General features: G+C 43.9%; 1 protein-coding gene across 1 annotated transcript; it reads left to right on the top strand.

Annotated features, from left to right (window-relative positions):
- Positions 1-71527: 71527 nt before the first annotated feature.
- Positions 71528-143924, top strand: PRMT8 (protein arginine methyltransferase 8). The gene is made up of 10 exons (XM_033952858.1): positions 71528-71596; positions 104410-104604; positions 105269-105424; positions 115324-115387; positions 121409-121551; positions 122621-122708; positions 127393-127508; positions 133838-133988; positions 138587-138708; positions 143409-143924. Exons 1-10 carry the CDS (start codon positions 71528-71530, stop codon positions 143490-143492), a joined length of 1188 nt encoding a protein of 395 aa, XP_033808749.1. The 3' UTR covers positions 143493-143924.
- Positions 143925-144179: the final 255 nt, after the last annotated feature.

Raw genomic sequence — 144179 nt, 5'->3', positions numbered from 1 at the left:
ACTGCAGCTACAAATCTTATACCAGGAAGTGAAAACACCCCCAGAGCTCAGCGCACTATATCAGTGACTAGTAAAACTTCCTTCATCTGCTGCTTGCAGGGCTGTCCCGAGGGCAGCTACAGAGGGCACAAGGGAAGTGAAGGTTCAATTTCCTTGACTGGGTGACCAGAGAATCGGATAGAGGGAGTGCGTTAGATTTGGTGTATTTGGATTTTAGCAAAGCCTTTGACACTGTTCCACAAAGGCGTCTAATGAATAAACTGAGTTGGCCATTGTTGGAAACAGGATACTGGGCTTGATGGACCTTCAGTTTGTTCCACTATGGCAATTTGTATGTTCTTATGAGTGCCGTCAGAATTGGCCCCAAAGTGACAGACTGGGTCAGGAACTGGTTAAGTGGAAGGTGGCAGAACATAAGAAGTTGCCTCCACTGGGTCAGACCAGAGGCCATCTCGCCCAGCGGCCCGCTCCCGCGGCGGCCCACCAGGTCCTTGACCTGTGAAGTGAATTCTTGACCTTGATAATCTACCTCTACTTCTATAACCTACCTCTGCTGCTATCTGTACCCCTCAATCCCTTTATCCTTTAGGTACCTATCCAAACCTTCCTTAAACCCCTTTACTGTGCTCTCGCCTATTACAACCTCCGGAAGAGCATTCCATGCGCCCACCACCCTCTGGGTAAAAAAGAACTGCCTAGCATTGGTTCTAAACCTGTCCCCTTTCAATTTCTCCGAGTGACCCCTGGTGCTCGTGGTTCCTCGCAGTTCGAAGAATCTGGTCATTGGTAGTGGTCATTGGAGATCGCTCCAAGGAAAGGGATGTTACCCCTGGTGTGCCCCAAGCGCATAGTTCTGTTCTTGGGCCTGTTCCTTAACATTTTGTTGAGTAATATAAGGGCTGGTTGCCTCTTTGTGGATGATACCAAAATTTGCAATAGAGTAGACACCCCTGATAGTGTGGATCACATGAGGAGGGGCCTAGTAAGACTGAAGAACGTTCTGAAATTTGGCAGCTAAGATTTAATGCTACGAAATACAATCAAAAACCCGAGGGAACGGTACAGTTTAGGGGATAAAGAACTTTTGTACACGAAAGAGGAGTAGGACTTGGGTATCACATAGTATGTGATGATCTTAAGGTGGCTAATTGGGTTGAAAAGGCGACAGCAAAAACTCTTTAATAAAAGGGCCCCTTAGAGGCTTGCTAGTAGCTAATCTGAGACATCATTGAGAAATGCTGCAGAATGTAATGTGAGTTCCATCCATGCCCAGCAGAGGGCGTAAACAGACTGCTAAATCAAGAGGGAAAGCTGCACAGCCAGAGGGCAGCCCGGTACACAGTTTCCTTCAGAGTCTGGTTCCTTGTGCGCTGCAAACAAATAGGATGAATAGTTAAGCTCTCAAACTCATTGCCAGAGGATGTGGTAACAGCAGTTAGGGAATCTGGGTTTTAAAATGGTTTGGACAAGTTCCTGGAAGAAAAGTCCATAGTCTGCTATTGAGACAGACATGGGGGTGGGGGGGGGGGGGGGGAAGCACAGATTGCCCTGGAATGTTGACACTATTTGGGTTTCTGCCAGGTTCAGGTACTTGTGACCTGGATTGGGCACTTGTAGGAGGAGTGTGTGGCGCAGTGGTTGGAGCTACATCCTCAGCACTCTGGGGTTGTAGGTTCAAACCCTGCGCTGCTCCCTGTGACCCTGGGCAAGTCACTTAATCCTCCATAGCCCCAGGTACGTTAGATAGATTGTGAGCCCACCGGGACAGATAGGGAAAATACTTGAGTACCTGATTGTAAAACCGCTTAGATAACCTTGATAGGTGGTATATAAAAACCTAATAAACTTTATGACTTTTATTCCACTGTGGATGCACTTCACATTTGTTAATGACATTGTTATAATGTGCTCCTTGTTGGAGCACGCATATTGTTGGCTTTGTATTTCATCTTTTATAAAATCAATAAAACTTTTTGAACTAAAAAAAAAAAAAAAACAACAAAAAACTTCTAAACAGGAATCTGGGCTTATATTCCTATCCTTGTGTTGGATCAGCATCAGAATTCTGCTGAGCTCTGGCGGCAACACCATTTTACAGATTCCGACTCCATCACAGAAATCAGTTTAAGGCAAGGGACCGCTGTGACAAGCAAAGACAATGAAACATAAGAACATAAGCAATGCCTCCGCTGGGTCAGACCCGAGGTCCATCGTGCCCAGCAGTCCGCTCACGCGGCGGCCCAACAGGTCCAGGACCTGTGCAGTACTCTTCTATCTATACCCTTCTATCCCCTTTTCTAGTAGGAAATTGTCCAATCCTTTCTTGAACCCCAATACCGTACTCTGCCCTATTACGCCCTCTGGAAACGCATTCCAGGTGTCTACCACACGTTGAGTAAAGAAGAACTTCCTAGCATTTGTTTTGAATCTGTCCCCTTTCAACTTCTCCGAATGCCCTCTTGTTCTTTTATTTTTCGAAAGTTTAAAGAATCTGTCCCTCTCTACTCTCTCTATGCCCTTCAAGATCTTGTAAATCTCTATCATATCCCCTCTAAGTCTCCTCTTCTCCAGGGAAAAGAGTCCCAGTTTCTCCAATCTCTCAGCGTATGAAAGATTTTCCATCCCTTTTATCAGATGTGTCGCCCTCCTCTGAACCCTCTCTAGTAACGCCATGTCTTTCTTAAGGTACGGCGACCAATATTGGACGCAGTATTCCAGATGCGGGCGCACCATCGCCCGATACAACGGCAGGATAACTTCTTTCGTTCTGGTAGTAATACCCTTCTTGATTATACCTAGCATTCTATTCGCTCTCTTAGCGGCCGCTGCGCACTGTGCCGTTGGCTTCATTGTCATGTCCACCATTACCCCCAAGTCCCTTTCTTGGGTACTCTCTTTCACTAACATCCCTCCCATCGTATAGTTGTACCTCGGATTTCTGCTTCCCACATGTAATACTTTATATTTCTCAACATTGAACTTCATCTGCCATCTCGTCGCCCATTCTCCTAGTTTGTTCAAGTCTCTTTGCAATTCTTTGCAGTCTTCTTTAGTCCGAGCTCGACTAAATAGTTTGGTGTCGTCTGCAAATTTTATTATCTCACACTTCGTCCCTGACTCTAGATCATTTATGAATATATTAAATAGCAGCGGCCCAAGCACCGAGCCCTGCGGGACCCCACTCGTTACCCTCCTCCAGTCCGAGTAGTGGCCCTTCACTCCTACCCTCTGTGTCCTACCCACCAACCAGTTTCTGATCCATCTATGTACGTCTCCTTCCACCCCATGGAAAGCTCAGGATTATTTAATTTGGGACTTTTCAATCAGATTAGAATATACCAAGTCTCCACTGTGAAAGAAGAGTATAAAGAAGTAAATGCCAGATATCGAATAGGAGACCAGCCTAGGAGAACATACTGGGACAGACCGAAGGTCCATCAAACCAGTATCCTTTTTCCAACAATGGCCAACTCACGTCCCAGGTACCTGGCAAGATCCCAAAGAGTAGCTATCTCTGAAGTGAAATACTGCAAGTGGGCCATTAATGAGTTAAGTTGTTTTACAAATACAAGACTTTTATGAGGCTGCGCTGTAACTTCAGACTCACAAGTGTTTACAGCACAATTTCTTTGCAAACAAATTGCACACACTTGGCTACTGCACAGTGACGATGGCACCTGAAGATCAGGGTGTGTTTATTCTGTGGATGGTGTCAGACAATAGAACAGCCCATGTTATTCCTTGCAAAAGGGTGACCAGAGTGTGGATAGCGTGCTTAGGGTTTCTGCATGCCTGTAATCTGTGCTGTAAAGGGGTGCAGTAATCATCTCTCTCATCTAAATGCAGCCTCAAATCAGGACTGGATGGCAGCGTCCCCTGCAAAGTTAGCTGAGAGGTACGCTGGTTACAAAGATACATGTTGGTGAAAGTCTGGCTTACTAAACTGCTCAGAAAGTTTCGATGTTGTTACATATCAATTGTGCCCTTAAACTTAAGCCGAACTCACCTCTAAGTCTCTGCTATTGGAAAGAACTTACCTACACCTTGTTCATATACCTGAGTAACTTGAACACCAACTGGCTACACAGCCCAGGTTAGGAGATTTGTCAGAGACTATCGCAATGATTTGCATAGATGATTTATAAAAATTAGACAGTGGTCTAATATTTTGTAGTTAAAATGTAACGTGAATAAGTGCAGACTGATGCATTTGAGCTGTATGGGATAAGGGGTAAGAGACAGGAGAGGAGCTCATTTGCCCTTAATCCTCAAACACTATCAGTGTAACAAGACTTCCCCCCCCCCCTCCCATTAAGCCACAGCAATGTCAGTCTGAACAGAGAATGGACCAGTGCTTTGCTCAAGGTCAGAGGGAGAGATACGAGACCAGTGAAACTCTTTGTTCCAGGCTGAATGCGAAGGACGATTTGGGAAGGCTGGGCCATCATGTTTGGAAAATTTGTAGTCTTGAACTTTCATCTGCTGTCAGAAGTTCAAACTATTTCTCAGCATCCATTTAACATTTCACACAAGACAGAAAAAGATAAACTGTGGATGAGGAGATTGAAGGGGATCAAATGTGATGGAGGAGCTTCTTATGCACGCTTCAGGTCTGCTGAGAAGTAAGTCTCAGGCAAAATAAACTAAGAGCGAAGAGATTATGTCTGTATTTGTCTTCACACGGAGGAGTGTATAAACTCCCTCCTTGCTCGGTTTCATCTCTCTCCCCCTCCAGTCTAACGAGAAGTGAGGGAACGCAGAACTGTCTTTTATTAAAATGCTCTTTGGCACCGGCTGGCCTTAACCTCTGGATAACCAAGAGAAAGAGCAAGTTAAAACCGTCTTTACCATGAACTGTTCCCTCTCTTCTCCTTCTTTCCAAACACTTGACTTGGTAAGGTCAGGATCCACTTTTTAAGTGTACAATTAGTCGCACATGCACATGAAGTCACACTGATACACACACATGCTGCTCCACTCCATTTCGGGTCTAGGACGATTCATTACGACCGATTCTGCAGGGCCGTCTCATCGCTGAATTGGCCACAATGAGTCCCCCATGGCAGCACCCGAGTTCCCAAAAGAGGAGCACCCCCTCACCCCCCCCCGCATCCTCCCACATACCTGACCTTCCCCAGCCCAAATACTTTTAGAAAGTTCACCGGCGTAAGCAGCATCTTTGACACCTTCTCGTGCCAGCCTTGTCTCCCCTCTGATGGCATGTCCTGGTCCCACAAGTAGAAAGTGACATCAGAAGAGAGCTAAGGCCAGCCGAGCAGAGGCTGGAAGATGCACTGGCGAACCTTTCAAGAGGTATGAGGGGGGAGGGGGTGGAGCAGAGAGGAGGAAAGACACTAGTGGGGTGGTGGAAAGGAGAAGAGGCGTCGGTGGGAGGGGAGGGGGAGTGTGGAGAACAAGAGAGGAACCGGCAAAGGAGAGCGTAGGAAAGGACAGCATTCATTGTGGCCGTGTCAAAACGGTTGTGATGAATTGTCCCCATTCTGCTCCATTTCACAGCGAGAGCTCCGTGTTCATAAGAAGCAATTATATTTGCAGTCAAACCATTTTTCACAAACTTTGCAGCTCTTTTTTTAGACTTTGCAAAATATGTAGAAACATAGAACACGATGGCAGATAAAGACCACACGTCCTACCCAGTCTGCCCAACTAGTCAAATCTACAATCCTTTCTTCTCCCTCCAGAGATCCTCTGTGCCTGTCCCATTCTTTCTTGAATTCTTATACTGTCCTCATCTAACCCTCCCCCCCCCCACACCTTTTCTGGGAAGCCATTCCATGCTTACACTATCCTTTTCCATAAAGAAATAATTCCTTAGAAAAGTTTCAAGTTTATTTCAAATTTACTATATCGCCCACTCGAACCTTCTAGGCGGTGTACAAAAATGCCTTAACAATATACCGATTAAAATATTATTTAGTCTAAAACAAACCAAGGGAAAAAACGATTTAAGGACACAGACGAACAGGAACAGAAGGGAAGAAGGGATTAGAACTACAATTGATAGAAAGAAAAGAAAACACTTAAAGAGAAGAACAAAAGGTTGGGGGAAATGAAAATGGAAATGTTTCTTAAAACTAAGTCGTACTGAAAAGGACAGTTTAGATTACAATGGCATCGCGGAAAAGGAATGTCTTTAGCATCACCTTAAATTTGATCAGTGTTATATTTTCCCTCAAGTAGTTGAGGTTATTGTTCCAGAGAAAAGGAGCATTAACGGAAAAAATTGTGGTCCTCATTGTACTGATATGTTTCAATGAGGGAACAGTAAGATTATGTGCGGTCGATCGAAGAGACCTAGTTTGAGTATAGGGGATAAGCAAATTATTAATGAATTCTGGCTGGCTATTTGCTTTCGTTTTAAAGGTTAGAAGTAGAATTTTATAAGTGATCCTATGCTTTATAGGCAGCCAATGAGCTTTGTGTAAAAGAGGCGCGAATCTACCCCTATTCATCCTCATCCTCTAAGTTATAATTCAGCTCAGAGTCTCCTTTCTCATGAGTAAGATCCTTCTTTGCACTTATAGTTTTAGTTAGGAGTCTCCAAACTATAGCTTGGCCTACAGAATTCGTTTATATGACCCGCCGTACTCTTTCTTCCTGCCGTGATATCCAGACTGCAGAGGAAGAATTTCTTTTTCCAGAGGCATTGGAGGTAGAATACCTGGTGGGCTTTTCAGGCTTTACTGGTGGGGAGGCCAGGCCTCTCCTGCAAGAGATCAAGAAGACAACTGTGGTGGCCAGAGAAAATATTTGGATCCTGAAATCCTGTGACACCCCAAGTGCTCCAGTTCACACAGTTGTCACCCTGGGGAATGAACAGAGGCTCCTTTGCTCCCTTGATCCAGTAGATCCAGCATCCAGTAGAAGGAGGTGGACAATGACTGCTAGACCACTGGCAAAGGAGAAGGCCTTTCTCTCTTCACGCTGTTGCCTTCCATACTTTGTAATAGATGTGGACTGTTAATTCAGCTTCTGTTAAATTAGCTTTACAAACTGAATGAGTCACAGTTGCTGTTTCAAGCTAATGAGAGATAGAAACCAGGTCAGACCCAAAAGGAATGAAACCTGTGACCCGCAGGAGCTGAGCCTGGAAACCTGCAGAAAAGCCACTGTTACTGCATGCATGGCCCACATAGAAACCAGATGGGAGTTGTCCTCTGGGCAGCAGACAGGACCCTCCACCCCCCCCCCCCCCGGGACCATCTTTGGATGTGTCCTGTTTAAGGGCTAAATATAAGAAAGGCTAGAAAGACACATCTAGACTGGTCCAGCTGCTCTTTTGGGGTTTGCCTATGGCGTAGCGCTACCTTAAAAGGGGAGGGGCCAATGGCGTGCAGCAATTTGGCGCGTGGCGAAGGATTTAAAAGCAAACTAGATGCACCTCTCCTTATGAGAGGCATAGAGGGATATGGGTGACTTAATTTACACCAGGTGTACACCTGGCAGGGCCTCCCCGTGTGCGGATCGCCGGACTTGATGGACCATAAGTCTGATCCGATGATGGTAATTCTTATAGTCTTATGTTCTCTGCATCTTCTCCACTGCTGTTTTAACTCAGCATCATTAAACTTGCCCTCACTGAAATCAAAACACTGTATTCTTAAATTTCACAATTAGTTTTGTGACATTCAGAACAATATGCAGGAAGGTCAAAAATAATAAGAAAAACATACTTCTATTAAAAATATGAAGCTAAGACTTGGCAGGATTTTCTAAGGCCAATCGCGTTTCTAGAGGAAGAGAATTCCATCAAATGACCTCTCTCTCTCTCTCTCGATTATGTGTCCATCAGCTTCACCTCCTTCGGAGAAGGTAGAGTCGGTAGCTCAGCCAACATCACAGTACCAGGATGGTTTGAAAAGTTTGGTAAAAAAGCAAGTTAAACAACGTAGTCTCTATCGAGGGCTTTTTTTTCCAAAGGTGCGCTAGCTGTTTTAGTGCGCGCTAAAATGCCAAGCGCTAGCCGCTACCGCCTCCTTTTAAGCAGGCGGTAATTTTTCGGCTAGCGCGCACTGTAGCGTGCGCTAAAAACGCTAGTGCGCTTTCCCTTAGTCCAGCGAGTTTCCTTTTTTTTTTTTTTTTTTCATATTGTCGGAAAATAGCTTATGAAATAACTGGAAACTCGCTGGACTAAGTAGACGAGGGGGGGTGGTGAAAATTTCTCAGCCCAACCGAGAAGGGAATGCCATGGAGCCGTGAAACTTACAAATTATTCCACATATTCACCCCTAAAGGCTCCTTTTACGAAGGTGCGCTAGCGTTTTTAGCGCACGCCCCGGATTAGCGCGTGCTATAGCGTGTGCTAGCTGAAAAACTGCTCAAGAGGAGGCGGTAGCGGCTAGCGTGTGCGGCATTTTAGTGCGCGCTATTCCACGGGTTAAGGCCCTAACGCACCTTTGTTAAAGGAGCCCTAAGTTTAACACACTTGGCTCATCGTGTCTTTTTTTTTTTTTTTTTTTTAGTTCAATAGGTTTTATTAAAGTTTTATACCAAACAAACCAAAGTAATAACATCAGTGAGTACATACAGTACAGTGATTCAACTGTGATGATACACAAAATCAGATTTTCATGCCCTTATAAAGGGCTAAGAAGCACAATGTAAGTATATAGGGAAAGAAAGAAATGGGGAATAAAGGAAAAGGGATGAACAAACATGGCAAGATGCGTTACATTAATAATGAAGCGACATCTGTAGGGCTCATCGTGTCTGAAGTTTCTGTAGCCCTTCCAAAAATACTCTGAGCTCTGGTCACTGAAATACTGCTTTGCTGCGGCAATCGCCTCTGAAAATTGTCACCCTTTCGAACTCAGACGTTCAAATACTTGAAGGGTATTAACGTAGAACAAAATCTTTTCCAGAGGAAGGAAAATGGTAAAACCAGAGGACATAATTTGAGGTTGAGGGGTGGTAGATTCAGGGGCAACGTTAGGAAATTCTACTTTACGGAGAGGGTGGTGGATGCCTGGAATGCGCTCCCGAGAGAGGTGGTGGAGAGTAAAATTGTGACTGAGTTCAAAGAAGCGTGGGATGAACACAGAGGATTTAGAATCAGAAAATAATATTAATTCTTGCCCAGAAATAGCTAAGAAATTAAAAAATTTAAATTGAATCAGGTTGGGCAGACTGGATGGACCATTCGGGTCTTTATCTGCCATCATCTACTATGTTACTATGTTTTTTAACGTTTGGAAACAGAAAATAGTCAGATGGAGCAAGATCTGGGTGAGTGGGGTGGATGGTTTATGCACTGAAACCTCAACTATATCAAAATATCCAGCCTTGTGAGCCGGTGCATTGTCTTGCAAAAAGAGAACCCCTTTCCGCAGCTTCGCTCTCCGTTTTTCTTTCAGTGCTTCCTTTAATCAGCACTGCAAGTTGCAGTAGTAGTCTGCATTAACTGTTTGGCCACTTGGAAGATAGTCATTACAATACCTTCCTGATCCCAAAACACTGTGGCCATGATCTTTCCTGCTGACTTTTGGGTCTTGAATTTCCTTGGCCTTGGAAAACCTGGATGCTGCCATTGAATGGGCTGTTGTTTTGTCTCAGGATTATAGTGGTATAACCATGTTTCATCAACAGTAACTAGTCGTTCCAAAAAGTTGGCACCAGCTTGCTAAAAACGCTGCAAAATCAATTTGGAAGTGTCTACAACGTGGTTTCTCGTCAGCATTCAAACATTTGGGCACCCACTTGGCTGTCAGCTTCTGCATACCCAGCTGTTCGTGGATTATACCCAGCACATTCCCTGGATATCTGCAGTGTCTCAGCAATTGTTTAGCTGATATTTGCCAATCTGCCGAAATTAGGTCATGGACGTGGTCAACAATTTCAGGAGTTAACACAATTTGAGGCCTCCCAGACCTTGCTGCATCTTCCGTCTCAACATCTCCACGCGTTAAAAACTGATGGGTCGCTGTCACCGCCATTATTGTAGCAATTTCAAAAAGGCGAGTTATTCTCCAAAAAATGAACACCCTCAAGTCTTCCAGTACTATGCTGGATTTTAGAGAAAAATGACAAATTACTAACAATATCTCTTTAAGTTTTTTTTTTCAATTCTATCAGCACTCTGGGATGTATACCATCTGGTCCAGGCAATTTGCTAATGTTCAATTTGTCAAATTGACCTATTACATCTTCCAGTGTTACAGAGATTTGTTTGAGTTTCTGAGTCATCAGAATTAATTACCATGTCTGGTACTGGTAATTCCCATAAGAACATAAGAATTACTGCTGCTGGGTCAGACCAGTGGTCAATTGTGCTTAGCAGTCCACTCCCATGGCGGCCCTTAGGTCAAAGACCAGTGCCCAAATTGAGTCTAGTTTTACCTGCGTACGTTCTGGTTCAGCAGGAACTTGTCTAACTTTGTCTTGAATCCCTGGAGGGTGCTTTCCCCTTTAACAGCCTCCGGAAGAGCGTTCCAGATTTCTACCACTCTCTGGGTGAAGAAGAACTTCCTAACGTTTGTAGGGAATCTATCCCCTTTTAACTTTAGAGAGTGCCCTCTCATTCTCTCTGTCTTGGAGAGGGTGAACAACCTGTCTTTATATACTAAGTCTATTCCCTTCATTATCATGAATGTTTCGATCATGTCCCCTCTCAGTCTCCTCTTTTCAAGGGAGAAGAGGCCCAGTTTCTCTAATCTCTCACTGTATAGCAACTCCTCCAGCCCCTTAACCATTTTAGTCGCTCTTTTCTGGACCCTTTCGATTAGTACAATGTCCTTCTTCATGTACGGCGACCATTGCTGGATGCAGTATTCCAGGTGGGGCGTACTATGGCCCGGTACAGCGGCATGATAACCTTCTCCGATCTGTTTGTGATCCCCTTCTTAATCATTCCTAGCATTCTGTTCACCCTTTTTGCCGCCACCACGCATTGCGTGGATGGCTACATTGACTTGTCTACCAGTACTCCCAAGTCTCATTCCTGGGAGGTCTCTCCAAGTACTGCACCGGACATCCTATATTCGTGTATAAGATTTTTGTTGCCGACATGCATCACCTTATACTTTTCCACGTTAAACCTCATTTGCCATGTCATGGCCCATTCCTCGAGCATGTTTATGTCACATTACAGGTCTTAGCAATCTTTCTGTGTCTTCACTACTCTGAATAACTTTGTATTGTAATTTAACCACCTCGCTCGTTGTACCAATTTCTAGGTCATTTATAATTATGTTGAATAGCACAGGCTCAAGCAACGAACCCTGCAGCACTCCACTGGTGACGCTTTTCCAGTCCGAGTATTGTCCATTTACCCCCACTCTCTGTTTCCTATCCGCCAACCAGTTTTTAATCCACGTGAGTATATCACCCTTGATTCCATAGCTCGCAATTTTTCAAAGTAGTCATTCTTGTGGAACCTTGTCAAATGCCTTCTGAAAGTCCAGATATACAATGTCGACCAGGTCACCCATGTCTATCTGCCTGTTTACTCCCTCGAAGTAAGTTCGTCAAGCAAGATCTTCCTTTGCTGAAGCCGTGCTTTAACCAAAAAAGCAGATAGGGTTGCCAGGGCAATCATAAAAGGAAAAAAAGGAAGGAAAAGGAAGCAGAAGAAGTAGAGGAGTCCTCAGCCTGGCAAGCAAAATTACCCAATGAAGACTGAAGCCAAAAATTCATTTAGTCCAGGGGTGTCCAATGTCGGTCCTCAAGGGCCGCAATCCAGTCGGGTTTTCAGGATTTCCCCAATGAATATGCATGAAATCTATGTGCATGCACTGCTTTCAATGCATATTCATTGGGGAAATCCTGAAAACCCGACTGGATTGCGGCCCTCGAGGACCGACATTGGACACCCCTGATTTAGTCTCTCTTCAATGGCCTTGTCTTCCCTGAGATCCCCATTTATCCCTTGGTCATCTAGTGGTCCAACTGGTTCTCTTCCCAGCTGTCAAGCCATAGTACATTCAAGCAATTAGCCTAAATAAGGCAAATTAGAAATGATCATAAAACTTGATCATCAGATCCCCACTTTAGAACCGGACATTTAGAAACCTGTTTAACCTTGAGTGGGTATGGAGAGAGCGATTCATATTTTTGTTCAAGAACCCCACAATCCTGAAGGCTTGGAACTGGTTAGCAGCTGTTGAATCTCCTTACCTCCGAAGGGTTAATCAAAACGTAACCTAACAGGAATGACCTCTGTAAGGAGTATTTGACACACCTTTTGGGAGCTCCTGGATTATGATGATAAATGTAAAAAAATAACATCTCCAAACCCTCCAATTCAGATGAGCTATTTAATAATAATAATTTTATTTTTCTATACCGCCATACCCAGGGAGTTCTAGGCGGTTCACAACAAATAGATGAGTTACATACAGTGCAGTTGAAAAAGAAGTACATAAGTCAATCGAAGGGTCAAACTAGTTTACATTGACAATTTAGGTAAGGAAGGACTAATACAGAGCATATATGGTATTTACCGTTTGGGGTTTTTTGGGGGTTTGAAGTACTCATTGATGCTTTAAATAGGCCCTTACGTTGGAGAGGCTCTCCAGTTCTTTAAACGCAGAATGACGCCTGACATGTGCTGGGACAGATGGCTCTGGCAGAGAGGCAGCCTGCATCCCGCAAGCCAGCAGATTGGGGCCTTTTTTTCCTTTTTCTGAAACGGGGGTGGTCTGGTGAATCTAATTTCACAAGCTTGCATCAGCTCCAGAGTGGGACAAAAAGATTAAATTATTTTCCTAAACCTGCAGTAGTGAGGACTCTAGTCTAGCTGTCCTATGGCAGTCAGATTCTCTTCTGCAGCACAGATTTTTTTTCTATTCTATCTGTATTTAAGAGAATAAGGCATCAGCATTTCCAGGGCCAGTCAGAACATAAAATTTCAACAGACACCTTAAATGAATGCTAAGGTCTTACTAGGAGCAGAGCCAGTAGCAGGGGATCAGGTGTCCTGGGCAAACCTCCATCTTTACATTTCATTCAATTAGCTTTCTGGCCCCTCACAAAACCAATCATTAAATTGAACAATCACGATTGCCCTCAGACAATGATCCTTACAGATGCATAACTAGACATTAAACTTTTAAATATTAAATTATATTTCATATATGCATAAAGAGGACAATTTCCAAAACCTATTTACCTTGACAAGGTACCACACGAAAGACTGCTAAGGAAACTATGGAACCACGGGGTACAAGGGGAGGTCCACCGATGGATCAAAAACTGGCTGGCAGACAGGAAACAGAGGGTTGGAGTAAAGGGCCATTACTCAGACTGGCAATGGGTCACGAGCGGAGTTCCGCAGGGGTCGGTGCTGGGACCCCTCCTGTTCAATATATTTATTAACGACCTGGAGGCAGGAACAAAATGTGAGGTTATTAAATTTGCGGATGACACCAAACTATACAGCAGGGTTAATAACATGGAGGACTGCGAAGATCTCCAAAAAGATCTGACAACGCTGGAAGAGTGGACCAAAAAGTGGCAAATGAGCTTCAACATAGGGAAATGCAAGGTCATGCATGTAGGGAAAAAAAACCCGATGTTCACTTACAAAATGGGGGGATCACCGCTAGGGGTGAGCAACCTTGAAAGAGACCTGGGAGTGATGGTAGACATAACCTTGAAGGCATCGGCACAGTGTGCGACAGCCTCAAAGAAAGCAAACAAAACGTGGAGTATCATTAAGAAAGGTATCACGACCAGGACGAAGGAAGTCATCCTGCCACTGTATCGTGCAATGGTGCGCCCGCACCTGGAGTACTGTGTCCAGTACTGGTCGCCGTACCTCAAGAATGACATGGCGGTACTTGAGAAAGTCCAGAGAAGAGCAACTAAGCTAATAAAGGGCATGGAGGACCTCTCATATACTGACAGACTAAAAAGGCTGGGGCTTTTCTCCCTGGAAAAGCGGAAACTTAGAGGAGACATGATAGAAACCTTCAAGATCATGAAGGGTGTAGAAAAAGTAGACAGGGACAGATTTTTCAAATTATGGGGAACTACAAGTACAAGGGGGCACTCAGAGAAATTGAAAGGGGAAAGGTTTAGAACAAACGCCAGGAAGTTCTTTTTCACCCAGAGGGTGGTGGATACATGGAACGCGCTACCAGAGGATGTGATAAGCAGGAGCACGCTACAGGGCTTCAAAGAAGGTTTGGATAGGTACCTGGAGGACAAAGGGATTGAGGGGTACAGATAGGAGTAGAGGTAGGTTATAGGGATAGGATTAGAGGATTAGAGGTAAGTTACAAAATTAGTCTGGGACCACTGTTCAGGCAATAGGCCTGATGGGCCGCCGCGGGAGCGGACCGCTGAGCAAGATGGACCTCTGGTCTGTCTCAGCGGAGGCACCTTCTTATGTTCTTATGTTCTAAATGGCTAGTCAGGAAAATGGGCCATTTGAAGCTTATTTATTTATTGGGATTTATTAATCACCTTTATGAAATTAAAACCCCAAATACAAGCTGATCTCAAAAGTATGTCCAAAATACCGCAGAACCACATCATACAGATCATGTGTGTGTTGTATGTTAAAAAGCTGAGCATGATTTCAAAAACTACAAATCGGCAAGAAGTTCTAATCATTTTCCAAAACAAAGATAGAGACATTCTACAACTTGGTCCTTCCAGATAGGCCAATGCCCTGCACTGAGCACCTGTTCTGATGCTGTTCAGAATATTACGGAGGTGCCACTTCAGGTTTAAACTAAGTGTAGATGTGACGATGTACACCAGATCAATGGCAGGTAGACACGGCTGCGCCATGTGACCTGTAGAACATCACTTTCTAGAAGTTACAGTGTCAGTATTTGGCTTCTGGCGCTGTGCGTTTTGCTGACTATCACTGGCGTTATGCCTGAAAATCCAGTGTGGTTCAGCGTTGAATTTCCAGGTTGGTTATGGGTTGACTTTTATGGCATTCTGTTTATGCAGCTACGAAGTGCTGAATAATGGACCAAGTGCTAACTCCACCCCTGCAATGTCCCCAAACTAAACTACACTAAACTAAACCTTGGGTTTATATACCGCATCTTCTCCACAACATGGAGCTTGGCACGGTTTACAGGAGTTGGGAAAAGAATGGCACTCCAATGGAATTATAGAAATAAGTATGAAGAGAGGTTAGAGGGCTTAGTGTACCAGAGAGGGAAAGAAGAGTTACATTTTAGAGAATAGCCAAGTTTTCAGATGCTTACGGAATAGTTGAAGGGAGCTCAAGTTACGAAGTGGGGAGGTAAGATTATTCCAGAGCTCCGTGATTCTGAAGGGGAGGGAAGACCCTAGTTTACCAACGTGGGACATGCCTTTTAAAGAGGGGAAGGATAATTTTAGTTTTTGGGCGGATCTAGTGGAATTTGGATTTGAGGAATTCCAGGATAATGGAACAAAAGGAGGGAGGATGCCGTGTAGGATCTTGAAGGTTAAGCAGGCACATTTAAAGTGGACCCTGGAGATTACAGGAAGCCAGTGGAGCTTGGACAGGAGTGGTGAGACATGGTCAAATTTACTTTTTGAAAAGATAAGCTTAGCAGCGGTATTCTGGATTAGTTGGAGTCTATGGAGGCTTTTCTTTGTTAGGCTTAAGTAGATAGAATTGCAATAGTCCAATCTGGAAAGGATGGTAGATTTTGAGTTCAGTGCTAACCAGACATTTTCAGCCACGCTAACTGATTAAGTGTTGCTGAAAATGACCAGTTAGCTCCAAACAAGTAATTTAACCAGCCAAGAGCTCTTACTGGCCCATTAAATTGTTTGAAATATCGACCTGTAGATGCATAAGGGCTCATGCCCCCTCCTATGCTCCGCCCATGGGTTTGCCCCCCTTGCGGTTAAATTCTAAGGCTCTATTGTTTTCATAACTGTGTGTGTTTGATATGTACACTGCTTAGACAAACGGTTTATAAATCCTGAAAATAAATATTGCTTTACTTTCTTCACTTATGAACCGAAACAAACCCCACACCAAAATGTTTCTTGTCATATCTTCTACAGAACTCGGCCGGTTCTTATGAAATTTAGTGTGTCGTGTCTTGAATGAAGTTGATGTAAAATGTTGTAACTATTTGCCACCGCACCACAACGCTACCTTGAGAAAATGAATTGTTGCTATGGGGATACGCTCAGAAGCAGACGATAGTTTGTCAACAGTCTCCGTTTCAAAATGGTTTTCACTGCAGAAGACCGAATTCTGATAAATAACTTGGTACTGCTAAAAGGTTACTCCGGTTGTGGTTAGGATATTTCATGACGATCTGAAATTAAAGTGTCATAAAAGGTTGTGCCCAAGAGTCAACTTTACACAACAGGCACATGCCTGAAATGGTGCAAGCAGCTTTTGACGGAGTACAGTGTCTGCTTCATCTGGTTTAGAGAATGACCGGGGGGGGGGGGGAATTTGCCCCCGCCCTGTACCTATGGATTCTGTCTGATCCCATCCACACAAGTCTTGAATAGCTATTTTATATTGAAATCATCTTATTAAAGTATAAAAAGGAACAATTTGCTGTACAATTGTCATTTTATAAATCACAAATGCAGAAAAAGGATCAACAAAACCCATCTGCCCTCCACTATCAGGAAAACTGAATGCTGCATAGAAAATTCATCCTAACAGAATACCTCAGTCACACACGGAACACAAATGCCAAATCCAGAATAACTGACCAAAAATGATAAATATAAAGAAGCCACAACTTCCATATAGTACAACACCAAAGAAATAAAAAGATCCATTTCCTCCTATATTGTTCAAACTATAAAGATCCCACATGCCAGGGATGGTGTTAGGCTATTCGTAAAGACTGATTGTAAGAGAGACTGCACAGCCCACTTGTACTGAATTGATGCCAAAAGTTAGTGCCTCCATCTCCACCTGCTGGCAGAGGAGCGTAAACCCCATCCGTTTCTGTGCCGGTCTGGAGGGATTAAAAGAAAGAAAATTAGCAGGTAAGGACCTAATTTCTCCTTTTTCTACCTTTTGTTGTCTGGTCATTTTATTTTTCAGACAATGTTGGGCCCAGGTTCTGGTTTCTGTTCCCCTCTGTCATCTTTTAAGTCACTCGCTAGGGTCTCCTGCTCATTTGACATTTCTTCTTCTCTGCTCACTATCCATCTTCCATCTTTGTGTACCTATCTTTCCTTTCTCTGGGTCCCCTATACCCCCCTGTCCAGCATCTCCCCTGTGTCCATCTCCCTGTATTTACCGTCACTACTCTAGGTCCTTTCTATGCTTCTGTTCTCTCCCACATCTAGCACTTTCCCTCTGAGCCCATATATCCCCTCCCATGTCTGGCATTGCCCCTCTCCGTCCATGTACCATTCCCATACAGCATCTCCCTTTGTGTCCCTATTCCCTTTGTGTCCCTATTCTCTCCATGCCCATTATTTCCCCTCTGTTTCTGATACCTCCCTATGTCTCTCTCAGCTGTGTTCAGTATTTCATTCCCTATTCCTTCATTCGTTTAGTATGGCATTTCCTTTTCCCTTCTCTTCCCTCCAGCAGCCCCCCTTCCACAGGTGCAGCACATCTCCCCCATCCCTCCAGCTCCCCCTCCTGCAGGTCCTGTAGCTCTCTCTCTTCTCTTCAGCTCCAGCCCCTCTCCTGTACCCTTTCATCCAGTTCCAACCCTCCTCCTGGGACAATTCCTCTCTCATTCGCTCGCAGGTCCAGACGGCTTCCCTCCTTGCCACTGGCACATACCTTGTAAAGTGAGATGATCTCTACACAGTCTTGCTTGATGCCAGTGCTCATGGCCTTCCCTCTGCCGGGCTCCTCCTTATAATGCAACTTCCTGTCTTTGCATAAAAAGGAAGTTGTGTTGTAAGGAGGAGCCCAGCAGAGGGAAGGTCATGAGCACCGTTGAGCAAGCCTGTGTAGAGATCAGATCACTCTGCAAGGTATGTGCCAGTGCCAAGGAGTGAGGGAAGCTGACTGGAGATGCTGGACCCACGAGGAGAGGGCCTGGGGCCACCGGACCCATGAGGTGGAAGGGATGGTGGGATATCGGGTAACTGTGGTGGGTGGGGTTCCCCAAGGGAACAAAGCTGTTTACTGCTCCGTGGAGTAGCAAAAAGCTTTGTTCCTGCACCGACAGTGAGCAGATATAAATTCTACCCATTTCTGCAGGCTTATTGGGGTTAGCTGTGGTAATGGATCACCGTGTTATTCTCTAATCTGGTTTACAGATGAAAAGATATTTACAGTAGCTCCACCAATTAACACACAGAATGATCGCCTGTACATGCCTTCAACAACACTGAAGCGTGAGGTTAATGGACTCGCCTGACCTTCAGCTAATCAGTCATGGTCTCAGTCACAATCTCAAAACTTGGATTTACAGATCTGTTCTTCATCAATCCTGGAGTTAAGATCAACGGCGTATAATACTGGGAAGTCCTCTGGATACAGCACATCTGGCAAAAGACACCGTAGAACTGCTACAGCGGGAGATCCCAGACTTCATTGGTCCAGATCTCTGGCTTGCGAATTGACCAAACCCAGCTGACTACTGGATCTGGGGGCTGATACAGGAACGTGTCTACTAGTCAGCGAAGTCTGATGATGAAGACCTTAAACAGCGCCTCATCTCTGTTTGGGCTGAGCTGAATCAGAGCGTCGTTGACAATCCATACTATAGATCAGTGGCGGCCAAGGCTGAGGTCATGCCTTCATGCAAAGGGAGTGCACTTCAAACATCTGCTTAATTGAAACATTACCGTTTGACTTTACCTTTTTCTGCAAGCTATGCCATTAAACTTTTTGATGTGTTTTTATTCAGTTCACAATTTATTTTCATAAGGTGGTGTGGTGGGAAATATTTACATTTTACATCGGCTTCATTCAGGATATAACACACTAAATTTCATAAGAATCGTCTGAGTTCTGTGAAATACAACAAAAAACATTTTGGTACGGTTGGTTTTTTTTTTTGTATACAATCATGCACTTACAGACCTGTTGATTTTGGCACATGAGTTATAGAATTGCCCTTAACGTGTTCAATGTTCAAATTGTGAATCATTCAATATGTAATCAAAACCTGTATATAAACCCCCTCCCCCAAATGTATCTGAATTTAGTCCATTCCTAAAAGCTTGCTTTGAAGCATGAAATAAAAGAAATTCACTCTCCCACAGGCCAGCTTATCTCTGGATCGCAAATGAAAGTCATCCAAACTCAAAGTGCTTGGTTCCCGGTGCTAGAGTTTTGACAGGAAACTTTGTAGAATGAAACATTTCAAACCACTTTTTCTAATAAACACAAATTAAAATTAGAGCAATGTGAATCAAAACATTTTAGAAACCCATAACACTGTGCTTCATATCATAAACCAAAGGGGTAAGTGCTTCACTATCCCCATCATAGAGATGTGTTAAAGCTCATAATTGAAGTTAATTTACTAATTAAGACACCACTTAAGCTGCGTTGTTCATTTATTACAAGCCACAGCAGTAAAAGCTCCAATGTTCATAGAATTCCTATGAGCGTCAGAGCTGTTACCACCGTGGCCAGCGATTAAAAAAAACCCTAAGTGGCTTGATAAAAGGGGACCTAAGATAGGTGTCTAACTTAGATTCCGGTTATAGAATATGACCCTTAGTGACTTCTCATAACCTCCTATGTCCTTATTTTTGCTGCAGGTCTTGTGATAATGTCTTTTTTTGGATGCTGTACTGCCTTCTGGAAACAAAGGAGCCATCTTTTCCTCACCCATTTCCATTCCATTGTTACGTTTTAATGATGAGTGGATAGTTGAAAAGAATGGACTTGTAATACTTCATGACCTACTCTTTAATGAGATCAGAGTCTGTTTAATTGTATACTTTAAAATGTTTCCAGAAGACAAATACTTCACTTAATAAGACAAATATTCTAGGGCTCACCTTTTAAATGTCATCCTCCAGTTCATTGTTTTAATGGAGAGCTGTGTTTCAAGCACTGGCTCTTTTTTCACATAGGCTAAAAAGCACTGCGTAGCATTCACAAAGCAGCTTTACAAAGTTTCACATGGAGCGACGGAGAATCCTATGTACACATCCCCGTTACACTTAAGAACATAAGAACATAAGAAGTTGCCTCCACTGGGTCAGACCACAGGTCCATCGTGCCCAGCGGTCTGCTCCCGCGGCGGCCCATCAGGTCCATGACCTGTGAAGTGGTTCCTGACCATTTTTTATAACCTATCTCTGCTTCTATCTGTACCCCTCAATCCCTTTATCCTTTAGGAACCTATCCAAACCTTCCTTGAACCCCTGTACTGTGCTCTGGCCTATCACAACCTCTGGAAGCGCTTTTGTGTTAAATGTTTGAGTAGCTTTGTCCTGCGTCCCAGGTTCCCCTGGGGATAGTCATGTTGACAAGAATGTCAAACCTGAGATCACTCATAGTTTTTTATTTTTTAAGAATTTTATTTATATCCCACTTATATCCTAAGCGGTTTTACATTCAGGTACTTTATCATATTTTCCTATCTGTCACGGTGGGCTCAAACTCTATCTAGTGTACCTGGGGCAATGAGGGGATTAAGTGACTTGCCCAGGGTCACAAGGAGCAGGGAGGGATTTGAACCCAAAACCTCAGGGTGCTGAGGCGGTAGCTCTAACCACTGCACCACACGCTCCCTTGCCTTGTAGCCCACTAGCTGCTCACCCCTCACAGAATCCCCACTGTAGTGGGGTCACATCTTCTCCCCATACACAACAAAACTCCAGGTCAGGCAGCTGCAGGGAGAAACAGGTAGGAAGGGCAGTTTTAAGAGCCACTCTGAAGAGCCCATGGTCTGAGACAAAACCTAGTCATCTGATCCAACAGGTTCTGAGTGGTGAGGAAACATCTGACTTAAGATTACAAATGCCTTGTTAGGGGGAATTCTATAAACGGCATCTAATGTTCTGGAAACTACCTCTAGGAAGCCTAGTGACCAGAGGCGGCTCTGGAAACTACCTCTAGGAAGCCTAGTGACCAGAGGCGGCTCTATAATTACCGTAGGCCAACTGAGGCAGTACTGTTGAGGAAGCTGCATGTTGCTGCTGGTCGGTTTTCTCTGCCGCTCCCCTTTCCAGCATCTAATACTTTTGCCCTTGAAAGGCAGCTGCTCACTTTTCACTTGTTTGTAATGACCACATAACGACAACACATTTGCTATATATATATATATTAGAAATAATAAATCAATAGCTTACATAATTGGCATCAGAGAAATGATTACACAGCAATTGTGCCAAGTGGAGGAAACAACCAGAGACTAGCAATCTGAGAAGCTTCAGGTCTGCTCTGGCTAGTTCCTCATTAATTTAGCTTTTTTATCCTTTTACATGGATTGTTAATTACCGTATTTTCACGCAGATAACGCGCACCCGTGTAAAACGCGCACACGGGTATAGCGCGCAGAAACCACGATTTTATGTACAAAAACTTTTGTATACCGCGCTCACGGGTATACCGCGCATGCTGCCCGACTGTCCTTTCGCCCGCCCCGACTCTCCTTTCGCCCTCCCCGACTCTCCGTGCGCTGTCCCGACTATCCGTTCACCCTCCCTGACTTTCCGTGCACTGCCCCGCCTCTCCGTGCGCTGTCCCGACTCTCCGTTCACCCTCCCTGACTTTCCGTGCACTGCCCCGCCTCTCCGTGCGCTGTTTGGCTCCCGTCTGTCCGGCCAACTACCAAAGGTACGGGGAAGGGGGGTGGGGGTGTCGTGGGGGTCGGCCAGGGGGGTCGCGGGTCGGCTGGGGGGGCGGCCGGAGGTTCTTGGGGGGGGCGGTCGTTGGAGGGAGGGGGGTTTGCGTCGAGGGCAGGAGGGCCTGGGATCCCTCCTGCCCGTAATGTAGTGCGGGGTGGGGGTAGGGGGTTGCCGTGGCCAGGAGGGTTTGGGCTCCCTCCTGGCCCGATATTGTCGGGGAGTTGGGGAGTCGGCCGGGCAAGAGGGCTTGGGCTCCCTCTTGCTCCGATCGTGGATGCGGGTGCGGGTGGGAGCGCGTGCGAGCGGTCATTCGGGGTGGGGGTGCGAGCGGTCCTGCTGGGGGGGGTGAATCGGGCGTCGGGCGGGGTGGGAACTATGTAAAAAAATTTTTGTATACCGCGCTCACGCGTATAACGCGCGAGGGGTATGCGCGGTAGGTAAAAATGCGTATAACGCGCGCGTTATATGCGTGAAAATACGGTAGCTATTCTGATTAGTTACCTTGACAATTTTGATTGGGTGTTTACATATTTGATTTCGGATTCGTTCTTTCTCATGTTACCGTGGGTCATTACAAGACTTAGGTGTTGTCTGAAAAACAACTGTCTTATCTCCCTTGACCCCCCAGGCCCTCTGGACATGGACCCCACCCTTATCAGTGGCCTCCTTCTGCTTTTCGGGTGCCAGGGTTTATCATTACGCACAAGATATTGTGTACTCGGAACATATCAGTTATTTCTAGTCACCTCCCTGTGACTGTCTTTCCATGGCACATCATGTTGTTCTGCTTTTAGTTCTTACCTGTACATAGCACTTCTTTTAGGACATTTCCCCCAGCATCAGCTTAGATGCTGTCTGCAGTTCTTGGTCAGAAATAACTTTTCATAGAATCCATTTTCTGCTTGGCCTGTTTTTCTTACTGGCCATTGTTCTTTGGCCCTGTGTCTCAGGGCCTGTGCTGATGGATCTTCTCTCACTCTTCTCCCTCCAATCAGCATTTTCCCCATTCCCCCCCCCCACCCCGCATCTACCTTCAATTTGCCATAAAAGTTGCCAGAAAGTCTAATGCTTGGGGGTGTGGATGCTTGGGGGGTGGGGGAAGGTCCGCCAGCTTATCCCTCGTCTCAGCAGATTTCCTGTAGCCACTCCTGCTAGTGATGCCTAAGCCCGCTAGGCATGATTCTATAAAGGTTAGGTGTAATTTATAGAATTAGATCCAGAGAATCTGATAGCAGATAAGGACCACAAAGCTCATCCAGTCTGCCCAATGTCAGAGACCCCCAACCCATCTAATTTCAGACCTCAACTGATTTATTCTGTACCACTCTTCAAGGATGCTCACTGGTTACCCATAGCATACAGAATTTCATACAAAATTGCTTTATTAACCTTCAAAATATTAACAGCTCCAACATTTCTAGAAAGACACCTCATTCTGTATAACCCAATAAGAACCCTAAGATCTGAAGACAAAAATCTCCTTTTTGTCCCGTCCCTAAGAACCATAAATACATGACCGGAGACACAATCTTCTCGGTAACAGCACCAGAAATTTGGAACGCGTTGTCAGCTCACATCAAGGTAGAAAAACTTCTTAATCGGTTTAAAGGAATGCTACAATGTTGGCTAAACAAAGAGGCTTTCGAGACCTGAATTGTACACTCAACGAAATAAATAATGAAACTTTTTACCTCTCCTCTTGTTTTGACTTTTATTGTGTTTCTTTTCTATATGCATTGTAGTTCATCTCACTTTCCTCCTGTGTAAGTTCGTTAATGTCTTTGATTTTAGGAATATTTAAATATGTTGGATTTCCCCTTTTTAACTGAACATCGCTTTGAATTAAGATGTTGCGATTGAATCAAAATTTTAATAAAACTTGAAGGTCCGAGACCCTAGCTCATGGTCATAGGTGCCATATTGGAGGTGTCAAGCATAATGCCAGTTACCTCTCTCTGGGTACACCAAAGGAGCTTGGGGGGGTGCTCAGCTCTCAATGCCCCTCCCCAGAGCAGGTTCTTGTGCTGATGGTCATTCACGTCTCACATTCCGATAAAAGCAGTTCATGAAAAATCTTCCAAGCGTTACTAATCATGCCTCTCTTTGGTTAATGTATAAATATCACTGAATGTGGGCATAATCCAGAGAGGTGAGGCTGCAGATCTGAAAAGGTCAGTCCGTTGACTTGTTTTATTCCTGAATATCGTGGGCTTCATAAACCCCCACGTCTTTATAATCTATCCTTGTATTAATAAGATCCATCACAATGAAGTGCCAAGAAAAAACCCCCGAATGTTTTGCATTGACTGTGGGAAGCTGTGCCACACTCGGGGAAAATAGGACTGATTTATTTTCACTCGGATCTGCGTTGTAAGACAAATGGAATCTTGGCAGAGAAACCGAAGCGTCTGTTCAGTATTGGTTCTAAAAATAGTTTCTGTCTCTGGACAGATAATAGCCCCATCTTCTGATACAAAAGCAACCCAAATGTATCAGAAAAATGTTCATAGCTCCTTCTGTGACAAGAAAAATGTGCTGTGATGATTTTTCGCTGAACTTGTCCAAGACAGCAGAGGTTGGCAGTGATTGGGAGTAGAATGACTGCAAATCTGGAAGGCTGACACTGCATGCACCAACACATTAGCAACTCGGCAAGCTTTTGCTTTTCATTTGGATTTCTTCATTTTCCCTTTTTCTACGATGCTTTGATGGTTGGCAGCTGCAGGGGAAACCTGAATGGACTGAGACAAAGTCCTTTGCTGTTTCTGTGTGTAGGGACTGTCTCATTCCCCAGGATTCAAACACATCATAATGGGGCAATTCTATAACTTGGCAATGAAATTGATAAAAGAGATGGGACGACTTCCCTACGAGGAAAGGCTACAGTGGCTAAGGCTCTTCAGCTTGGAAAAGAGATGGCTCAGGGTGATATGACAGAGGTCTATAAAATACTGAGTGGAGTAGAAAGGGTACATATGAATCGCTTCTTCACTCTTTCCAAAAATACTAGGACTAAGGGGCATGTGATGAAACTACTAAGTAGTAGATTTAAAACAAACCGGAGAAAATATTTCTTCAGATAACGTGCAATTAAACTCTGGAATTCATTGCCAGAGAATGTGGTAAAATCAGTTAGCTTAGCGGGGTTTAAAAAAGATTTAGATAATTTTCTAAAAGAGAAGTCCATAGGCCATTATTGAGATGGCTTGGGGAAATCCACTGCTTATTCCTAGGATAAGCAGCATAAAATCTGTTTTACTACTTGGGATCTAGCTGGGTACTTGGGACTTGGGTTGACCACTGTTGGAAACAGGACACTAGGCTTGATGGACCTTTGGTCTGTCCCAGTAGGGCAACTCTTATGTGAACCAAGTCTAGGATAATTGAGCCATTGTGACATCACTGATGAGGTTGGCTCTTAGGCATTGGTGGAGTGAGGCATTATGACATCACAATCTCATCTCTGGAATGTTGCTACTCTGTGGGTTTCTGCCAAGTACTTGGGACCTGGGTTGGCCACTGTTGGAAACAGGATACTGGGCTTGATGGACCTTCAGTCTGTCCCAGTATGGCAATTCTTATGTTCTCATGTGAGCCAATTATAGGACAGTTAAGCCATTGTGACATCACTGATGAGGTTGGCTCTTAGGCATTGGTGGAATGAGGCATTATGACATCACAATCTCATCTCTGGAATGTTGCTACTCTGTGGGTTTCTGCCAAGTACTTGGGACCTGGGTTGGCCACTGTTGAAAATAGGATCCTGGGCTTGATGGACCTTCAGTCTGTCTCAAAATGTGAACTCTTATGTTCTTAGCCCCTATTCTGTAACTGCTTCAGAGTGCACCCGTGCCATCATAGAATCATACCGTAAAGCAGCGGTGACTCGCCTAAGCATTTACCTGGTTCTCAGTACATACCTTCATATCCCACTACTGTTTGGAAAATTGTTCCTGTCGGGGTAGCCGTTTCAGCCAAGCAGTTGTACAGATTTATTTTCCACTTAGAAGCCAACTTCCCACCAACCCTGTTGGTTTCACCAGCCTCGTGGTAGTTGTCAATAGCCCTCTTCTCAGCGGCATGATACCGGCAGCTAGGGAGTCCCACATGTGAGAATATGCTGCCTGCTTGCCCTGGGATAAAGCGAAGTTGCTTACCTGTAACAGGTGTTATCCAAGGAGAGCAGGCTGCTATTCTCACAACCCTTCCATTCCCTTAGTTGGCTTCTTAGCTTTGTTACTGAACTGAAAGAGCCATGAGCTGGCATCGGGCGGGAAAGCACTCACGTGTGCGTGGTATGGGCGGTCTTCAAATCTATGAAGGTTTTTAAAGTGACAGTGCACTTTTTATACTGTCTGTAGCAGGATCTGTGGAGGACATCACCCACCTGTGAGAATATCTGCCTGCTGTCCTGTTACAGGTAAGTAACTTCGCTTTATTGCTGCCACAGAGTACTGAATACTTTACAGACCGCCTGACTATGAGACATAAGAGTTTGCCATACTGGGACAGGCTGAAGGTCTGTTGGCATCTGCCGTTTTGACACCTGTTTCCAACAGTGACCAACCCAGGACATAAGTACCTGGCAGAATCCTAAAAAGTAAAACAGATTTTATGCTGCTTATCTTAGAAATAGGCAGTGGATTTCCACAAGTCTATCTTAATAATGGCTTATGTTTTTTTTTTTCTTTTAGGAAATGATCCAAACCTTTTTTAAACCCTGCTAAGCTAACTGCTTTCACCACATTCTCTGGCAATGAATTCCAATTTGTTTACACATTGAGTGAAAACATATTTTATCTGGTTTGTTATAAATCTATCACTTTGTACCTTTATTGCATGCCCCCTAACCCTTGTATTTTTGGAGAGAGTAAACAATGGATTCATATCTACCTATTCCACCCAATTCTAGCTTATCTCTCTTGAGCCATCTCTTCTCCTGGCTGAAGAGCCCTAGCTGCTTTAGCTTTTCCTCATAGGGTAGTCGGCCCATCCTCTTTATCATTTTCGTCACCCTTCTCTGTACTTTTTCTAATTCTGTGTTTCCCCGAAAATAAGACCTAGCATGATTTTTCAAGATGCTCCTAATATAAGCCATACCCCAAAAATAAGCCCTAGTTAAGATCGCTCTCCGAATGTCCCCGACACTCCCTGACTCCATCCCTGACACTACTGCTGCCCGATTCGCCCAAAAAATTGGACTCGATTCAGCAACCCCCACCCCGGTAAGTCCTGACAGAACCTCTGCTCAGAGGCCTCCTAAATCAGCAGCGGTGGCAGCGCTCTGAACGTGCTGCTTCACGGCCTTCCCTCTGCCGTGACACTGATGACATCATCAGTGATGTAGCAGAGGGAAAGCCCCGGCGGCGAAGGCCACAAAGCAAGCCCATTTAGAGCGTTGCTGCCGCTGCTGTTTTTTGGAGGCCTTGGAGGTGCGGTATGTCAGTCTCACAGTGGGTTCTGCTGCACAGGGGATGGGAGGGAGGGGTAGAAAAATGCTGCACGTGGCGGGAGGGGGGGGGGAAAGGAAAGAGGAAGAATTGGGGCGGAGGAGAGGAAGGAAGAGATGATTGTTGTACATGAAAAAAAAAAAGATATCTCCCGAAAATAAGCCCTAATGCGTTTTTTTGGAACCAAAATGAATATAAGACACTGTCTTACTTTCAGGAAACACGGTATTTTTTGAAATGCGGCAAACAGAATTGCACACAATATTCAAGGTGTGGCTGCAGCATGGAATGATATGCAAAGGCATGTCTGATTTCCATTCCTTTCCTAATAACTCCTAGGATTCTATTTCCTTTATTAAGCATCAATGCATCCTCAACAATGACACCTAAATCCTTTTCCTGGGCAGTGACTCCTAACGTGGAACGCTCCATCACGTAGCTATAGCCCGGGTTCCTCTTTCCCACGTGAATCGCATTAAACGTCATCTGCCATTTTGATCCAGTCTCCCAAGGTCCTCTTGCAAGTTTTCAAATCCTCTTGCGATTTAACAACTTTGAACAACTTTGTATCATCAGCAAATTTAATTATCTCACTAGTTATTCCCAGCTCTAGATCACTGATGAAATGTTGACAAGCAGCGGTCCCAGCACGGACGCAACAGCTGTGTCACGTCACATAATTCTGTGCTGCAGTGGGGGAAAGAACAAGTTTTGCCTGAAAATTTCTCACACCGTCCCTGCTTCTGTTCCAGCTGTAGACATCATTAATAACTCTTCTACAAGTCATGCTTAGTGTTCCTTCAGGGCCACAGAAGGTTTATACCCACTTGATATCTATGAGCTAAGGTTTGTTTTCACTAGTAAAGCTGTTTCTAGAATTGCAGCTCATCAAAATGCAAAAAAACCCAGGGAGCGCTCAACTGCAGACTCTGATTATACTGTTGCTGCCTCATTCCTGAAAACCTCCAGAGAGGAAAACTATGGTTTAGATCTGGTACGTGCTAGAAATTCCTATGCAAATAGCAGCAGAAGAAGCTATGGTGATCATTCAGTCCCAGAAGCAACCTCCCTGTCTTGAGGGAGGTATAGGAAAGGGTCCCTCACTCTACTGGTGGAATTATGGGATAGCTTGTAAATGGAGATGGTCATGTGTGTACTTCCTCAACCAGGAAGTGATGTCAGAAGGAGAGCTGAGATGTTGCTTCCTGCTGCCGAAGATTTTGAAGAGGCAGGTAGGGGGCAACCTCACCAAAACAGCACCTAGGGTGGTCTGCCTCCCCCCCCTCCTCCACTACACCACTGCTTCCTGGCAGTTACTAGCAGCGCTATCAATACAGAGATGGTGCTGATGGTCTGCTTGGAGCCTCTTCTGATGCAAACCACCCATCTGCGTTAGAAGAGAGACTCCAGTCAGGCAGCTGACAGCATCTCTGAATTGCTGCTACTGCCAAGCACCTCGTGGAAGACACTGTTTAAACTGGACCGGGTGGAGGGCGAGAAAGAGGGAAAGATGATGGCTGGGGATGGGGGAAAGAAAGAGAGGCGCTATGCACCTGGGGGGGGGATGAAGGGGGGAAAGATTGACATGATAGGGGGGGGTTGAGGTGAGGGAAGAAAGAGAGAAGCCTTATTGCTCCTGCTGGCCCAGTAGCTTTGTGGGATGGGGCAGGGTAGAGCCCCAATGCCTGGGTGCCCAGATCCCCCTGGCACTGCCCACTTAGCTCTGCAAGCACCAGGACTGAACATGTTCCGTGCTTGCTTAACTGCTCTGGCCAATGCCAAGGTGGTCAAAGTTGATATTCACTGGCACTGTCCAGTTAAATGCCACTGACCACTAACAGCCAGCCTACTGAACCTTTATTTAATTAATTTTCTATACCATTCTCCCAATTTTCTATACCATTCTCTCAGAATGGTTTACATGAATTTATTCAGATATGTAAGCATTTTTCCCTCTGTCCTGGTGAGCTCACAACCTATCTTATATACCTGGGGCAATAGAGGGATTAAGTGACTTGCCCAGGGTCACAAGGAGCAGCGTGGGATTTGAACCCACAACCTCAGGGTGCTGAGGCTGGAGCTTTAACCACTGTGCCAAACTCCTGAGCTCCTAAAATTATGTTCTTAAATTTGTGTGCTATTTTTAGTGAAACCTAAAAGACTAACTGGGCGATTTTTCAGACAGCACCGGACCGCGTGCTGTCAGCGCTCAGCCTGGATGCGTTTCTGAATACGGGTGGATCCTGTGTCTATTCTGCTGATGTGTTGGCATTCAGTACGATACGGACATTACCCTTAATGGGGAAAAGCTGCTTAATTAAAATTCATTGCCTTCATCTGATCCAGGGACCAGCTGAGGCGCACGATGATAGCGATTCACAAGGGACCTGGTGCCTTTCCCATTCACTTCCCCAAAGTGCTGTTCTTTCAGTTGCTGTGGAGAGAATATTCAGAAAAATTACTTCAATGTTCCTTTGACATTTGACAATTCCTGCTGACTTCTGCTGCAATAAAAAGATGGATAAATATAGACATAGTTGTGGGGATGGGCCAATGCCTCGGATTTCAGGATTCTGCTTCTCAGGCCTATCGACACTGGGGGGGGAGGGGGGGGGCTGTGAATGTGACATTCAGAGGCTCCGGGGAGAAAGAGCCTTAGACACAGTAAACATAGCAGAAACATTTATTTATGAAACACAATGGGGTCCTTTTACTAAGGTATGTTAGCTGTTTTAGTGCGTGATAAATACCAACGCATCCTTTATAGTCTATGGATGCGTTAGTGTTTAGCGTGCATTAAAACGGCTGACATGCTTTAGTAAAAGGACCCCAATATCTTTCAGTTCAGTGCAATTTATAAAAGTTAAAAGCTGATCATTACCAGCGAATTTCATATTTATTTAAAATTATCTATAACCCGCCTAGCCAGAAATCTAAGCAATAAACAACAATCACGTACAAAATAACAAAAAATAATCTGCATACAATTGCAATACAACAAAACACAAAAGCATAAAAACCAAAAAGGCAAAGAACCACCGTCACTCAAGCTGTCCCAGAACTCACACCCAAAAAGCGCTCAAACAACGCAGTTTTTACCCCTTTCCTATATCATATTAATCCAGTAGGTGGGAGTGGCGGACCACCTCGGGCGCCGGTACCTCTCCTCCCCCCACATACTTCTGTAAATGTTCACTGGCACGAGTAACATCTTCCACTTGCTGCTCGTGCCAGTCTCGCTTTCCTTCTGATGTCACTTCCTGCTTGCAGGACCAGGACGTGACATCAGAAGGGAGCTGAGGCCAGCGAATAGTTAAAGAGGTCCAGTACGTGGGGGAGGAGAGGTACCGGCGCCCAAGGTGGTCTGCCACCCCCGCCCACCACTAGAAGACACTGCTCGTGCTGGCGAACATTTCAAGAGGGAGTGCCCAAGCAGTGGGAAAGTGTGTGGGGGAGGGGGGGGTCAACACCAGGTGCAACCTCCTTCACTATGGCACTGTATCAATCTATAAAAATTTTAAATACAAATAATTGAGAGCCTTCCTGTCAGGAACACGCCTGGATGAAGGGAAAATATGGCTGCAATTTTGATTTATAATCGATATCCTCTCTCAGTGAACTGGATCTTATTTCTTCTTTATATTGGCTCTGCAAAAGTTATTTAACAGTAGACCACTTATCTGAAAAGTGGTCTACTGTTAAATAACTTTTGTAGAGCCATAACATTTGCCATTCCAGCAGAAGCAAGAATCCTTGCTCCATCCAATGTGTTATGATTAAAATTCAAGCACCTTTCCAGCGACATTTTACCGCTGCTGTGGCGCCTTGCTGAAGAGCTTATGAGCACATTTAAATATCTAAAAGCCTTTAAATGTTATATGAAGATACTATTTGAGAAACTTGCCCAGTATTGATGAGAGGGTTTTTTTTGTGTTTTGCTCTAAACATCTTTGGCATTAACTTTTAACATTCAACTTTCTTCCATTTTTCTGCTGCCTCCTCAAATCTGTCTACTTTTCCATGTCTTCCCTTCCCATCTTTCCACGTGCACCATCTCCTCCCTCGCTCTCCCTGTGTACCATCTCCTCCCTCTCTTTCGCTCTCCTATTGACTGTCATCTTTCTTCCCCTTTCCCCCTCTTAAAGTCTGGGATCTTTATTCTCTCCTTCCCATAGTCTGGTATCTCTCTCCCCTCCTTCCTTTCCCTTCTCCTTCCTTTGTGGTCTAGCATCTCTGTCTTTCCCTTCTTCCCATCCCTCCTCCTTCCTTTCCCTGGTCTGACATCTCTCTCTTCTTCCCCTTCCCCATCCAGTGGTTTGACATCTCTCTCCCTTCCCCTCCTCTTCGTGATCTGGTATCTCAATCTGCCCCTTCCCTTTCTTACCCTGGAGGTCTAGGGTATCTTTCCTCCCCATTCCCACAGTTCAGCTTCTTTTCTCTCCACCCCCATCCTGTTCTTGCTCACCCGGCACTGCTGCCATCGTCAGCATCAGTGAACTAAACATGGTACCTTCGGCGACCTGGAAACTTTTTCTCTGCAGTCATCAAAGGCAACATGTTTAGTTTACTGTCACTAATTGAAGAGTTACAAAAGCGCCGGGTGAGCAAGCAAAGGATCCCAGGAATGGGGAGGGAGGAAGGAGGACCCCGGATCGGAGTGTGGTGTGGGGAAGGGGGGCTGGAGAGGCAACAGTACTCCGGATAGGTGTGTGTGAGGAGGAGAATAGATTGAGGTGCTGTAGGATTATTAGATGTCCGGTTTCCCTGGACAAAAGTTGTTAAATTGAAAATCTGTCCAGATTTCTAACAGAGTCCTCAAAAAGAGGACATGTCCGGGGAAATCCAGACTAGAGAATGACATGGGGACAAATTTTTCCCCATTTTCCTATCCTGTCCCAGAGAGTTCTTTGCCGGTCCCTGCTCCATTCCTGCAAGCTCTGTCCTCATCTGCACAAGCCTCAAATACTTGAATATCATAAGAACATAAGAACATAAGCAATGCCTCCACTGGGTCTGACCCGAGGTCCATCATGCCCAGCAGTCCGCTCACGCGGTGGCCCAACAGGTCCAGGACCTGCACAGTAGCTCCCTATCTATATCCCTCTATCCCTTTTTCCAGCAGGAATTTGTCCAATCCTTTCTTGAAATCCAGTACCGTACTCTGTCCTACTACGTCCTCTGGAAGTGCATTCCAGGTGTCCACCACACGCTGGGTAAAGAAAAACTTCCTAGCATTTGTTTTGAATCTGTCCCCTTCCAATTTTTCTGAATGCCCTCTTGTTCTTATATGTTTTGAAGAACAAGAGGGCATTCAGAAAAATAGTGTTAAGGGAAATTGAGTTCCTGCGGGGATGGGGAAAAATTTGTCCCCGTGTCATTTTCTACACTGCACCATTCTAGAAAGTGAGCCAAATGTAGGACAATCAAGCTTTTGTGACATCACTGATGAGGTTGGCTCTTATTGGTGGAATGAGGCATTATGATGTCACAATACCAGCTAAAACTTGTCACACTATTTATTTAGTCAATTTTCTATACTGTTCTCCAAAGTAGAGAATGACACGGGGACAAATTTGTCCCCATTCCCACAGAAACTCATTTTCCTATCCTGTCCCAGCGAGTTCTTTTCCCATCCCCCCACCCCATTCCTGCAAGCTCCGTCCTCATCTGCACAAGCCTCAAACCCTTTAAAATCCTAAGTAGCAACATTCTAGAGCTCAGATTGTGATGTCATAATGCCTCATTCCACCAATGCCTAAGCTCCGTCCTCATCTGCACAAGCCTCAAACCCTTGAAAATCCTAAGTAGCAACATTCTAGAGCTCTGATTGTGATGTCATAATGCCTCATTCCACCAATGCCTAAGCTCCGTCCTCATCTGCACAAGCCTCAAACACTTTAAAATCCTAAGTAGCAACATTCTAGAGCTCAGATTGTGATGTCATAATGCCTCATTCCACCAATGCCTAAGCTCCGTCCTCATCTGCACAAGCCTCAAACCCTTGAAAATCCTAAGTAGCAACATTCTAGAGCTCTGATTGTGATGTCATAATGCCTCATTCCACCAATGCCTAAGCTCCGTCCTCATCTGCACAAGCCTCAAACACTTTAAAATCCTAAGTAGCAACATTCTAGAACTCAGATTGTGATGTCATAATGCCTCATTCCACCAATGTCTAAGCTCCATCCTCATCTGCACAAGCCTCAAACCCTTTAAAATCCTTCGTGTTCGAGGCTTGTGTGGTTAAGACAGAGCTTACAGGAATGGGGGGAAGGACAGGGACAGCGACATATCTCACAGGGACAGGGTGGGAAAATTTGAGTTCCTGCGGGGACAGGGGAAAAATTTGTCCCCGTGTCATTCTCCAGACATCTGGTAACCCTATGCCAAAGGCTGGTGCAAATGCTCTTACCCAACTCATGCCAGCTAGGCGTACAAATGCAGGTATTGTATAACTGTTCGCCTAATTTCTGGAACGCTCTTGACCCACTCATGCTCCTCCCATGGCTTCAGCCCTTTTGGCATTGCACACTGTGAAATTGGGGGTGGGGGGGTATAGAGCGGAGAATAACCCTGGTCCTGGAGTGAGAGCTGATATGATGCCATCAAGTAGTTTAGCCGCAGCTCTGGCCCAGGGATCGTAGTGGTTAATCCTGTGCCAGTTTTGGTACTTCTCTGCTTTTGCTGTTCTGCCACAGGTGACCATCCCGATAAGAATCCACGTCCCCAATTTCCGCAGTGTGCTGAGACTCTGAATCAAAGAGTTTCTGTCAAAAACTGAAAGAGGAACTTTCTGAATCGAACCCCGTGGCCTCCATTTGCAGTTCTCCTGTTGTGTGGGTACATTTGTATTGAATGTTCCGGAATACTCTTTATTCTGTCTCTGCAGGATTTCAGCTTTGGCTCCGTTGCTTTTCATCTCCTTCACTGTATTCCCTACAGGTTTCCCATTTCTAATTTAAACATTCGGTTTTCATTGTTCACACCTTTCAACACTCTTATGTACTTGATCCTTTTGGCAGGGGAAAGAGGAGCTGGGTCTTAGCGTTTGATCAATGTGGCAGAAAAGGAAAGCTTTGCTGGTCATTGTCAGAGGCAAAGTCTTTTCACAAATTTCTCTTTCGTGCTCGGTCCACAGGTCTAGAAACGGAACGACAAAATTGTGACATTAGTTTTGCACATGTCCAAGGGGCTCCCGATTGTCATTTTGGTGACAAAATAAATTGATTTTCGGCTATTATGTCTCTGATGATAACCAGACAATTCTGTTCTTCATGCAGTCTTTTCTCTGTGAAGTTATAACAGACATAAGAATATAAGAAACGCCTTCACCGGAACAGACCAAGGGCCATCTAGTCCGGCGATCCGCACACGCGGAGGCCCATTTAGGTGCTCCTTGTTGGAGACCCGGATTTCCCATATCCCTCAATATCTTGGGATGAAGGTGAAAGGGAATAGACTCAGAAGTGACCTCAGAAATTACTTTTTCATGGAAAGAGTGGTGAATGCTTGGAACGACCTCCCAGTGGAGGTGATGGAGACGAAAAGTGCTTCTGAATTCAAGACAGCTTGGGACAAATACGTTGAGTCTCTAAGGTTAGGCAGAATAGATAGGCCATATGGTCATTTTTTCTCTGCATCTTTTCTAGATTTCTTTTCTTTTGGTTTCTGTATTGCCAATGGAAAAAGAGAGTTGTTAGGAAATAAGTTTGCATTTGATGGTCTCCTTTCAACCCCTAAACCAGAATCATTCTCCTGTTTTTATATTTAGCCTCCTTTCACTATAAAAACACTACTCCATGGTGCTGGGTAGATTCAGGGTAAAAAAAACAAAAACAACCAACCCCAGAGCATTTTTAATATGAGGCTAAAATTAACCTGACTAGGACATTCGTCCATGTTCACTAACACCCTAGCGCCCTCTAGTAGATCAGTAAGGAAGTGCGTTCAATTGTTAGCATACCTTAAAAACTGAGTGAGCACTAACTGCCAACCCACTCTCTCTAGGCCTGCCATGGAGACTGTCACATTTGTGCAGCAGCCCCCATAAGGACTCTTGGTGCCTTTGTACAGAGGGAATTAATATGCCACAATGGCTGGATTGTCCTGTATTTGGCTCACATAAGAACATAAGAATTTGACAGACTGGGACAGACTGAAGGTCCATCAAGCCCAGTAACCTGTTTCCAACAGTGGCCAGTCCAGGTCACAAGTACCTGGCAAACCCCCCAATTCTAGCAACATTCGTTGCTACTGATTAGAGCATGACACGATGACAAAATTCATCACTGTTCCCGACCCCGCGGATAACTGCGGGAAACCATCTTCATGTCTTTCTTTAAGGAGAGAGGGAAGAATCAGAGTATGAATGGCCACAACCACTGACCCACAAGCTTTGCTTTGAAGAATGCTGGTGTAGAAGGACCGAGGTTAAAACAGACACTACAGAATGACAGTCTCTGGTATCCAGAGCAGATATTGTGATGTCATAATGCCTCATTCCACCAATGCCTAATAGCCAATCACATCAGTGATGTCACAATGGCTTCATTATCCTTGGCTCCCATAAGAATCAGAGTATGAATGGCCACAACCACTGACCCGCAAGCTTTGCTTTGAAGAATGCTGGTGTAGAAGGACCGAGGTTGAAATAGACACTAAAAAATGACACGGGATTATTTCCCGCATTTATCCGCGGGGACGGGAACGGTGATGGATTTTGTCACCGTGTCATTCTCTACTACTGATCCCAGGGCAAGCAGTGGCTTTCCCCACGTCTGTCCGGGATTAGTGTAGTTTTTCATAGTCTGTTAAATCTGATTCCTCTGGCACTGGGGACCACGCTACAGGCTGAAATGATTTTGCCTGATAAAAATGGCTTGGCATGAGAAGAATAAGTTTTGCAGCTTCTGATTGTGTGTGGCATGGCCAGGTGTGGAAGGAACAGGCAGAGGATTTCATGACAATACCTGAGAGAAAAGATGGTTATTACGCTGAACTTAATTGCTGGCAGTAATGATTCGGAAAAGAGGACAGTAGCTGCATCTGGAGACTGCAGAACTAACACTAATTAGGGAGATTTCATCTGTTCATACAGACGAATTCCTTCTTCACGCTTATATTTAGCCGCAGCTCCTCTGGAAGAAGTTCATTTTCTATTCTCAGCCCAGCCACAGGACTAATATCTTTTGGCTTTTATTCTGAGATCGTGCTGCGGCACGAGTGAAACTTCAATTTGAACGCTCCCTTCTCCCCTGCCCGCACTTTTACCTTCTAAATCAGTGGTTCCCAACCCTGTCCTGGAGGACCCCCAGGCCAATCGGGTTTTCAGGCTAGCCCTAATGAATATGCATGGGAGAGATTTGCATATAATGGAAGCGACAGGCATGCAAATCTGCCCCATGCATATTCACTAGGGCTAGCCTGAAAACCCGATTGGCCTGGGGGTTCTATATCGCAGCTGAGGAGCACTTGCGGGAACTGCTGCGGCCGCTCGCATTTTTGCGTGGGCAGAATTTTGCCTGAAAAATAAGAGAAAAGATTTGAAAGTTTATTTATTTAAAAAAAAACAACTTATATTCCACATATCCAATGATTCTATGCGGATTCCAAAATAACATACATAATAAAATCACAAAAGACATGACAAGCAACACATCACACATTTCAGAAAACTGCAAAACCACCATCTGTCCTGCAGATGGTTTACATACAATAACCCCCCCCAAAAATAAAAAAAAAAAGCAGAATAATAGCACAAAAAGCCCAGTCAGAGCTCAAATGAGCATACAAACAGCACAGGGGTCCTTTTTAGTGTGCACTAAACGCTAATGTGTCCATAGAATATAATTTATACGTTAGTGTTTAGTCTTCAAACTGCAAATGCCCCTTGTTGAGGTGAGGAGGGGTAGGTATGATTGACAACCGGTTAACACAGCTAAAACGCTTTGACTTAATAGAAAGTAATAATAATAATAACTTTATTCTTATATACCGCCATACCCAGCGAGTTCTAGGCGGTTTACATCAATTAGCAAATGACCTGCATTGACAAGCAGATTTACAACATGTCACAAGCAGATTTACAATGAATTACAACAATTTGCAACAGTCTGCAATGAAGGGTAGATTTACAACGATTTATCAGAAATCGCAGCTTTGATCGAACTAGACAAAGGATGTAGAGAGTAGGAAAAAGGGAAGGTTTCAAGTTTCAAGTTTCAAGTTTATTAAATTGTTTGATTAAACGCTTTTCCAATTTCAAAGCGTTTTACAAAAAATAAAAACAGAATTAAAAAAAAACAAAACTGACTTATACATGATATTCTACTAAACGTACAAGGGTTACATCCTTAGGACAAGAAGAAGACTAGAAACAGTGGGAAAACGGGGAAGAAATACAATATTTTTTTTTTAAAAAGAATACATAAAAGGAAAACACAATGGGGAGATAAAGAAGGAAATTAAAAGACCAAAAAAGGTCATAAGAATGAGTATAATGGTTTATATTTAAGGGAAAAGAAGTTAACTGATATTAATTGTACAAGAAATTAACTGATGTTATTATAAATGAGAACTGTCAGTTAAAGGCTTCTTTGAAAAGAAGACACTTTAAATTCTTTTTAAAAGTTTAGTGAAGGAGGAGAGGAGCAGGGGTGGGCGAGGTGCTATGTGGGGTGAGGGGATAATAAAGGGTCGTGCTTGCTGCCCATGACTATGTCCCCTTTGTAGTTGCATGCTATAGCATTTACGCAGACATTATCCACCTCATATTCAGACCATAAGAGATAGCTGGCTGTTTCCTGCAGTCTGCAACAAACCCAGAAATTCAATACCAGTACAGAGGGGGGGGGGGGGGGGAGTGTCCTAGTGGTTTGAGTAGCAGACTGGGAGCTGGAAGCCCCCGCTTCATATCCCATGGCAGTTCCCTGTGGGCTTGGGCAAGTCACTTCACCCTCCATTGCGTTGGGTCTGACGCTGGGCTGGTTCTGGCAGCATCGCCGGTCCGGGTCATGGCCCCTCCTCCACCCCTGTTCGTCATCAGCTGTTCTGGGATATTTACAGAGACTCCAGTTTCTCTGAAATGGCTCCAACGCTCTGGAACTCTCTCCCGTTATATCTGCGAACGGAAAAAAAAATCTCTGAAGTCGTTTAAGTCTCACTTTGAAGGCTTATTATTTCAAAATGGCGTTTGTCACTTCGCAACTTTTGCCATGACTCGTGACTAGGGAGTCTTTGGCCCTCTTTTACAAAGGCGCGATAGGCGTTTTAACGTGCGCTCAATCAATGCATGCGCTAACCGCTAACGCGTCCCATAAAATAACGTGCACGCGTTAGCGTTTAAGCGTGTGCTAAAAAGCTTAGAGCACCTTTGTTAAAGAGGGGGGTTTATCTCGGCAATATTTTCTCAATAACTTTGACTAGGTAGTTAATTGCCTTGTAACTTTTTCATATTCCAGGTAGATAGAAACATAGAAACATAGAAATTGACGGCAGAAAAGGGCCATAGCCCATCGAGTCTGCCCATACCAATGACCCGCTCCTTGATTCTTACTCTCCTAGAGATCCCACATGAATATCCCATTTTCTTTTGAAATCTAACACGCTGCTGGCCTCAATCACCCGCTGAGGCAGCTCGTTCCAATGATCGACCACCCTTTCGGTGAAGAAGTACTTCCTAGCATCACCCCGAAATTTCCCTCCCCTGATTTTCAGCGAGTGTCCTCTGGTTACCGAGGGTCCTGTAAGACTGAAGATATCATCTTTCACCTCTATACGCCCAGTAATATACTTAAAGGTCTCAATCATGTCCCCTCTGTCTCTTCGCTCCTCCAGCGAGTACATCCGCAGTTTCTTTAACCTTTCTTCATACGTGAGATCCCTGAGCCCCAAGACCATTCTGGTAGCCATTCGCTGAACCGACTCAATTCTCAACACATCTTTTCGGTAGTGTGGTCTCCAGAATTGAACACAATACTCGAGATGAGGTCTCACCATGGATCTGTACAGTGGCATTATGACCTCAGGTTTTCTGCTGACAAAACCCCTACGGATACAGCCCATCATTTGTCTTGCCTTAGACGAAGCCTTCTCTACTTGATTGGCAGCCTTCATATCATCGCTAATGATCACTCCTAAATCACGTTCCACCGTGGTCCTGGACAAGGTTTCACCATTTAGTGTGTAAGTTCTGTGTGGATTTTTTTTCCCTAGGTGCATTACTTTACATTTTTTAGCATTGAAGCCTAGCTGCCAAGTGGATGACCACTGTTCAAGCTGTCTTAGGTCCTGCGTCATAAAGTCAGGCACACTGCTTTTGCCAACTATGTTGCATAGTTTGGCATCGTCGGCAAACAGTGATACTTTTCCTCTAAGTCCTTGGGTCAAGTCTCCTATGAATAAATTGAATAGAATCGGCCCCAAGACGGAGCCTTTAGGTACTCCACTCATCACTGCTGACGTTTTCGAGGGGGTACCGTTTACCATCACCCTTTGAAGCCTACCATCTAGCCAATCCCTTACCCATGTAGTGAATGTATCCCCCAATCCCATCGATTTTAGTTTGTTCAACAGCCTGCGGTGTGGAACGCTATCAAAAGCTTTGCTGAAGTCCAAATATATCACGTCAAGGGACTCACCGGCATCCAGATGACTGGTCACCCAACCAAAGAAGTCAATCAGATTAGATTGGCAGGACCTTCCCCTGGTAAATCCGTGTTGATGTGGATCACGTAAATTTTCTTCGTCTAGAATTTTGTCAAGTTCCTGTTTGATCAGTGTTTCCATGAGTTTGCATACTATGGATGTAAGACTCACCGGTCTGTAATTTCCTGTCTCTGTTCTGCAGCCCTTTTTGTGGAGTGGAATTACGTTAGCTGTTTTCCAGTCTAGGGGTACTTTTCCCTTGCGCATGGAAAGGTTGAAGAGTACGGATAGTGGTTCAGCCAGAACTTCACTCAGCTCTCTGAGTACCCTGGGGTGTAGATTGTCTGGCCCCATGGCTTTGTCTACTTTGAGTCTTGAAAGTTCGTGGTAGACGCTACTAGGTGTAAACTCGTAATCACGAAACAGGTCATTTTGGCTGTCTCTTATTTGTAGTTGTGGACCATCTCCCGGTGCTTCACAGGTGAATACTGAGCAGAAGTATTCGTTTAGCAGTTCTGCCTTGGTAGTATCAGATTCTGCGTAGTTTCCATCTGATTGCCTAAGGCGTTCTATTCCATTTTTGTTTCTCTTCCTGTCGCTAATGTACCTAAAGAAGGATTTGTCCCCTTTTTTAATGTTCCGTGCTAGATCTTCCTCTGTTTGAAGTTTGGCTTCCCTGACTGCCTTTTTGACAGCCTTAGATCTGGCCAGATAGTCTTCTTTTGCCTCCCTTTTCCCAAGATGTTTGTAGGTGATAAATGTTTCTTTTTTCATTTTAATGAGGTCCGAAATTTCCTTGTTGAACCATTGTGGTTTTTTGTTTCTCCGGCGTTTGCTTACTGTTTTTACGTAGCGGCAAGATGCTTCGTTCAGGATGTATTTTAGATTTGTCCACATAGTTTCCGGATTGTCAGTTTCTACATGGTTTTGTAGCTTTGATGGACAAAGTCTCTCATGTGGTCGAAGTCTGCCTCCCTAAAGTTGAGGACCCTCGTTGCTGTGTTTGATTTAGAGAAGCCTTTCCTGAGGTTGAGCCATACCATGTTGTGGTCACTGGAGGCCAGCGTGTCTCCCACTGATACTTCCGAGACACTGTCTCCATTTGTGAGTACCAGGTCCAGTATTGCTTTTTCTCTGGTGGGCTCTAATACCAATTGTTTGAGTTGTGCACCCTTAATGGAGGTTATTATTCTTTTGCTACCGCTCGTAGTTGCTGAGAGGGTGTTCCAGTCTGCATCTGGCATGTTGAAGTCGCCTAACAGTACTGTGTCACCACGCAAAGTGATGTTCTCTATGTCCTCAATCAATTCTTTGTCTTTGTCCTCCTGTTGTCTCGGAGGCCTGTATACCACACCGAGGTAAAGGCATTTTTCATTCCCTCTGGCCAGGTTTACCCAAAGTGATTCCCCTGTGTATCTAACCTCTGTGATCCTGGTAGTTTTGATATTATCCTTAGTGTATAGTGCTACCCCCCCTCCTAATTTGTCCTCTCTGTCCCGACGAAGTAGATTGTAGCCTGGTATAACCGTATCCCACCCATGCGAGTCTGTGAACCAGGTCTCGGATATCGCTACTATGTCAAGGTCAGCATTCCTTATTTCTGTTTCTAGTTCCAGGATTTTGTTGCCCAAGCTGTGTGCATTAACATACATTGCTCTCCAAATTTGTGATGATATGCCTATCCCCGTTAGTGTGGCTCTTGTTTTTTTGTGTATACTATGGGTACCTACCTTAGGCTCAGAAGTGTGGGTTTTACTTGCTTCCCCAGGATGGATCCTTACTGCTCTGGTATGTATGTGTGAACCCTCCCCCAACTTACCTAGTTTAAAGCCTTCCGAAGTAGATGTGCTAGTCGATGTCCAAAAACTTTCTTGCCTCTCTTTGTTAGGTGAAGTCCGTCAGGTCCCTGTAGTCCTTGTAGCGTCGCTCCGTGGTCTAGGAATCCAAAGTTCGTCTCTAAACACCATTCGCGAAGCCACTCGTTGGTCCTATGGATGCGCTCTTCCCTGTCTCTGCCTTTGTCTCTTACCGGGAGAATTGATGAGAAGACCACCTGTGCTCCTGTCTGCTTTAACTTCCTTCCTAGGGCCTCGAAGTCTTTAGGGATGTTGTCTGATGTGCTTCTGGCAGTATCGTTGGTACCTACATGAATGAGAAACATAGGGAAATGGTCAGTAGGTTTCAGAAGTTTGTCTATACTGGTGGTGATGTCGCGGATCCTGGCTCCAGGGAGACAGCAGACCTCCCTCGACTGCAAATCTGGTCTGCAAATTGGTCCTTCGGTGCCTCTTAGCATGGAGTCTCCGATGACCACCACTCTACGCTCCTTCCGAGGGGGGGTGGATCGAGCAGTGTGAACTGCAGCCGGTGTTCTGTGTTCGGAATCCTCCTCTGCTTCATCCTCGTCAGTTTCTTCTTGAAGGACGTGAAATCTGTTTTTCAGGGATAGTTGTGGTGTTGGTGTTGAACTGCCCTGTTTGAGAGAAAAAGAAGAAGAAGGTGAGAATGGGGGGGGGCTTCTTCGCTTGCCAGTAGAAGAGGTTACCAGCTGCCAGGGACCGGCATCTCCAATCATTTCCTGTATTCCGATCGTTGAGTAGTCACTATCTTACGCTTATCTTTTCTTTCGGAATTTCAAGTTTTCAAGTTTTTTGTTTTTTTTCAAGTTTATTATGTAATTTGATTAATCGCCTATTCCAAATTCTAAGCGATGTACAAGTCAGTAAAAATACAGAGTTAAAGGGAACTTACGTAACTAACAAAGGGACTAAGTCTACTAAACATGCTTGGTTTTTTTCCTTAAGATATTGCAAACCTTTCCTGCCCTTTTGGTTAATTTGTTTGTTATGTACAGCTCGGTGCCTAGTGGCCGCTGCAACGCTTTTGCCTCCCTCGCCTATATCCTGCATGCAAAACTTCAACAGCGCTGGTCTAATCATCACCAATCTACCCGAGATTCGGAGGACCTCTGCCCTGGTGTCCCGCTGTCCGTCGGCCCTCGTACAATGCTTGAAGCAGCTTGCTTGATCCTAATTCATCAATGACGCTGAAACTGTGATTAAAGACACTATTTTTCATTTATACTTTATTTTTCTTATCATATTATGAATTTCTTTAACCTTATCTATTGTTTTTAATTCTGCCTTTATTATGTTATATCTCATCATTTAAATTCTCTTCAAGGTTCTATTTTCCAACGGTTCTCCCCTTTTACATCTATTCCTTTTTTCTCCTCTCTTCCACTACCAAAGTACTATTCAGATCAATGCTGTCTAGTTAAAATGTTTAACCTTAATCTTCTTCTTTATTTTTCACTTCTATAACAACCTTCAGGTGCTTTAGTTAGATTGTGAGCCTTCGGGACAGAAAGGGAATTTATTAAGCACCTTTCTTACTTCTTATTTTCAATTTTAAATGTATATTTTCTTAAAACCGCTTAGAACCTAACGGATGTAGCGGTATACAAGAAATAAATTACATTACATTACATTATGTTTTTTATTTTAATTATGTACACCGCTTTGATTTGACTTTTTTGTTAAAAATGGCAGTTTATCAAGCAAAATAGCTTTAACTGCAATGGCTAACCACTCCTGTATCGTGCCAGAAAGCACACTGAAAGGGATCTCTCATCGATCGGGTTGTTGCCAGTTCAACTCAAGGTCACATCTCTGGATGTGAAATACTTAGTACAGAGAACCTCAGGGCTAGCTCGAGTCCTAAGTCTGCCTGAATGGACCCTCTGACACACAGATGTATCTCACTACTGGAGACTTACTGGTTATAAGAATAGCCTTACTGGATCAGACCAAGGGTAAAAGCCATCGTCGCTAAAGCTCAGAATCCCTCCCCAGCCCTTTCCCCCGTACCTTGTTGTAGAAGCCGGCAACAGGGATGCCCACTCCCTGTTGCCAGCAGTCTTGCCTCTTCAAAATGGCGGGCCTTTCCCTTCCCGGTGCCTAAGGCCCTGATTGGTCTGGATACCCTAAGACCTTCCTGTGGGAGGGGCCTTAGGTATCGGGCCAATCGGGGCCTTAGGCCACCTTCCCGGTGCATCCTGGGATAAGATAAGTACAGTATTTTTGCTTTAAAATTTTGCATTGCTATTAAGATAAAAATAGTTTCTGGAAATTTTAGATTCATAAAACATTTGTAAAAATAATTTTAAAAATAACATTAAAGGTTGGGTTTTCATGCCGATGATTGATGAATAGGAGCTTTTGAGAGTCTAGTGTCTCTGTCACGCCTTTACAATGCTCTGAGGCTTTTCCATTCCTGTATATTTAAACTTGAATGGTGACTATTAAACTCTTTTATGGTGAGACCTTCCTCTCTTTTATGGAATTCAGAATAGACCAATGCTCACGCAGCCAGTGACAGTAGTGAGGCAGTGGTTGGATGAGATCAGTGATGAGGATAGGAGGTGCCCTCGTGCCCCCTTCTGTCCCCCCCAGCTCCTTCCACCCCCCTGTACCTCTTCAAATCTTTGCCAGCGCGAGCAGCTACTGGCTTTCCTTCTGAAGTCATTTCCTGGCCCCATGACCTGGAAGTGATTTCAGAGGGGAGCCTGGCCATCGCAAGCAGCAGGCTGCACAGTTTGCTCACGCTGGTGAAGATTTAAATAGGGAGGGGTAAGGGAGGGCGCAAGTATGGCATGTGGGGGGGGAGGTGCTGGTGCTCCCTCCAAGATGGCACCTGGGGTGATCCACCTCCCTTACTATGCCACTGGATAAGATTCAGAGAAAGAGAGCCCATGTAAGAGTTCAGGAAGCAGCTCAACTGCTTACAAAAATGCTCTTACTCCTGAATCCTGAACCGAGACAGACAATTTGCAGTGGGGCTAGCACTGATCCTTGTGGAACACCGTAGGCAGATAATGAGTGGATGAGGTAGAGGGCGGTAACAAATTATGACTGAGGACCAGATTCTATAAACAGTGTCCCGATTGTAGGCAGCCAACTGCTGCCTAACCAGCCAATTGGGATGCACATTTCCTTAAAAAAAAACAACAAACCTTCCGAGGCAGGTTGCCTACATTGGAGGTGCCTCCGGGAGCCTAGGGAGGTGCGCAAGCCCACCTAAGGCTAGGTGTGGGAGTAGTTTGGCCTGGAAATAGCCTTAAGTGGATCTAGGCAGCTGTATGCGTTTCCCTAGGCTAGGAGGAGGAGGGGTTCTGGCAGGAGGGATTGTGCATCCCTCCTGCCATGATCATTGATGAGGGAGGGGTGCCAGGCAAGAGAGACTGGGCATTCCTCCTGCCACGTTCATTCGGGGGAGGGGGCTGCTGGGCAAGAGGGATTGGGCATCCCTCCTGCCGGTAGTCTTCATGGGGGAGGATGGGGACAGGTTGCCACTAAATTTATTGTGGCAAGGAGATCCCTAGCCACAATAAGCTCAGCGGCAACCCGATTCTCTAACCGGCATCTGTAACATGGACGTCAGTTAGAAAATCTGGTTCTTTTAGGCGGGCTTAAGCATGATTCTGTATGGGATGCCCATGTGTAATTCTCGTCCTATACAGAATCCAGGCACAGGGCCGCCATCAGGGCAGTACTACCAGTCCTGCATTCAGGGGCCCGGAGCTGACAGGGGGCCCGGGCTCCCCCAGGGTCCTAGGCAGTGTTCTAAGGCAGGGGCGCCAGTAGCTCGCCAAGGCAAAGTGAGTCGATCACCCAGGACTCACTTTGTCTTGGTGATCTAATCTATCCGGCCGATCAGTCTTCCTCTCCCCGACGTCAATTCTGCAGTCGGAGAGGAAGTTCGGGCCAGCCAATCGCTGCCTGGCTGGGCGGAACTTCCTCTCCGACGGCATAATTGACGTCGGGGAGAGGAAGACTGATCGGCCCGAAGCAGGGAGAGCATGCGTCGGGGTCGGCGTCGGCTTTGGGGCCTGTTATCCATTGGTGGGTCCTGTTCCCCGATGGCAGCGGCAGTGGCTGTGGCTTGGGGAACGGCAGGGAGAAAGAAAGAAAGGGGGCAGGCAGGGAAACAGAAGGAAAGAAGAGAAACAGAAAAAAAGAAAGAAAGGTCAGGGAGAGAGGAAGAAAAAGTTGGGGGAGGGAATGAGGTGTGGAGGAGAGAAAGCATACAGGCTGATAGAAGGGAAGAAAGATTGGATGCACAGTCAGAAGAAGAAAGTGCAACTAGAAATCACCAGACAAGATAGGAAAAATGATTTTATTTTAAATTTAGCAAAGTGGAGGCAGTATTACCACAGTTTTCAAAGGAATTTGCCCAAATAACTTAATAGTTAACTGGGTAAATTCCCAGAGATGAAAACTTCCCTTCACTTACTATGCACAGTTCTGAATTTATATCTGCTGTCTATATTTTACAATATGGTCCCCTTTTACTAAACCGCAATAGTGGTTTTTAGCGCAGGGAGCCTATGAGCGTCAAGAGCAGCGCTGGGCATTCAGCGCAGCTCCCTGCGCTAAAAACTGCTATTGTGGTTTAATAAAAAGGATGGGGGGTATATTTGTCTATTTTTGTATGGTTGTTACTGAGGTGACAATGCATAGAGTCATCTGCCTTGACCTCTTTGAAAAAAACCCAGAATAGGAATGATAATTAACATTTTCTCAGCGTATAGTGTGCTTTGTGTTTTTTAATTTTATTGTTGGTAGATCATTTTGACTTGGTCATTTTAAAGTAGCTCACAAGCTCAAAAAGTTTGGGCACCTCTGAGCTAGAGCGTTGAAACTGTGTATTTCTATTTTATCCCCCCTTTTACAAAACTGTGGAGCGTTTTTTAGCGCCAGCCGTGGTGGTAGCAGCTCTGATGCTCAGAATTCTATGAGCGTCAGAGCTGTTACCACTGTGGCTAAAATCCGCACTACAGTTTTGTAAAAGGGTGAGGGGTTCGTTTGTGATGACATATTCCATACTAGGCGAAGGTGTTTTCTGTGTTCTGTGTGTTCGAAAGACATGGTTTCCTGTTAGGATTGACGGTGTAGGATTGATCTGTGCTGGTCTGGCTTGTTTAGTTTTACAATGGGTGTATTGATGTACTGCTCACTGCAATATGTAAGATGCTGCCTTTTCCTAGGTACTCATGTGTGACGTGTGGTTTGTTACTAAAAATCATGTTTTTCTTACAGATGGGGGGGTGCCAAAAAATGATGGGCCCCGGGTGTTACATATGCTACGTACGCCACTGTATGTAAAGATACCAGAAAGCTGGCTTAGCAAAAACTTTAAGTAAATTGTTATTCTTCTAAGTTTTGAGTATTTAACCCTCCCATAATCTCACGGGCACTCGTTTCAAGTTTCAAGTTTATTGAGATTTTGATTTAAACGCAATATCAAATATTTTCAATGCGTATAACAAAAATAAATTTGGGGAAATAAATAAAACCATTTGAACAATAAACATACAAACATATCCATAGATGATTAAAATTACATAAGGAGTACAAGGATAAACTACATTTGTTTAAAAATGCGTTCTCTGCGCCTGCTCATAAATTTGTTGACTGGAAGGATCCAGCAATGTGGCCAGATGCCATTCAGGACAAAGACAGAGAAAGAATTGTGCAATTTGGATTAATGATGGAAGATGATTTAAAGCAAATGGCACAGTCTATGAGTAAAGATCTTGACGGACGTTCTTTTTATGAATATCTCCTCTATGCCAAATCACCCATTGGACGTGAGAAGATTTTACGGGACTGGCTTAGGTGGAGCATTAGCAGAAAAGTCTGTGTGTATTCGGCCCATGGAAGAAGGGGGGGGGCGTTGGGGGGGAGGGAAGGGGTTCGAGGGGGGCCCAATAGGATTGCCCAGTAAGGGGCCCAGAAATTTCTGATGGCGGCCCTGTCCAGGCAGATAGAAGGTGAGTCATAGTCTCTTTTGTCATTTTACATCTGCACTATTGAATGCATAATCCAGCTCCCTGACTGTATTTTCTTTGAAACTTCAAACTCTGTCCCCTGCAATGTGGCCATTACCTGGATAGTCACTGAGGGCATCTGACTGCTAGGTAAAAGCTTTTCTCCACTGGTTGTCCTCCACTCACTGTCAGTACAGACAATTCAGTTCTGCAGGATACTCTAGGTTTTTAATGGATTTTCCTGTCCAGTCCACTTAGGGCTCAAATGAAAGAGCAGATAATGGCGGGCGTTTCTCCTGTTCCAGTGACTGGTAATAACTGGTGGGATGAAAATGTGACTTCCGGCTTGCAGCTTTGTTGTTTTGGACTTGGAAGTTTTCTTCTGTTCTCTTGAGTTTCTAGATCAGCTGGAACTGGGACGGAGATCTAGTACTGGGAACCTTCACACAGTCCTATGACCGTAAAATGTAGTTACTTACCTGTAACGTAGGTTCTCCGTGGACAGCAGGATAGTCAGCCACATATGGGTGTTGTCCCAACAACTCCCAATTTGCGGATAAGCTCTCCAATAGCTCAGAGAGATTTTTTTTTTTTTTCTCTCTCTCTCTGAGCACATGCAGTGCCCGGGCCCCACTGGGCATGCCCGAGCCCTACCCATTTCCCCCTGCTTCCCCCTAATCCCCCGTCTTTAGTTTCCGCCCGTTCCCATCGGTCGGATTTTCTACAGCTCTCCATTACAACTTTTCTACTCATCACCTTGAAGATGCCTGAACCATCTAAAGAAATGACTGGGATGCAGGAGAAGGATGAACACACTGGATCCTCATGAATTGTGCGCCCACTGATTGGATCCGGCGCTCGAGGTTTCCGTGTTGCTTGCATTGTGCGCACATGTCACCACGTGCACGCAAGCTAAGGAAGAGGGCACTCAAGGACTTCATGAAGAGAAGTGAGGCCCGAGAATCTTCCTCCAGCAGCCATCCTCATCGGAATGCAGCAGCGGGGGATCCACAAGCTACAGCGGCAAGGAGCCTCCAGGATGCCCTGGCTCAGCTAATCCCCCCGCCTGCACTCGGCCCGGTAGAGAAATATCTCCCGGAGTCCCTGCACGTTGCCGTTTACAGCCAGCCTCTGCAGGGCAGCCGATAGGAGTCTCACCAGACCGAGAGATCTCTCCAGGAGTCACTGCATGCTGCCATATAAAGCCAGCCTCTGCGGTCAGCAGATCGGGGTTTTCGCCCTCCAGACTGAGAGATCTCCCCCGGAGTTGGGAGCTGTTGGGACAACACCCATATGTGGCTGACTCATCCTGCTTGTCCTAGGAGAACTTTTTCAGTACAATCGTAGGCTAATTCTTTTTCATTCTTTGGTCCACAAAAATCATCAAACTTCTCAAATATACAAGCAACCAAAAAGAACTCTACTTACTTTTACTCTGTTGTCAGAAATCCTCACTAAGAGCATTTGTTTGTTGGTTTATTTCTCCCCCCCCCCCCGCCCTTATCCAGGGCGAGTTACATATGAACAAACAAAATAAGACATTAACATTTGTCATAAACACATTATAACAAATTATATACTTACAAATAAAATCAAATTGCATCTGACATACATGTTGCATCAACGACAAACATCATTCAAGGTAAAAACTAGCAAAACCCTAACATACATCAAAATATAAAATGACATAAGGCATACAAAATGCCTCAATGGCAGACATCATAACAGACCAGACCATCAACCACCTCAGCACTCAACAGTCATCATTCCTTCTTCCTCAGCCGAACTCAGACCCTATATGTCATCTTACAGAACAGGTGTCTTTTCAGCATTTTCCTGAAGTCTTGTAAAGCTTGCTGTTGGCGAACGTATCCTGGAAGGTTGTTGCACTCCCTGGGGGGGCCGATGCAGTGAAAGACACTGTTTCTGGAAGAGTAAAGCCTTAAGTCCCGCACAGATGGAACAGACCGATCGCAATGCTCAACTGAGCGAAGCAGTCGAGCCGACTCACGCGGCAAGATGCTCTGGACCAGGTGTTTAGGGGCCAACTTCTGTAAGCACATGAAAACATGTACCAGAAGCTTGTAACATATCTTGTCCCTCACTTTCAATCAATATAACCTTATAAAATATTCCGTTACATGCTCACGTCTATCCAATTTAAATAAAGAGCCACCTGAATCGCACCCAAAACTGATTCAGGTACTGCAATCGTCGAAAACAGAGAAAACCATCGACTGCAACACCATCCCAAACAATGTGGCCTCCAAATAAGTTCTAAGACCATTGACTAACCGAAGATGAAAATACACCTGCCCTCTCATAGTGAGTCTTGAATTCGAGATATTTCACTTCACACTCACCAATACTTTCTCCCCCAGCAACTCAACTGTCTACGGAACATTAGCACCCAGGATTCTCGTAACACACAACACTTGTGTCTTCTGAATGCTTAGCTTCAACCTCTTACGGTCCATCCAGTGTTTAATCGCTACCACTTCCGACTGTAAACATGATGATGCCCCATCAAAATCCCCTTCAATGGGGAAAAAGAATTGGATGTCATCCGCGTATAGTTAAAAGCAGTTTACCCAGCGGAACAAGATAAAAATGGAATAAGGCCGCAGAAAGGGCTGATCCCTGTGGCACCCCTATTTTGACCTCCTTACGGCTCGACAGTTTTTCTCCCATGAGCACCTCCTGCTGTCGTGAGATGTTATCGTGCAGATATTTTCAGCTGATCTTTACGTTACTGCAAAACTTTCAATTGGTAATAATAGTTTATATCTCTTATTGGGTTCTACAAATAATCATGGGTAGTGAATGTACACCAGAGCACCTTCCTGGACCTTGTTCTGCTTCAGCACCCTTCTGTTAGGGGTATGAGATGTAAGCAAACACTGGAACGTTCTTTTTCGGTGAGGCCTGCTTTTCTTCAGTTCTCTACCTTTGAATATTAGACAATTGCCTTCTTAAGGCAGCTTAAGACTGTCCTTATTCTACAAATATCTTATTTGAGACTCATGATGTTGGTTGGTTTGTGGTTTTTTTTTAAGTTTTTAAAATATCTTTCAAATAATTGATGGATTTCCTCCCAGTGACTTTAGACCTTGATTGGGAGAAGGTGGGCTAGAGTGTGGCACAGTGGTTAAAGCTACAGCCTTAGCACCCTAAGGTTGTGGGTTCAAACCCACGCTGCTCCTTGTGACCCTGGGCAAGTCACTTAATCCCCCTCCCCCCATTGCCCCAGGTGCATTAGATAGATTGTAAGTTCACCAGCACAGACAGGGGAAAACCAGACCGGCTTTAGAACCAATTATTCCACAGAATACTCAATGATAGGTCTTACAACCAATATTCAATATTACTTGGATCATCATAAATCAGTACTTTTAATCTCACTCGACCTATCGGCAGCATTTGATACCATCGATCATCATTTACTTCTTAAGAGATTATCTGCCATAGGTATCTCAGAACAAGTCTTAAACTGGTTTAACTCATATTTTCAGGAAAGGTCATCCAAAGTTATTTTCAATAATACATCATCAAGTATATATACAAACTCATATGGCATCCCTCAAGGCTCAATTTTGTCTCCTCTTTTATTCAATATTTTCCTAGCTCCACTTCTTACACTAAGCCAATCCATAGGTTTCTCTGCCTACGCATACGCAGATGACATCCAGCTTATACATCCATTAAACACTGGCGATTCAAACGAGTTAATGAACATAAATAATAAGTTAAAACAAATTAGCCAATGGTTAAAAGACAATATGCTATCCCTTAATCCATCTAAATCTTCAATAATGTTTTTGCCATGGAAAAAAGATATTACACTTGCAGCAAAAATTTTTTGGGACAGTTTTCCATTACAAAGAGTAACGAAGACCAAAATATTGGGAATATTATTGGATCACGAGCTCTCCTACCACGATCAGATTAGCTCCGTAGTCAAGAATTGTTTTTACAAACTTCGTCTTATCAGATCTTTAGCTAAAGTTTTTAGAACCTAAAGCCCTAAATATTTTAATTCACTCTTTGATAATCTCTAGGTTGGATTACTGCAATACGTTATACCAGGGCAAAACACAGAAAGAAATACGAAGGTTGCAAATTATACAAAACACTGCAATAAAAATTATTACCAATTCCAATTATTACCAATATGATCATGTCACCCCCCTCTTCTGCGAGAAGCGCATTGGCTACCGATCCCACATAGAATAACATACAAAATTGCGCTGCTAACATTCAAAATTCAGAAAACTAATACCCCAATATTTTTATGTCGATATTTAATACCTTACTCCCCAGCTAGATCTCTTAGATCAGCAGATCAATATTTGTTGACCATTCCATCATTGAAAGTAATTGGCACCAGAAGAACCACAACCTTTTCTATTTTCGGACCTCAGATCTGGAACAAACTCCCAACCTCTTTAGAGAAATTTAAAAGTAATATGAATCTTAGATTAGATAATTTTTTTCTCTTTTTATGATCCTCCTACTAACTCTTAGATTAATCTTTCTTTTAAATATGTATTTTAGACCAAGTTTCACCAAAAATCAATGTTTGTTTTGTTGTGTTTTTTTTTACCCTTCCTAATGTTGTTCTTCCCTAAATATTTTTTCTTTTGTTTTTTTTCATTTTAAACAAATGTAGTTTATCCTTGTATTCCTTATGTATTTTTAAACATTTATGGATATGTTTGTATGTTTATTGTTCAAATGGTTTTATTTATTTCCCCAAATTTATTTTTTGTTATACACATTAAAAATATTTGATATTGCGTTTAAATCAAAATCTCAATAAACTTGAAACTTGAAAATGCTTGAGTACCTGAATAAATTAATGTAAACCAGCGGTGTCCAACCTTTTGGCTTCCCTGGGCCGCATTGGCTGAAAAAAAATGTTTCTGGGGCCGCGCAAACGCTGCAGCAAGACAGAGGAGGGAGCTGGCAAGACAGTAAACACCCGGAGGCAGCAGAGGAAAACACTGCATCGCCCTCAACCGAGGCCGCAAAAAATACTTCACGGGGCCGCATGCGGCCCTCGGGCCACAGGTTGGACACCCCTGATGTAAACCATTCTGAGCTCTCCTGGGAGAACAGTATAGAAAAATGAATAAATTAGATAAGGTAACTGTTCTTTGCTGCAGTCGCTGACAGTCCTTCCACAACTCCCTCCCCCCAGCCAATGTGATCCCCAGGGCTGTGTTTCTATTGGGGCGTCTCATGTCAGTCAAGCTGTCTCCTGGCTTGCAAATCCTTCCCTCCTTCCCCTACCCTGGTAAAAGAGCATGCTATGTCCCTGGAGCATCAGAGAAACTGCAATCCCATGATTTGATCTGATGAATATGTATATTTTATTGACCGAATTGGCTTTGTGTTGTACGGTCCCTGACCCCTATACTGGGATTTGCAGGGGCAGCAACTCCATCACTCAGGAGAGCTTCAGATTAAATGGTTGACTCGAGACCTTGAAAATGTCTCAGGCTTGCTAATTCAAATTTAATTAGTACTCATTAGTACACTTAAGCAGTGGCTAATAACATATATTTAGTAGGAAAAAAAATAAAAAAAAACCCCAAATGTTTGGATTGTGCTGGCATCTGTACTTTATTTAATATTTTTTGGAAAGAACATTTCGTAGAACCTTTTTTTTACCAACAAATGGAGGATATCAGTCTCTGCACACACACAGACAATGCGGTCGAAAGAGCCGAAGGAACCAGTGCTGACCATGTGGACTTCATTACCAACCAGAAGGTATAATTCACACCACTTACCTGGCGTTTTAGTATTATTGTCCAACACATTCTATAGTATACATACTGCATACTTTCATTTCATACAGCGCTTTGCATGTTGCGAGGTGCATTATATGTAACCTGGTGATGCATCTACAAGGACGTATGTGGCAGGCTTTTTAGCCAAAACGTGGCCTGTGTCAGTCATGTCGATTAGAAGAGCATAAGAATTACCCACTCCAGTGCTCCAAATGAGTCCAGTCTCTCCAGTTTAGCAGGAACTTGTCTAACTTTGTCTTGAAACCCTGGAGGGTGTTTTCCCCTACAACTCCGGACGAGCGTTCCAGTTTTCCACCACTCTCTGGGTGAAGAAGAACTTCCTTACGTTTGTATGGAATCTATCCCCTTTTTTTTTTGTTCAAAACTAAGGATAAGATAGTCATCCGCGGGGTTTCTGTACGGAGACTAAAGAACTCAACAAGACAATTCAAAAACCATCTCCCCACCCCAATCCCACCCTTTTAACTTTAGAGAGTGCCCTCTCGTTCTCTTTACCTTGGAGAGGGTGAACAACCTGTCTTTATCTACTAAGTCTATTCCCTTCATTATCTTGAACGTTTCGATCATGTCCCCTCTCAGTCTCCTCTTTTCAAGGGAGAAGAGGCCCAGTTTCTCCAATCTCTCACTGTACGACAACTCCTCCATTCCCTTAACCCTTTATGCCTTCTGGTTGTTAATGAAGTCCATGTGGTCAGAAGCACTGGGTCTCTTTTCTGCTGTTTCAATTGCATTGCCTACATAGACATTTTTTGACCATAATGATTACAATTTTGGTTGATTCTTTATTTACTATATATAGATTTGCTCCTTTTTTTTATTACTTAATAAGGTCCCCGACCAATGCCCCCAGAATTGCTTACATACAGTGTGCATACAAGTGTTCAAGCATCTTGTCTGTGGACATATGTGGCTAGATTCAGTAAATCCTGGGTCTTCCGGTATAAGTGGTTTATTTGTACGCAAGAGAAAAACAAAAAAACTCTGTGGAGTGACGATGTTCCTAAATGGACTTTAGTGTCAAAGTGTCAAAGTTCCAAAGGTACACCAAAATCATCCACATAAAATAATTCCATCCACACAAAAATAAATTATCCACATACGAGCCTTAAAGGACCTAGTCCACTAGAGATACAGGACCCAACGCGGTCTGCGTTTCAACAAAAAGTCTTCTTCAGGGGTCCCTGGGGGTCCTATAAAGGTGAATACATGGGAAACAATTGTGTGGTGAGCCGAAGTGAGACACCGCTTGCATTTGCAATAGAAAGGGGCAGTGTCTCACTTTCGGCTCACCACACAATTGTTTCCCACGTATTCACCTTTGTAGGACCGCCAGGGACCCCTGAAGAAGACTTTTTGTCGAAACGCGGACCGTGTTGGGTCCTGTATCCCTAGCGGAATAGGTCCTTTAAGGCTTTTATGTGGATGATTTATTTTTATGTGGATGGAATTATTTTATGTGGATGATTTATTTTTATGTGGATGAAATTATTTTATGTGGATGATTTCAGTGTACCTTTGGAACTTTGACACTTTCAAATAACGTCCATTTAGGAACATCGTCACTCCACAGAGTTTTTTTGTTTTCTTTAGATCACCTACGTCACAATGTATAAGTTCCATCTAGGAAGTCTCGTTGAACTTTCGATTATCGCTGTAGGACGACTAAGTCCTAGGTCAGCCTATATCCCGCCCACCTCCCACCCTAACCACTCTTCCAAAATGCCCCTATAAGCTCTGGGCACACAGTAGCATTCAGAGGCCTAAAAAGTCTCTGGATATGTCTAAAAACCCTTTTCGATTATCAGTACTCGGACAACCTGTCTTTTAGGTCGTACAAGTGCTGATTTGAATGGATTTTTAGATGTACAGTAAAACCTTGGATTGCAAATGTTTTGCAAGACAAGCATTACATTTTATTAAATTTTAACTTGATATATAAGCAATGTCTTGCAATACTAGTACATACAGTATACACACATCATAACTGAGCCGATGGCTCTTCTCTCTCTGACGCTGCAGGAGTGCAGTGACTGTTCTAAACGAGCGAAGCCTTGCAATATGAGTACATACAGTATATACATGTGACATCATCACAACTGAGCCGATGGTCCGTCTCTCTCTGACGCTGCAGGTGTGTAGTGACTGTTCTAAATGAGCGAGGTCTTGCAATACGAGTACGTATAGTATTTTGCATTAAAGTTTTTGGGTTGTGGAACAAATCGTCTGAGTTTCCATTATTTCTAATGGGGAAATCTGCTTTGATATACGAGTGTTTTGGATTACAAGTATGGTTTCAGAACAAATTATGCTCGTAAACCAAGGTTTGACTGTATATCTGTTTTGATTATGAACCTCATAGTGTGATAAGACATTCCAACCCTCATCAGTGGTTCTTCTGGCTTCTCTTCATTGACTAAAGCCCCATGTTTTCTTTCTATACATAGACCCTAAGTGAAGTAATCTTAAAAGACCCCAACGGGTGCATAAAGGAGCAAGCAGCCTTGTGCCCCTCAGTGGTGCAGCTTTTAATTCTCCAGTTGCTAATGTCACTTCCAGGACACAGTCCACCGGTGGGGGGGGGGGGGGGGGGGGGAGGGAAAGAGGTGCGGCAGAATCCTGAAACTGAGACGACACCAGGGGGAGCCCAGAATGACCAGTTACCCTCACCTGCAGCTAGGCCAAAAGCTCTCACCCTCAGTGAATGGCACTGCAAAGAAATGGTACAAATTCACTGGTCCGCCTGTAGAAGTAAACACTGAACCGATTTCACTAACACATTGTGCAGAGTAAAGGAATGCTGCAGAAAAAAATGGATAGTGACCTAATTCCAGAGTAATTGATCATCTCTATTGCGGTATCTCTGACCTTTCTTAATTCTTCATGCCTTTAGCCCTCTTGCCACCCCATCCCAGCATGGCTTAGCCCTGGTCTGTACTGATAGAGAAGCTGTGTAGATGAATTTAGGGTCCTGTCTTATCTGCAGGGGCCCTCCCCATCATTAGTTAGACCCCCCACTCTATGTAGTGCAGATGTGATGTGGCCTGTCACCATCTAAGGATCTGATACTGTCTTGGGAGCCAGATATCAAGCCAAGTGTCTTTCTTGGGGGACCAAATGGTACAGGCAATCTGCAGGTTACTACTCCTACCACTATGAATTATTTCTATAGCGCTACCAGACGCACACAGCGCCGTACAGAGTCACAAAGAATAAGAAAACAGTCCCTGCTCAAAAGAGCTTACAATCCAAACAGGCAAGACAGACAAACAAGATGTCATGGATACAATTAAGGGGAACGGTAAATCTGCTGGCTGGGTTGGAGGGCAGAGGAGTAAGGTTAAGGATTGACATCTATATCAAAAAGGTGGGTTTTCAGTCTGCTTTTAAACAAGGGAAGGGGTTTGACGGACAAACTCGGGTAATTTATTCCAGGCAGAGGGGGCAGCTAGATGTAAGGAACGAAGTCTGGAATTGGCAGTGGAGGAGAAGGGTAACGCTAAGAGTGACTTATCTGAGGAACGGAGTTCTCTGGGAGGTGGATAAGGAGAGAGAAGCAAGGAGATATATTGAGTTAAGAACGAGTTATGTTTTTAAAGCTGTTCTTGTTGGATTTGTATGTAACTCAGAACCTGTAGATTTTAAGATTCTTGCTGCTTACTTCTACCCCAGCTGACAAAAGGGCCAACTGCCCCTCCCAGTGTTTCATCTAAGGTACATCATTCACAACCACACACTGTTCTTTATGTGGCCATACATCATTTCTGAATCTGCTGCAGGAGAAGTGGAGGAGTCTATGCCACAGGAAATACTGCTCAGTGAAATCAAATGAAACTCCTTCCATGTCAGAGGGAAGACTTATGGCTCAACCCGCGGCTTTGTGCAGAGAAACAACTGCGGCTAGAAGGAGAAGGGAACCAGCCAGAAGGTAAACACCTGAGGGAGGCATGTACATGGGGCACAGAATGGAGGGAGGGAGGGAGGGAGGGAGAGAGAGGGGCACGTTGGGCCATGAAAGGTAGAGCAGGACCCCCGTTCATAAGTACAAGTCCAACGTAAGTCAGATGTTCATAAAACGGGGACTGCCTGTAATGTTAGTAAGTACTTTTTCAGAGAGGGTTCCGGATGTCTGAAATACCCTCCTCTAGTAATGGAATTCAAGGATGCGTGGCATAAGCACAAAGGATTCCTAAGTGGAAAGAGAATGAAATCAAAGCCTTAAGTGGCAAATCTGGTAGTTGAGAAATAAGGTTAATGCTGGGCCCTGAAAATGACAAAACAGCTCAAGACTAAGGAGGCATATGTTGGACAGACTGGATGGACCATGCAGGTCTTTATCTGCTGTAATCTACTATGTTAACAGAGCTCTTATTTTTAAAGTATATGGACATCCATGTAGTTGAAATGTCCAAATCCTGATTTTGCACAGTCAGAAAGGGACATGTTTTGAGTGGGTCTAGGGAGGGTCCAAAATTAGAATGTCCAATAACAATAACTGAACAGGAAGAAACATCCAAGTCTAAAAAGACTGGTTTTAAGAAAAGTTTGGACAGTTTCCTGGTGGAAGGGTCAGTGGTCTGTTGTTGAGAGAGACATTGGGGAAGCCACTGCTTGCCCTGGATCAGAAGCATGGAATGTTGCTACTCTTTGGGATTCCGGAACCTTGCTATTCCTTGGGATTCTGTATGGAATGTTGCTACTCTTTGGGATTCTGTATGGAATGTTGCTACTCTTTGGGATTCTAGAATCTTGATACTCTGGGATTCTAGAATCTTGATACTCTGTTGATTCCGGAATCTTGCTATTCCTTGGGATTCTGTATGGAATGTTGCTATTCCTTTGGTTTTGGCCAGGTACTAGTGACCTGGATTGGCCACCATGAGAACAGGCTACTGGGCTTGATGGACCCAGTAAGGCTATTCTGATGTTCTCATGACATCCTTTTGAAAATGTCCTTCCATATTAACTGTAGAAATGCCATTGAAAGTTGCATTCTCATTGTTGATGGTCTTCCTTTGATTACTATTTGATTTTATAAGATGCCACATTTGTATTATTCTCCTCCAGTGTCTGTTGAAGGCAGCACTTTAGCTTCACTGACTCAAAAGTTAATTTGATGAAATTCGGCTGTGCTGAAACAATTTCCCGTCGGTGTCTAGGTTGTTACTATGTCAACCAGCCAATTCAGCTCTGGATATTTTAAGGCATAAAGTGTTTGTTATTGTTATTATTATTACTATGATTTGAGTTTTACCAAATGCTCTGTTCCGAAGCAATTTACAGTCAAGAAAATGACTGCAAAGCTACCTATTTTGCATAACAAATAAAATTAATTCCACAGGGTGGTATCTCCAAATGAGTTACTACAGTGAACATCAGTCCTATACCAGAGTATGTTGGGATATGATCTCTGCCTCTTGAGCTTTCTGCTACCCGCTTCACTTAATTCTTGCATCGTGCCAAAGAGAGCTTTCCTTCTGGAGTTCATACATGCTTGGAGGGCCATTTTCGACAGTGCGTTTAAGTCCAATTTGGAGATCCTAAGAAGGGCATCCAAAATTTGGATGCCGAAAATGTCCATTTTCAAAACCACTGTACGCCCATCTGTCAACCACAAAAACGCCCAAGTTCAAAATGTCCATTTGGATGTGGGAGGAGCCAGCATTACTATGGACTGTACATACAGACATACCAACACAACAGTGGGTCACCTTAGAGGACATTGCTGTAAATGTCACATAACGAGTGCCAGATGGACATCTCGCCATAACCCTGTTATGATTTATGGTGAGTCCTCCAACATCCCCCCCAGAACTTACTTTACCAACCTGTCTACCACCCCAATAGCACTTATGGCTACAAGTGGCACCTATATGGAAGTATAGTAGGTTTTTGGTGGGCTTACACTTTCCACCAAAGAATGTCTCATGGCCCTGGCTCCTCCTTTCTACGGCTCACTGGTCAATCCACCAGGCTACTCAAGACACCTGTGTGATGTTCTACTAGGCTTTCCCATACCAAGTGCTGCTGTTCCAGAAACAGGTATTTTCATTCAGATCTATATGGGGTGGGAGGGTTTAGTGACCACTGGGGGAGTGTGTGCATGTGTGTGTGTGTGTGTGGGGGGGTCATTTTTTAATCCCTCCAATGTTCTCTGGTCAGTTTGGGTACCATTATAGAAGCTCATGTAAACTGCTGTGAAATGACTCCCCAGTCGTTAGTAGCGATATAGAAGCTTTCAATAAACAATCACACCTTTTGGGCGCTTAGATGCTTTTCAAACAGGTCTAGCTCTAAACATCTAAGTTCTGTCCTGGGCGTCTCGGGAAAGGTTTGATTATCCCTGCAAGACCTCCAAGTGCTAAGCACGCCCAAAACCCACCCATGGCACTCCTCCGACACACACCCTCGAACTTTGAATGTACAGAGGCTAAGAATCCTAGCAAGACATCCAGAAAGTCCGTTTCGAAAATCGGACTTGAACGTTTTCAAGTTTCAAGTTTTATTTATATTTGATTAATCGCTTAATTAAAATTATATCTAAGCGAAGTACAGTGTATGAATAAACATAATACTAAAGTAGTAGGTAATATGAAATATTATAAAATTAACAAATTTATACTAAAATTTTCTAACATAGTAAATAAAATATTGGCAAGAAAAACAACAAAGTGCCGATTTATGTCATTTTTACGATGTCTTACGGCCTCTTTAACAAAGCCGCGCTAGCGGTCCCCGAAGCCCATCGAGATTTACAGGGCTTCGGGGCTGTTGCCACACAGCTTTGTAAAAGAGGCTGGTAGTGTTTTGAAAATGAGCCCCATAGGCAATTTAACAAGTGGTGCCCGAAAATTCCTTTCAATCAAGCATGTGGCACCAGATAGGACGAGAAATGTTGATGTATCTTTCTACCGCATTTTATTTTCTTGATCTCTGGCTGTATTGTTTTGTTTTTGAAGATCTCTTTTTTTTCTCCACTCAATGCACAGAATAATCATTTGGCACTGACACTTGGTATACTAGAGCAGTGGTTCCCAACCCTGTCCTGGAGGAACACCAGGCCAATTGGGTTTTCAGGCTAGCCCTAATGAATATGCATGAAGCAAATTTGCATGCCTATCACTTCCATCATATGCAAATCTCTCTCATGCATATTCATTAGGGCTAGCCTGAAAACCCGATTGGCCTGGTGTTCCTCCAGGACAGGGTTGGGAATCACTGTACTAGAGCAATTCTGTTCCTGCACTTTTTTTTTTTTTTTTTTTTTATTACCGGGTCTGTTTCTCTTGCATCCTGCTCTTTATTGATTGGAATTGGAATATCCCAAGCTATTACAACTAGAGAATGACACAGGGACAAATTTTTCCCTGTCCCCGCAGGAGCTCAATTTCCCCATCCCGTCCCCGTGAGTTTTGTCACTGTCCCTGTCCCATTCCTGTAATCTCTGTCTTAACCATACAAGCCTCGAACACTTGTGATTTTAAAGAGTTTGAGGCTTGTGCAGATGAGGAAGGAGCTTAGGCATTGGTGGAATGAGGCATTATGACATCACAATCTGAGTTCTAGAATGTTGCTACTTAGGATTCTAAAGTGTTTGAGGCTTGTGCAGATGAGGACGGAGCTTAGGCATTGGTGGAATGAGGCATTATGACATCACAATCTCAGCTCTAGAATGTTGCTACTTAGGATTTTAAAGGGTTCGAGGCTTGTGCAGATGAGGACAGAGCTGAGGCATTGGTGGAATGAGGCATTATGACATCACAATCTGAGCTCTACAATGTTGCTACTTAGGATTTTCAAGTGTTTGAGGCTTGTGCAGATGAGGACGGAGCTTGTAGGAATGGGGCAGGGACAGGAAAAGAACTCAGGAACGGGGCAGGGACAGGAAAAGAATTCACGGGGATTGGAAAATATTTGCTCCCATGTCATTCCCTAATTATACAAATGCCTTCTATAATCACAGCTCAAAATGCAATAATATTATATTTAATTTAGAATTGTGAAAACCTCAGACCCAAAACCCGTGACTGGTGATAACACCAAACTGGGGTTCATTTTATTTTATTTACTTTTATTTTTATTTTTTCACGCAAATTCTATTGGATGATAAAGGGGACAGTGAAAACGATGATGGTCCCCCAATGAACCCCAGTTTGGTGTTATCACCAGTCACGGGTTTTGGGTCTGAGGTTTTCACAATTCTAAATTAAATATAATATTATTGCATTTTGAGCTGTGATTATAGAAGGCATTTGATTAATTTGAGTATCACAGTGTAGTAACTAATATCTCTCCATATTAAAGTGACTATTACCTAATTATAACCTCTACATTTTCCATGATTCTCTTTGAGTTTTGATCCCAACCTTTTTCCTGTACAGCAATGTTGTAATGTTGATGAAATTTCTAGTGGACGAATGTCTTTTCCTTTACATTAGAACTTGTAGCCAAGTGCAACCATTTCCAGCTCATCCTTACAGAATTTACAGAAGTCCCTTCTCTTCCTGTTTGCTGCCAACCATCAATCTTTCATTCTTTCAGTTCACCATGCCAAGTTTTGATATGTGCACTAGAGAATGACACGGTGACTAAATTCATCACCGTTCCCTTCCCCGCGGATAACCGCGGGAAATAATCCCATGTCATTTTCTAGTGTCTATTTCAACCTCGGTCCTTCTACACCAGCATTCTTCAAAGCAAAGCTCGAGGGTCAGTGGTTGTGGCCATTCATACTCTGATTCTTATGTAAGCCAAGGATAATGAAGCCATTGTGACATCACTGATGTGATTGGCTCTTAGACACTGGTGGAATGAGGCATTATGACATCACAATCTCAGCTCTGGAATGTTGCTACTCAACCTCAGTCCTTCTACACCAGCATTCTTCAAAGCAAAGCTTGCGGGTCAGTGGTTGTGGCCATTCATACTCTGATTCTTATGTGAGCCAAGGATAATGAAGCCATTGTGACATCACTGATGTGATTGGCTCTTAGGCACTGGTGGAATGAGGCATTATGACATCACATTATCTGCTCTGGATACCAGAGACTGTCATTCTGTAGTGTCTGTTTCAACCTCAGTCCTTCTACACCAGCGTTCTTCAAAGCAAAGCTTGCGGGTCAGTGGTTGTGGCCATTCATACTCTGATTCTTCCCTCTCTCCTTAAAGAATGACATGAAGATGGTTTCCCGCGGGTACCCGCGGGGACGGAAACGGTGATGAATTTTGTCACCGTGTCATTCTCTAATGTGCACGATTCCTGGAGTACCATGTCATACTTTCCACTGTATAAGTGCATTGACTACTTGCTTTTGCATGCTTGCTAATCTAACGTTTCAAATAGTTTGGTTTTTTTTTCTCTTGTGTGCAAATTCTGCCTCCTTCCCTGTGTGTACTGGTGGATTTTCATTTCATGTGCAAATCGAATGATGGAGATTTTGATATCTCTTTTTGGGTTTTCTCATCTCTCTACACTTTTTCTGCTTCTGTTTGGTATTGGAACATATTAATTGAAAGTCTTCCTCCATTAACATAGAAACATAGAAGATGACGGCAGAAAAGGGCTACAGCCCATCAAGTCTGCCCACTCTGCTTACCCACCCCCTGTCTATGCCCTAATGACCCAATTTCCTTATCTTGACCCTCGTAGGGATCCCACATGGGTATCCCATTTATTCTTAAAGTCTGGCACGCTGTCTGCCTCGATCACCTGCACTGGAAGCTTGTTCCAATGATCAACCACTCTCTCTGTGAAGAAATACTTTCTGGTGTCGCCATGAAATTTTCCGCCCCTGAGTTTGAGCGGGTGCCCTCTTGTGGCCGAGGGTCCCTTGAGAAAGAAAATATCATCTTCCACTTCGACACGTCCCGTGAGGTACTTAAATGTTTCGATCATGTCTCCCCTCTCCCTACGTTCCTCGAGAGTGTAGAGCTGCAATTTGTTCAGTCTCTCTTCGTACGAGAGACCCTTGAGCCCCGAGATCATCCTGGTGGCCGTCCGCTGAACCGATTCAATTCTGCGCACATCTTTACTGTAATGTGGCCTCCAGAATTGCACACAGTACTCCAGATGAGGTCTCACCATGGCCCTGTACAACGGCATTATGACTTCAGGCTTTCGGCTGACGAAACTTCTATTGATACAACCCAATATCTGCCTTGCCTTAGATGAAGCCTTCTCCACTTGATTGGCAGTTTTCATGTCTGCACTGATGATTCCTCCTAAATCTCGTTCTGCTGAAGTCCTAGTTAAAGTTTCTCCGTTCAAGAAGTACGTCCTGCATGGATTTCCGCTTCCGAGGTGCATGACCTTACATTTCTTAGCATTGAAGCCTGGCTGCCAGGTTGAGGACCAACTTTCCAATGTAAGCAGGTCCTGCGCCATATAATTCTGTAAACTGCATTCACTTACTATATTACATAGTTTGGCGTCATCGGCGAATAGTGTTATTTTACCTTGAAGCCCTTGAGTCAGATCCCCTATGAATAATGTAGTATGCTTGACTAATGTTTTTGATCTTTCTCATTAACTTTGGTGATCTTAATTTTTTTTGTACCCATCTATCAAGAATACTTCTGCTTACAATGATTTTATTTTTCCTTTAATGTTTTTTTTTCTTCAAAGGAACTATTATCTTTCTCAATTTTCCTCTGGTAAAATTCTCTTGATAATCATTTTTGCTTCACAATATTGTATTTGATTAGCGTCTATAAGTTATCAATAGATGTCCCCTTTATATATGTAAGTCCTGTACATCTTTGTAAGACTGCAAGTTGGTTCCCCTTGAATATTGTAAATATTTTTTTATTATGCTAATCGCTTAGAATTTTGATTAAGCGATCAATCAAATTTTAAATAAAACTTGAAACTTATTCATTCTTCTTATCATAGTATAGCTGATAAATCAGCTTAGCTCATCTTTCCCTTTCCTGGAATCCACTACTATTTATCACTTTTATAATGCTGAAAGGCGTATGCAGTGCTGTACATTTTGACATTTATAGACAGTCCTTGATTGGAAGAGCTTACAATCTAACTCGGACAGACAGACATGACATATAGGGTTCGGGATGCAGAACCCAAGGTGAGAGGAGTTAGGAGTCGAAAGCACTCTCAAAGAGGTGGGCTGACATTTATAAACGGTCCCTGCTCGGAAGAGCTTACCATCTAACTTGGACAGACAGACATGACATATAGGGTTGGGGATGCAGAACCAAAGGTGAGAGGCGTTAGGAGTCGAAAGCACTCTCAAAGAGGCAGGGTAACATTTATAGATTTTCCCTGCTCGGAAGAGCTTACAATCTAACTTGGATAGACAGACATGACATATAGGGTTGGGGATGCAGAACCCAAGGTGAGAGGAGTTAGGAGTCGAAAGCACTCTCAAAGAGGTGGGCTGACATTTATACACGGTCCCTGCTCGGAAGAGCTTACCATCTAACTTGGACAGACAGACATGACATATAGGGTTGGGGATGCAGAACCAAAGGTGAGAGGCGTTAGGAGTCGAAAGCACTCTCAAAGAGGCAGGGTGACATTTATAGATGGTCCCTGCTCGGAAGAGCTTACAATCTAACTTGGATAGACAGACATGACATATAGGGTTGGGGATGCAGAACCCAAGGTGAGAGGAGTTAGGAGTCGAAAGCACTCTCAAAGAGGTGGGCTGACATTTATACAGGTCCCTGCTCGGAAGAGCTTACAATCTAACTCAGACAGACAGACATGACATAAAGGGTTGGAGATGCAGAACCCAAGGTGAGAGGAGTTAGGAGTCGAAAGCACTCTCAAAGAGGTGGACTCACTTTTATACACGGTCCCTGCTCAGAAGAGCTTACAATCTAACTTGGACAGACATGACATATAGGGTTGGGGATGCAGAACCCAAGGTGAGAGGAGTTAGGAGTCGAAAGCACTCAAAGAGGTGGGCTGACATTTATAGACGGTCCCTGCTCGGAAGAGCTTACAATCTAACTCGGACAGACAGACATGACATATAGGGTTGGGGATGCAGAACCAAAGGTGAGAGGAGTTAGGAGTTGAAAGCACTCTCAAAGAGGCAGGGTGACATTTATAGATGGTCCCTGATCGGAAGAGCTTACAATCTAACTCGGACAGACAGACATGACATATAGGGTTGAGGATGCAGAACCCAAGGTTAGAGGAGTTAGGAGTCAAAAGCACTCTCAAAGAGGTGGGCTGACATTTATAGACGGTCCCTGCTCAGAAGAGCTTACAATCTAACTTGGACAGACAGACATGACATATAGGGTTGGGGATGCAGAACCAAAGGTGAGAGGAGTTAGGAGTTGAAAGCACTCTCAAAGAGGCAGGGTGACATTTATAGATGGTCCCTGATCGGAAGAGCTTACAATCTAACTCGGACAGACAGACATGACATATAGGGTTGAGGATGCAGAACCCAAGGTTAGAGGAGTTAGGAGTCAAAAGCACTCTCGAAGAGGTGGGCTGACATTTATAAACCGTCCCTGATTGGAAGAGCTTACAATCTAACTTGGACAGACAGACATGACATATAGGGTTGAGGATGCAGAACCCAAGGTGAGAGGAGTTAGGAGTCAAAAGCACTCAAAGAGGTGGGCTGACATTTATAGATGGTCCCTGATCGGAAGAGCTTACAATCTAACTCGGACAGACAGACATGACTAACAAGTTTATGTCTCCCTTGCAAATTTAAGCAGGTAGAGTAGGCTACCACTTAAGCAGAATTTTTCATTTATGTGCAAATATGCACTCATACATAAATACTGGCCAGTATTATAAACTTTTATGTATATAATCCCTTGGATTCTATATATGGTAGCCAGAATTGCATGTCCAAATTTTTGGACGTGCCCAAGATGTGCACACATATGAACTGGGCAATGAGCCAACCTCAACAATTGGGTGTTAGCAACCAAGTGGCACTTTAAAATTAGTTCATGCATCTTGCTGTATGCTCTTCTATAGGACATTGCACCTAACTCTGCTGGCATGTAATTCAAAAGGGGGCATGGCCATGCAGTGGCATAGCGAGGGTAGGAAGTACCCAGGGTGGTGGTACCCCTTGTCCCTTCCTTTCTGCACCCCCACACCCTCCCTTCCCACCTCTGTACCTGTTTAAATCTTCGCAGCACAAGCAGCTTTTCTGACATCACTTCCTGGCCCCGCAACCCAGAAGTGATGTCAGAGGGAGCCAAGCTGACCTGAGCAGAAGGCTAGAATTGTTGCTCGTGCTGGCAAAGATTTGAAAGAGGTATGGGGTGGGGAAGGGAGGTGCCAGTGCCTGGGGCGACCTGCCACCCTTACTACGCCACTTTGGTCATGGGACGTCAGGAGAGGACGTCATGGTCTCTGCGCATCTCACTTGGGCCCCGGCATTGTCACCAGGTTTTAGCAGGTGTCTCTCTGGTGCATTAAGTTAGGCGTGGCAATCGGTGTTATGCGTGAATCTAGAAAGCGTGTGGGCGCCCTTCATAGAACTCCGCCTACACGCCATTTCGAATGCCATTTTCTGACTCCAAACGTCAACTTCATCCATAGCATTGCTAGACAACTTTCACCGCGGTGATCACATTTCTGGTTCTTTAGAAAAAGGCCACAGCCCCCCTGAGGAAGATTTTTTTCAAATCGATACCGTTTTGGGGGCCCCGTTTCTTCAGAACAAAGGTGGATTTTTATCACGCAACATTCAATTGACTGAATAAAGAGCCTGCGTCTACTACGTCTGCCCTGCAGTTCTTTCTTGGTTTGTGATTTTCTGGATCCAGCCTTTTTTTTGTTGTTGTTTTTAATCCTACTTTTATTTGAATTTACATTTTCATACATCTCAGCCCGTGACAAGAAAAAAACAGAGAATCAATAATATGATAATAACAAGAGGAAAATATATTCAACTTTTGTCCACAATGTAAATGAAAAAACGGAGGTTCCAAACTAGGAAAATCTAATTACTGAGAAGACATCCGGGAAAGAGCCTGCAGCCAGTAATAGAGCTGAATTCAATTGTGAGTTACTAAGCCTAAATCTCTCACCACCTCCTTTACAACAAGAAAATCCACAAATTGTGTAGGATCAAAGTCAATATGTGTTAAACCTTCAAATACAATCACACAATTGCAAGGAAATCTAAGCAAATAAGTGGCTCCCACAGTCAAAGTTCTAAGTTTAAGAACCATACGGTGGTGTAGCGAGAGTGAAAGGCGCCCGGGGCAGTGGTACCCCCCTCCCCCACCCTATCCACTCCTTCTCTGCCCCTTCTTGCCCCTTCTTCTTCATTCCTTCCCTTCCATACCTCTTTAACGTTACCGACGTGAGCACCAAACCCCATCCTGCTGCTCGCGCCAGCATCGGCTCTTCCTCTAATGTCACTTCCTGGGCGCAGGTCCAGGAAGTGACATCAGAGGAAGAGCAGACGCTGGCAGGCGCAGCAGGGGTTGGGGTTCCCAGCGAAAGTTATAGAGGTACGGGGAAGAGATGCATGCATGCAGTCTTGGGGGGGGGGAGATAGTGAAGCAGTGGGGGGAGGGGGCGGTGAGGAGGAAAGGTGCCAGTGCCTCCACCAAGACAGCACCTGGGGTGAAATGCCACTCCCCCCTTCTATGCCACTGGAACCATAAACTCTTGCCGTCTTTTCTAGGGCACACATGAGAAATCAGGGAATATATATAGACTTGGAGGGACATAATCAAAAGGAACGTCCAAGTCCGATTCGGACATATGGTGCTAGACAGCAGTGCAAAAATGTCCATTCTCAAAAAATATGTCTAGAATATATCTTTACACCACATTTTTGATCAAAAATTTGTCTAAGTCTCAACTGCTGAGAACAAGACCATTTGGATGTGGGAGGGGGCCAGCATTGTAATGGACTGGCCACCCAGACATGGCAACAGAGCAGTGGGACCCCTTACAGGGCACTGCTGTGAACTTCACCACAAGGGTGCCACATAAACATCTCACCAGTACTCCCTTATAGGCTATGGTGAGCCCCCCAAAACCCACTATACCCACCTGTCTACAACCCTAATAGCCCTTATGGCTGCAAGTGCCACCTACATGGCAGTATAGTGTGGTTTTTGGGGTTCTGGGTGGGCTGACATTTTCCACCATGAATGTAGTGGTTAGAGTGGCTTATGGGTCTGGGTCCTCCTCTCTGTGGTTCACTAGCCCACCCCTCAGGCTACTTAAGACACCTGTTTGCAGCTCTACTAGGCTTTCCTATAGCAGGTGCTGATGTTCCGGAGACAGGTATATATGTTTTTATTCTGATATTTGTGGCAGTGTGAGGGAGTCAGTGGTTACTGGGAGTGTGTGTGTGTGTGTGTGTGTGTGTGGGGGGGGGGGGGTTACCTGGTCACTGTGGATACCTTTTTGCCACTTATACCTGCTTTTACGTCATCTGAGTCACAACGTATATGTTTCATCGGATGTTTCAGTCTCATGAAACATCCGATTATCCCTGTAGGACGACAAAGTCTAGGTTGGCCCACATCTCGCCCTACCCACTCCTCCATAGGTGTAAAAAGTTTGAAAAACACTGGCGTAGAGAGTTTGACCAGCACACTTCTCCCACCCTCTTCCCCACCCTCCTGCCATGCGTGCACCCCTTCCCCGTACCTTTTTAACTTCGCCAAACCTGAGCCCGGAGGGATCTCAGCTGGTTAGTTTTCAGGATATGTGCAAGAAATATTCTCTGCCTCCACTGCATGCAAATGTCATGAATATTCATTGTGGATATCCTGACGGCTGAGGTGCTTCTAGGACTAGGTTTGGGACTCCCGGCTCAATCCCTTGGTGGAATTGAGCACATTTTAAAAGCCTGTGGATTGGATGTTTGGTTGGGACATTGCCTGCTCTTTCTGTGTCTGCTCATTTTCAAAGCACACAGATTCTCAAAGTGGCTTGCAAAAAAAGTCCAAATTGCAATTTCAAAAAAGCAGACTTTGGATGTCATACAGTTTGTCCAAATAGCAAGAGGGAGGTTATGGGCAGGAGGAGGGAAGGCTCATAATATAGACTGCGGTTTGTAATAGGCAAACAACTGAACATGGATAAAAAGGATATTTAAAACAGACTTCCCAAAATAATATCCTTTTTCATAGTTCACAACATACAGGTTTGCGTCCTTATATCGCTCTTTCTTTGCCATCATTGCACTGTCGTGACTGTCTTCCCCTCCTAAATTATTATTGAGCATCAAATAGCCCCACCTAGGGATTCCTAATCCTCACCTGCCATGCACAGAAAAGATCTGCGTTCAATTTTATTTATTTATTTAATTTTCTATACCGTTCTCCCAGGAGGAAATATTTTTTCACTCAGAGAATAGTTAAGCTCTGGAACGCATTGCAAGAGATTCTGGTAAGAGTGGATAGGGTAGCTGGTATTAAGAAATGTTTGGACAAGTTCCTGGAGGAAAAGTCCATAGTCTGTTATTGAGACAGATATGGTGGAAGCCACTGCTTGTCCTGGTTTGGTAGCATGGAATGTTGTTACTCTTTGGGATTCTGGAATCTTGCTATTCCTTGGGATTCTGTATGGAATGTTGCTACTCTTTGGGATTCTAGAATCTTGTTACTCTTTGGGATTCCGGAATGTTGCTACTCTTTGGGATTCTAGAATCGTGTTACTCTTTGGGATTCCGGAATCTTGCTATTCCTTGGGATTCTGTATGGAATGTTGCTACTCTTTGGGATTCTAGAATCTTGTTACTCTTTGGGATTCTGGAATGTTGCTACTCTTTGGGATTCTAGAATCTTGTTACTCTTTGGGATTCCGGAATCTTGCTATTCCTTGGGATTCTGTATGGAATGTTGCTACTCTTTGGGATTCTAGAATCTTGTTACTCTTTGGGATTCCGGAATGTTGCTACTCTTTGGGATTCTAGAATCTTGTTACTCTTTGGGATTCCGGAATCTTGTTACTCTTTGGGATTCCGGAATCTTGCTATTCCTTGAGATTCTGTATGGCAGGGGTGTCCAATGTCGGTCCTCGAGGGCTGCAATCCAGTCGGGTTTTCAGGATTTCCCAATGAATATGCATGAGATCTATTGGCATACAATGAAAGCAGTGCATGCAAATAGACCTCATGTATATTCATTGAGGAAATCCTGAAAATCTGACTGGACTGCGGCCCTCGAGGACCGACATTGGACACCCCTGCTGTATGGAATGTTGCTACTCTTTGGGTCTTGGCAAGGTACTAGTGACCTGAGAACGGTCTACTGGGCATGATGGACCTTTGGTCTGAACCCGTAAGACTATTTTTATGTTGTTATTCAGGTACTCAAGCAATGTATGCAAACCAATCTCATGCCTATTCATTGTGCATAACCTGAAAATCCCCCTATTTGCCTGGAGAACTGGTCATCCCCATTTCCAAAGTTCTCCATCTCTCAGCGCTCCAAGGGCAACCAGAACCCATGATTCGAAATAAACCCAGCTGGGAGTTAAGTGAGAACAAAATCTATCCCCTGTAAAAGCACTGGTATAAGAGCAGTATTAAAGATTCCAGACCTGGAGCGATAAGAAAAATAGAGATAACGTTTATCTGTCAGTGAAACACAAGGTTATTGCCAGCACCAACAAAAGAAAGGGAGACGAGATATTCACCTTATTTCTTGCCCAAAAGGAAGCCAGAGAGTTGGCATTACATCAGAACAGGATAAGATCTGTGGATGAAGGGAAAGAATGGCAGAGCCGCCCGGGGAGAAGAGGAGCAGTCTTTGCATTTGTGAGCTCTTTTGGAGTAGTTGAGCGAGAGCCTTTCACCAATCAGAAAAGGGGCCGGACTGAAGGAGTTAATGGGCTGTCCCAGAAAAACCAGTCCTGGAGCCCGGAGTACTTGCCATTCAGGAGCTCATCGCACAGAGAGGAAAAGTTGGGTCTCGCCACGGCCAGAGAAAGCCGAGACAGAAGTTGTCCCGGGAGACCCTGAATTGGCTTCGGTGGCTCGGTGAAGTTGGAGACACTTTGCCAGAAGAAAAGAACTTTTGCAAACGTGCAAGTCCATTGAAGCCGGAGAATGCAAGAGGAAAGGACCTCTTCCAAGCTGTAAGGGAACCAGACAGTAGATCCCCTCTTTTTTTGGGGAGGGGTCACTTCCCGGCTGCCTCTTATGGGAATAAAACACTCCTCCCGCTGCCTGCTCCTTCGGAGGAAAATGGCGGAGACGGAGCCCAGCGAGGTAAGAGAACTCCCCTTGGCTTTGCAAACTCCGACCTAAGGATCCGACTGGAAATCGCCCGCTTGGCTTCCAGAGCTGGGGGGGGGGGGATGCTTTCACTCCTGTGGATTTTCAGAGGGAGGGGTGGCCCTTCAACCCCTCCCCCCCCCCGGTTCAATGGAGCTTAGATTGGTAGGGTTGTATGCTCGAAAGGACGAGCAATTGCAAATCCCTAGTGCATGCTTGAAAAATATGCCCTTCCTACCCTGCTGAGCCCCAGGGATTGATGCGAGGTATTTCTTGCAGAATGTGTCAAGGCTTCACGCGGTGCAGATCCAATGCTTAGGATGTTATGTCATTGATTAACCGTCTGTAGGTTAGAGACAAATGACCTGGTGGGCTCCAGCACCTCGCCGGGGTCCATCCCTGCGCCCGGTTCACGGTGATGCTTTCTTGATAGGCGTCTTACTCTGTATGGCGGTCGAGCGAGGAGCTGTCCAGGGCTCCGGTGCTGAAAGAAGCCAAAAGGCGTGTTTTTGAACGAGGCGGCCCAGATCGAAATCGGACTCCGATGGAAGCAGGAACCGGAGGGCTTTAGGAATAAGGTAGACCCCCCCCCCCCCCCTCTATCAAGGCGAAGGCTCCCTAATGCTCCTGATTTTGCTATACCGCAGTTATCACGACTTCAAGCGAGCGATAGTTTTACACAGAAAGTTAGACACCCTCGGGATATTTGTTGAACCTAGGCGACTTTTCCGTGGGTAAAGCAAGCTCTGTTCGTATACCAGCCAAGATCAGGAAGGCAGCCAGATCTTTCCCCCCTCACCATCACATAATTCATCCCGCCTGCAGTGCCAATGAAATAAATGCAGCTCATGCATAAAGAGCCGTTCTTTTGCTGATTGAGTATCCTATAGCCGCTATAAATACTTGCTTTGGAAAGCTGACGTTGTATATGAAAGCAGGGCAGAGCTAATGGAGCTGGTTTAAAACGGAGAAGCATTGGAAACGGGGGGGGGGGGCTCTTCATTAGTTTGAGAGAGCACAGGGACCCATGCCTGGCATGTGTATTAGTTTGAAAGCACATGGGGAAATGCCAACGAAAGCAACATGGTTCTAACTGTACCGAAAGTCATTCTCAGGAATTTGGAGGTTTCTGGGGGGCAATTTGGTGTTCAATGACATGTGCGGATTGACCATGTAATTTCCTAAGAAATGAAGGAACGGTTAAGTTGCAATAAATCCTCGTGAGTGTTGTAACATCTACATGTCGGATAGAACCCGGAAGTCATCGGAGTTAAAAATACGGAAAATTGTCATGTAGAAGTCTGTAAAACTCGGAACCGAATCAAGAGAAACACAAAATGGAGCAGAGAACAGACCTTTAAGCTGAAAGTACTTTAATGACAACCAGATAGGGTGGAATGTAAAACAAACCCAACGGATCCACTCTATCTGGTTGTCATTTTTTTTCAGCTTGAAGGTCTGGTCTTCTCTGCTCCTTTCTCACACAGTTTCATGTCCCTTTTGCCCCTGATAGGACAGAATACAAACCCAACATTCTTGGGTTTTGGTGTTCTGAATGTGGGCATTTTTAATTTTATCGCTCCAGTAGAGAAAAATAAATCCTCACACAAAATGAATATTTCTGTAAATGATATGAAAACTTTGGGGTTGCATACCTCTCGCAAATGCTCCTCTCTTCCCTAGAGCACCTATACTAAAGTAACCCATGGCACTGCCCCCAGCTACCTAAACAACCGCCTACACCGCTACCACTCACCCAGATCAAGGAGAACTCGGAACCTATTCACCTTCCCCCCACATAATGGTACCCGACGTAAGAAACTTTACGACAGCCTTCTGGCGACACAGGCAGCGAAAATTGACCCCACCATCACCAAACTAATGACCGAAACAACTGACATCAAAGTGTTTCGAAAAGAAATCAAAACAGTTCTATTCAAAAAACACGTCCTTACTCACTAATCTCCTCCCACTCGTACATGCTTTTCTCCCGTGAATAACACACTAGTCAATTCCTCGAATCATACCTACCAAAAAAATATCCAGACCGCTAAACAAGCATCTACCACATGTATCCAATAAACTTATCCCTTCAATGTTAGGTAATCCTCTTGAGTTACCCGAATATATTGTTATTCTCCACTGTTTCCTGTAAGTACTTGAATCTTTACTATGTAATTCCATCGGATAACTTCAGATATCCTCTAATTTGTAACTCTCAACTGTATCATGTAATATAATTGAATCTTTGTTAAATAATTCTCTTGGTACCTGTAATGTACTTGAATCTTTATTATATAATTCCATCAGATAACTTCAGATATCCTCTAATTTTGTAACTCTCAACTGTATCATGTAATGCACTTGAATCTTTGTTATATAATATTCTCGGTAATGTCCAGATATCCTCTAATTTGTAATCCGCTTAGAACCGCAAGGCACAAGCGGAATAGAAATCACTAATGTAATGTAATGTAATGTAATGTATACGGGAAGGGGTAAAACACAGACCTGACGGACCTCGCGGATCTAAACCCGCACGGCCTTAAAAATCTGAGGTCCGTTGTAGTTTCTGTTTCTGACAGACCTCGATGAGATTTGAGCACTGACGGATCCGGCTCAGCATAGGGAGGGAAAAGTGTTAGGATCCGCTCCAGCACGAGTCTCTGGCTCTGACAGACCTCGAAGAGATTTTTAGCGCTGACGGATCCTAACACTTTTCCATCCCTATGCTGAGCCGGATCCGTCAGCGCTAAAATCGTATCAAGGTCTGTCAGCAACAGAAACTACAAGCGGCAGGGACACCGACCGACACGGACCTCAGATTTTTAAGGCCGTACGGGTTTAGATCCGCGAGGTCCGTCAGGTCCGTGAGGTCCACGTTTTACCCCTTCCCCCGTATTTTTGTTTGTGGGAGGTTTTCTTACAGTGAGCTGTAATAATGAACACATTTAACCCCCCCCCCCCCCAAAAAAAATGCTGTTCTCCAAGGCTTTAATTAAACAAAATAAGTTTTTATTTAACCAGGGCAGGATTAATTCGTTGAGGGCCCCTAGGCACCCAAGTTCACTGGGCCCCCTGTCCAGCCCCACCCTACCATGTGCCCAGGCGGAAACAGGAAGCTGCGTCAGAGGGAAGCTTTGGGCAAGCAACACCGCTTGCACAATTGCAGTTCCCGTTGCCTTTCTTACCCGCGTTGCTTGCTTGTCTTACTTTCCATCGATGGGGGGAGGGGGAGCCGCGTTGCTGATCGATGCTGGAGGGGCCCATCACCGTTTGGAAAAAACAATGTTGATGCCCTCCTTCATCGGCCCCCCTGACCATTTTGTGCCCTAGGCACATGCCTACTGGGCCTATTGGTTAATCCTGCCCTGTATTTAACCCAGTGTTTTCTTTCACTTACTCGTGCTGGTAACTCAGCTATTAAACTCAGAGGGGGGTGCTGAAAAGTCTGCCAGGACAGATCACGGGGTCCTGTTATTAAGGAAGGATTTAGCCCATGCTAGTGTGCGCTAAATGCTAAGGCCAAGGACCCCAAGGTTAGCTGTGGATAAGGTCTCTTCTCATATCTAATAAGCATCCTTGAAGAGAGAGGTTTTTAGTTTAGTTCTACATGGCGTCCTTCCTCCCGTTATCCCACTCTTTTGGAATTCCTCAAACCCGCTCTCTACTAGATCCTCCCAAAAACTGAAACTATCTTTCCCATCTATAAAAGGTATATCCCGCGCAGGAAAACTTGGAACATCCCTCCCCTTTAGAACCACAGAACTCTGGAACAACCTCTCATCCCCGCTCAGAAATTCTAGCTCCTTCCAATCCTTCCGCAAACCCTTGAAAACTTGGCTCTTTTCAAAATCTAATCACCTCCCATTCTCTAGTACCCTGTTCCCTCTCTATCTTCTCAGTCCCTCTCCTATATCCCTTCTTTGTAGTTCCTTTCCTCTCAACCTCTGTAAACCGTGCCGAGCTCTGCGCTTGCGGAGATGGTGCGGTATACAAACCTAAGGTTTAGTTTAGTTTAGACTTAAATGTGGCCACAGAAGGTTCAAATCTAATGTCCGATGGGAGGGCGTTCCATGATGGAGAAAATGGCTTCACGGGTTGTGTCATAAAATATTTCCCATATGGATGGAAGTGCAAGTAAGTTTTGGTGGTTGATCGGATCGTAGTGCCCGGGACGAGATGTAAGGAATCATATATTTGTCAAGGAAGGCCGGGGTATTTGTGTGTTTGATTTTGTAAGTAAAATAATTTTGCATGTTGGATGATGTGTGACTGTTGTTCCATAACATGCTGCCCACATGCATGTTTCGCAGTCTGCATCGGGGCTTCGTTTTATTGTATCAACCACTCAACGTTACGCAAATCTTCACAAGCTCCCATTCTGAGTGCAGCTTCGGAGTTTAGGAGTTTGTGATGTGATTATTAGCCAGTCTGAGAGTAGGTGATCAAGTTTGGAGGCAACTCAGTTACAGCACAACAGGGCCTCCAAGATTGGATGTGGCTTCCAAGGTTTAATAAGAGACCCAACGTGCCAAAATCAAGGCCACTGGGAGTAAACCGTCTTCTGCCACCACAGGACAGTGCAAGGCTAGGGAGCCAGAGTGCACATGCCCTGCTTTCCACATAGATAAATACGTGGGAACAGGAATCTTGTGTAGGGTGAGAAGAAGTTTCATTCCGGAAAGCTCTGAAAACTCTCTTGTTTACTACACATTTTGGAAACCATGCCATTTTAGTTTACTTTCTCTTTTTATGTCTCTGTATTGTGCTTACGTTACTGTTAACCGAGTCGAGCTCCTTTTGGTTGAAGACCCGGTCTATAAAACGACGTTTTAGTTTAGACCCAGCACAGGCCGTGTTTCAGCAGAATGCCTTTGTCAGGGGTCATCAAGGCAGGAATAAATTCCACTGTCCTTTGAATATAAATAAAGACAACAAATAATAATGATTTATTCTTATATACCACCTAGCCATAAAAGTTTGAGTCGGTTTACAGTAAGAAATCATCAGAAATACAATTAAGATTAAAGCACGGTGTTTCTAAGTTGCAAATGCCAAATGAACTTGCTATCTGCTTTTACCACTGTATTTGTTGACGTTGTATTGTCTCTTATTGGAATCCACAACCAACCTTGGAGGCCCATTGTGCTTTTTCTTCTGTGCTGGGCTCCTCGTGCTTTTGATTTCCTCTCTCTTGCCTCCTGTCGCTCAGTTACAGCAGGGCTTAGATCTGGAACCCAGATCCTTCATTTTCCCCTGGGTAACTTTTCCAATATTCCTAGTTTAGGCTTTGGTGCATCCCTGAGGTGTGCTGGGAGGTGAGAGCTGTTAAGCACGGATGGAGAGAGGGACCTTGGGGTGATTGTGTCTGAGGATCTGGCATCTAGACAGTGTGATAAGGCGGTGGCCGCTGCCAGAAGGATGCTGGGCTGTATAAAGACAGGCTTAACCAGCAGAAGAATGGAGGTGTTGATGCCCCTGTATAGGTCGTTGGTGAGACCCCACTTGGAGTATTTGTGTTCAGTTTTGGAGGCCGTATCTGTTGAAGGACATAAAAAGACTTGAAGTGGTCCAGAGGAAGGTGACGAAAACAGTAAGGGGTTTGAACCAAAAGAAGTATAAGAAGAGACTGGAAGACCTAAATATGTATACACTGGAGGAGAGGAAGGACATAGGAGATATGATGTAGACGTTTAAATACTTGAAAGGTATTAATATAGAACCAAATCTTTTTCAGAGAAGAGAAAATGGTAAAACCAGAGGGCATAATTTGAGGTTATAGGGAGGAAGACTTAGGGGCAATGTTAGGAAATTCTTCTTCATGGAGAGGCAGGGAAGCAAGGGTTGAAAGCCTACAGTTGTTCTATTTGATCTTGGTTACATAAGAACATAAGAATAGCCTTACTGGGTCAGACCAATGGTCCATCAGGCCCAGTAACTCGTTCTCATGTGGCCAATCCAGGACACTAGTTCCTGGCCAAAACCCAAGGAGTAGCAACATTCCATGCTACCGATCCAGGGCAAGCAGTGGCTTCCTCTATGTCTTGCTCAATGACAGACTATGGACTTTTCCTCCAGGAACTTTCTTAAAACCAGCTACTCTGGTGATCACCAATCTTATGTTTTCTTGTGGAGAGCGGCCAAACTGGCGGCGGAGGCGGCGGTTTCTGCGGCCTCTTCTTGACTCAGTTTTTTGAATTTTAGGCAGTGGGGCTTTCGGCCCCCCACCCCTTCTCTCTCAGGCTGGTTTGCGTGGATGGTATGTATGGGTTGGACCGATTGGGGCTGTGTGGGGTGTTGTACGGGTTTCCTGTGTGTTGCGATTAGTATGGTACGGTCTGTTTGCATGCTATTGGTTTGGTTGTGTGGTGTGGCTGTTCTGGGGTTGATAAGCTAAATGTTTATTGCGGCTATGGCTTACTTTCCCACGGGAGGTTTTTGGGGTTTTTTTTTTTCTTTCCCTTGCTTTCACTGTTGGGAGACTTTTGCTTCTAGTGTCCGGGCTTTGCTGATTTACTCTTCTTATCTTTTTTCTGGGAGTGTACCTGTTGGCCCTTGAATCTTTGTTCCTCATGTTTATTGGTAGTTTATGTTTGCCGCCTTCGTGGGCGTGCTATCTTGTTATGGAACTTTTGTTCATTGCTTGTTATTGGGCTACTGGCTCTGAGTCTTGTATTGCAGTTGGCTGCTTTATCAATAAAAATTATTTACAAAAAAAAAAACAAAACAGCTACTCTATCCGCTTTACCACAACCTCTGGCAACACGTTACAGAGCTTAACTATTCTCTGAATGAAAAAATATTTCCTCCTATTGGTTTTAAAAGTATTTCCCTGTAATTCATCCAGTGTCCCCTAGTCTTTGTCATTTGTGACGGAGTGAAAAATTGATTCACTTGTACCCGTTCTACTCAGGATTTTGTAGCCTTCAATCATATCTCCCCTCGGACGTCTCTTTTCCAAGCTGAAGAGCCCTAACCTTTTTAGTCTTTCCTCATACGAGAGGAGTTCCATCCCCTTTATCATCTTGGTCGCTCTTCTTTGAACCTTTTCTAGCACCACTATATCTTTCTTGAGGTAAGGAGACCAGAATTGAACGCAATACTCCAGGTGAGGTCGCACCATGGAGCGGTACAGGGGCATTATAACATTCTTAGGCATTGGTGGAATGAGGCATTATGACGTCACAATCTCAGCTCTGGAATGTTGCTACTCTTTGGGTTTCTGCCAGGTACTTGGGATCTGGATTGGCCTCCATGAAGATGGACTATTGGTCTGATCCAGGAAGGCTATTCTTATGTTCTTATGATCTGTATCCCCCAGATGAGTGCACTGCTTTTTTTGCACTATTGTGCTCCCAGGATACATGTAAAATCTAGTGCACAGCTGTAAATGAGCCTATAAGGTGTAAAGAGAGGTTTTAGTAAAGCCAGCCACAGCACACCCAGATGCAAAGGGTAGGTTCTGGGCATAGAATAGAGATGGACTTCCCATTTTACATAGAGATTTCACTGTGGCAGTTATACCTCCTCTGAATCAGGCAGATAATGGAAAATGGATAAATCAGGTCCTATTCAATCAATATCTTAATAGAATGAACCAATTTAGCTCAAATGAAGACTTCTGATGTTATAGAAGAGTTGGGTTGGCCATGGATTAATTGTGTTGTGTTATTCATAACTGTTGTTGCTGGAAGTTTTAAGTGTTTACTCACCCCCCCTCCCTTTTTATCAAGATGCGCTAGAGGTGGCGTGTTGGCTCATATATTGATAAAAAGGGCCTCTAGAATGTTATGAAATTGCTACTTTATACTGGATAATTTGGTTGTTGTACCTGGATTTTAAGGTCTCTTATTTATAGCTGGAAAAATATGTCACGAATGTCATATGCAAATTTAGGATTCAGATTTGCTCTCTTCCACATGGAACATAACAACATACCAATACCCCTTACTGGGTCAGACCAGTGGTTCATCTAGCCCAGAATCCTGTTTATGCAGTGTCCAATTCAGGTTACAAGTACCTGGCAGAAATCCAAAGAGTAGCAACATTCCACGCTACCAATCCCAGGGCAACTAGTGATTTCCCCTGTGTCTGTCTCAAAAGCAGACCATGGACTTTTCCTCCAGGAACTTGTTCAAACTTTTTTAAACTCAGGTATGATAACCGCTGTAACTACATCTCTGGCAATGAGTTCCAGAACTTAACTATTTGTTGAGTGAAAAAAAATATATTTTCTCCTATTCATTTTAAAAGTATTACCATGTTTTTTGTACATTTTTTCAAAGAGTACATAATCAATTCACTTTTATCTGTTCCACACAATCCAGGATTTTGTAGACTTCAGTCATACGAGTATCTCCCCTCAGCTATCTTTTTTCCAGCCTTCCCTCCTTTATCATTTTGGCCACTCTTCTTTGGAAGTATTTCAAATTCCGCTATATCTTCTTTGAGATAATGTGACCAAAACTGAACACAGTACTCAAGGTGAAGTTGCACCATGGTGCGATGCAGAGGTTTTTAATGTTCTCTGTCTTATTTCCCATCCCTTTCCTAAGAATTCCTGGCGTCTTGTTTCTTTTTTTTGGGGTGCCACCGCGCACTGGACAGAAGATTTCAGTGTAGTGTCTACAATGACACCCAGATCTTTTTCTTGGGTGCTGACTCCTAAGGTGAACTCTCACATAAGGTAAGTATGATTTAGGTCAAACTGCCAACACTCATTTTGGTGCCTCAAATGTTTGGTGCCTCTTTCTGGGTATATTTGTGGCACCAGATTTCTCCTATCAGATCTAGTTTTTGAGATACAGAACATGTGCCATATACCACTCTTCACTCTGCTCGTCGGTTAAAAAAATCAAGATATTTCAACGTAGTGTTTAATATCTTTTAAGCATGAAGGAAACATATAAAAAATTAAAAGCAAAGTATACAACTTGAAAATCTACTTATTTCATACCAAAAGCACACGTTTATGATACAAACTTTCCAGTCATTTGACACACGAGAAGCTCCTTTAGTAAGACTTCCAAGAGTGGGATCTGCCAGGACAATCCCGCAGAAGATTCCAACAACTGTCTGCCATCACGTGTGCATCCCATCTGGCTTCCATTGTTTTTATGTCTTGGTGAAATCTTTCACCTTGCTTTTCACGTAAGTTACCGAGGTTCTCTGGAAAGCCATCTAAGTGACTGGACTTTAACACTCATGTTGCAGCCAAGCCTGTTGAAATGAAAGAGCTTATCCTCTACTAATTGTATGCAGTTGTCTGCCGTCTTGTTGTCAAGAAAGTTTTTCGCAACAAGAACAAAATGAAGACCAGGCACATAATTCAGTTTCTTTCACTGATGCTATGAAATGTGGGTTATTTATAAGTTGTCTGGTCTGTGAACCATCGAAAATTCCTGCCTTCAGTTTTCCATGGCAAGTCCAAGTAACATATGCGCTATAATCGAAACATAAACACATCTAAAACCCGCGCAAGTCAGCACTTGGACGACCTAAAAGACAAATCGTCCAAGTGCCAATAATCAAACCTATTTTTTGGATGTATCCAGGGAATTTTTAGGCCTCGGAATGCCACTGTGAGTCCAGAGCTAAAAGGGGCATAACTGGAGGAGTGGTTGGGGCAGGATGTGGGGAAAATTGAAGGTTTTATGAGACTTCCTGGGTATAAATGCCCAAATGATATCCAAAGTAACCTGATAACCACTGCAGAGACAAAGTAAAGACCCACATACTACCCCAGTGTTCACTGACCCCCTCACACTCCCGCAAGGATTGGAATAAAAACATATATACCTGTATCCGGAATATTAGCACCTGCTATAGGAAAGCCTAGTAGAGCTGCAAACAGGTGTCTTAAGTAGCCTGAGGGGTGGGCTAGTGAACCATAGAGAGGAGGACCCAGACCCATAAGCCACTCTAACCACTACATTCATGGTGGAAAATGTCAGCCCACCCAGAACCCCAAAAACCCTACTGTACTGCCATATGGGTGGCACCTGCAGCCATAAGGGCTATTAGGGTTGTAGACAGGTGGGTATAGTGGGTTTTGGGGGGCTCACCATAGCCTATAAGGGAGTACTGGTGAGATGTTTATGTGGCACCCTTGTGGTGAAGTTCACAGCAGTGCCCTGTAAGGTGTCCCACTGCTCTGTTGCCATGTCTGGGTGACCAGTCCATCACAATGCTGGCCCCTCCCACGTCCAAATGGTCTTGTTCTGGGCAGTTGGGACTTAGATGAATTTTTTGGTTGAAAATGTGGTATAAAGATGGACAATCAATGGCCTGGACGTCCAGACAGACGATTTTTGAGAAAAAAAAATTTTAGACGTATTTTTCGAGAATGGACATTTTTCCACTGTCCACTTTGAGCGTCGATGTTTATTTTGATTATGTCCCTCCATGTATTCAATGCACAAACCGTCTTTACAAATTGTTTCGCCAGGCCTAGCTTTATATGCAGTGGTGGCAGTAGGATTTGATCTCGTGCTGCCAAAGGTTCATTGATTACATTTTGTCCTCCAACCACCTCGGAGGCCAATCTTTTTTTTTGCCCCATGTTCATGTTTGGCTCTACTATCCCATAACCATATCTAAGAAACTAGAGCAGATGCGGACTATCCAATGCAATTTTCTGAATCAGTGCCCCAAATAACCCCAGGGACAGGTCCCAAAAAATTTTTTTTGTTGGCCTGTGTTATTCCTGATGTGCATCGCTTTGCATTTGTCCACATCTGGATGGCCAGTCTTCTCATTTCCTAAGGTCTTCCTGCCATTTTTCACAGTCACATGTGTCTTACCAACTTTGAATAGTTTTGTGCCATCTGCAAATGTAATCACCTCACTTGGGACTCCTTTTTCAAAGCCTTGGTGGCGGCTGCTGCTGCGAGAATCGCTCTGGGTATCGGAGTGTTTGCCACGTGGTGGCCACTACCGCTGCGGCACTTTGTAATGTATACTTTTCTTTGTATTTTTCTTTCCTATTGATTATGGAGTTCTTTTTTTTAGCAGCTATGTAAACTACTATGATGATGTATCGAATAGTGGTCTATAAATACTTTCCATCACTGAGAAAAATAGCCCCTAGGCTTTGGAACACTATGCCATTATGGGCTCCTTTTACTAAGCTGTGTTAGGGCTTTAACTCGTTCTAAATTGCTGTGCGCACTAGGCCTTAATGCCAGCATCGAGCTGGCATTAGCTCTATCCACGTAGTGTGGGTTTAACGCGCCCTAAAAACGCTAACGCAGCTTAGTAAAAGGAGCCCTATATCTTAGAGAGGAAGAAAACCTAACACGCTTGAAAAGCTTCTTAAAAAGCTTTTTGTTTCAAGATGCTTTTGACCTTTAACTCCGCCAAACGCTATTGCAACTCCTCTCTTTCACATTCTTCCACTCCCTATCCCTACCGTGCTTTCCATATACGTTTTCTTTCTCTTTTCTATAACAAATTGTAGTTCTACCTCCTATCTTTATGTACCTGTTTTGTTTTTAATGTTTTTATTGAGATTAGTTGTTTTTGTTTTTTTTAAGCTCTATGACCAGGGCTGTGGAGTCGGTAGATAAATGTTCCGACTCCGACTCCTCAGTTTTTTGTAGTTCTGACTCCGACTCCGACTCCCCGACTCCGACTCCGCGCGTGAAACGAGATCTTCATCCCCGTAAAAAGATGTTGTGCGTATGGTGGGAGAGCTCGGTTGGATGAATTTTATCGAGTCTACACCAGGTGATTTCTACCAACGAGGTATTGAAAACCTTGTCGAACGTTGGAAATAAGTTGTAAACAACAACGAGGGAGAATACATTTATAAGTATTGGTGCTCCGAATTGTGCGTTGCGTGCCATAGAGTGAAGCACGTGTTCGTTTTGCGGTTACGTGAGGCACTGCATTAATTTTAACTTTTTGTGAATTGGGACATTTAAACTTGCTTTTTTTTCATTCCAATCTAAATTGAGTCGGAGTCGGAGTCGGTGCATTGTTTGGCAACTCCGACTCCGACTCCAGGTACCCGAAATTTCCTCCGACTCCACAGCCCTGTCTATGACACTTTATGATCTTATATTTATATTGGTGTACTTGCTTAGAAACACTTGAAACCATTTCACCCTGTCTAATAACCAGTTCCTAATCGAACAATGCCTGTTATCCCATGACTCTTTAATTTTTTTCATGTTTATTCATGCCTTAAGTCCCTTGACTGAATCCATGCTGAATCTACCCCAATAAACTATGTTTGTCTACATGTTCAATCATATGAAACTGCAGTAGGAACTGAACCCATTTCTCCTGTATTCTAACGCCTACAGCCAGACATCTCACGTTTCATTCGTTAACAGGAAGTGGGGCTTATTAAGAAGTTCATGTTTGACTTAGAGGGACATTTTTGATAGGACGTCTAAGCCCGAGTTTGAAAGTTTGGGGATGGATGTCCAAAAATCCAGTGGAGAAAATGTCTATTTTCAAAACCACAAGACGTCTATCTTTTTTGACCATTTTTGAAAAATAGGATATTCAGATGAAACACATCCAAACCAAGCCATTCCCATTATATAAGGGATCAGTATTTTTAATGGACTGGCTATGCAGACATAGCCATTGAACTTCACATGAAGGGTGTCAGGCGTACATCTCACCATAATCCCCTTATAATGTATGGTGAGCCCTCCAAAGCTCCCCCCAAACCTATTATACCCACCTGTCTACCACCCCATATAGCCCTTATGGTTGCAAGTGTCATCTATATGGCAGTACAGTAGGATTTTGGTGGGCTCACACTTTCCATCATACATGTAATGGTTAGCGTGGGATGTGGGCCTGGGTCCTCCTCTCTTTGGTTCACTACTCTGCCTACCAGGCAGCTCCAGACACCTACTTATCATTGTACTAGGCTTTCCCATACCATGTGCTGCTGTTACAGAGACAGGAATGCCCTCTGTTTCAATCAGATCACTTGGGGAGTGTGGGGAGAATCATGCCTTCATCCCTCCAGTTTGGGTACCTTTTTGGCCCTTATTGGTTTTTAACACAGGTCTAGCTCTGAACATCTAAATGGCATCCTGAACATCTTGGCTAATGTTCAATTATGTCTGCAAGACATCCAGGTGCTAAGCACACTCTAAGACCACCCATAACATGGCTCCAACATAAAGAAGAACTTCCTAGCATTCGTTTTGAATCTGTCCCCTTTCAACTTTTCCGAATGCCCTCTTGTTCTTTTATTATTCGAAAGTTTGAAGAATCTGTCCCTCTCTACTCTCTCTATGCCCTTCATGATCTTGTAAGTCTCTATCATATCCCCTCTAAGTCTCCTCTTCTCCAGGGAAAAGAGACCTTCTGCTGATCCCTGGGGGTCAGAAGGATGGAATCGTAGTACTTCTTGGGATTCTGTCAGTGGCATCGCATTGGTTCACTGTTGAAACCAGGATGCTGGGCTAGATGGACCTTGGGTCTTTATATCGCAATATAAAGGGTGTAATGGAAGCTTAAACATGGCTAACATGGCCACTTCTTCACAAGAACATAATCTAATCTAAATCTTGGATTTATATATCACGCCATCTCCCCAAAAGGAGTTCGACTTGGTTCACATAAAAATCGATAATCAAAGTAAAAATAGTTGGATTAGAGAAAAAATAACTTATTAATGAAGACCCACTCTCTGAAGGTAAAAGGGGAGAGAAACCGTACAAACGTAAGGAAGTTCTTTTTCACCCAGAGAGTGGTAGAGAACTGGAACGCTCTTCTGGAGTCTGTTTTAAGGGAAAACACGCTCCAGGGATTTAAGACAAGGTTGGACAAGTTCCTGCTGAACCAGAATGAACGCAGGTAGGGCTGGTCTTGGTTAGGGCACCGGTCTTTGACCTGGGGGCTGCCACATGAGCGGACTGCTGGGCGCGATGGACCACTGGTCTGACCCAGCAGCGACAGTTCTTACCCTCATCCGACATCCTAGAAAGAAGAGAACGAATTTTCCTTAGAACGATTTTCTAAGAACTGCTGAATTAACAGTGTTTTCATATATTAACTAGGCAAAGATGAAAACAGTTTACATGTCAAAAATTAATAAAAGCAATGAGGAAAGGAACTCCAGTCGTTGATAGGAAAGAGGACAAACAATCAATCAGACTAAAAATTTATAGAAAAACTAGACAGTTACAAGATACTTATTACATTACTTACATTATTCACTGCTGTCAGAGCAGCCATCCCGGACTCAACTGATACCAAAAGCCTGAGAGAAAAAAAAATGGATTTTTAATAAAGCCTTAAATTTAATGAAGGATTGTTCAGCCCTTAAAGAAGGTGATAGGTTATTCCAAACATATGGGTAAAGGTAATGGAGACCATAAGCCAATCTAGGTGAAGGAACAACCAGACGATGAGCATCCAGAGAACGGGGAATGCAAGAGGAGGTATAAGGGACAGGAAGGGGACCTTTAACGCTTGTTGCATTTCACTCAGACCCTATTTGGACTGTAACTGGTGTAATTCTGCATAATTTCCTTTTAATGCCTTCAGGACATGTAAACACCACGTAAAACAGACCACCTCTCTCTACAGACCAGGAATTGTATGGTGAAATGATACCTGAACAAAGAGATCACACAGGCATGAAAACACAGATACCCTCAGGGGTTCCATAAGCTCTCCGGAGTTCAGGGATCTGTATTCTATTTTGTCAGTAATAAATAGCACCATTAGTAGTCGTCGGTTAGCTCCACAGAAATTAAATTCCATCCATGCCACAGTGCCTCAGAAAGCATCCCTTAATACCTGTCTTCATAGGTTGTTTTCACAGCTGATCCTGACTTGGCATCTCTACTCTACAGGCACCGATATTCTGATGACTTTGCTATCTACAATTTTAATTAAAGCATTGTAATTTTAAAAGCAGTAGGAAATACATCTATAGTGCAATAGCAGGATGTGGAATTACAGTTCCTTAAGCCGGTGGCATAGTAACGAGAAACAGATGTCACTGAATTCAAGGGGGCTGGCACCTTAACCAGATGCCTCTTCTCCTATGTGATTTGGGAAGGTTTAGTTTAGAAGAACTCAATCTAAGAACATAAGAATAGCCTTACTGGGTCAGATTAATGGTCCATCAAGCCCACACGGTGGCCAATCCAGGTCACTAGTACATGGCCAAAACTCAAAGAGTAGCAACATTCCATACAGAATCCCAAGGAATAGCAAGATTCCAGAATCCCAAAGAGTAGCAACACTCCATACAGAATCCCAAGAAATAGCAAGATTCCGGAATCCCAAAGAGTAGCAACATTCCATACAGAATCCCAAGGAATAGCAAGATTCCAGAATCCCAAAGAGTAGCAACATTCCATACAGAATCCCAAGGAATAGCAAGATTCCGGAATCCCAAAGAGTAGCAGCATTCCATACAGAATCCCAAGGAATAGCAAGATTCCGGAATCCCAAGGAGTAGCAACATTCCATACAGAATCCCAAGGAATAGCAAGATTCTGGAATCCCAAAGAGTAGCAGCATTCCATACAGAATCCCAAGGAATAGCAAGATTCCAGAATCCCAAGGAGTAACAAGATTCTAGAATCCCAAAAAGTAGCAACATTCCATACAGAATCCCAAGAAATAGCAAGATTCTGGAATCCCAAAGAGTAACAAAATTCTAGAATCCCAAAGAGTAGCAACATTCCATACAGAATCCCAAGGAATAGCAAGATTCCAGAATCCCAAAGAGTAGCAACATTCCATACAGAATCCCAAGGAATAGCAAGATTCCGGAATCCCAAAGAGTAGCAGCATTCCATACAGAATCCCAAGGAATAGCAAGATTCCGGAATCCCAAGGAGTAACAAGATTCTAGAATCCCAAAGAGTAGCAACATTCCATACAGAATCCCAAGGAATAGCAAGATTCCGGAATCCCAAAGAGTAACAGCATTCCATACAGAATCCCAAGGAATAGCAAGATTCCGGAATCCCAAGGAGTAACAAGATTCTAGAATCCCAAAAAGTAGCAACATTCCATGCAGAATCCCAAGGAATAACAAGATTCCGGAATCCCAAAGAGTAGCAACATTCCATGCTACCGATGCAGGGCAAGAAGTGGCTTCCCCCATGTCCTTCTCATTAACAGACTATGAACTTTTCCTCCAGGAAATTGTCCAAACCTTTCTTATTTTCATGTTTCCTCCTCTGTGCCCTATCTTAAAGCAATGGTGTAAAAAATGTTTAAAGGAGATTATGAAGAAATGATCAATTTTTTCAAGTAGAATCCTACAGTTGCCACCCATTTCTATCTTCCTATATCTTTGTTGTGAATAAGCTCTTTCTTGTCAATTTTATGAAGTTCTTTTCCTTGTTTTACTGTTTGCTATTGTATGCCACTTTGAACTCTGTACAGCAGGGGTGTCAAAGTCCCTTCTCGAGGGCCGCAATCCAGTCGGGTTTTCAGGATTTCCCCAATGAATATGCATGAGATCTATTAGCATACCATGAAAGCAGTGCATGCAAATAGATGTCATGCATATTCATTGGGGAAATTCTGAAAACCCGACTGGATTGCGGCCCTCGGGGAGGGACTTTGACACCCCTGCTGTAGAGCGTTAAGGATGGCATATTAGATCCAAATATAATCATGCTTTGCCTTAAATTAAATTCTCCCCCCTCCCTTTTTACAAAACCGTTACATGGTCTTCAGCACCAGCTGTGGTGGCAACAACTTCTTACGCCCATAGAATTCCTATGAGCATCGAAGCTGTCACCACCGCGGCTAGCGCCAAAAGCTGCACTACGATTCTGTAAAAAGGGGGTTTGATGGTTTAGACATCTCATTTGCCTCTTTCGTTGTCTGCAATTACTCGTTTTTGAGGCGAGGTTTTGCCTTTCTTTTTTTCCCCCCCTGCCAGAAAGCTGGAACTGATCGGTAATCAGCTTCCTCATAGCTTCCGTTTAGAAAAACTAACGCGATGAAGTTATCATTGATGTATTTTACACTGACAGTTTTGCGGTATGTACGTATAAGTGTTTTCAATTTTGTATGTGATGTTGTGATCCTCCAGAATATGAATAAGAAATAATAAACTCTTTCTGGCAGTGATTCATCCTCTGTGGAAGTGGCGACAGACCTTTGATGAGTTTTTGGATTGTGCATTCCCTGCTTCTGGCTTTCTTCAGCTTGTCATAAGAACATAAGATGGAAAAGTTGGGCACTAAGGAAGCAAGACAGAAAGAAGATTGACTCATTTGAGCTTTGGTGCTGGAGAAGGATTTTATGCATGCCGTGGACCGCCAGAAGAACTAACAAGTCAATTCTGGAAGCTATTTTACTCAAAGCCCAAATGATGAAGTTATGACTGTCTTATGATCACACCATTAGAAGAGAAAGATCTCTGGAGAAGGACATCATGTTTGGGAAGATCCAAGGAACCAGACGAAGATCCGCAGTCAGATGGCTGGACAGTGGACACGTTGAATACAACTACGGGGTTGACATTGGAGGACCTTAACAAAACTGATTTCTTTTTAGATCTGTAATTTGTCAAGTCACTATGACTCAAACATGAGTCGATATCACTTCACACAGTTTACTCTTTCTTGATGTGGGCTTGTAGGATTTCAGATCTGATTATTAATTTGTGTTTAAATTTCAGATATATTGTGGTCGTATCTAGCTTGTGGTCGTCATGGATGAAAAAGGACATAGTACTACATGAAAGGGTCCAGAGAAGAGCAACATAAATGGTTAAGGGACTGGGGGAGTTGCTGTACAATGAGAGGCTAGGGAAACTGGGCCTCTTCTCCCATGAAAAGAGGAGACTGAGAGGGGATATGATCGAAACATTCAAGATATTGAAGGGAATTAACTTAGTAGAGAAAGTGAGATTGTTCACCCTCTCCAAGGTGAAGAGAAAGAGAGGGCACTTGCTACAGTTGGAAGGCAAAAGATTCTGTACAAATGTAAGGAAGTTCTTCTTCACGCAGAGAGTGGTATAAATCTAGAACGCTCTTCTGGAGGCTGTTATAGGGGAAAACACCCTCCAGGGATTCAAGACAAGGTTGGATAAGTTCCTACTGGAACAGAACATACGCAGGTATGGCTAGACTCAAATAGAAACATAGAAAATGACGGCAGAAAAGGGCTATAGCCCACCAAGTCTGCCCATTTCAAGTATCCACCCCCCTGAATTCACTCCCTTAGCGATCCCATGTGAATATCCCATTTTCTCTTAAATTCTGTCACGCTGCTGGCCTCAATCACCTGCAGTGTGAGTTTGTTCCAATGATCCACCACTCTTTCAGTGAAGAAGTACTTTCTGGAGTCGCTATGAAACTTCCCTCCCCTAATTTTCAGCGGATGCCCTCTGGTGGTCGAGGGTCCCATGAGACAGAAGATATCATCTTCCGACTCGATACGTCCCGTGATGTACTTAAACGTTTCAATCATATCTCCCCTCTCTCTTCGTTCCTCCAGTGAGTACAGCTGCAATTTTTTCAGTCTTTCTTCATACGTAAAATCCTTGAGCCCCAAGACCATCCTGGTGGCCATTCGCTGAACCGACTCGATCCTCAGCATGTCCTTCCGGTAGTGTGGTCTCCAGAATTGAACGCAATACTCCAAATGAGGCCTCACCATGGATCTGTATAACGGCATCATAACTTCAGGTCTCCTGATGACAAAACCTCTACGGATACAACCCATCATTTGTCTTGCCCTGGAGGAAGCCTTCTCCACTTGATTGGCGGCCTTCATGTCATCACTAATGATCACCCCTAGATCACCTTCCGCTGTGGTCCTGACCAAGGTCTCACCATTTAGTACATAAGTTCTGAACGGGTTTCTCTTACCCAGGTGCATTATTTTACACTTTTTAGCATTGAAGCCTAGCTGCCAAGTTGCTGACCATCGTTCCAGTAGCAGTAGGTCCTGCGTCATATTATCAGGTAAAATGCTTTTACCTACTATGTTGCAAAGTTTGGCGTCATCGGCGAACAGTGATACCCTTAGGGCACTGGTCTTTGACCTAAGGGCTGCCACATGAGCAGACCACATGATGGACCACATGATGGACCACTGGTCTGATCCAGCAGCGGCAAATCTTATGTTCTTATGTTTTATGTGATGGAAATATACTGAAAATCTTAAACAAATAAAAAAGAGAAAGGCAGTGTATTAGATCCCATCCCCCTTCCATTTACCACATGCAAGGTGATCATTAGGGGGCTTTACACAGTTTAGTAAAAGAGACCCAGAGTTTTAATTTTCACTCTGTAGAATATGCCCTTACATGTTGCTCCTTAGTCCCTCATACACACAGCCATCCTAACTTAGATACCCCATGTACACACACTCCCATACATCACAGCCCTACTGAAGTTCTAATGTAGGAATGAAAAACAGCAAAGGCGGTCCAAGGGAGTGAAGAATGACCAATGGAGCGCAACATGGATTTATAATACCTTAATTTCTCGGCCCATTTAATGCTTGTTATACCACAGCATTTTGACCTGGAGTCATAATGGGGATAATGTGAGGTGGGATCTAGTGAAGCTTGAAGAATGGTCCGGTACTTGGCAACTAAAATTTAATGCTGAAAAATGCAGAGTCATGCACTTGGCCTGCAAAAATCCAGAACAGTCTAGTATAGGAGGCAAAATACTTCTGTGTACAAAAGAAGAGTGGGACTTGGGAGTAATTGTGTCTGGTGATCGTAAGGTGATGCTCAAAGCCAAAAGGGTGGTCGGGTGTGTAGGGAGAGGAATTGCCAGAAGGAAAAGGGAGGTGACATTGACATTGTATAAATCTCGGGTGAGGTCCCATTTGGAATACTAGGTGCAGTTCTGGAAACCCCACCTTCAAAAAGATATAAATAAGATGGAGTCGGTCCTGCTACAGAATTGGTTTATGGTCTTTGTACATAAAAATCTCAATATGTATACTCTGGAAGGAAGATGGGATATGGTAGAGATGTTTAAATATCTCCGTGGAGTTAATTTACAGGAGGTGAGTCTTTTCAAATAGAGGAAAACTCCAGAAGGAGAGGGCATAGGATAAAGTTAAGAGATGATAGGCTCAGTAGTAATCTAAGGAAATATTTTTTACAGAAAGTGTGGAAGATGCGTGGAACTCGTAGTCTCTTGGTAGAGGTGGTGGAGACAAAGGCTGTGTCTGAATTCAGAAAAGCGTGGCAAAGGCACATGGTATCTCTTAGGGAGAGGAGGAGAGAGTAGATGCTGCGGCTGAGCAGACTGGATGGGCCATTTGGCCTTTATCTGCCATCATCTTTCTATGTTTCTATAACCATAAAGCTCTATGACCTCACAATGCAGGTGTAAAGAGCCTTTGCCTATAGGAAGAGGAGATGCAAATGTTAAAAGCCTTAGCCAATAGGGAGAGGAGGAGATAGTGGATGCTGTGGATGGGCCATTTGGCCTTTATCTGCCATCATGTTTCTTTGTTTCTATAACCATAAAGCTCTATGACCTCACAATGCAGGTGTAAAGAGCCTTAGCCTATAGGAAGAGGAGATGGAAATGTTAAAAGCCTTAGCCAATAGGGAGAGGAGGAGATAGTGGATGCTGTGGATGGGCCATTTGGCCTTTATCTGCCATCATCTTTCTATGTTTCTATAACCATAAAGCTCTATGACCTCACAATGCAGGTGTAAAGAGCCTTTGCCTATAGGAAGAGGAGATGCAAATGTTAAAAGCCTTAGCCAATAGGGAGAGGAGGAGATAGTGGATGCTGCAGAATTCTACTGTTCAACGGCTCCCCCTTCTGCTTCTATTCCTTTCTCTCCTCTCTTCTACCTTCCAAAGTATTTAGATCAATGCTGTCTTGTTAAAATGTTTATTTTATTTTTATTTTTCCTCTAACTCTACTTTTCACTTCTCTATTACCCTCCAGGTACTTTAGTTAGATTGTGAGCCTTCGGGACAGTAAGGGAATTTTTCAAGTACCTTTCTTATTTCTAATCTTAATGTATATTTTCTGTAAACCGCTTAGAACCTAACGGATGTAGCGGTATATAAGAAATAAATTACAATTACATTACATCATGTTTCTTTGTTTCTATAACCATAAAGCTCTATGACCTCACAATGCAGGTGTAAAGAGCCTTAGCCTATAGGAAGAGGAGATGCAAATGTTAAGAGCCTTAGCCAATAGGAAGAGGAGATTCAAACGTTAAAAGCCTTAGCCAATAGGGAGAGGAGAAGAGAGTGGATGCTGCAGATGAGCAGATTGGATGGGCCATTTGGCCTTTATCTGCCGTCATCTTTCTACTGTACTGTATATTTCTATCTTTCTCCAGGTCCTGATGAAAATGTCCAGTGTTCATACTATCATTTATCTATCCAAGTCTATACTGTTTGACATAAGTGAAATTGAGGCTCCCAGCCTGCTATAGTCAAAATCAAGAAATTTGCTACACTGGATTTATCTTTTAATCTTGGCACAGTAAACATATTGATTTAAGCCCTGAAGCAGTCTTGTGATCCAGGGGCAGGTGCTATTACTCATTGTAGATAAATTGTGAAGATGGCCTTCTGCCAAAGAAAGCGATATTCAAACCGTAATAGCCATCAAAGAAAGAAAAGTGATGGAAGGAAAAATTTTCCATCTGTATATTAAATATTGCTTTATAGTGCATTTTTGGATTTGGACCACCATGAACTTTCTTGAGTGAAAGTAAGCTGTGGTTTCATGGAGAAAGAAATATGATGGTTCAGAAGAAGAGTTTGAACCTAGTACTATCTGACATTAAGCAACTGAACATTTTTGCCAAGATGCATTGATCATTAACAATAAACACCTGCAGGATTGGCCTCTGTGAAGATGGGCTACTGGGTTAGATGGCCCATTAGTCTGACTCAGTAAGACTATTCTTATGTAGATGTAAGGTAACAGTAGGAGGTTATGTGGAACTTCATCAGAAGAAAACAACTGGAGAATCTGTCAAACTAAATATAAGAACATAAGAAAAGCTTTACTGGGTCAGACCAAGTGGAGAAGACCAAACAAGTAGAGAAGGCATCATCCAAGGCAAGGCAAATGATGGGATGTATCACTAGAAGCTTTCTTCAGCCGGAAACCTGAAGTTCTAATGCCACTGTACAGAACCATGGTGAGACCTCATTTGGAATACTGTGTGCAATTCTGGAGACCACACTACCGTAAAGACGTGCTTAGAGCTGAGTCAGTTCAGCGGAGGGCCACTAGGATGATCTCCGGGCTCAAGGGTCTCTCGTACGAAGAAAGACTAAACAAATTGCAGCTCTACACTCTGGAAGAGCGCAGAGAAAGGGGAGACATGATTGAGACATTTAAATACATCATAGGACGTGTCGAGGTGGAGGACGACATCTTCTTTCTCAAGGGTCCCTCGGTCACAAGAGGGCATCCGCTCAAACTCAGAGGAGGGAAATTTAATGGGGACACCAGAAAGTATTTCTTCACGGAAAGAGTGGTGGATCACTGGAACAAGCTTCCAGTGCAGGTGATCGAAGCCACCAGCGTGCTTGACTTTAAGAACAAATGGGACATCCATGTAGGATCCCTACGGAAGTCGAGTCAAGGATCTAGGTCATTAGCACTCAGACTTAACGGGGTGGGTCAGTAGAGTGGGCAGACTTGATGGGCTATAGCCCTTTTCTGCCGTCATCTTTCTATGTTTCTATGACCAAAGGTCCATCAAGCCCAGTAGCCCGTTCTCACAGAGGCTAATCCAGGTCAAAACCCAAGGAGTAGCAACATTCCATGTGACCGATCCAGGGCAAGCAGTGGCTTCCCCCGTGTCTTTCTCAATAACAGACTATGGACTTTTCCTCCAGGAACTGGTTTTCTTAAAACCAGCTATGCTATCTGCTCTTACCACAACTTCAGGCAATGCGTTCCAGAGCTTAACTATTCTCTGAGTGAAAAAAATATTTTTTTCTATTGGTTTTAAAAGTATTTCCCTGTAACTTCATCAAGTGAACCCTAGTCTTTGTAATTTTTGACAGGGTGAAAAATCGATCCACTTGTACCCGTTCTACTCCACTCAGGATTTTGTAGACTTCAATCATATCTCCCCTAGCCTTCTCAGCATTTGCATATCAGGGGGATTTGCCTGGTGCATTAGGATTTTGAAACAGCCCACGGGAAAGCTTCATTTACAGCAAGTGGATCTCAGGTATTTTCCAGTGAATCGCCACTTCCCTTTTATTCTGTGAGATCAAAAACACAATCTGCAGGCACCTACCGAAAACGGGACTTACACAAGCACCGTCTCAACCTTCCCACCAACCTGACTGTGCTCCAGGGCCTTCAAAGCCACGTTCAGACTCAGCAGGCCTGTGCATGCCACTCTTTTGAGTCCACTGTTCAGAATAAAGTCAGCATTTAACTGCTAATGTTTGAACCCATCACTGCAGCAGAAAACGTGAGTCAAACCTCTCTTACACCTACTCTGCAAAAATCTAGTCACTGGAATTACTGTAGTAGGTTTATCAAACAAAAACTTCTCTGAAAATGAGGGGGAAGATTCCTGCCTATTTCTTATTTTAGACTTACCTGCTTGGATAAAGCACACCTTGTGAATGGTTATTCCTGTCATGTTACTGCACACTGAGAGCTGCATATGAGCCAAAATGTGAGATACCGATGTTAGTCAGTAGAACCATTTATACCCCTCTCACCTTGCTGGGATGAGTTCCAGATGAGAACCTAGACCCTTTAAAACGAGAATCGCGCCTGCTTAATGCCCCTATGGGCGTGGCTAACACAGAAACTGGATCCTCCGCCAGCAATTAAGTACTGTAAAACAGTTGAGTGGAAGGTGACAGAGGGTAGTGGTCAATGGAGATCGCTCTGAGGAAAGGGATGTCACCAGTGGTGTGCCTCAAGGTTCTGTTCTTGGGCCTGTTCTTTGTAACATTTTTGTAAGCGATATTGCTGAAGGGCTGTTGGGTAAGATTTGCCTCACTGTGGATGATACCAACATTTGCAATAGAGTAGACACCCAGGATGGTGTGAATAACATGAAGAAAGACCTGGCGAAGCTTGAAGAATGGTCTGAAATTTGGCAGCTAAGATTTAATGCTAAAAAATGCAAGGTCATGCATTTGTGCTACAAAAACCCGAGGGAACGGTATAGTTAGGGGGTGAAGAACTTATGTGCATGACGGAAGAGCGGGACTTAGGTGTTGTATGAAAACCTGATTGGCTGGGGTGCCTCCAGGACCGTGTTAGGCTTTTTTTTTTTTTTTTATCGCCGGCAGCAGAAGTATTAGCCTAATGCAACTTTGTAAAAGGAGCCCCAAATTTGGGAGCCACTGAACTAAGCATTGCATTGACACCCTTAAGAAGCCATCACTTTCAGAGCCAGGCATGAGATTTCCAGATGTTTTTCAGGGCATCTGCATGGTCTTTCAAGTTCCGAGTGGAACACACTCAAGACTAATGAAAAAAGATGGCGAAATTCCAGGGAATTTAATGGAGCCTGCACAAGAATGGAGCAGCTGAAACACCAATAAAATACGGCCGTTTCAGTGACAGGGGTTCCAGCAAACTGCAGAAATGCAGGCCCTGAAAATTCTGGAGCTGCGAAAAAGAGAAGCACCCTGAAAACTGCTTGGCCATCGTTCCACTGTCTTTCACGAGAGTTCTCTTTCCAGGCAGCTTTGCGGACCACCCCTATGCTTGTCCTTGTTTGACCCAAGACTGTACAATCTCTGACTTCTCTGCACTCCAATAAATCGCTAGGCACACACCGACCTAATCCTTAAGTAAGCCTGGGCAATTTATCTTTTTCTCTCTTGCTATAATGACAATGATTAGAAACACCAAAACCTCATGATTAAAGGATTACTTTTAAATTCAGGTTTTTATATAAATATATTTCTCTCTGCATTTCTTCATATTTCACAGTTTCATTGGTCATTTTTCCTACATGTGATTTAGGTGTACGAGGGGCCGCTGAAAAGTTCTCAGCCCAACCCATAAAAGTTGGAGCAGTCTCCATCGAGGGCTTTACACTTAGGCTTGGATGCACTAAAAACGGTCGCTTAGACCATGCGAGTGGCTATGGGCAGAATAGTTAAGCTCTGGAAAGCGTTGCCAGAGGATGTGGTAAGAGCGGTTAATGTAACTGGTTTAAAAAAAAATGTTTGAACAAGATCCTGGAGGAAAAGTCCATAGTCTGTCATTGAGAAAGACATAGGGGAAGCCACTGCTTGCCCTGGATCGGAAGCATGGAATGTTGCTACTCTTTGAGTTTTGGCTAGATACTAGGGACTTGGATTGGCCACCTTGAGAACGGGCTACTGGGCTTATGCAAGCACTGAATCTCATGAAAGTCCATCTGGCCATTTTTGCACAGACAGGAAGAACTAAGGCCAGAAGACATTCTGTTTTGTTCTCTTCAGAAGAGGATGACTTAGAAAGAGCTTTTCAGTTTTCTGCCTCTGTGTGTGGTATTATTGCTAATCTAATGACCTGAACCGGGAGAACGGAAACCTCTGAAAGGAGAAGATGGAATGTGGAAAATGCTTGCAAATCTGACAAGACTTGCAGCGTTTGTTATGTTGCAAAACCTAAAGACTTTAGGTGAATGAGAGAATGATTAAAGCTTATGTTTGAAGTGCTCTGATTAAATATAATTGGCTTTCAGTGGAAAGAATCCTGACTGCTTGGGTCTGTTTTATTTATGCAGTAATATTAGCTGAAGCCACACAAAGCGCTGTCAAATGATTGCAAAATTTCCAGAGCCGCATAATGGGGGACATTTTCCCCCCAAGGCACATATTTCTACTGATGGTTTAAAAGAGGATTTGTGAGTCTAATTTCCTGCTCACTAAGCTGAGAATGTATCAGGCTGGATGGGAAACAAGCATCAGAAAAGATTGAGACTGGCAGAGATGCCCCAAGTTAACAGATTTTGGGCCACTCCTGGGTTTATGACATCCTGGTGCATCATGGGATTTCTTTCTTTCTTTTTTTTTTTTTTTTAATCTTTATTCCAATAATTTTGCTGTCACTGCCCAATCATTTCTGCAGTGAATTCGTAACAAAACAATTCAAGTCAAAATGAAAAACATTTTTGTTCCAGGATGCCTTTGGACGATAGCTGTCCTCTTAAGGACAAAAACAAACAAGTTTCTACCCTAACCTACTGTTCCTTCCGCTTTTTGTTGTGCTATTTCTTTCACGATTGTAGTTCTTCCCTTTCTTTCCTACTGTTTGAAATTAGTCCATATGTCTTATTATGTGTTTCACTAAATTATTTTGTATTGTTTAGTATCCCTAGTTTTTAATCTGTTTTTACGTTATTTTTATATTGTACACTGCTTAGAAACCCGATTAAGTAGTTTAAAATTTTTTTACTATACTTGAAACTTGATTTTTAAAACTTTCAATAAGTGCAACACAAAATACAATCATTTTTACTTTAAGTACAACTCACATCAAATATCCCCCTCCCTTATACCCAACAATTGTTCTTAAGCATAAGAAATCATAAAGTATCCGCTCCCCACCCTGGACGTGCATGAACAAAAGGGAAAAAATGCATGTCGGGAACAAAAATCTCATGCACGAATACAGGATGTCCGGGGCGGTACTTGGAGAGACCTCCCAGGAAAGAGACTTGGCCGTTCTGATCGACAAGTCGATGAAGCCGTCTGCACAATGTGCGGCGGCAGCGAAAAGGGCGAACAGAATGCTAGGAATGATTAAGAAGAGGATCACGAACAGATCAGAGAAGGTTATCATGCCGCTGTACCGGGCCATGGTGCGCCCTCACCTGGAGTTCTGCGTCCAGCACTGGTCGCCGTACATGAAGAAGGACACGGTATTACTCGAAAGGGTCCAGAGAAGAGCGACTAAGATGGTTAAGGGGCTGGAGGAGTTGTCGTACAGTGAAAGATTAGAGAAACTGGGCCTCTTCTCCCTTGAAAAGAGGAGACTGAGAGGGGACATGATCGAAACATTCAAGGTACTGAAGGGAATAGACTTAGTAGATAAGGACAGGTTGTTCACCCTCTCCAAGGTAGAGAGAACGAGAGGGCACTCTCTAAAGTTGAAAGGGGATAGATTCCATACAAACGTAAGGAAATTCTTCTTCACCCAGAGAGTGGTGGAGAGCTGGAACGCTCTTCTGGAGTCTGTTGTAGGGGAAAACACTCTTCAGGGTTTCAAGACTACGCTGGAAAAGTTCCTGCTAAACTGGAACATACGCAGGTGAGGCTGGACTCGTTTAGAGCACTGGTCTTTGACCTGAGGGCCACCGCGTGAGCGGACTGCTGGGCAGGATGGACCATTGATCTAACCCAGCAGCGGCATTTCTTATGTTCTTAAAATAATATTCATTCTGTACAGTATTTTGTTAATGGCTCCCAAACATCCCTAAATTTCTTCAAATGCCCCTGCTGTATGGCTATTGCCCGCTCCATTTTAAAGATTTGGCATAACAAATTCCACCACAAATTATAATTCAGCCGATCCCAATTTTTCCTAGGCTTGATGGACCATTGGTCTGACTCAATAAGGCTATTCTTATATATGCTTAAGAGGGAGCGAAGTGACTAAGCGCTGTTCTGTAAAGATGCGTGGAAGTGGCATAGGGCTGGACTCAGGGTAAATTGCACCCAAAGTTAGGCGCTAGAAAAAAGGGGGTGCGCTCTTTGTTGGCATCAATCCCTTTGCGTAACTTTGGGTGCCCGACTTATACCAGCTGAACCTAGTATAATTCAGGTTCGCACCTTAGGCGCAGAAATGACAGTATTCCGAATGCCCTCGACCAGCCCCTGCTTCTCCCATGGCCTCCACCACCTATCTTGATTGTGTGCATGAAGAGGTGTCAGGTCAAAAGCGCGCCACGCAGCGCGGAGGTGCGTGCCGCAGAAAATTACTGTTTTTAGGGCTCCGACGGGGGGGGGGCGCTGCGTTGTGGGAGCGTTGGGGGAGGGGTTTGGGGGGTTATAACCCCCCACATTTTACTGAAAACTTCACTTTTTCCCTGTTTTTAGGGAAAAAGTTAAAATGTGGAGGGTTACAACCCCCCAAACCCCCCACAACGCCGGCGCGATCTCTATTAAGTAAACTGGGGGGGCTCCCCAACAAAAACCCCCGTCGGAGCCCCTAAAAACTATCATTTTCTTCGGCGCGCACCTCCGTCTTGCGCTCAGTTGTCGGCGCGCGCCTTTGTCTTTCGCGGGGTTGTCTATGAACCCATGAAGATGTGGGCAGGACTCCAGTTTAGTACCAATTAAAGTCAATGATTGACTGATAGTACACAACTATTGGTTGTCATTAACCAATGTAAGGCACTAGCACTCCTGCACTAGGATCATTCTTCCACAGGTGCCTTAATGATGGAGGGGAAGGGAGGGGGAGAGTGACACTAAAGACCATTCTTCTCCAGGCAATGGCTTTGCTCCCTGCACGGTAAAAATAGCCCTGGCTTTTGGCTGAGTTTAAGGTCGTTTTATGGCCATAATATGCTTTCCACTGTGCACTCAGTGTACACTAAAAGTGTTGTTATGGTGTTTAATTAATAATGAGCTCCATTACATGCATTTGCATGTTTTGCATCTCATTACTATGAAACCCAACATGACCTAAATATTGCCTCAGAGCAAGACAACCTGTGTTAGAGCCTTATAATTTGTCCTAGGGCTTTAAGTCACGTGATTTACCCATGAATGCGGCTTCTTCCATTGTTCCCTTCCCTCCCTCTTCTTTCCTTCTTCCCTTCCCTCTCTACTTTTTTAAATTTTATTTTATTTATTCAGTTTTCTATACCATTCTCCCAGGGGAGCTCAAAACAGTTTACATGAATTTATTCAGGTACTCTAGCATTTTTCCCTCACAATCTATCTGGGGCAATGGGGGGATTAAGTGACTTGCCCAGGGTCACAGGGAGCAGCGTGGGATTTGAACCCACAACCTCAGGGTGCTGAGGCTGGAGCTTTAACCACTGCATCACTCTAGAAAATAAAATGTAGTAAAAGTGAGCCAAGTAAAGGGCAATCAAGCCATTGTGACATCACTGATGAGGTTGGCTCTTATTGGTGGAATGAGGTATTATGACATCACAATACCAGCTCTGTTTATCAGAGGCTGAAACTTTTCATTCTTCTATACCGTTCTCCCAGCGGAGCTCAGAACGGTTTACATGAATTTATTCAGGTACTCCAGCATTTTCCCCTCACAATCTGTCTAATGTACCTGGGGCAATGGGGGGATTAAGTGACTTGCCCAGGGTCACAAGGAGCAGCATGGGTTTGAACCCATAACCTCAGGGTGCTGAGGCTGTAGCTTTAACCACTGCGCCGCACGCTACCTCTTCTTCAATTCCCTTCCCTTCCCTCATTACCTCTTCTTCCCTTCCCTCCCCTCCCTACCTCTTCTTCCCTTCCCTCCCCTTACTACCGCTTGATCCCTTGTTTGTCCCTTCATGAGCACCATATATTGATCCACCCTATATTCTGTGTGTCTGTCATAACTTAGATTGTAAGCTCTTTCGAGCAGGGACCATCTCATGTGTGTTTAATGTATAGTGCTGTGTGCATCTGGTAGCACTATAGAAATAATAAACAGCAGTAGTATAAATTAATCCCCCCTTTTACAAAACCGTGCAAGAGGGGTTTTTATAGTGCCAGCTGGCACCCTGTGGAACTCTATGACCGTCGGAGCAGCATTCAGCGTGCCGGCTGGCGCCAAGAATCTTGTGTGGTTTTGTAAAAGGGGGCGGAGCTACAACAGTACATATGGTTGAGTCATACTGGCACAAATTTCTATTTAGCTCATGTCTTTTTACTGGTAGCTCGGGTATGATGGGGGGTCAATGCCCTCCCCAAAAGACTTAGAATGTAGGTTTGTATCAGATGCAGTGGCGGATGAAGTGACTTGCTCTGGGCTAGAAGGAATGGGATTTGAACCCTGGTTCCCTAGCTCAGTTGCAACTGTTAGGCTACCTCTCCATCCCACAAGTCCAAGTGACCGTGCCAAAAAAAAAAAAAAAGGCTTGCTCGGTGGCCGACTTAAAATTAGTGCTGTGAGTTGAACATTCGCAGTGCGCTTTGTGGAAGAGTTGGAGGTGATTGCAGCAAATGTTTAACAATATAACCACGGTGCCTATTTTTAGCATGGCTGGAAACGTGACTCACATTTGAAAACCACCACTGACTTCCCTGTTGCCAGTCCTGCTGCTGTCTCCTCCTGAAATTCAGAGAGAGAGAGAGAGAGAGAGAGAGATCTATATATACAGTATATATAAAAGATTCTAAACATTTCCCAGGGGTCTCGCAATAAGTTCAGAGAAAAAAGCTTTTACGGATTCTTCATTTTCTTTTCTGCTTTTAACAATCCCCTCTTTTTATCTCTGCTTGGATCCTTCTTTCTCAGTATTTCTTACAATCTGTCATTTGTGTCCATCCTTTAAACTTGCAATATCTAATGACAAAATAAAGCACAGAATCTCATCAAATGCAGTTACTCTGGCATTTCTCATAAAACGTCGTGATTAACAAGTTGAAGAGTGGAGTAAACACAGAGGGTCCTCAGCTGGGGGGGGGAGAGTGAGGGGTAAAGCCTGGGATAAGCACAGGATCCTCAGCTGGGGGGGGGAGTAAGGGGTAAAGCCTGGGATAAGCACAGGATCCTCAGCTGGGGGGGGAGAGTGAGGGGTAAAGCCTGGGATAAGCACAGGATCCTCAGCTGGGGGGGGGGAGTAAGGGGTAAAGCCTGGGATAAGCACAGGATGCCCAGCTTAGGGGGGGGAGTGAGGCGTAAAGCCTGGGATAAGCACAGGATCCTCAGCTGGGGGGGGGAGTGAGGGGTAAAGCCTGGGATAAGCACAGGATCCCCAGCTTAGGGGGGGAGTGAGGCGTAAAGCCTGGGATAAGCACAGGATCCTCAGCTGGGGGGAGAGTGAGGGGTAAAGCCTGGGATAAGCACAGGATCCTCATCTGTGGGGGGGGGGAGTGAGGGGTAAAGCCTGGGATAAGCACAGAGGATCTTTAGGTGGGGGTTGGGGATTTCTTACAGGTTGCTCAACTATATAAGCCATCATTCTGCTTGGACCATGGTGTTTGTGTAACCCATTATTCAGCTTGGGCAGTGGTGTAGAAACCCAAAAAGCAGCATGCACTAGGGGTGAGTGTCTGACATGAACACATCAGGAGAAGTACCGTGTGGTGATAGTATTTAAGGATCTCAAGGGGATGGGACAATGCGGCAGCTGAAGCTAGACTGCACTTGAAGTGTTGTGTTCAGCTTTGGCGCCATATCTTTCTAAGGACATAGAAGCATGACTGCAGATAATGGCCAAATGGCCCATCCGCAGCATTCACTATCTCCTCCTCTCCCTATTGGCTAAGGTTCTTTACACCTACATTGTGAGGTCATAGAGCTTTATGGTTATAGAAACATAGAAACATGATGGCAGATAAAGGCCAAATGGCCCATCTAGTCTGCCCATCCACAGTAACCATTATCTCTTCCTCTCTCTAAGAGATCCCGTGTGTCTATCCCAGAGGAAGATAAAATGGTACAAGGTTTGCATCAAAAGATGTAGGAGAAGAAACTGGAAGACCTGAATATGTATGTGCTGAAAGAAAGGAGAGAAAGGTGATATGATACAGACATTTAAGCACTTCAAAGATATTCATATACAAACAAATCTCATCCAGATATGTGGACATGAATTCAGGTTGCAGGGCGGTAGATTTAGATGTAAAGTCAGGAGGGTGGTGAATGCCTCACTGGAATGCCCCTCCAGGAGAGGTGATAGAGTCAAAAATAGCGAGGGATTCAAAATGCATGGGATAAAAACAGGGGATGCGTAAAAAGAAAGAAAATGAAATCAAAACAAGGCTGTTAAGATGTTATGTTGAGTAAGAGTAGTTGGGAACTATGGCCAACACCGAACAGACTTCTATGGCCTGTGTCTCGCAAAAGACAGACAGATGTAGATTCAACAATTCCAGTAGTTGGGAACTAAGGCCAATGCTGGACAGACTTCTACAGCCTGTGTTTCGCAAAAGGCAGACAGATGTAGATTCCAGTAGTTGGGAACAAAAGCCAATGCCAGACTGACTTCTATGGCCTGTGTCTCGCAAAAGGCAGATTCGACAATTCCAGTAGTTGGGAACTATGGCCAACACTGAACAGACTTCTATGGCCTGTGTCTCGCACAAAACAAACAGATGTAGATTCAACAACTCCAGTAGTTGGGAACTAAGGCCAATGCTGGACAGACTTCTACAGCCTGTGTTTCGCAAAAGGCAGACAGATGTAGATTCCAGTAGTTGGGAACAAAAGCCAATGCCAGACTGACTTCTATGGCCTGTGTCTCGCAAAAGGCAGATTCAACAATTCCAGTAGTTGGGAACTATGGCCAACACTGAACAGACTTCTATGGCCTGTGTCTCGCACAAAACAAACAGATGTAGATTCAACAACTCCAGTAGTTGGGAACTAAGGCCAATGCTGGACAGACTTCTACAGCCTGTGTTTCGCAAAAGGCAGACAGATGTAGATTCAAAAATTCCAGTAGTTGGGAACTAAGGCCAGTGCCAGACAGAACTCTACAATCTGTGTCTCACAAATGGCAAAAGACAGAGGAAGATCAAATTATCACGTCTTATATCACTTTGCTATCATGTACTATAAGTGAGGATGCTGTGCATTTCAAGGGGGAGGGGAGCACTTTAAATACAGTAAGCAATGCTTTTGGGTTTATCATACGAGATTGTTCCAAGACTGCATCTTGGTGGTGGCTGTGGGTCTGGCTGCTTTGTTGGACGGACTGTCGTCATTTACTGTGTATTACTGTGTTGCAGGTTTGTGGTGCTTCTTCCCAGCCTCTTCAGCCTGTGGTCATTCCCAAACCCATTCAATCTCTTCAGCATGTGCTTCCGGCTCCTTTGCAGCCTAGCTGCCCTGGCCGGGGCAAAATGGCGAAATTTCTCAATCCAGAGGAAATGACATCACGGGACTATTACTTTGATTCTTATGCCCACTTTGGAATCCACGAGGTAGGTACAACCTTATGGAAAGTGCAAGTTGTCCCATGACAGTCATTTCGACACCTCCTGGAATTCTCATGGAAGAACAGAAATTCAGACTGAGAGGTTTGCTCGAAAACATTTAAGAGATGAGTTGTAAGGCTTAAATTAATTAGGCTCTGTTAGGAGCCCAGCTTTTCCTCCATCATGTCACAAATTCAACAGAGAAAGGCTCCCTTACATTTGAAATGAATTTCTAGCTTCCTCTGAGTTTGGCAATTGTGATCCATTGAGAGAAGGGCTTCTGAGGCAGGTAATTGGATGTGAGTATTTATCGAACCATCTGTCAGGGGGAACGACCAAACTTCTCTTGGAAAGTTAATGATCTGGAGAAACAAGCTTGAGAAGTTTGTGTCTTGTTGATTTATAGAATGGAAATTTGAGAATAGAACACCTTGAACTCTGAAAGTACTTTTCCTCTGGGTGCTAAAGACATTTTTCTAGCTTTGAACTCCAGTTTCAATTCAATCAAATTAAAGCAAGCTGCACATTTGAGAGCTGAAGAGTCATGATTTTGCATATAAGAAGGCTCTTGAAGGTGGCTTCAGCTCTGACTATGCAGCATGATTAGTTGACTTGTTCCATCAAATGATGTTCCTTAAATTCCAGTTCAATGATTTTATTTCAAATGCAGGAAATGTTGAAGGATGAAGTACGTACGTTAACATACAGGAACTCCATGTACCATAATAAGCACGTTTTTAAGGACAAAATCGTCCTTGATGTTGGCAGTGGCACAGGAATCTTGTCGATGTTTGCTGCCAGAGCCGGAGCGCGGAAGGTCTTTGGGGTAAGGATACACCTTATCTTTTCATGTTTCACAATCACAAGACTGGAGGTTTTTCCCTCTTTTCAGTCACGGAGATCCACCAAAGGACCTAGGTTCCACAAACAAAGTCAAAGAGTCGGCAAACTCTCTAGTTCCTGGAGATTGAGGAGATTCGTGTAGACGATTTTATAAAGAAAGTTTATTTTACAATATTCTGTACAATCAAAGCATATCAGGTACAAAATGTCTGTGTCAGAAGTATTAGAGTGACAATGTCACATGTACACGGGGTGAGACCTGTTTTGCCTTCTTTAACGATCCTGAAGATAGGCCTTAAGTGAATCTAAAATCTGTAAATTAAGACACGGTTTGCAAAGTACCCGGAGATCATAGTGACATGGCTGCCGCGCAGTGAATGGCGAGTTTTAGTTAATAGGGTACAGCTAGGGACATTCTCCTTTCCTTTCTGATGCATTATTATTGTTTATTAAAATTCTTTCCACACTGCTTAAACTATAAATAAGAATAAAGCGGTTTGATCATGTCTCCCCACTTCTGTCAAAACTTCACTGGCTTCCAGTAATTTCTAGGGTTCACTTTAAATGTGCCTGCCTAACATTCAAGATCCTGCATGGCATTCTCCCCCCCTCCCCCCCTTTCCCCCCCCCCCCCAATTCCACTATCTTGGAATTCTACGAGACCTGACACTACTAGATCCACTCCAAAACTTAAACTTTCTTTCCCCTCACTAAAAGGCGTTATCTATTTGGGAAAATTAGGGAAATCTCTTTTCTTCAAAATCACTGAACTTTGGAATAACCTTCCTGCCCTGCTGCGGAATCTGGGCTCCTTCCAATTATTCCGAAAGCATCTGAAAACTTGGCTATTCTCAAAAATGTAAAGCTCGCTATCCTCTTTATGATCACTCTCTCTTATTATGTCTTTCCTTCGTTATCTTAAAGTTCCTGTAAACCATGCCGAGCTCCATCTCTACAGAGAGGACGGGGGTATAAAACTTAAGGAAAGCTCAATCCAACATAGCAGAAACATTCAATTCAGACAGTCAAGTCTACAGAGAAGGCCAGCTTAAAGTAATATGATTTTAAACTCCTTCTTTTCCCGATTCTAAGAGCAAGCTATTCCACAAGATAGAAAAAAGCACTGCTTTCGCTACTCCACTATCATCTAAAGATCTATTTTTTTTTTAATGGTTTATGTTTATTAAAAACTTTATATACAGCATAACAGCCAAAAAGGATCCAGGTGGTTTACAATATATATTTCACATCCGTTAAGAAGGGAACTCCATTCAAAAATAGAAAAGGAAAGAATAAAAGCAAGAATTTTTTTTGTTTACATTCATGAAATTCTATAACAATCAAAATATCAATAATAAAACATAAGTAATACATTCAAACTGAAAATTTTTTTTAAAAAAAAATCTTTATTCATTTTCAGATCAAACAACAAGTGCATAAAAATATATCATAAAAATAATTTCAATATAGCACTATATTATCTAACATATGAACTATAATAGTGTAAAACTCCCACCCTCCCCCCTTCATCCCATTCTCAATTAAAATAGAATATGCAATGCTATACAACATATTATAACATCTCGTATTTAATAAAATCCCAAATCCATCCTCCCCCCTCTTGCAGTCCCAAACTCATTTCTTAAACAGTTCATTTATGCTTTATTAACCACCCTTAGGAATAGATTTACCCAAGGCAGTGCACACTGGTACGGTTTAACATACAATTGACAATTTGGTTAACTATATAACAATAGAAAAATGATCACACAGAAATTATAATCAACATGTAGATGTTCCCAGAGGTGATATAGATATAGATGTCTCTGTCTATGTGTGTGTGTGTTTATGCACACACAGAGATAGGTACATGATGGCAGATAAAGGCCAAATGGCCCATCCAATCTGCCTTTCTGCAGCATTTCTCTTAGGAAAATCATCTAAAGATCTTAATAATCACCACCAAGGAAGAAAGATATAGAGGCTGAAGTTCATAGAAACATAGAACATGACGGCAGAAAAGGGCCACGGCCCATCTAGTCTGCCCACACTAATGGCCCACCCCCTAACTACCTCCATGAAGAGATCCCACATGCCAATCCCATCTTTTCTTAAAATCTGGCACGCTGCTGGCCTCAATTACCTGTTGTGGAAGATTATTCCAGCGATCAACCACCCTGTCGGTGAAGAAATATTTTCTGGTGTCGCCATGAAATTTCCCACCCCTGATTTTCAACGGATGCCCTCTTGTTGCCGTGGGTCCTTTAAGGAAAAAGAGATCCTCTTCCACCTCGATACGGCCCGTGACATATTTGAGCGTCTCGATCATGTCTCCCCTCTCTCTGTGTTCCTCGAGTGAGTACAGCTGCAACTTACCCAGTCGTTCCTCATACGGGAGATCCTTGAGTCCTGAGACCATCCTGGAGGCCATTCGTGGAACCGACTCAACTCTCCGCACCAAAGCTTTATGTGCCAACATCAGAATCTTAAATTTAATTCTAAATTCCATAGGTAACCAATGGTGTTTTATATATCCCTCATCCTCGCTTTACCCAATAAAAGAATTGCCATATTCTGTAATGTCTGTAACCTCTTTAATTGTGCTGACATGTGTCAGCCTAGAGGCCTCTGGGAGATTATATCAATCTGACCCTGGCATGGGAAGGCAGATAGACCCTTAGTGCAGGGAAACTGTTTTAAGTAGCCCTGATTGATATATTTTAAGTTTCAAGTAGCCCTGATTGAATCATGGCTAGCTAAAAGGTGTTAATGTCTGATTAAGAGGGTGCTTAGGACAATGGTGCACAGATCAAGCCAGAGACTTAATCCCATCAGGTTTCTCACCCTCCTTTGTTAATTAAATTAACCATTGTTTCAAACAGTTTACAAATTCTAAACAGAAAGATACTGGGAGATACAATATTTTCTCTATTCAGAATAAGATTCCAAGGTATAAAAGCCTCCTCTCTGCAACACACAGGTAGCTCTCTTTTTCTATCAAGCTATCGCTCTCTTTTTCTATCAAGCTATCTCTCTCTTTTTCTATCAAGCTATCAGGAGAGGGGTCTTGGCTCTCCCTCTCTCTGTCTATACTTCTCTTTATCTATAGAACACGAAGCTTCCTAGAACTGCAAGCTTCTATGTCCCTCTCTGCCTCTGACCTCTGTAAGGCAGTGAGACTGCTTGCTCTCTGCTTAATTGTAATGCTTATAAATATTACTTTTCTGTAAGCCTATTTCTATAATATATTTTTTATGCAATCACCTCTGGTTGTGTCTATTATTCTACTTCCTGGTGAGTCATCTGTGAGGGAACTGAACCTGGGACCAGCGTTTGTCAGTACGCATTCACTTAACCCCTATCACCTAATATTGTGGGGGCCACTTTCAAACTGACATTTTGGGGGCTTGTCTGGGAATTGAACCCAGGACCTCTTCGCATTCACTTAACCCCTATCACCTAATATTGTGGGGGCCACTTTCAAACTGACAACATGTACTAGGTTACCATAATCCAATTTTGACAGCACAAAAGCAGATATAATAAGAGTGTGTAAACATTCTTCATCGAAAAAATTTCTAATAGCTCCAAATCCTCACTCCGCTACTGAAGAAACCTGCGTCTCAAGGTTCAGACGACTATCAATTAATATTCCCAAACGTCGAAAAACTATCTCTACCATCTCCAGAGTTTTATGATTCCTGTGAAAATGAATTTCTCTGTCACAGTGAATAAGAACAGTGAACAGAAAGAATTCTTCCGAAAGAACAGTACAGTTCCAACCTCTGTTACATGCTTCTTTGCAGATGCAGAGAGGATGTAATTCATAATTTTACCATGAAGCAGGAAGGCAGACCTGCAATAAATATTTGCAGAGACAGGGGGATATTACACAGCATCTGCTGGTCTGCGTTGACATAGTGAATTGCCACAGTGTTGTATAGTAAATGATAGCTTACCTTGCATTTTAAACCCTATTCTCTTAAAACCCCCCCGGCCCAATTAAAAATTCCCATCTCTAGGACAGAATTCTGCTTGTCCAGTAGACCAAAACTCTCGACTCCTCTGGAATCTGTCACAAAATCCACTAAAGCAGCTCCACTGGGATGGAGTTCCATAATCTTGGAGCAACTATCTTAAAAATTCTTGATTCAGTTAACTTTAGTTTAACATCATTTGACAACTGCAAAAGTTGCTTCTGGGAACTTCAGACACAAATTCTGGGAAGATACAAATTTTTTTTTTTTTTTAGTTCAATATTTTTTATTGAGTTTTTTTGAAAAAATATAAGAAACAGTTCAAGTACAAGATATCAAAAAATAAAACAAAACATTTAGTATAACAAATATTCAGTTACAGTGTGCAATGTAGAATTGAATCGTTTTAAAAGATCCAAAGTACTAGGACTGTTCATGAAAAAATAATAAAAGAAAAGATAAGAGGAAAGAGAAATTGAAGGAAGAAAGAAAAAGAATAAAATGAGGAAAAAGATGAAGGTAAAGAAAAAGAAGAGGAAGAAGAAGAAGAAGAAGACAGGAGTGTCTATGAAATAGATTGAACATATGAGTCCAGGAATTTCCAGGGTGATTTACATTGTATCAAACTTTTGGAAAGTCGAATTATATTTTTAACTCATAGCTCCCTGAAATATCCTGGGCCTCGCCATTCCAAACACTACACAAAATTTTAAAAGAAAAACGGGGACTTTCACAGGTAACCAGTGCAATCCTGTCAGCTTAGACGTAACATGACCAGAGGGCGTTCTATTTTTTTTTAGCAAAGGTCTAGTGGCCGTGTTTTATTTATGTGTAGGAGTCTCTAGTACGATACATAGTAACATAGTAGATGACGGCAGATAAAGACCCGAATTGTCCATCCCGTCTTCCCAACCTGATTCAATTTAAATTTTTAAATTTTCTTCTTAGCTATTTCTGGGCAAGAATCCAAAGCTTTACCCGGTACTGTGCTTGGGTTCCAACTGCCGAAATCTCTGTTAAGACTTACTCCAGCCCATCTACACCCTCCCAGCCATTGAAGCCCTCCCCTGCCCATCCTCCTCCAAACGGCCATACACAGACACAGATACGCGCCAAAAAGATTATCGTATTGCACTAGAGATGCCTAAATGTGTTTTACAGCTAGCGTTTATGCCACATTTTGTTTGTCTCAAAACCAGTATCTGTTTACATGTTAGTCCCCTAAAGAAGGCATTCCAGATAGCCAAACCTAGATCCTAGTCAGGACTTAAGCTTTGTTGTTCAACCAAGTAAACATTCTAGGACTTTTTTTTATATATATTAATAAATGTGCCTATTGGTTGTTAGAACATAAGAACATAAGAATAGCCCCACTGGGTCAGACCAATGGTCCATAAAGCCCAGTAGCCCGTTCTCATGATGGCCAATCCAGGTCCCTACCCTGTTTCCCCGATGGTAAGACACTGTCTTATTTTTTTTTGGAAGGCCAAAATATGCTCTAGGGCTTATTTTCGGGGGGATGCCTTATTTACCCATGAAGAAGACTACAGTACACAGTTATTGTTGAAAAAAAACAGAATTTTATTACCTGTATTGGATGTTCTGGCCGTGAACAAACTCCTGCAGTCTCCGTTAGGGAGGGATGAGGGAAGCTGCCTGTGTTTCCTTGCGCGGAGTCACGTGCGCGCGCTGCAGTCCTGTCACTTCCTCCTCTTCACTTCATGACGAGGCGCGGCACGCAGCCATGGAGGCAAATACGGTAGACGGAGGGACCACACGGCGTCACCCACCGTACCACCCGATTCGGGTAAGCGCAGGTATCGGTGGGTGGCTTATTTGCAGGGGGGTGCCTTATTTTACATTTTTTTCTAAAAAGGGGGGGCTGTCTTATTTGATGGCTCTGCCTTATCATTGGGGAAACACGGTAGTACCTGGCTAAAACCCAAGGAGTAGCCACATTCCATACAGAAACCCAAGGAATAGCAAGATTCCAGAATCCCAAAGAGTAGCAACATTACATACAGAATCCCAAGGAATAGCAAGATTCCGGAATCCCAAAGAGTAACAAGATTCTAGAATCCCAAAGAGTAGCAACATTACATACAGAATCCCAAGGAATAGCAAGATTCCGGAATCCCAAAGAGTAACAAGATTCTAGAATCCCAAAGAGTGGCAACATTCCATGCTTCCAATCCAGGGCAAGCAGTGGCTTCCCCCATGTCTCTCTCAATAACAGACTATGGACTTTTCCTCCAGGAACTTGTCCAAACCTTTCTTAAAACCAGCTACGCTATCCGCTCTTACCACAACCTCTGGCAACGAGTTCCAGACTTTAACTATTCTCCGAGTGAAAAAAAAATTCCTCCAATTGGTTTTAGAAGTATTTCCCTGTAACTTCATCGAGTGTCCCCTAGTCTTTGTCATTTTTGACGGAGTGAAAAATCGATCCACTTGTACCCGTTCTACTCCACTCAGGATTTTGTAGACTTCAATCCTTTCTCCCCTCGGCCGTCTCTTTTCCAAGCTAAAGAGTCCATTTTAGTCTTTCCTCATACGAGAGGAGTTCCATCCGCTTTGCCATCTTGGTCGCTCTTCTTGGAACCTTTTCTAGCGCCGCTCTATCTTTCTTGAGATAAGGAGACCAGAATTGGCATCTCGCTTGCCTGTTGATGTTTGTTTGACATATACTGAGGGAAGCCTTCTCCCCCTTTTTTGTTTGTTTTGTTCGCTGATATCGAAGTGCCATATCCAGAATTGCCAGAGTTTTCCAGGCCTACATTTCTGGCACCTGTCTTTGGTGTGAATCATGCCCACAGAGGTGCAATTCCAGCGCAGATTTTGTAGACACCAGTGGGCAATTTAACGTTAATGTTTTTCGCCATATTAAATGGCATTTCCTAATTAACATAGGCGCTGTTTGTAGAATTTCCCCCCTGGGACATACAAAATCCAGATTGTTAAGACTTGAAGCCTCTACAAAATCTGATAACTGACAGACAAACCTTTCAATAAATCTCCCAAGAAATTGGTGGGTAGGATGAGAAGGAATTCCTCTCACCATCCCCACCTTTCAGATTTGACTGACCAATTGCCTGCTTTTATTAAAAATGGGAAGAATCTAATCTAATCTAATCCTTAGGTTTGTATACCGCATCATCTCCACGTTCGTAGAGCTCGACGCGGTTCTTGTTCCAAAGAAATTTTCGCTACATAATGCAGTATTGACACTATTTTTTTTGCATTTTAAGATAGTCATTTGGAACTGGGTCTAGTACACAGGAAATGGCCTTACAGCTAACATTTCTTCAGTCTCCTTTGTACAAGGGGGTGCCGAAAAGTTCTCAGCCCAACCCTGCAACTTCCCAAAGTCTGAGCGTAATTTTGCCACTGGAGCTGAAGAAAATGTTATCTTATTTCGTTAAGTGCCAATTTGCAGAAACGAAATTGTACGCTTTGACATTGTTTCAGATCATTGATTGAACCGTATCCATGTCATTCTTGGCTGGGCTCAGAACTTTTCAGCACACCCTCGCATCTACTTGACTAAAAATTCACCATAGAAACATGACGGCAGATAAAGGCCAAACGGCCCATCCAGTCTGCCCATCCGCAGTAACCATTATCTCTTCCTCTCTCCGAGAGATCCCACGTGCCCATCCCAGACTTTCTTGAATTCAGACACAGTCTCTGTCTCCACCACCTCTTCCAAGCGATTGTTCCATGCATCTACCACCTTTTCTGTAAAAAAGTATTTCCTCAGATTACTCCGGAGCCTTTCACTTCTTAACTTCATCCTCCACGGGTCTCAAAGTGCCTCCTTGAGGGCCACAATCCAGTCGGGGTTTCAGGATTTCCCCAATGAATATGCATGAGATCTATGTGCATGCACTGCTTTCAATGCATAGTCATTGGGGAAATCCTGAAAACCCGACTGGATTGCGGCCCTCAAGGAGGGACTTTGAGACCCCTGGATTAGAGTGTCTATGTCAGGGATGGGCAACTCCGGTCCTTGAAGGCCGGAATCCAGTCGGGTTTTCAGGATTTCCCCAATGAATATGCACGAGATCTATGTGCATGCACTGCTTTCAATGCATAGTCATTGGGGAAATCCTGAAAACCCGACTGGATTGCGGCCCTCAAGGAGGGACTTTGAGACCCCTGGATTAGAGTGTCTATGTCAGGGATGGGCAACTCCGGTCCTCGAAGGCCGGAATCCAGTCGGGTTTTCAGGATTTCCCCAATGAATATGCACGAGATCTATGTGCATGCACTGCTTTCAATGCATAGTCATTGGGGAAATCCTGAAAACCCCAACTGGGTTGCCGCCCTCAAGGAGGGACTTTGAGATCCCTGGTCCTATGCCCTCTCATTTCAGAGCTTCCTTTCAAATGAAAGAGACTCAACTCAAGCGCATTTACATTACATAGGTATTTAAACGTCTCTATCATATCTCCCTTCTCCAAAGTATACAGATTGAGATCTTTGCTTACCATGAAGACCACACACCATTTTAGTAGCCTTCCTCTGGACGGAATCCATCCTTTTTATATCTTTTTGAAGGTGGGGCTTCCAGAATTATGATTTTATCCTGACAAACTCACATTAAGCACTATTTTTTCTTTGGTCAGCAGGTAAAGTGGCCAGTTACTACTATCATAAAGTTTCAAGTTTCAAGTTTTATTTATATTTGATTAATCGCTTAATTAAAATTATTTCTAAGCGAAGTACAATGTATAAAAGTAACATATGATTAAACATAATACTAAAATAGGAAATAACATATAAGATATTATAAAACTAACAATTTATACAATAAATACAATTTAACAAAAAAAAACAGAAGAATTTACATAACAAATATATAATGAGCTAATAAATTTATACAATAATGCAAAAAAATATCAACATACGAAAAAAAAAAAAAGATTTAGGAAAAGAAGTGTGGAAAAGAAGAAAAAAGATAACGAGGGAGAGCTCAGAAGTAATTTATACGTTAAAGGCATCCTTGAATAAAAAGCATTTTAAATTCTTTTTAAAATCGCTTAAGTTATTTTCATCTCTTAACTGTAATGGTAATGAGTTCCAAAGTTGCGGCGCTGATAAAGCCGATATACAGCCCCTTCCCGTGCTGCTACCACCCAGCTCATTGTCTTGATAATTCTTTCCCCATTGTTTTCTGATGCAGGTGGCTGCACCCAGTTCGTTCTCTTCCACTGTTTTCTGGGATAAACTTTACTACGTCAAAAGTATTACAATACCTAAGTTTCAAGTATTTCATTTATTTATTTTTTTCAATACCGTTCTCCCAAGGGAGCTCAGAATGGTTTACTCAATCGTATTTATTCAAGTACTGAAGTATTGTTCCCTGTCTGTCCCAGTGGGCTCACAATCTCTAATGCAGTGGTTCCCAACCCTGTCCTGGAGGAACACCAGGCCAATTGGGTTTTCAGGCTAGCCCTAATGAATATGCATGAAGAAAATTTGCATGCCTATCACTTCCATCATATGCAAATCTCTCTCATGCATATTGATTAGGGCTAGCCTGAAAACCCGATTGGCCTGGTGTTCCTCCAGGACAGGGTTGGGAATCACTGCTCTAATGTACCCGGGGCAATGGGAGGATCAAGTGACTTTCCCAGGGTCACAAGGAGTGCGTGGGATTTGAACCCACAACCTCAGGGTGCCGAGGCTGTAGCTTTAACCACTGCGCCACACTCTGATTATATTGGCAGCTTCCTATACTAATGAACATCATTCCTCTGTAGTGGAAAAAAATTGTTTCAAGCTGTTATTAAATCCCACTGCTTGTTCACACTGCAAGGTCCGTGTTGTGTTTTGCAGATTTTGTGACGTGACATTTGATTTTTTTTTTTTTTTAAAAACCCTCCTCTCTTCTCTCCTCTAGATCGAATGCTCCAGTATTTCAGACTACTCGGAAAAAATTATCAAGGCTAACCACTTGAATAACAGTAAGGCACATCTAAGTATAATTTCCGGAAGTGACTGCTTATGTCTTTCTAAAGGATTCTTTTGCGGGGTTATTTTCCTTGAGAATGATATGTTTGAAGCTTTTTTTCCCCCTCAGGAGTTTTGCTGTGTGCTGCAGAGGTATGCAGTACAGAACCTGCAATCAGTGATGCATGCGGTGTGCGAGGGGGGGGGGGAGGGGATTCGCTCTGTTATCATAGTAAGCCTTGGTGAGGGGAAGTGCATTGAAGCAGAATGGCCACATGGAGACATTTTTTCATTACAAATTATCCTTGTTTCCTTCTTCCAGCGTGGATGTTATTCTGGAGGGCATCTGACAATCTTCCAGCACTGTCCTGGTTTCAGTAGGACTCACTTTCCACTGGAAGACAGGATAGTTAGGTGGGACTGGGGTTCTGAGCCTCACCTGAATGTTTTCATTTCAAATTGAGTTTCATTTGATAGGTGACTATAATGGTTACTACTATTTCTAAAGCGCGCTGTACATTTTAACATACAATAGACAGTCCCTGCTCAGAAGAGCTTACAATCTAATGTAGACAGGACATTTCAGGGTTGGAGAGGTTATAGTGGGTCTAAGTATCTGACAGCAGTGAGGGGGAGTTAAGAGTCGAAAGCAGTTCCCCCCCTCCCTCAAGCAGGGCGCAATCTACATTTAGAGGTCTTTTTATCAAGCTGCGGTAGGGGGGTTTAACGCGTGTAATACCGTGCGTTAAACTGCCTGCCACGTTAGCCGCTAACACCTGCATAGAGCAGGCGTTAGTTTTTTAGCCGGCCGCTAACCCCACTAGCGTGGCTTGATAAAAGGACCCCTTGAAAGGCCCTCCATAAATATGTCATTGGCCTGGGTGGTGGTGGGGGTCCCATGCTTTCCACGGCTTTGCAAATGGAGCCACGGCCACAGATTGGGAAGTGCCCTCTAGATCTATCAGTGAGAAATAAGACAAATGAAGAGTTGTTGGTCTTTGTGTAATTCCTTCCCAGCATATACTGGTCAGTATCAGCCAACAACGCCCTTGAATGATATAGGAGGAAACGATACCTTGAATGTGACCTTTTTCATGACATCCAAGCTGGGTGCAATAGAGACTCCAAACAGGAGAGAGAACTTGCTCAGTCCAAACAGTTATGGCTGGGCCATATTTTGTGAAATATGATGTAACTTGGGATACAATGCTGAGAGTAGATTATTATGATTATTCTTCATTTGAAAATTGTGCTGAAACATTGCCATGCTGTATTGGTTTTAATTTTAATTGCTTATATGATGTTTATGTTTATTTAAGGGGTTTAAGGGCATTTCTTTAAACTGGCAACATATTTTCAGTGCTCTAATTCTATATAACAGCTTCTTGGCACCAAGTCTCCATTATAGATTACGATGAGTATATGTTGGCATTGGTGTACCCTCTTACTTCATGTCAATGGCAGGCCTAAGCTGGCATACCAATGTATCACGTAATAACACAAGAACAGCCCTACTGGGTCAGACCAATAGTCCATGGTCACAAGTACCTTTGCAGAAGCCCAAAGAGTAGCAACATTCCAAAATCTCCAGAGCAGCAAGATTCCGGAATCCCAAATAGTGGCAAGATTCCATGTGGAATCCCAAGGCTGTCTCAATAGCAGATGATAGACTTTTCCTCCAGGAACTTGTCTTAATCTTTTTTAAAACCAGCTACGTTAACCACTCTTACCACATTCTCTGGCAAGTGCTTAATTTATAGATTTCTATATACCAACTGGAAGACATGCACAGGGGGGCGGGAGCGATTGGGCACCGGCACCCAGCCACCTCTCTACCCTCCCTCCCACTGCATGTGTGCCTTCACTTCCCCCCCAGGTGTCAAAGTCGGTCCTCGAGAGCTGCAATCCAGCTGGATTTTCAGGATTTCCCCCATGAATTTGCATGAGCTCTATATTAGCATACAATGAAAGCAGTGCATTCAAATAGATCTCATGCATATTCATTGGAGAACTGGATTGTGGCCCTTGAGGACCGACTTTGACACATCTAGCTCTTCGCTGGCGCAAGCAACAGCACCAACCTGCTGCTCGCGCCAGCATTGGCTCTAACTTTGACATCACTTCCAGGTCCTGCAATTAGGAAGTGATGTCAGAGGGAGAGCCAGTGCCAACACGGGCAGCAAGTTGGTGATGCTCCTTGCACCGGGAAAGTTAAAGAGGTACATGGACGAGAAGGCCGTGCATGTGTGGCAGGGGGGGGTGGTGAAGAGGGCAGGGGAGGGACACTACCATCCCGGGCGCCTCTTACCCTCGCCACGCCACTGCGCCCATGGCCCACACATGCTTCCTCTACATGCATGCCATGCTTGTGGATAAGCACTATAACACGTGGAGGGGCATAATCAAAAGGAACGTCTAAGTCCATTTTCATCTAAGTCGCAAGTCGTCCAAAGTAAAAAAAAAACAGCTTAGGACACATTTTCAAAAAATACGTCCAAATGTTTTTTCGTTTCGAAAATCATCTAACTATATGTCCCGCCGATCTGATCATCCAAGTCGCTAAATCGTCCGTCTTTATCCTTTAGACTGTTGGTGCAGGCATTGGTATTATCCACATTGGACTACTGTAATATTGCCTACTTGGGCGCACCAAAGAAAGTTGTGAAAAATACGGCTGTTTGGACTGAAGAAAAGCGATCATATCAGTCCTTACTACCGATCATTGCACTGGTTGTCAGCGGAGGCACGAGTAATGTTTAAATTTTCATGCCTCTGTTTTAAGTCAGTTTGGGGATTGGCACCTACATACCTTGCTATATAACCCTGTGAGGATAACCAGGAATTGTAACCTATTTGCTTACCCGAAGATTTTAGGCTGCAAACTTAGGTCTTATTTAGACAGGTTGCTTGCTTTTTTTTTTTTTAATTCTTTATTTATATTTTAAACTTATTATCAAGAATCTTGTACAGAATATGATTAAGTCAACATAATAAAAACAAAAAGGTAACATTTATATAACGAAATTACTATTTACTCAATCAATTTTAAAGTCCCAAAATTAAGATCCAAGATGTTCCTGAGTGAGAAAACTATTTAAAAGAAAAAAAGAGATATTCAAGTTACAAATTAGGCGGTCAGATGAGAATGGATCAAGAGTAAATTATACGTTGAGATTTTCTATGTCCCCATCGAGGCGCTTCCTGGAAAGAAATCCTGTCAATTGAGAGGGTTCAAAGAAAATATAATTGCAAGATTTATACTTTACAAATACATTTGCAAGGATATCGTAAAAGAAATGATGCCCCCATTGCAGCGACCCCAGGCTTAAGAAGCAAAAATTCCTTCCTTCGTTTCTGAGATTCCCTTGTCACATCCGGAAATATTTGAACTTTATGTCTATTCTTAAAATAAAGCTGTAATATCCAATTAGGTTGCTTGCTTTTTAAGCAAGCAAACAACTGTCCTGGTTGGGTAATTATATCAGCGGAGCCATGCTTTTAGAAAAGAAATTAAGACAGTATTATTTGACAAATTTATCTCTTAATCTGTGCTTTTATCTTTAATACAATTAATTTTACTCCATTAATTTTTAAAATTTTTAATGTCTTTTTAATATAACAGGCTGTATTCCTTTTCTTATTATTTTGTATTTCACTGATTGTCCAGTTTTTTCTTTTTTGGAAATCGCCTAGAATTCTTTTATTTAAGGCGGTATAGAAAAATAAAGTTATGTTATGTAACGTTTTCGTCCAACTTTCCATCCAAGTCAAAAACGCCTAGAACAAGCCCTGTTGGACGTGGGAGGGGTCTGCAAAGTGATGGACTGAACACCCAGACATGGCACCTAAATAGTGGGGTACCTTACAGGGCATTGCTGTGAGCGTCAAAAAAAAAGGGTGCCATGTCTTCATCTCACTACAGCTCCCTTATAGGTCACGGTGAGCCCCCCAAACCACCTCCAGAATCCCCTAGACCCACTTATCTACCACCCCAATAGCCCTTATGCCTGCAGGAGCCACTTATATGCCAGTACAAAAGGGTTTTGGGGGTGTATAGGGGAGTGCACATGTTTCAATATCAATGCAGTGATTACAGGGGCTTATGGGCATGGGTCCTCCTCTCCATGGGTCCCTAACCCACCCCCAAGACGGCTTAAGATGCCTCTGTGCAGCATGACTAGGCTTTCCTATGCCAGGTTGCCAGGTGATGATGTTTTCAAGTTGTGATTAATATTTTTATAGGGGGGGGTCGGTGATCACTGGGGTAATGTGTGGGGGTCTGTATTATGTGTTTGCAGTGCTTATCTGGTGACTTTAGGTAGGTTTTTGTGACTTAGACCATGTTGCAAATGGTCTAAGTCACAATGTCCAAGTTCCGTCAATTCTGTGCTGTATAACTTTCGGTTATACATGCAGTACGACTAAGTCTAAGCTGCCCCACATCTGCTCAACTCCCGCCCTCGACACTCCTCCTGAAACGCCCCGTTTAGCTATGGTTGTTCAGCGGCATTATGAAGGCCTAGGTCATTTATAAATACGTTTTTATTATTGGCACTTGGACGTATTTTGACAATGTTCGTCCAAATGCCGACTTAGGCCTGTTTTTGGACATTTTTCTCTTTCGATTATGAGCCCCCTAGGGGCTAAGAACATAAGAATAGCCTTCTGGGTCAGACCAATGGTCCATCAAGCCCATTCTCACGGTGGCCAATCCAGGTCCCTAGTACCTGGCCAAAATCCAAAGAGTAGCAAGATTCCATTCAGAATCCCAAGGAATAGCAAGATTCTGGAATCCCAAAGAGTAACAAGATTCTAGAATCCCAAAGAGTACCAACATTCCAAATAGAATCCCAAGGAATAGCAAGATTCCGGAATCCCAAAGAGTAACAAGATTCTGGAATCCCAAAAAGTAGCAACATTCTATACAGAATCCCAAGGAATAGCAACATTCCGGAATCCCAAAGAGTAACAAGATTCCGGAATCCCAAAGAGTAACAAGATTCTGGAATCCCAAAAAGTAGCAACATTCTATACAGAATCCCAAGGAATAGCAACATTCCGGAATCCCAAAGAGTAACAAGATTCTGGAATCCCAAAGAGTAGCAACATTCCATACAGAATCCCAAGGAATAGCAAGATTCCAGAATCCCAAAGAGTAACAAGATTCCGGAATCCCAAAGAGTAACAAGATTCTGGAATCCCAAAAAGTAGCAACATTCTATACAGAATCCCAAGGAATAGCAACATTCCGGAATACCAAAGAGTAACAAGATTCCGGAATCCCAAAGAGTAGCAACATTCCATGCTACCATCCCAGGGCAAGCAGTGGCTTCTCCCCTGTCTTTGTCAATAACAGACTATGGACTTTTCTTCCAGGAAATTGTCCAAACCTTTCACACACCTAAGTGGCGTGTACCTCTGGGAGCCAACTTTTAGAATTGCCCTGTTTGTCTATTCATAACATAACAACATCGCACTTTGTATACCACAAAACCATGTGGATCTTTAAGGTTTACAAGAGGAGCTGGACATCAAACAGCAAGCTATAATTAAACAAATAAAAAAATTGCCAATTATAAAATTTGTCATATAAATAAGCCTTGAGCAGTTTTCTAAAATTCATAGTGGAAGTGGAAAATAATCGGCGAAAAACAGAATCCCAAATGGCTGCTTGATAGGAAAGCAATCTTTTGTAACGGCATCCCCTAACCAATGGAAAATCAAATATTGTTGATATTCGTAAAGAACATCGAGACCTAGAGACATGAAAATGCTCCACTAAATACCCTGGAACCATGCCATTCGACATTATTTAGCGGTTTTTCCTTATTATCCCAAACAGCCCCCTTTCATTCATGCCCGCGTGTTGCTAAAAGCTCATAGCAGCCTGACTTTTACTTTGCCTGATGTGGTCTTTGGATGCATTTCATCTTGCTAAACAGAGCAAAACCCAATTCTTGCAATAAGAAATATTAAGATTTGAAATGGCGTTCATTTATCTCATATGCATTTCGTCTGGATTTTCTTTGTTTTAGTCATAACGATATTTAAGGGCAAAGTGGAGGAGGTGGAACTTCCTGTGGATAAAGTGGACATAATTATCAGTGAATGGATGGGTTACTGTCTCTTCTACGAGTCCATGCTTAACACAGTTATCTTCGCTCGAGACAAATGGCTGGTAGGTTATTCCCTAGAGCTTTTCATGTGCCAGAGAGTCTGTTTTTGAAAAAAAAAATATTTGTTTCTCTTTGATGCTGTGTGCAAGTTTCCACGCTGTCTTCGGTGGTTTATATGCCATCTTCCATCCAGCTTTATCAGTTTTTAAGCCTTGTCATTTGAAGAGTCTCTCACTGAGCGCCATCTACTGGGCCGACCCCTGAGGAAGGCTTCTCCACAGAAGCCAAAACACGGACCGTGTTGGTTCCACAAAATTCACAAGACTTGGACTTTATATAAGGCTTGGTTTTACATAGATGATATGATTTTATGTTATTTTTGTTTATAATAAAAATTGTATTTGTTCCTTAAGGTTGATGTGTTTCAGTCCATGCCCCACTCCTTCTTTGGTTTACCTTGAACAAAATGTTGGCACATTCGGCTCATCGTTTTTGAGACTCTTCATGCAGCATGATGGAAAAGCGATGGGTTCAACAAGCACATTCATTGAAAGAAAACACAAATTCGAAAATAGATTGTGTTAAGGTAGCCATCCCTGAGTCGGCAGTAATATAGGGAATATGCCTCTTTAAGGTAAATGCCACCAGACAAATTTTCACAACGTGTGCCTTGATGATAGGAAGGAGAGTATAAAGGGAGTAAACAAGGTAGGCCATGATGACTCAGTGCATCTGGTTCCAGTTCTGGTTCTGCTAAAATTCAGGCTGGAAATGCAGATTCAGAGAAATCCAAGTTATTTTCTCCAGCGCTGGTAAAAATGGGGGGGGGGGGGGGGGGGCGTATTGTGAAGTTAAACTGCTGAAAAGCGCCATAAGGGAGAAGGGGGAGCTGTGACCCAGAGCAGTGGCTGTGATTGGCAGCTTCAGGAACGGAGGAGTTCACTTTTATCTCACCATAGTTTCCCGGGTCCCAGGAGGTGCCGGGATATTAAAGCCAGTGGGACAGTGGGACGTAAAACGGTGGAAGCTTGCAGGGAGTGTTTGTCTGGTCGTCATATGTGCCATTCAAAATGTGATGTCTTTGTCAGGTGAATAGATTACGAGATCCATTTCCCTACAATTCATCAACAGAAACCCGCAGGGCTGATGTTTCCAGACCGTGCAGCTCTCTACGTGGTGGCAATTGAAGACAGACAGTACAAGGACTTCAAAATTCATTGTAAGTAGCTTTTCAATTCTGGTTTTTTTTTTTTTTTTTTGGAGTGTTTCAGTGTAGTGTGCTTTAGTGCCAGGTGCAAGGCTGTTCCATACTGTGTTAGATTTATTATGAGCTATAAATCAGGTGTATCGAAATGAAAAAGAATTCCCTCAGTGTGGTAGAAAGCATCGTTGTTTTTGCAAACTTCACGAAGAAACCAGATGAAGGAAGACAGTGTAATTCTGAAACGCGTCTTCACGAACACAACCTGACTCCAGAGTCTGATAATGGCTTTGGGACCTATGAGAAGAAATGGGAATCTCCCTGAGCCCCAACAATTTTCCCAAAGACTGTTTTCCCTCCTTATGTCACTAAAGGGTCCTTTTACTAAGCTGCGGTGGAAAGTGATCTTAGCGCACCCTTACGCAGGGTTTTTTTTTTGCATACAAGGGCTATTTGTATTGCAATTGCCAATTTACTATTTTTTTTTCAACTAATGGCCATACGCTAATGTTACCGTTGGAAGGCGGTCATTAAAAATGGTTAAGGTCATATTCGGGCCATATTCTATACATGGCGCCATACGTTAGGCGGCGGTAGGTCACGTACCGTTGCCTAAGCCCTCTTTTATCGAGTCGCGTTAGGGTTTTTTAAAAAAATCGACGGCCGCTGCGGTAAGACCTTTGATGCTCACGGAATTCCTATGACCATCGGAGCTTTTACCGCAGCGGCCGACGATTTTTTAAAAAACCCTAACGCGACTCGATAAAAGCGGGCCTTAATTGTTTCAGTTGGCGTGGCGATTGACCACCTCAAGAAAGTAGGCGCTGGACTCGCATCTTCCACAGCAGGATGCCTAATGGCGCCTTACGCTTAAGTGGGGGTGGTTAGGGGCGGAGCAGGACTTAAGTGCCATTGGGCGCGTCTGCAGTGGAGGTCAGTAAAACGCTGGCCTCCGTTGCAGGTGCCTTAAGATTTTTTTCCTTAGGTGTCGTTAGCCTAAGCACGATTGACATGCAGCCAGCGCCCGTTTGCAAGACGCCGCCAATTTAGCTGCCATTTACAGAATTTGGCTCTTACTGTGCAAGTAGTGCAAACCAATTGGGAACTTGCGACACCCCAGCCCTTTGAAGCTAGCGCTTACTGCAATTTAAGAGGACCAAATCTGCCTATAGGCTCAGTGGCATGGTAAGGGGAGGGGGTGCGGTCCGCCCCGGGCGCGGTCTTCCTATGAGCGCGGTGGCACCCATCCTCCTCTCTGCCACCCCCGCTCCTCTCCTCACCACGTGTGCCACCCCGTACCTTTTTTGGCGTTCTCTCTCTGACGTCAGTTCCAGGACCCGCGCCTAGCAATTGACGTCAAAGGGTGAGTAGCACCGACGTGGGCAGCACGCTGCTTATGCCGGAGAAGTTTAAAAGGTACGGGGAAGGGGGGCGCGCACGCAGCAGGGGGGGGAGGGGGAGGAAGATCTCTCTCATTGGTACAAGTTCAGGATAGGTCAAGTCTCTGATATGAACTGAGGTGGAAAGACAGTGCCCCCCCCCCCAAGCATTTTGCAGTGCCTTTTGCAATGTTCTCCCAGTGAAGATTAAGGAATTATTTCACTAAACGCCAAATTGGAAACAGGAAGTTAATTTACCCTGAATGATAACTAGCTGGATCTAGTTTTAACATTGTCACACCTATGAGACGGCATCAATGCTACACTGACGCTGATAAGGGACGGTGTAACGTGTGGAATACATGAGCAACGCTTATTAAAATAGAACAAAGTAATTAGGTAAAGATAATGCAGTCTGCTTAAGGCTAATGACTGTTTTGACGATGTGTGCTTTCAGGATTATTATGGGCTCATTATTACAAGAATATCAAAACTGTATAGAAAAGATAGTGGAAACTGCAGTTACTATGGAAAAGGCCCTTAGTTGACCCGGGAGCCTGTGTCTGTAAATAGCAATTAGCCCAATTCCAGTTCCATCTGTATCCAAAGAGTTCCTGGTTTTCTTTAACAAATATTGTTTTTTGGGGGAGGGTTCATTTTTGTGTCCTCGTTCCATCAATACCCAGAGGAGGAAGTGACCACAGGTTCATCCACACAGTGCATCCCGGTGGCTTACACTCTGAGGAGGGAAATCTCAGTGAAAAACCAGGTCTCTAGCTATGCAAGTGACTAATTAATGGCTAAAATAAACCCTTCATTAAAACATGCAGAAAGCACACGTTGCAATGATGTTTCCATAACCTCAATTGACCGTTGCCTTGATGAATCTGCTTTGCTTTTTGGTTGTGACCATCTCCGTTCCCTTTCAATTATAATAAAAATTCAACCTACCCCACCAGAGAATAAAAGGACTTCAAAATCCTACAGAAAACATGATTGAATACTAAGCTTTTCAAGCTAGTCAGCGATTTCCAGTGGGCAATTCCACTGAAAATCATGTCTCAGTCCCTCGGCACTCTCTGGGTAGTGGATCTGGGGTGGTCCAGGGGTGAAGCTGGAGGTTTTCCACTGCTACTACCTGGATAACTATCTGGAAAGTCAGGACTGCAAAATCATTGTCCTGATTTGACCAGGAGAATCCAAAAAACACTGTGGAGTGACAATGTTCCACATAAAAGTAAAATAATCCACATAAAAACCTTTAGGACTGCTGAAAGCGTAGGACCAAACACGGTCCATGTTTCGACAAGATAGTCTTCTTCAGGGGTCCCTGAAAGTCCTATGGTAGTAGATACGTGGAGTAACAAGTATGTGGAGAACACGCTGCTTGAAACCAAAGCGTCAGGCTCCCTGCGCTAAAAAATGCTATTGCGGTTTAGTTAAAAAAAAAAAAAAAAGCATATATCTGTAACCGAAAATCCAAAATTATGTGAAATGAGAAATCATTATGCTAAACAAGGGTGATTGTACCCCATATTCCCTGTCTATGCCTCGTTGAGGAATCTTAGACACGTATAAACATTGCTGTCTAATCATTTGTCTCAATGTCCCACAATTGAGCAGTTACTTTGCCATATGAATTTCTTTGATATAGGCTCTTTTGAGTCAAAACACAGCTGCCATCAGGATATGTGGAAGTCACAATAAGCAGAAAAAGATGAAATACCAACCATATGTGGGATGATGGTCAAACAGCCGAATGTGTTCTTATCTAAGCATCTGTTAAGAACATAAGAAGTTGCCTCCACTGGGTCAGACCAGAGGTCCATCACGCCCAGCGGTCCGCTCCCGCGGCGGCCCATCAGGTCTATGACCTGTGAAGTGGTTCCTGACCATTTCTCTAACCTACCTCTACATCTATCTGTAACCCTCAATCCCCTTATCCTTCAGGAATTTATCTAAACCTTCCTTGAAACCCTGTAGTGTGCTCTGGCCTATCACAACCTCCGGAAGCGCGTTCCATGTGTCCACCACCCTCTGGGTAAAAAAGAACTTCCCAGCATTTGTTCTAAACCTGTCCCCTCTCAGTTTCTCCGAGTGATTAATTAATTATTGATTAATTATTGATTAATTATAACAGTTGCTAAAAATTAAATCCATATCACTTTTGTCCTCCCTGCAAAGAAAGGAGAAATCCTGCCTTGGGCCACGCCTCATTAATGCCTCATTCTTTCCAGAGGAGATCCTAAAACTTGAGATTGTGTCGGGGGGGGGGGGGGGTTTCTGTTGCTCCTTTCCGAAACACGTGTGTGCATGTCACAAATGACTGTTTTGCATGCAACACCCCAAATTCTGAAACTAATACTATGCCAGGTCTTTATCTGGACTCGATTTTGTACATTCTGAGAAAAATTAGGAGTAAGGAAAGAGATTCCTACACTGCTTTACATTCCTTCAGTAAGGAGAGAAAGGAACAAAGGAATTCACTGAACGATACTGATTAATGAAAATCATTGAAGGTATTTAGGACTCCCTACAGCCCTGGAGGACCACCAGCCAGTCGGGTTGTCGGGATAAGCCTAATGAATATGCATGAGAGAGATTTGCATATAATGGAGGTGACAGGCATGCACATCTGCCCCATGCATATTCGTTAGGGTTATCCTGAAAGCCTGACTGGCTGGTGGTCCTCCAGGCCAGGGTAGGGAACCGCTGCCCTACATTTTCAGTCCAAGAATGGTAGGAGATTAAAACTAACTCTCCGCTTCCCAAATTCTGGAAGACCTTACTGCTGTTTTAATAATATCTGGCTTTTTTCAACATTTGGTTGTATTTTGATTGATTTCCTCACATTTCAGGGTAAATTTGTTGAGGCCAATGGAGTTGCAGGTCATATGAACCATTGGCAAGTAGGTTAGCCCATGTTGTCAGTAGAACATGGGCTAACCTACTTGCCAATGGTTCATATGACCTGCAACTCCATTGGCCTCAACAAATTTACCCTGAAATGTGAGGAAATCAGTCAAAATACAACCAAATGTTGAAAAAAGCCAGATATTATTAAAACAGCAGTAAGGTCTTCCAGAATTTGGGAAGCGGAGAGTTAGTTTTAATCACTCAAGAAAGTACGAGACAAGCACAGAGGATCTCTGAGGGAAAGGAAGAGATTATAGAACTTAGTGGTTGGAGGTAGATGAGCAGACTGGATAGGCCCTATGGTCTTTATCTGCCATCATTTGCTCTGTTTCTTACTAGTGCCTTTGATTGAATACAGTCTTCAAATTGCAGATAACTAGACTTTAACCCTGCGTTTGCATTGACAGGGTGGGAGAATGTATACGGCTTTGACATGACCTGTATTAGGGATGTTGCCATGAAGGAGCCCCTGGTGGACATTGTAGACCCAAAGCAAGTGGTGACCAATGCCTGTTTAATAAAGGTCTGGTAATATTCCCTAATATTGAACTTTACGTTTGCTTGACAACTCACTTTGAGACCATGTGTGATGCAGTATTTCATCCCTATGGTTATTGTTTCACAGTGATGGCCAGGTCAGAACTTGTAGCTGTTAAAATTGTCTTCACCTGCTTCTCATACAAGGCTCCCATCGCCTCTCAGGGTCTCTCATTCTCATGCCTGCTTCATACGCCTCAGTAAACTTCTGTGGTATCACCACGAGAGCTCCCGTTACTGAGGAGCAGATTGAAAGCTTACAGAGCTGGAGGAGGTCTTTCCAACCTCTTCATTTGGTCCCTTGCTTTTAACTGTGAGCAGAGAAAGGTCTTCCGCTCTGTTTCAAGGGCAAAGGAAGTCTCAACAGAGACGAGTCTTGAACTCTGCTCCAGGATTCTTGCTGAATTATGGTCCAGCGCAGGGTTACCACAGGGCTCCAGAAAAAGGAGGACAGATTGAGACATCCGGGCTTTAGTTCCATTGACAGCAATGGAAGTAAAACCCGGATGTCTCAATCCGTCCTCCTTTTTCTGGAGCCCTATGCTAGCTCTAGTCCAGTGCGCTGAACACATAAACCTCTCCTCCTCCAGATAACTGGCCTACTTTGTTGGATTCTTAAACAAAATCTATTTTTAAGCTGTTATACCAGTGCTATGCTTGCGCAATTAAGCTGGAAACAGGAGGACTGATATGCTAATTAATGTTTGTTTTTTAATTTGATCTAACTGCTTTCCCTGGCATATTTCTGCAGTGCAAGCACTTAATGCCAGAGAAAGATAAAAGGTACTCGCATTGCTAGGTGGTGATGTTTAGTGAATTCATTATTTTCTGATTAGAATTATCTGCAGAGAGAAGAAATATTTCTCAACTGATTTCGCAGTCTGTGCCTTGAAATTCATACACTGCATGCACCAAGACGCTCACATACTTCCTGTTCATGCATGCTCACAGCTCACGTTAACCCGCAGTTCTATTGCGAATGCTATAACATAATGATTTATTTGTATATCGCACAATGCCTTTCGGTTCTAGGGGGTAAGAGAAGGAATTGATAACATTTAAGAAAAGGTATTCCATAAATATTCCTAACTCTCCTAGACAGGAGCATAATCTATGCTAAACAACCTTTAAAGATGAATTATAGGAAATAAAAGTACATAAGATGAAAGAGTACATTGGTTAGAGTCAATAAAGGAAGAAAGAATGAAAGGGAGGAACCATTAGGCCAGGGGTGTCAAGGTCCATCCTCGAGGGCCGCAATCCAGTCGGTTTTCAGGATTTCCCCAATGAATATGCTTGAGATCTATTTGCATGCACTGCTTTCATTGTATGCTAATAGATCCCATGCATATTCATTGGGGAAATCCTGAAAACCCAACTGGATTGCGGCCCTCGAGGAGGGACTTTGACACCCCTGCATTAGGCAATAAAATTCAAATAATAAAATTAAAAGAACAAGGGTGAAGCGTAAAGAAATAAAATTAAAATAATTCATAAACTTGAATAATAGAAGAACAAAAAATCAAGAAGTCTGACTGAAGTCCAGGCTTGAAATTATTTCTGTGGCTTGGCCGCCGAGTCCCAGAAGCAGACGTCAGATCCGACGCCTCAGCATATCTCAAGCCAAACCGACGCTGGCGATCCCAAGCCACACGGGAGTCCAAAGAGCAGATCAAGGAAGGAAGCTAAGCCACTGGAGATCCCTCGAAGCGATGGAGCAATGGCGACGCCAGTGGAAGACGCGCTGCAGCAAACCACCCTCACCAGAGACCCAGGAAGCCGGAGAAGACTGCCTAGAAATTATAGTGTGAATATAAATACTTCCCCCCACCTTTTTAAAAAAAAAATCGTATTGCGGTTTTTTAGCATCTGCCACAGTGGTAACAGCTCTGACGCTCGTAGTGCTCCTCGAAAAGGTGAACATGTCCGAGGAAATCCAGATGTCTGGTAACCCTATACAGGGCTGGCTCAACAAGTTGTGGTGTCCTGTGCCAACCTCTGCTTTGGCATTTGGAGCTAATCTTGCAATATGAATTACACAGATATCAGAACAAATATCTCAAGAATGGCCACACATCAGAAGAAATTCAACATTGTCGCTTAAATGGCATTGCTTAGCCAGTTTTTGGACTTAAAAGTATTCCATGCATTTAGTCCTAGAGACCTTTCTCCTCCTTAAATGAGCACTTTCTCAAATTCTGACAACACTGGAACAATGGGCCAAAAAGTGGCAAATGAGCTTCAACATAGGGAAATGCAAGGTCATGCATATAGGGAAAAAGAACTCGATGTTCACTTACAAAATGGGGGGGATCACCGCTAGGGGTGAGCAACCTTGAAAGAGACCTGGGAGTAATGGTGGACACAACATTAAAGGCGTCGGCGCAGTGCGCCACAGCCTCAAGGAAAGCAAACAAAATGTTGGGTATCATTAAAAAGGGTATCACGACCAGGACGAAGGAAGTCATCCTGCCACTGTATTGCGCAATGGTGCAACCGCACCTGGAGTACTGTGTTCAGTACTGGTCGCCGTCCCTCAAGAAGGACATGGCAGTACTTGAGAAAGTTCAGAGAAGAGCAACTAAACTAATAAAGGGCATGGAGGACCTCTCATATACTGACAGATTGAAAAAGCTGGGGCTTTTCTCCCTGGAAAAGCGGAGACTTAGAGGAGACATGATAGAAACCTTCAAGATCATGAAAGGTATAGAAAAAATAGACAGGGACAGATTTTTCAAATTAAGGGGAACCACAAGTACAAGGGGGCACTCAGAGAAATTGAAAGGGGAGAGGTTTAGAACAAACGCCAGGAAGTTCTTCTTCATACAGAGGGTGGTGTATACATGGAACGCGCTACCGGAGGATGTGATAAGCAGGAGCACGCTACAGGGCTTCAAAGAAGCTTTGGATAGGTACTTGGAGGACAAAGGGATAGAAGGGTACAGATAAGAGTAGAGGTAGATTATAGGGACAGGTTTAGTGGTAAGCTATAAAATTAGTCAGGGACCACTTCTCAGGCAATAGGCCTGATGGGCCGCCGTGGGTGCGGACCGCTGGGCAAGATGGACTTATGTTCCTATGTTCTTATGTTTTGCCATGTGTACCATCTGTGCACATGCAGACTCCACACCCTCCCTCCAGCAGGTCCACCCGTAGTGCTTGGCAAGCTCCAACCACAGCCAATAGGAAGACAGCAAGCAGGTCAATTCCAAAGTAGAAATGTAAACCCTGAGCTGTCTCTTTTGATTGGCCACTTCTGGTTATATTCTATTCCCAGCTAGTTTCAGACCATCCATTAAAACTACTATTATAATGGCATGCCATTCTAACATATTGTACCTTTTTAATGTAAATCTGATAGAATACACAGCAATTATTCGTTCATTTAGAACAGGGGTAGGCAATTCTGGTCCTCGAGAGCCACAGGGTCAGGTTTTCAGGGTATCCACAATAAATATGCATCTCAAGGAGGCAGTGCATGCAAATCCATCTCATACATATTCATAGTGGATATCCTGAAAATCTGGCCTGTCTGTAGCTCTCGAGGACTGGAATTGCCTACCCCTGATCTAGAAAATTCCCAGATGGAGTTACCATATTGCTCCAGAAAAAAGAGGACAGATTCAGATATCCGTTTTTTACTTCCATTGGCAGCAATAGAATTAAGGAGGATGGATAGAGACTTCTGGGTTTTACTTCCATTGAAAGCAATAGAAATCTTTTTGGGGGAGTCATATGGTATCCCTAATCCCAGACCAACCAATAAAACTTCCCCAATGGGTGCCAAGAAAGATATTTCATTTCACAACTCCTCAGCAAACATAGCGTCAAAAATGTCAGCCAGATTATACCTTACATCACTTGACAGCTCAACATACATTTTTTTTGTTCAAATTCAAGTGTCTCATCTGTGTCAGCATAGTAGATGATGGCAGATAAAGACCCAAATGGTCCATCCAGTCTGCCCAACCTGATTCAATTTAAATTTTTTTTAATTTTTTCTTCTTAGCTAATTCTGGGCAAGAATTCAAAGCTCTACCCAGTACTTTGCTTGGGTTCCAACTTCCGAAATCTCAGTCAAAGCTCTACCCAGTACTTTGCTTGGGTTCCAACTTCCGAAATCTCAGTCAAAACCTACTGCAGCCCATCTACACCCTCCCAGCCATTGAAACCCTCCCCAGCCCATCCTCCCCCAAACGGCCATATACAGACACAGACCGTGCAAGTCTGCCCAGTACTGGCCTTAGTTCAATATTTAATATTATTTTCTGATTCTAAATCTTCTGTGTTCATCCCACGCTTCTTTGAACTCAGTCACTGTTTTACTCTCCACCACCTCTCTCGGGAGCGCATTCCAAGCATCCACTACCCTCTCCGTAAAGTAGAATTTCCTAACATTGCCCCTGAATCTACCACCCCTCAACCTCAAATTATGTCCTCTGGTTTTACCATTTTCCTTTCTCTGGAAAAGATTTTGTTCTACGTTAATACCCTTCAAGTATTTGAACGTCTGAGTCATATCTCCTTTCCTCTAGGGTATACATATTCAGGGCTTCCAGCCTCTCCTCATACGTCTTCTGGCGCAAGCCTCCTATCATTTTTGTCAGATGCTCTACTCTCCTGTTCGTAGACACTGTGCGAAACTATACAGAACCCAGAGGCTTACCATCCCTAGCGTTACCAGATTTTACATATGCAAAATCTGGACACCCCCCCCCTGGACCCCCTCCCCCTGAACTCACTCAGTTCCACCCATCCCTGCCCCGTTAAGCCTACACTACATCCCAGCCTCACCCTAGTCCCACCCTCTCAGCCTGGACAAAGTGCCAGGTTTTGAAAAGCCACCCGGACATGTTGCTTGCCCAAAGCTTCCCTCTGACGCAGCTTCCTGTTTCCGCCTGGGCGCATGGTGGGGTGGGGCGGGGCGGGGCAGGGGGCCCAGTGTACTTGTGTGCCTAGGGGCCCTCGACGAATTAATCCTGCCCTGCTATCAACTGCTTCAGAGCCCTTCTAAACCATTCAAATCATTCTCCATTTTTCTGTATTCTCACTTCCTCTCATACCTCTCACCTAGTCCCTGTTGTTCATCTCATCCCTGCTCCATTTATTAGTCCTCACTATCTCTCCACCGAATCCCTGTTCCCACTCTTTTACTCTACCCGGTCCCCGAGTCCTCAATTACAATCCTACCCAAGCCATGAGCCTGTAAACCCAAAGAATCCTATAATCTTCATTCTTCTTGTGGCCTTCCACATTTGCAGAGTTCCAGCAAATATCAGAGTCCCTCTTCTCCCACATCCCCATGTCCTTGCTCTCTACTAGAGAATGACATGGGGGACAAATTTCCCCCCGTCCCCGTGGGAGCTCATTTTCCCGTCCTGGTGAGTTCTTTTCCTATCCCTGCCCCAGCTCTGTCCTCATCTGCAAAAGCCTCAAAGTGAAGGCATTTGTTCAGTACTGGGGACGCTCAAACACTCAAGGCACCTAGGACTGAAAAGATGGCAGATAGATTGTAATGATGGATTTAGTAAATTCAGGAGGATTGATTGATTGGTTTATTTAAATATTTCCATCCTGCCTAATTTTATAATTTTTAAATTTGCAAATGCAAATACATGCACTTAAATAATGGTTCTAAAATTACTTCTCTCCCCCCCCCCCCCCATGCAAAAGTACATTATGATAACAAGACCTCATGTGCTTCCACATGACGGATGGGGCATGTTTTGGGATGGATTTTGGGTAACGCATGTAATTCATAAAATATGGTGCAGTTCTGCCCTTCTCCTGAGTACACATAAGTGTCTTGGGCTCCATTTTTTCTGTGATTTCAGCTGCTTCTGTGGGATAATTTAATAAAGATAATTAGGCACCTGCATGCCACCCCCATCCTAGGTAACCAGCTTTAAAATTACCCTCCATGTCCGGTTTTGGTTACCATTAAAAGACATCTACTTTAAAACAATTTCACAATCTCCAGGGCCAGTACTGCAGATGGTTTAAATCACTCCCTGTTTCTCTTTCTGGACCTGATTAAATTAGCAACCTTCCCCTCACCTTTCTGGAGTCTGTGCTGTGCTACAGAAGAGTTCATTTAAATTGTGAATTTATTACACTGGCAACCTCTGTCTATTTTGCATCTCTCATTATTATTCACGTGTTTGCTTCATCTTGTCATGTTAGCCATGTAACGAGGCCGATGGCATTAATAGGAAGTGGTCCATCACGGCCCCTCTGCTCTGTGTTCGATCTCATTTTGTTGTACATCATCTCTTGTGGAGTAATTCTGCCTGAACTGTCTTGATTTTTAAATAGGAAGTGGATATTTACACCGTGAAGACCGAAGAGCTGTCATATATATCTGCATTCTGTCTCCAAGTTCAGCGGAATGATTACATTCATGCCTTGGTCACTTATTTTAACATTGAGTTTACAAAGTGCCATAAGAAAACTGGGTTTTCCACAGGTAAGTCCTTCGGTTTGGTTTCCTGATGGGCTCTTTAAATACCTGCTCTTTTTTGCCTGCAGAAGTCCCCTTGGAACAATGCTTTCGAAAATGGCACAGTGCTGGCATTTGTCATTATATTCCAAAAGTGAATTATCTGACATGTATATTGCAGTCATGTTCAGACATTATCATTCTGTGGCATGCTTCAGCAAACAAGCCACAGTTGTGCACAGATTGGGGGAGGGGGGGGGGTTCTACATGAGGAGCCACTGAAAAGTTCTCAGCCCAATGAGGAAGAGAATGATGTGGAGCCATGAAACTTACGAGTTATTCCACACTTTTCAATGATATGACATGAAATGAAAAATGTCAAGAAAAGTGTGGAATAACTCGTAAGTTTCCTGGCTCCACATCATTCTCTTCTTGGCTGGGCTGAGAACTTTCCAGTGGCTCCTCGTATTGCAATGTCATAATGCCTCATTCCACCAATGCCTAAAAGCCAACCTCATCAGTGGTGTCACAATGGCTTGGTTTCCCTCTACTTGTGCCCATTTACTAGATGCATTTGCCTCATTGAAACAAAGAGTGGAATAACTCATAAGTTTCATGGCTCCACATCATTCTCCTCTTGACTGGGCTGAGAACTTTTCAGTGGCTCCTCGTATTGTGATGTCATAATGCCTCATTCCACCAATGCCTAAGAGTCATCCTCATCGGTGATGTCACAATGCCTCATTCCACCAATGCCTAAGAGCCAGCCTCATCGGTGATGTCACAATGCCTCATTCCACCAATGCCTAAGAGCCAGCCTCATCGGTGATGTCACAATGGCTTGGTTTCCCTCTACTTGTGCCCATTTACTAAATGCATTTGCCTCATTGAAACGAAGAGTGGAATAACTCATAAGTTTCATGGCTCCACATCGTTCTCTTCTTGGTTGGGCTGAGAACTTTTCAGTGGTCCCTCCTATTGTGATGTCATAATGCCTCATTCCACCAATGCCAAAGAGTCATCCTCATCGGTGATGTCACAATGGCTTTGGTTTCCCTATACTTGGGCCCATTTACTAGATGCATTTGCCTCATTGAAACGAAGAGTGGAATAACTCATAAGTTTCATGGCTCCACATCGTTCTCTTCTTGGTTGGGCTGAGAACCTTTCAGCGACCCCTCATAAATAGTGTTCACAGTTAGGCGCTGAGAAGATCGCACCAAGTGCCAATTTCACAAAGGTCACTCAGCACGAAGCAACCTTTATAGAGCAGCACATTGCACGGATTCCCATACCCAACTCTGTTGAAACCTGGTGGCTCACAACCAATGGCAGTTGGGTGCATAAATGACCCTATTCTATAACATTGTGACTACATTTTGCGAACACCTCTGACCTGTTCAACTATATCAACTGGAACACCTCCATAAATCATTTGATGAACCAATGACTTGATTTTATATATTGTATACTCTATAAAAAATGGGTAACCAGTTCAATGTTTCCACTACAAGATTTATATATGCTGACGTAGACATACTATCGATTAACCTCACCACTTGTACACGTGACATTCACTAGCCAATTAAGGTTGGACGTTTATGTCCTGAAGTGAACGAAGTTCAGACCACCAGTACAGTTCTTATTTAGGACACAAATTCAAAAGGGCCTGGGATAGGCACGTGGGATTTCTCGGAAAGAGAAAGAGATAATAGTTACTGCGGATGGGCAGACTGGATGGGCCATTTGGCCTTTATCTGCCATCATGTTTCTATTACCATAAAGCTCTATGACCTCACAATGCAGGTGTACAGAGCCTTGGCCTATAAGGAGAGGAGATGCAAATGTTAAGAGCCTTAGCCAATAGGGAGAGCAGGAGATAGTGGATGCTGCGGATGGGCCATTTGGCCTTTATCTGCCATCATGTTTCTTTGTTTCTATATCTTAAGACTCCTGGAAATGGGATGCTGGAGGTTGTAGTATAATATCTTTTCTGGATCTTTTTATGAGCTGGCAATTAAATTAATCGGTTCCATAATGATTCCAGGCTGCACGTCTGAATTGCCCTGGTAGGCAATCTTTGAAAACTATGAATCCAATACCGGAGGAGACTGACTTCCCTTTCTTTACAGAGAAAACTAGTGGTCAACCTAAAATAAACTCACATTCCACGGCATACATTCACCAGTGAAATTTTACTTGTAGACATTAAAATTGCAACGAGAGTAGGTGATGCATGATAAATACAGTGGTGCCTCGCATAACGGACGCCTCGTACAGCGAACGCTGCGCATAACGAACTTTTTGTCTTGCTCCCTATAACGAACTTCGTTTCACACAACGAAGTCGCCCGAGGGGCCCGGGGGGGGGCGGAACTACTCTCGCCGCTTCCTAATGTGAGCCGGGAACAGCAGCACCCTCCTGTCTGAATGCAGTGTTCCATCATCTCCCTCCACCTTACCTTAGATGCCGAGTTTTCCGGCTTTCTTTTTCGGCCAGCCACACACTTTCAAAGAGCAGCACATGCGCGCATGCTCTGTTGTTCAATCTTCTCCTCTGACGCAACCGGAAACCGGAAGTTGCAGGAGAGGAGAACATTGATCAACTCCAGCAGCTGCGCGTGCACAGCTTTTTGAAAGCGTGCGGCTGGGTGAAAAAGAAAGCTGGCAAACTCTGCATATAAGGTGAGGTGGAGGGAGGGAAATGTAGGGCTGCAGAACGAATTATTTTGTTTTACATGTATTCTTATGGGAAAACGCGTTTCACACAACGAACGTTTCACATAACAAACTTGCTCCTGGAACGGATTAAGTTCGTTGTGTGAGGCACCACTGTATAGCAGATCCGTCTCTCTGAAACATCCCCAGGAGCCTGCAGCCTATAAAAATGTCTAATAGCCTATCTTTCTAGTCTTGTCACGAGTGAGTCTTTTCAGGTTCTTTCAATTGTTTATTCCACATTATCGGGAGTAAAGCAGATTTTTAAGCAGCTGATCTGCGAGTTTCAGTATTAAGTAGAGGGCGATTAATGTCTGATCATTTGCGGCCTGAGAGTAATGGCAGCTGTTGCTGTTCTCTACGTGGCAGACATGGGGTGCTATGAACGGAAGAATCCAGACCACCCCCTAGTGAGCTGTCTACACCGAGATCACAAATCACTGTACTGCAGTTCAACCCTGGAAAGACTGGTATTACAGTGAATGCCACAGGAAAAGGTTTTTGGGTTTCAGATTTTCCGTTGAATATAGAATGCATTTTCCATTTATCTCGGTAGATACAAGGGGTATAGATATAGACACGGGGCAAAAAGATGTGGACCCACAAAAGCAACAGACACCTCTAACTCCCTCTTCTATAAAGCCGCCCTAACCCCGAAGCCCTTCATATCGCTATGGGCTTCGGGGCCATTACTGTGCGGCTTTGAAGAAGAGGGGGTAAGAGTCTATAATGCCGGTTGTAGAGGTCTTTTTAAGTATATAAAAAGTATAACAGATAACATTCATCATTAAGTATAGTTAGATTTCATGTTTAGTTGAGCTGGGTGTGTGATAACAGGCCCATAGGGGAATACTCCAGGGAGGGCCTGATTGGAGTCTTTGGGGGTTCTGAGGGGTGGGAGGGTGATGATGGGTGGACTGACAGCACAGATGTCACCTTTCAAGAGAGGCCCAGGAACATCAGACCATGACAATAAAATAAGCCCAGCTTTCTGCTGGGATTATTTTTCCAGGTATAAAGCTGCTTGTGGTACTCATTGCAAGCTGCATTATGGAATTTACATAGTAATGAGTTGTTTTGCTTGCATTTGCATTCTTTGTATCTCATTACTAAGCAAGTATAGAGAATGACACGGGGACAAATTATTCCCCGTACCCGAGGGAACCTCCTGTGCCGTCCCGGCAAGTTCTTTTCCTGTCACTGCCCCATTCCTGCAAGCTCCGTCCTCATCTGCATAAGCCTCGAACCCTTTAAAATCCTAAGTAGCAACATGCTAGAGCTCAGGTTGTGATGTCATAATGCCTCATTCCACCAATGCCTAAGCTCCGTTCTCGTGAATCATAAGTGCTCGAGGCTTCTGCGGTTAAGGCTGAGCTTACAGGAATGGGACAGGGACAAATTTGTCCCCGTGTCATTCTCTAGCTAAGCACTCTGCAGGAGCGTAAAATACCCTGCAATAGGTGACCGATATTTGTGTTGGAACCCTTCAAAACATGATAAAGAGCAAATATAGCCCATTAAGACCATAATACAGCTTGACAACTACCCCCCTTCAGTACCGTTTCCTAGTTGCTCCCGGCGCTAGTAGCAGAATAGACCGACAGTGAAGCCATCGGACCGCCAGAAACCACCCCATCCTCTCCCCTGCCACCCTCTATGTCCGAAGACCTCTGTTCAATGTGTGTGAAACATGCCCGGCTCTGCTTCTCGTCTACTGCCAACATTTCCAGTTCCACACTGAAATCTCTTCTCAGACACTTCTTTCCCTTGCTCTGCAGGTTGTCCTGAAGAGTTCACACCTTCGGTGGTTGATCTACAAGGTGCCACCAGCCTGTGTCATCGTTGATTTTCATTGCTGAGGGTTTGTTTATTCTCACTTACCTCTCTCCTTTCTCACATAAATCTCAGCTCCAGATGCACCATATACACACTGGAAGCAGACAGTTTTCTACCTGGAGGATTACTTGACAGTAAGGAGAGGCGAGGAAGTCTTTGGGACTATATCAATGAAGCCCAATGCGAACAATGCTGTGAGTATTTGCTTCATTTCCTTGACTCCTTCCTCTAGCTCAGGGTGAGTTTCATGTCAGATCTCAGCCGACCATTTATATGGGGCTCTACAGTCTCCACAAGAAAAATAGTGGATAAAAACCCATAGTACCTGGATAGATACAGGAAAAAAAGACCAATATGTATAAGAATGAGAATAAAAAGTGTCTTTATGGGATAAAAATCTCTACCACGGCTTTGTAAAAGCCAGTGAAAGAGTTTAAAGCTACAAAAACATATTAAACACCACAGGAGAAAAGAATAAACATGCAGTCAAATATTTATGCTACTTACAATATTTCCCGGGTTATAGACATATACCCCATTCCTTCAGAGGTCTTCAGCAAGCTCACGCTCATGGGAGTGTGTGGTGCAGTGCTTAGAACTACTGCCTCCACACCCTGAGGTTGTAGGTTCAAATCCCACACAGTTCCTTGTGACCCTGGGCAAGTCACTTAATCCCCCCCCCATTGCCCCAGGTCCGTTAGATAGATTGTGAGGGGAAAAATGCTTGAGTACCTGAATGTAGACCATGTCTCTGTCCAGCAAAGGATTTTTTACTTCTCATTTTCTCTGTTCAATGGAGGATTTGCCTTTTCTTTTCCAGGAACGTACCCAGGTAGGGTTGATCTCAGTTAGGGCTCTGGTCTTTGACCTGGGGGCCGCTGCAGCTGGGCGCGATAGACCACTGGTCTGATCCAGCAGCGGCAATTCTTCCATCTTATGGTGGACAGACCATATCATGAGTGTGGATGGGCAGACTAGATGTGCCATTTGTCCTTTATCTGCCGTCATGTTTCTATGTTACTCAATACAAATGAGGAAAAGGCCTGAATAGAGCTGCAATAAAGAAAATATAGTTCCTTATCCTAGAGTTCTCGAGCACCTACCAGAAACCCAAGAAAATGCAGTATATACAGGGTCTGGGGTTTTTTTTAAATCTTGCAAGGGGTCACCACAATGACCAATGCCGCTATTGGTCATTTTAAAAAGTGCTTCTCCCAATCAAGAATTTAACCCCCCTCCCCCCTTTTACAAAACCATAGCGCGGTTTTTAGCTCCGGCGCTCAGAGGAATTCTATGAGCACTGGAGCTGTTACCGCTGCGGTCAGCGCTAAAACCACACTACAGTTTTGTATAAGGGGGGGGGGGGAGTGTAAAAAAACCCATACAGAATTTCAATAATAATAATTTTTATTTTGCCCTTTTTCATGGTGAAATATACATGGTGTCAGGTCAAAAGCGCGCCGGGACAAAGGCACGCCCAGACAATTGAGCGCAGCGCAGAGGCGCGCGCCGCTCAAAATTACTGTTTTTAGGGCTCCGACGGGGGTGTGTGGGGGGGAACCCCCACTTTACTTAATAGACATCGCGCCGCGTTGTGGGGGGTGTGGGGGGTTGTAACCCCCCACATTTTACTGAAAATTTAACTTTTTCCCTGTTTTTAGGGAAAAAGTTAAGTTTACAGTAAAATGTGGAGGGTTACAACCCCCCAAACCCCCCCATAATGCCGGCGCGATGTCTATTAAGTAAAGTGGGGGGGTTCCCCAACAAAAACCCCCGTCGGAGCCCCTAAAAACTGTAATTTTCTTCAGCGCGCACCTCCATCTTGCGCTCAGTTGTCGGCGCGCGCCTTTGTCTTTCGCGCCATTGTCTATGAACCAATATACATGAGTACTTTAAAAACTCAAGGTAAATAATACCTAAATGCTTCTTCTAAATATAAAGAAATTCTGAAGGAATTGAACGTTTCACAGGCTTAAAACAGACTCAAAAGAAGATTCCTTTTTTTCCTCTAGTTAAATCGTTTCTTTGGCCTCTGTCTTCGCTTGATAGAAGTCAGTGAAATGTCTGCAAATACTCAAAGGTGGAAGGATCCATGTTGTTATCCCGGGACTGAAATTGACCCTGTCTCTAGCTAGGCTTACTGTCGCAAATTCTCTTCAAGGCTGGTTCTTTTGGTACAGGAAGGGAGGGAGGGAAGTAAAGGGTCCTGAAGCCTCAGGTAAACATCTATAATAATAAAATGCTAAGCGCGTATGCGCACTCTAACCACGTGTTCCCTAAGTCTTGATCTGTCGGGCTGTGGCGGTAGGAGTGCGCATGCACGCCAGACAAACCTCCCTACTCTCCACCTCGCGCCGCTGCGACTGAGGATAGCTGCCATGGCAACTTCAAAATTAAAAAAAAGCCCGGGCTCCACACCGAGATATGAGAACTGCTGCGCGCGCAAAGACAGAGAGGCAGGCGATTCAGGTACCCCGAGCACAATATGGAGCAAGGAGGTGATCGCGAGCTTTTCCCCGCCCCTCTCCAGCTTCGGGAAGGGATCGGGATAAATCTCGCACAGTGGCGACCCAGGATTACCTCTCATCCGGCAACGCAGAGAGAGTTCCCCCTGCCCCCCACACGCCAGGGCGTCGCACACCGATGACGTCAGAGGGGAGCTGTCAATCTGGAGCAAGCAAGGGGGGGGGGTGGTGGACAGCCAGGGAAAAAGAAAGACAGAAATACAGAAAGCGGCTAAGGAGAGAGAGAGAAAGAAATAAAGGCAGACATACACATATATTCTAGCACCCGTTAATGTAACGGGCTATAAGACAAATATTTTGCTTGGAGATGTGGGATCCACGAGGGTTCCTTCCTACACATATGGTGGGATTGTGTGGTTCTTGGTCCATTTTGGAAAGAGGTGGCAAGCACTTTGACCTCCCTGCTTGGAGATCTGGTAGAGGTGTCTCCTCAGTCGTGTCTTCTGGGGCTCTTTAATGAAAGAGAATATCCTTGGCAGACTAAAATACGTCGTTGGGGTCTGGCTGCTGCCAAATGCCTCATAGCTAACCACTGGAAAAACACTGCTGCACCCTTATTATCTGATTGGACGACTAGAATTTTGTCCATTGGGAGGATGGAGATGGCAGTGGCTATTCGTCGTCATAAGTTCCTGACACGATCTGTAACTTGGATCAAAATTAGAGACCTGTTGGATTCTTTATAGGGTATCCTCGGTCACTTCTGCCTGGTCTGCTCATTGGATGATGGGAGGGGTTCTGAGGGGGGGTCTACTAGGGGTAGGATGATGGGGAAGTGTGTGTTGCGGGGGGGGGGGTAAGGGTGGAAGGGGGGTTTGGGGCGCACTTAGTGTGGAGCAAGAGCATTTTTCTGTGATGAGCCTTATTAATAGTTGTTGACTTTGTTACTGAAGTGACTGAAGAATGCTGTATACTGTTAGTTGTATAATTTGAAAAATTGAAATAAAAATTTAAATATTAAAAAAAAAAAAAAAAAGACAAATATTTTGCTATGATGCCGTGAACAAATCTCTCCTGGCCCCTTTTCGACCTCAGGTCTGTATTTTTGGTTTTTTTTTCACTCGCATTGCATCCCTCAACCCAAGTTTCCTCTGAAAGAATGAAAACTCAGGTGCATTTTTGAATGTACAAAACCTCTAGCCAACGTTGCATCCTCCAGCCCGACCCCATTCCTGAGCCCACTGTGTTGGTCTTAATGCCTGTTTTCACAGAAAAAAAAAATGGCTTTTGAAAATCACCCTCTACATGTGAGCTGGATGCACTAAAGTCAGCGATCGTCGCTAAACCTATTCTCACAGCTTTAGCGACGATCGCTTTTACCGACCCGATGCGCAAAACGACCCACTGCGTGATTTTCCCCTCGTTGCCCATTTTCTAATCCGGCCATGCAAATTAACTAAAACCCCATGCAAAGTAGCCAAGCAATTGATTCACTAACATCGCTTGGCTATTCCCTCCCCCCCCCCCAAAAAAAAAAGGGATTTTAGTGATTGGAAAAACCGACTGGTGTAAATCTGTCGATAACTGTGTTACTGACAGGTCTGCCTGTTAGGTTTTTTTCGGGGGGTTTTCAGTGACACTGATATTTTGCATGTTTCACAAGCAAAATATCTGTCCCATTAAAAAAATGAAAAACAGTCCCCCACTGCTGATGACGGCCCTCCCTGATGACCCCCTGGCAAATGCAGCACAAGAAAAAATTGGCAGGAGGGTGCCCACTGCCTCCTGATACGCAGAACACTGCCATGCCATGCCATGCCCCACCTGCGCCAGCCCCCCCCAGCCACTGTCCCCCCATGAATCCCCCCAAATTGCAGGAGGGAAGCCCACTCCCACTTGCCAACGGACGCCCACCCATACCCCGAACCTCCCCGTGCCTTTTTAAAAAGTTGAAAGCAGGAAGCCCACTCTGAGGCTCTTGCTTCAGGCTGCCAGTCCAAAATAACAGGCCTTCCCCTCCACGGTGTATCATGTGATGCACAGGGAGGGGCTAAAGACCCTAATTGGTTCATATGCCTAAGGCCCCACTCCTTGGGATGCACTGGGGAGGGGGATGCCCATCATTTAGGACTGGCAGCCCGAAGCAGGAGCCTCAGAGTGGGCTTCCTGCTTTCAACTTTTTAAAAAGGCACGGGGAGGTTTGGGGTATGGTTCAGAGATGGGGGTGGGGTGTCTGGTGGCAGGAGGGAGTGGGCATCCCTCCTGCCATTTTGGGGGGGATTGGTCACATTTGCATGCAAATGATTTGCACCTCCGTGCTCGAGAATCGGCCAACAGCAATCCAGTCGGTATCTTTAGTGCATCTAAGCCATTGTCTCTCAGTGGCAGGTGTTAGAAATGCTTGACTTACTTATACCTCTTTCTTGCAGCGAGATCTGGATTTCACTATAGAGCTGGATTTCAAGGGCCAGCTCAGTAATGTGTCACTGTCTCATGACTACAGAATGCGCTAATGAAGAATGCGGAGGCGGAGAATGTCATCGGATCCTCACGTCCTTGTACTTGAAACAATGGGAATTGGTAACATCACTTGGAGAGTGTCTTCCAGAGAACGTTGGCCACGACGAAGGCATGGGACAATATGGGAACGAACGGACATTATCTTTGGTGGCTACCACCCCTCACAAAGAGAAGAGGCTGGCTCGTGCATTCTCTGGCTAAAAGCTGGACTACAACAGAGTTTAAAGATACGACACGACAGTGGTGACTGTGACATTTCTGGTTCTTCCAAGCTTTGCATGGTACAGCCGGGCAGACTTCCAAAATTTCTTACAAAACCATAAAAGGCTTAATTATCAAGACACGGTTCCTGAGGTTTGTGGCAAAACCATCTCTTGGAGAGATTATATCGCTTCATAAGCAGAGTTTTCAGCATAGCATTTGAGTAATTGAAGGTTATTAAATCCACTGTGCAAAGCAATCCTAAACTCCTAATAAATGCAGAAATTGCTGACTCTGTGCATCTGGGCTGTGAGCAGGTTTCTACGTTCACTCACTGTCCTCCACTGTAATTTTAGTGAAGTGTTTCAGGAAAACGCAGCAGATGCAACAGTGAGCTATGCTGAAAACAATGGCAGAAGAGGAGAATATTCCATCACCCGGTGATGAATTCCATCTTATTCTTTACTAGTTGTTTAGCC

This window comes from Geotrypetes seraphini, chromosome 7 (assembly GCF_902459505.1).
Source record: "Geotrypetes seraphini chromosome 7, aGeoSer1.1, whole genome shotgun sequence".
NCBI lineage: Eukaryota > Metazoa > Chordata > Amphibia > Gymnophiona > Dermophiidae > Geotrypetes > Geotrypetes seraphini.
The sequence above is the reverse complement of the archived record's forward strand: the minus strand, read 5'-3'. Positions and strand labels throughout refer to the sequence as shown.

Coding starts and splice junctions, on each gene's coding strand:
- PRMT8 (XM_033952858.1), top strand. CDS start 71,528: ATGGGAATAAAACACTCCTCCCGCTGCCTGCTCCTTCGGAGGAAAATG. Junction 104,605..105,268: donor CCCACTTTGGAATCCACGAG/GTAGGTACAACC, acceptor TTTCAAATGCAG/GAAATGTTGAAGGATGAAGT. Junction 115,388..121,408: donor GGCTAACCACTTGAATAACA/GTAAGGCACATC, acceptor TCTTTGTTTTAG/TCATAACGATATTTAAGGGC.